The following is a 115,692-nucleotide window of genomic DNA, read 5'->3' as shown; positions in this document are numbered from 1 at the left end:
TACAGGATTTATATAGCGCCAACAGTTTGTGCAGTGCATTACAAAATGAAAGCAGACAGTACAGTTACAATACAATTCAATAGAAGAGGAATCCATGGCTCCCAACTGTCTCTGATTGATGACTGTCCCTGATTTGGGAATAAGTCCCTCGTTCCTCCTAATTTGCCCCTCATTTTTGGTCTGATCTACACTATATTACTAAAAGTATTGGGACGCCTGCCTTTACACACATGAACTTTAATGGCATACCAGTCTTATGGCCCATACGCACGATCCGAATATTGTACAACAGATTGTACGACTTTTTTCACTTACTAGTCGCAAGTACAAATTGAATAGGTTACTAAAGTCACGAAAATTCTCGTACGACAGAAAAAAAAAAATGGGAAGTGATGTCATGTGTTGTAATGTATTTGTATTGTATTTTCAGACAACAACTATACTGACTAAACGAAAATCGTACGATCTGGTATCGTATGAGTAGAATTTTCGTGCATGTCCGATCGAATAATATCGGATGAATTGTCATGATCGGCTCTCGAAAGTAGTGTACACATGATCCGAAAATCGTACGATTCTTCATCGGGCGACAGTTTTCACCTGATATTCGGATCGTGTGTACGGGCCATTAGTTCGTAGGGTTCAATATTGAGTTGGCCCACCCTTTGCAGCTATAACAGCTTCAACTCTTCTGAGAAGGTTGTCCACAAGGTTTAGGAGTGTGTCTATGGGAATGTTTGACCATTCTTCCAGAAGTGCATTTGTGAGGTCAGGCACTGATGTGGACAAGAAGGGGGGATTATGGTGTGGGGTTGTTTTTCAGGGGTTGGGCTTGGCCCCTTAGTTCCAGTGAAGGGAACTCCTAAGGTGTCAGAAAATCAAGACATTTTGAACAATTTTATGCTCTTAACTTTGTGGGAACAGTTTTGGGATGACCCCTTCCTGTTTCAACAAATAGGTAGAAGAATACGTATCGGCCTAAACTGAGGAAAAAAAAAAATTATATATGTTTTTGGGGGATATTTATTATAGCAAAAAGTAAAAAATATTGAATTTTTTTCAAAATTGTCGCTCTATTTTTGTTTATAGCGCGAAAAATAAAAACCGCAGAGGTGATCAAATACCACCAAAAGAAATCTCTATTTGTGGGGAAAAAAAGGACGGCAATTTTGTTTGGGAGCCACGTCACATGACCGCGCAATTGTCTGTTAAAGCGACGCAGTGCCGAATCGCAAAACCTGGCCTGGGCCTTTAGCTGCATTTTGGTCCGGGGCTTAAGTGGTTAAAGTAAAAAAAGGAAAGAAGGGTCCCTATGTTAGCATTACGGCCTTATGGTATAGGTGCCCTGGCTTAGTAGTGACCAGGGAATCCTCTTATGGTATTTACTGTATAGAGCCGTGATTAAGGATGAGCAGCACACAAGATATAAGCTGGTCTATAAAAAAGAATTTCAGCCCTTCTGCTAGTTACCACATTGTCAGTTTGGGGGTGCTTGATAATGTAGTGAAGTAAAGCAATGGAGCTTAATAATGTAAAAACAGTTACAGTATAAAAGTATTATTAATGACAGTTTTTTTAAAGTAGGAATGAGGTCTGTGATAAGTTATGACATACCGTATTTATTGGCGTATAACACGCACCCTAACTTTAAGCAGGAAGTTTCAGGAATAAAACTTTCCACAGCCCCCTGCGTATAACCCGCAGGCACAGTTTACCCCCTACTTTCAGGGTAAAAAAGTGAGTGTTATACACCAATAAATACAGTATATACAAGTCTTTACCCAGTAGAAATTATTAAAACAAAAAATTGCTCCAGTTGTAAAGAATAGCAGTCTCCTAAACCCCACCATAAATGCCCATTGGTTCTGGAAGACTAGTCTTGATGAAAACGAAGCTTGCCAGCCCCTTCCTGCCTAGTGTATGTTCATATTGGTTGATGAAGAAGTCCATCATAATAATAGGCCAACATGAATTTGGATAAGCAGGAGGTGGTGGTAAGCTCTGACACTACTTTGATGTCACTTCTGTGTGTTCTCAATCTCAGTGGGAAAAGAGACTAAACAAGATGGTGGAGCAAAGTGGAGCATAAGAATGGCCATTTTTTGCGATTCGCCACTGTGTCGCTTTAACTGACAATTGAGCAGTCGTGCGACGCTGTATCCAAACAAAATTGACGTCCTTTTTTCCCCCCAAATAAAGCTTTCTTTTAATGGCATTTGATCACCTCTGCGGTTTTTATTTTTTGCGCTATAAACAAAAGAAAAGCGACAATATTGAAAAAAAATTATATTTTGTATTTTTTGCTACAATAAATATCCCACTTTTAAAAAAAAAAAAAAAATGTCCTCAGTTTAGGCCGATACATATTCTTCTACATATTTTTGGTAAAAAATCACAATTAACGTATATTGATTGGTTTGCGCAAAAGTTATAGCGTCTACAAAATAGGGGATACATTTATGGCATTTTAATTATTATTATTTTTTTTACTAGTAATGGCGGAGACCTGCGATTTTTATCGGGACTGCAACATTATGACAGACACATCAGACACTTTTGACACATTTTTGGGACCATTGTCATTGATACACCGATCAGTGCTATAAAAATGCACTGATTACTGTAAAAATGTCACTAACAGGGAAGAGGTTAACACTAGGGGGTGATCAAGGGGTTAAATGTGTTCCCTATGAGTGTTTCTAACTGAAGGGGGGATGGAACTGACCTAGAGGAAATTACAGATCATGGTTCCTAGCTATTAGGAACTCACGATCTGCATTTCCTCACTGAACAGAACAGGGACATGTGTGTTTACACACACACATGTCCCTGTTCTGCCTCTTGTGCCCGGAGATCGCTCGCAGCTGGCGGTCATCGCGACCACCGGTCACGAGCATCGTCACTCCCACAATGCAGCGGGCGCGCGGGCTTGCTACCACCACTTAAAGGGGCTGACGTACAGCTACGACGGCTTGCACAGCGGAGCCAATCTGCCACCGTATAACTGCGGTGGTTGGTCTGCAAGGGGTTAAAGCAACTTTTCTCAACCTTTTTACCACAGAGAAACCCCTACAAAAAATTTCAAGGTCTCAGGGAAGCCTGGCAAAAAAGAATCATATCTACAGCTTACGGTACATTAGCATGACAAGTACGTTGTAGATAAGAAAGTTTATAAATAATAAATGAATAAAAAATGTTGCATACTTAGCATATTTGACACCAGAAGCAGATAATTACTCCCTTGCTCCCCTAGATTTGGGGGATTTTGGGGCCCTTTTACATTGGTGATCAATGGAAGAAAGACCCCTTGAATTGGTAGTCAGTGGAAGGAAGGTTCCCTTATATTTGTGGTTAGTGGAAAAATGGCTCCTTACAATGGATGCCGGTTTATTGTCTTTCACATGAATAGACAGTGGTAAAAAAAAAAGTCCCAGAGCCGGAAGTGCAGCGGTAGGAGGAGGGACGGCATGACAGGGGGGGACCGCAAGAAGGATCAAAGTCTGTGGCCGTTTTAAGAAAGGAGGGTCCGTGTGGGGAATCAGTGCAGCGCTGCTTTAAGAGAGTGGAGCAGGCTGGGGGAGGAAGGAGGGGCTGGCTGGCTCTGGACTGCAGGGAGGAAGTGACGTAGCGTCACTCCTCCATCTTACACCAGCAGTTAAACGTCCCACCCACCCTCCCATGTGGTAGGCGAGTAGTAAGGGGAAGGCGGTGTTTGGGGTTTTCTGGAGAGGGTAAAGGCAGGAAGTTTGCTTGCAAACGGTTGTACCCATAGGTATATGGGGATACGGGTACCTTTCGGTCAACGGGGTTGACCAGGAAGGAGTTCATGTGTAGGTCACTGTGGACAGGTGTACTGCCTTCGAGTCTGGGGTTTGCGACTGATGCCGAAGTTAAAAACAGTTATTGTCCCAGTGGCCAGTTGGAGTTGTGGTCTTTAGACCACCAGATGGTTTAAAGTTGTGAAATACGTTGTGTATAGAAAATGGTTATTTATGTTAATCTTAGTTTTGTTAAATAAAATAGGCCGTAAGGCCAACTTTACTCCACATCGGTGTCAGTCGTTAATTTTGGTAAAGGGGGGAAAGTGGGTAGCAGGTAAAAGGTGGGTGGTCAGAATTCTAAGTCGGCCCTTAACATGTCATGTCCCCTTACAGACAAATAAAATAATAATTTCTGCCAGTGGATTCTGACCTTAGATATAAGAGTAGAGGCTCCACTGGTCCCATGCTTTTGAATCTGCCAGATGGCATTGCAAGAACCATGCTTTGTACCTTGGCCTACCTAAAAAGATCATGCATAGACTCCAACTAATTCAGAATGCCGCAGCAATGTTACTTACGGGTGCTGGTAGGAGAGAACATATCACCCCAATTTTGAATACCTTGCACTGGTTGCCTGTCCCTGAACGGGTTCTGTTTAAGATTGGCTGTTTTATGCATAGGATAGTCCATGGAGGTGGACCAGAGTACCTCCGGAAAAAAATCACAAGATATGCTCCTAGTAGAGCACTACGTTCAGCGGGACAAACGAATATCGTTGTCCCTAGGGTGAGGAAACAGACGAGGAGGATGTGCTTTCTCGGTGCAGGGGGGTAAGGTATGGAATGATTTACCGTTGGTCCTAAAAAACACCACCAATTTGCTAAGCTTCAGGAAGAGTTTGAAGACCTTGCTCTTCTAGAAGTGCTATGGGGGCTTGTAGGTAACTGCATCCTGGCCAGTAAAGGAGCTAGATTAAGAAGATCAGAATCTCCCTGCTCATTATAGTCATACGCATCGAGGCCCATGGGTAAGACTGCATTTTTTTAATAATAATACTAATAATAATTACGGCACCATCTGGAGTAAGAAACATCAGCCTTTGCTCACAGTTTAAAGAAACTGTAGCAACTTCTGGAGGAACACCAGGGTTCCATGGAACCCTATTTGAGAAATGCTTGCTTAAAGGTTTAAAAGTGTTAACAACGCTTTTTATAGTAACAGGGGCGCTGTTTTTAAAGTTTTTAAACCCTTCTATCCTTTAAAGCCACCTAAGCCTCTTTTTGATCTGCAGTTGCAATGGTGCTGCACATGTGATCGATTATGACACCAGCCATTTGATAGCTTGCCAGTTCAGTTTGTAGGCAGGTGCAGACTATTTTCTAAACTGCAGGTGGCACTCTTCTGCAGTGGCACTGCAGTTGGAGAGGAAGTCAAGAGGAATGCTGTTCCTCTATGGTTTCCTGGGTGTCACGCTTACTCATACCTCCCAACTGTCCCTGATTTGGAGGGACTGTCCCTCATTTAGAGCAATGTCCCTCTTCCTCTCTTTCCTCCTCATTTGTCCCTCATTTTGGTCTGATCTATATAGTTGTATATAAAATGCACTAATTATCTATTAAAAAGTGTTTCCCAGTGCTAAACCTTTCATCTAAATTCTAAATGGTTGCATTTGTAAATTCCAGAAGCCAATACAAAAGAATAGTAGTGGTAAAATAAGCAACTGTGGGTTTAACCAATCTTTTTTTGTAGAACTCTCCTTTAAGGGGGCGTGACAGGGGGGGGGGTGTCCTATGCCTACATACTTTTGCTTATAGGTGTCCCTCATTCCCATCTCAGAAAGTTGGGAGGTATGTTTACCCCTAGATGGCTACTGTGTTTTTTTTACCTATAGCAGCCCCCTTTCCCATAAGGCAAGCAGGCCTACTGGTACTCTGTTGCTCCCAGGACTTATGAAAAATGCTATAGTGATTGGCCACCACGCCAGGGCAGGCGCGAATCGAACAAAGTAAACAGGTACTTGTGGTTGGCAGACAGGCAGTGTGGTTCAATCACTGTCCACATAAACGGCAGGCAGAGTTTAGAGAACAGTCAATATCTGAATTGAGGTTATACACAGGGAAATCCAATCTGGCAGAGCAGGGCAGACAAACAGGCAGCTTGATCAGGCATTACACACTCTATCACAAGCATAAGACTGCTATACAGGGTATTGGCTAGCTTAAATCAGGTTAGGTCCCCACCCAGAGTTTGGCCACAATCAATCACCCTGCAGGTGGACAGACAGACAAGGAGAATGCCACAGCCAAAACCAGGATGCTGGAATCAGCAGCTATGACAGAGCAAGAACACACATGCTCCTGACAATGGGTCACTATGGAAGCATCCAATTGGATGCTGCCACCCCATGTGACTCTGGCAGCCATCTTGGGCCAGGCGAAGCCTGTTTAAGGCTCTGACTCCCAGGTTTGACACGGAATTGCGAGTTGGTAGAGTAGGAACCCCACCTGGTAAGGACAATAGTAGTGGTAGGTAAAGGTTCCTGATGGGGAAGGAAAGCATAGGGCTTGCAACTTCTCTGGACATCTGCCTGTTGGGCACAAGATGGCCAGGCCTCAGTCTTCTTCTTTTCACTACAGACGCTGACAATTCGGCTGCACTCTGCTCTCTACATAGTGTTGGAACTGTGAGGCCCCGTACACACGTCCGAGAAACTCGACGGGCAAAACACATCGTTTTGCTCGTCGAGTTCCTTGTGAAGCCGCCGAGGATCTCGGCGAGCCAAGTTTCCCCATTGACTAACGAGGAAATAGAGAACATGTTCTCTATTTGGCCCGACGAGATCCTCGTCGGTTTCCTCGGCCAAAAGTGTACACACGACCGGGTTTCTCGGCAGAATACGGCTCCGATCGAGTTTCTGGCTGAATTCTGCCGAGAAACTCGGTCGTGTGTACGGGGGCCTTAGTGTTCTCGGTAGGGCTGCCTTCCCACCTGGTTAGTGTAAACTGTTTCTGCATTATTTCAATACAAGTTCTTTCATTGCACAGGGACTGAGTATGCTATTCTGCCGTACCGCTCTGGACCCCACCTACAAGTTGACAGTACAAGCGTGACAGTTATCATTGATTGCAACTGTTCTTGGAAACAGTAAAATCGATTGGTTTCGTTCCAATTTAACATCATATATTTCTGCTGTAACTGTTATTTCCTAATAGGAATGCATGTTGCAGGTTAGTATTGAAGCCAGTCACAGCCAGACAACTAGTATTCTGAGTTCATTAGTGTTGGCCTTTATACTTTGCTAAATAAAAGATCACTGTTTTTCCCAGGCAGAATATGGATACAAATTTAAATACACTTTGCTATAGACTGGTGAAAAGATTTCAAAGGTCAGTTGGTTGCAACTGAAATTTCAGCTACTGTGTTGTATCTGGTTACAATGTAATCCCTTTTATGTACTTACAAGGTGGTTCTGATTATTAAAGACTTTTTATTCTGAATAAAGTTCACAATCAGGAGCTCTAGATGAGCCAATATTTAGGCAGCTCCTGCACAGAAGGTGTGGCGGTGAGAAGGACAATTACAAGTGTTTTCAGCTGAACTGTTTAATTCCCAGATGACAACAGGCTTTATTTCTTGGCATTTTGGCCCAGATTCACAGCCGAGATACGACGGAGTATCTCAGATACTCCGTCGTATCTCAGATACTCCGTCGTATCTCAGATACTCCGTCGTATCTCTCAGAGTATCTATGCGACTGATTCATAGAATCAGTTACGCATAGATAGCCCCTAGATCCGACAGGTGTAATTGTTTTACACTGACGGATCTTAGGATGCAATACCGCGGCCGCCGCTGGGGGGAGTTCGCGTCGTAAACCAGAGTCGGGTATGCAAATTAGGAGTTACGGCGATCCACAACGGTTTTTCGTGTTCGCTACGTCGCTGCTAGTCTAGTTTCCCGTCGCAAAGTTAGTCGTCGTTTTTGGTGCCTTAACTTTACACAGCACACGTATGTCCTGTATAAAGTATGGCCGTCGTTCACGCGTCGAAATGTGAACATTTTTGCTTCTTGCGTAAGGCGTCCGGGAATAGGGAAGTACGCTACGCACGTCGCCGTTCGAAAAAAAGACGTCACTTCGCGCAAAGCACGGCGGGAAATTCAAAAGGGAGCATGCGCAGTAGGTCCGGCATGGGAGCGCGCCTAATTTAAATGGCACACGCCCTGTTGAATTACGCAGGCTTATGCCAGAGGCCGCCGGCGGAAGTTTTCTCGCAAGTGCTTTGTGAATCAGGCACTTGCGATGAAAACTTGCGGCGGTGTAACGTATCTACGATACGTTACGCCGCCGCGATTCTATGTGAATCTGGGCCTTTATGTTTTATAGCAGTCCAACATCACTTGGATTTATTTTATACAAGTAAAATGTTCTTTAATTTAAACTTGGTTCCATTGTAGAGGAATTAATTACATTGAACCGTTTAGGTTACTGTTGACCCCCACCTTGGCAATTAAACAATAGAGAAAAGTTTTAACGACCCAATTCTATATGGTCTACTAATTTAAAGGGAGAATTCTAAAATATTCTGTTGATTCCTATGATCTTATAAAGTTTATTTATATGTAATTTTTAAAGTGAATGTTATTGTTATTATCATTGCTATTTCTTATTACTGAAAGTGGACTTTCACCCCCCTTTTTACTCTTTCAAAAATAATGCTCCTTCAACCCTTCCGCACAAACTTCACTGTAGATCTTTATCTTTCCTGTCACATCCTCCTCATGTGAGCGAAAGAGGCCGCTCTGAACAGTCTCAATGGCTGGCTATGAAATGTGCTGTTACTAGGCCAGAGGTCTGCAGTACCTGTCCCCGGCAGCTCAGTAATTTAGTAGCACATGTAGCTTGGTGGACTACTGTTTCCAGCAAGTCCGATACGCAAATCCTGTGCCCTCAGACCGCATCGATTTGACACACTCCCCACAGTCTCTCCTCTGGCCTTGCACCCAGCTACCCTGGCATGCCTCATCCAGAAATCCACTGTGATCCACTCACCAACCTTTTCCTGCCCCAAGTCCATGATGGAGAACTTTAACTGGACACATGTTCCGACAGGTTCTCCAGCCCCTCTGTTCCAGGACACTCCATCCATGACCGTGTAAGGATATAGCTCCCTACCAGCTTTCCTGAGCTCCTCCGTGATCGGCACACCCCTCCCAGATGGTTATGGCTTCCTGCTGCTGCCTAATGCTCCAATCTCCATGTCAACTCCCCCCAGTGGGCTGAGACTTGAGCTAATATGGGAGGCCTGCCCCCTGCCAATACCAAGTGGGGATTGGTCAGGGCTGCTCACATGAGCTCCCTGTCACTCCAGTCTTGTGCCCTGCCCCTCTTCCAGATCATTCTCCCTGTAAGCAGGGGAGGCGCCCAAGAACTAAAGCACAGGTGATCACACCCACTGCTACGCTAACCACTCCCTGCCCTCAGATCAAAACAAGCAGGCCTAGCCTGGAGAATAGGCCTGCCTAAATTTACCTGCACTGACAGTTTCTCTTGCAAAAATCCTATTCTAGCACCTACCTACAGTAGAGGGTGCTACATCAGGTTCCCCGCTAGTGCTCTGGGCTCCTCTGGGCTTGTTATGGGGGCACTTGTGCATGCTCACCCACAAGACCCACATAGACACACAGAACAGGGCTCAGCCCTGCCCAGTGCTCCCTCCTCACTGACTGTGATTAAGAATGGCTCCCGCTACTTTGTCCGAGCCAATAAGGAGGCAGAGAGGCAGGAGAGCAGATGCTCTCAGGCACAACGCTGGATCGAGATCAGGCTCAGGTAAGTTTGGGGGGGGAGTGCTGCAGACAGAGATAAAAAAAAACTTCAGCCTTTAGAACCACTTTAATTTATTATAGAGAACTACCAATTTTTTTTTACATAAAAAAAAAATATATATATATATATATATATATATATATATATATTCTTTGATGCATCCCAGTGCTTTCAATCTACTGCAGCCTCTTTGTGACTACTTTCTGTCTACATATACTTGCTCCAGAAAATGCTGCACAACATTTGTCAGGGCAGGATTTCTTATAATAATAATAAACAATGCCTGTTGGCACTGCTTATACATTGCCACCATCTCTTGTTTTCTCCATTATGCAATCATGTGACGTGATGACAACAAAGAACAATTGGGGCACAGCGACAGAGCATCGTCACTCTATACCACGAAGTGCCTGTACAACAATGACCTCCGTGATAAGATCACCAGGTAATATTTTAATGGACGGTTTAAAAATATTTTCATGTTAAAGCTTATATGAGATTTTAGTGATTGGATTACACATACTTGTGTATGAAAATGTCATGCTGCCCTCAGACTAATTAGATTTTCTGCAGATTTTTGTCTTCAGATTTACCAAAACCATATAATATGAGGTCAAACCTTAAGGCCGCGTACACACGGTCGGTCCAAACCAATGAAAACGGACTGAAGGACGTTTCATCGGTCCAAATCGATGGTGTGTGGGCCCCATCGGTCAGTTATCCTTCGGTCAAAAATTTTAGAACTTGCTTTAAAATTGAACCGATGTACGCCTAACCGATAGGTCAAAACCGACGGTTAGTATGCAAAAGCATCGGTTAAAAACCTGCGCATACTCAGAATCAAGTCGACGCATGCTTAGAAGCATTGAACTTCATTTTTCTCAGCACGTCGTGTTTTACGTCACCGCGTTGGACTCGATCATTTTTTTTAACTGATGGTGTGTAGGCACATCAGACCGTTCTCATCGGATGGACCGACCATGTGTACGCGGCCTTAGAGTTTCAATTTGTATGCAATTAGGCAGGCCCTTGCAATACATGGTTTTGGTAAATTTGAAGACAAAAATTTGCAGAAAATCTAATAGTGTGTATGGGGCTTAATTTAAACCCAGTGATCTAGGAGGCCATGCAGCAGGATTTTTTTGCACACAGGTATTAGTATTTAGGACAGATTTCCTTTAAGGGTACATTGGTACATATCAATGTTGTGTTAGTATGGTCAATGTAAGTAAAGACCACTATTGCACAGCTATGATCTCTGTACTGCCAACTTAAACAAGACAACATATTGAAAATGTATTACTTGGACATCTCCTGATTTATCTTCACATCTATATAATCACAGGATCCAGAAGGCCTCCCAATCTTCATTACAGCCTAATTTATCATTGGACAGTCCATAATGACAGAATACAGCATAAATCCCCAATACCCAGATCATAAAGACAGACGTCTGGCATGAATTCTATAACACGTCTAATACTGCCATATAAGGAAGACAATAATGACCTACATTACAGAAGGCAGATGGGAGCTAAGTACAGCATTAGACACACAACAACACACTCCTCTGACCTGCCTCCTTCCTAGCCACCCATCACAAGTGTGTATATTAGGAATGAGCCCAATGTAAGTTCGACTCGAACATCGGGGGCTCGTCATTCGCCAAATTTAGAACATTATGCGGCATTCGCAAGAAATTCGAGCGCCCACGGAACGCCCCATAATAAACTGCCAGACCATCAATGCACAGCTGATTGGCTAAAGCATGCACCTAACCTGCATGCTTTAGCCAATCACAGCGTGCTCTGCTGTGAGAGCCAAAGATTGGCCAAAGGTCCATGCCCCACACTATGTAAGGTTGCTTACAGAACAGACGTACATAGTGTAATGAATGAGAGCAGCAAAATGACATTTCTAAAGGAAGAAATTTAATTTAAATTGCTTGCGGCTGTAATGTATTGTCGAATCTCGGCAATACAGATAACAATCATTGAAAAAAACTGTGTGGTCCCCCCCCAGTACATTACCAGGCCCTTCATGTCTGGCATGGATATTAAGGGGAACCCTTAACCCTCCTGGCGGTATTCCCGAGCGTGACTCGGGGTGGATTTTTTGTGCCAAAAACGGTAACCCCGAGTCACGCTCGGGGTAGCTATGCAGAGCCTGCAGCGCGTGCTGGCTTACCTAGTTCCTGAATCCAGCGATGCCACTGCGCTGTGTGAGCGAGCGGGACCTCGCTCGATTCACACAGTGTCTTCCTGTGCCGCCAATCTCCGTTCCCTGCGACGTTACGACGCACGGGGGCGGAGATCGGCGCCAAATTCAAAAAGGTAAACAAACACTATACATACAGTATACTGTAATCTTATAGATTACAGTACTGTATGTAAAAAAAACACACCCCCCTTGTCCCTAGTGGTCTGCCCAGTGCCCTACATGTTCTTTTATATAATAAAAACTGTTCTTTCTCCCTGCAAACTGTAGATTGTCCATAGCAACCAAAAGTGTCCCTTTATGTCAAAAATGGTTTTAGATCAGCTAGAAAACAGCGATAATAAATTATAATCACTTGCAGAATTGTGCGATAGCGATTTGTGGGGAAATTTGTCATAAAAAAAAATAATACATTTCAGTGATTTTGAGTTGATTAAATTATTGAATAATTTTTATTATATTATTATTTGTTATAATTATTTATAATTATTTATTATATTATAATTTATAATTTTGTTTTTAAAACAAATTCATACCCGGGATGCCTACTAGACTCTTGTTTGGTCAGATTTAAATGAGTTATTCCTAAGAATTGCAGGCCTACAGTATAAAACGCCAAATTTCCTTGCAAAATAAATGTACCGCTTTTGGTACATAATTCCAGACAGAATCATACCGCCAGGGAGGTTAAAGCCCTCCTTCCAATGCACACATATTGACCTTCCCATGCTCACACACTGCTGTCCTAACCCTAAGCCCTGTGTTGGATGAATTACAAATTGTGCAAATGATCACATTATCATTTCAAATGGCTGCTTTTTGCTATCCATGTAATACTTCTTTCCTTCTAATTTGTTGTTTATTCAACCATTGCACTCAGCCCAGCACTCATGGGGAGCTCAGCGTACCAACATCTTATACCTGCAACTACTCGGCACTGTCATTAACTTAATATTATTATACAGTAAACACTGCCTCAAATGCATTATCTCACCATGAATCATTAAGTATGTAGACCATGTCTACGACGTTACAGCACTGTAATTACATCAAATCTCGACAGATACAACAAAGCCCTTTAGTCATTAACTGTTAAGATAATTGTTTGTGAATCTTTTTAGATTTTCATTGTAAATGCTATTAAATTCCTGGAAGACAGAATAAAACGTGTATACGCAGAAAATGTCTTTATTTGTCTTTAACCACTTTCCCACCGCGCCATAGACAAAAGACGTCTACAGCGCGGTGGAGTTATTCTGGGAGGACGTCCCTGGGACGTCCTCCCAGAATCCTTCACTCGCGCGCCCCCTGGGGCGCGCTCCCGGAATCATCTGTGAGCGATCTAGAAGACCCGGCGCATCACAGATCGCGGTAAATTGCCGCTGATATCGGCCGTTTACCACGTGATCGCTCCGTCAAATGACGGAGCGATCACTTGTAAACAAACCGGCGTCATGTGATGACGCCGGTTCCTCCCTCTCCTCTCTGTACCGATCGGTACAGTGCGAGAGGAGAGGGGGGAGAGCGGAAGCAGCAGCAGCTGCTGTGGGCTGGATCTGTGACAAATGCAGTCACAGATCCAGCCATCCATCCCTCCCTGCGCAATACTCTGCAATAACACCAATACTCTGCAATAACACCCATACTCTGCAATACCCCCCATACTCTGCAATACCCCCCATACTCTGCAATACCCCCCAAACTCTGCAATACCCCCCATACTCTGCAATACCCACAATACTCTGCAATACCCCCAATACTCTGCAATAACACCCATACTCTGCAATACCCCCCATACTCTGCAATACCCCCAATACTCTGCAATACCCCCAATACTCTGCATTACCACCAATACTCTGCAATACCCCCCATACTCTGCAATACCCCCAATACTCTGCAATACCCCCAATACTCTGCAATACATGCTAATATGACAGAAACAAGATTATTTATTTTTTTTACAGAATTTCAGTGTTTTTTTTTTAAAAAACAGAGGTGATCAAATACCACCAAAAGAAAGCTCTATTTGTGGGAAAAAAAGGACAAAAATTTCAGATGGTCACAATGTTGTATGACTGAGTTATTGTCATTCAAATTGTGAGAGCACCAAAAGCTGAAAATAGGTCTGGTTAGGAAGCTGGTTTAAGTGCCCAGTGGTCAAGAGGTTAATAAAAGCTAATTAGTGCAAAGGGTAATGGCATTCGGTCAACCATGGCAACCAATCACAAGAGAGCAAAGGGCTTGTTCACACAAGACGTTGGGGGGGGGGGGTTGTGGTGGTAAACTGGTTGAGCCTTGTTTTTACCACCCCCCAGCCTCTGCACCCTTTAGCTGCCTCAAGTGAAAGGGGCCGCTCTGCAACCGAATACACTACAGAAGTGGAAATACGCCAAGGGGGAAATTTACTAAAACTGATGCACACAGAATTTGGTGCAGCTGTGCATAATAACCAATTATAGATTCAAGTACGGCGGGGTATCTTTATGCCGGCGTAGCGCATCCCATTTGCACTACGCCGACGTAACATAGTGAGGCAAGTACTGTATTCACAAAGCACTTGCCTCCTAAGTTACGTCGGCGTAGCGCAAATGGCCCAGAGTAACCCCGCCTAATTCAAAATAGGCAGGTAGGGGGCGTGTTGTATGTTAATGAATCGTGACCCCATGTAAATGAGGGCTGTTGGTACGGCACATGCGTGCGCATGCTCAGAATCACTTTGCAAATACTCCTTGCTTTCGACGTGAACGTAACCTACGCCCAGCCCCATTTACGTACGCTTACGCAAACGAAGTAAAATACGACGGCTGTTCCGTCGTCTATACCTTGCATGGGCTGCGCCATCTTGTTGGTGGCTTATCTTTACGCCGGAAAAACGCCTTACGTAAACAGCGCATCGGGCGCAAGTACATTCGTGAATAGGCGTATCTTGCTCAGTTGCATATTCTAGGCGTAAATCCACGTACACGCCCCTAGCAGCCAGCGTAAATATGCAGCTAAGATACGATGGCGTAGGAGACTTACGCCGGTCGTATCTTAGCAACATTTAAGCGTATCTCAGTTTGAGAATACGCTTAAAGATACGACGTCATAAGTCTTACTGAATCTGGCTATTAGTTTCTAGATTTAAATTCATTAACCACTTCCCGCCTGGCCTATCCTGACTGGGCGTCATATGACTTCCAGCAGGATAACAGCCGGCGTCCGTCCGTGGGGGCACGCATCGTCGCAATCGTTGTTGTGGTGTATTGGTCTGACACACTGCAACTCCGATCTAGGTAAAGCCATGTGGGAGACACAGCAATGTGGAAGAAGGTGCTCTGGTCAGATAAGACTAAAATTGAACTTTTTGGCCTAAAAGCAAAACACTCGGGGGGGTTATTTACAAAAGGCAAATCCACTTTGCACTTCAAGTGCAAACTACAAGTGCAAAGTGCACTTGGAAGTGCAGTCGCTGTAAATCTGAGGGGTAGATCTAAAATTAGATCTACCCCTCAGATTTTATCATCCAATTATTCAAGCTAAAATGCTGTTTTTTATTTTCCTTGCATGTCCCCCTTGGATCGACAGTGACTGCACTTCCAGGTTCACTTTCAGTGCAATTTCAAGTGCACTTTGCACTTGTAGTGCAAAGTGGATTTGCCTTTAGTAAAAAAAAACTATGTGTGACAGAAAACTAACACTGCATATCACCCTGAACACACCATCCCCACCGTGAAACATGGTGGTGGGTGGGAGAATCATGTTGTGGGGATGCTTTTCTTCAGCAGGGAAGCTGGTCAGAGTTGATGGGAAGATGAATGGAGTCAAAAACAGGGCAATCTTAGAAGAAAACCTGTTAGAGACTTGAGACTGGGGCAGATGTTCATCTTCTAGCAAGACAACGACCCTAAACATAAATCCAGAACTACAATGAAATGATTTAGATCAAAGCATATTCATGTATTAGAATGGCCCAGTCAAAGTCCAGACCTATGTACAATTAAGAATCTGTGGCAAGACTTGAAAATTGCTGTTCAGACGCTCTCCAGCCAATCTGACAGAGCTTGAGCTAATGTGCAAAGAAAAATGGGCAAACATGTCACTCTATAGATGTGCAAAGCTGGTAGAGACATCCCCAAAAAGACTTGCAGCTGTAATTGCAGGGAAAATTTTGAAACCCATTTACATGTATCATTTTCCTTCCACTTCTCAATTATGTGCCACTTTGTGTTGGTCTATCACATAAAATCCCAATAAAATACATTTACGTTTTTGGCTGTACCATGACAAAATTTGGAAAATTTCAAGGGGTATAAATAACTTGCAAGGCAATGTAGCTCCATGTAAGGTTTTTCTTGTCATCTGTGTCCCATTGGACACAGATGACAATGGGACACAGGACAAGGTGAGGGGGTCCCTGGTGAGGGGATCCCTGGTTGTCGCCAGAACTAGTGGCCCCATTGGAAAATTCCACATCTTTTCCTGTTCTGGTGATTATTTTTGGTGAAGCTCTAAAGAGCAGGGCTCTCTGATTCCTTCTGTATTAAACTGTATTGTAATTGTACCGTATGCCCTTATGTCAGGGCTCGACAAATCCCGGTCGCCAGGTCGCCATGGCGACTAGAAATAGCATCCTGGCGACTTGGTTTGGAAGGTGGGCAAAAAAAATAAATGGCGCCAGCTCTTCCTTGTGTGAGCTGGCGCCATCTGGTGGTGGCTGTTGGTATTACAAGTTAAGCATTACAAGTTAAACAGCAATTCTAATGTAATTTTTCACTATTTTCACTGCCATCTTCTTCCCTCTAATTAGAACCCCCAAACATTATATATATTTTTTATCCTAACACCCTAGAGAATAAAATGGCGATCGTTGCAATACTTTCTGTCATGCCGTATTTGCGCGGTGGTCTTACAAGCGCACTTTTTTGGGAAAAAATTACACTTTTTTTAATTAAAAAATAAGACAACAGTAAAGTTATCCCCATTTTTTTTAATATTATGAAAGATAATGTTACGCCGAGTAAATTCATACCCAACATGTCACGCTTTAAAATTGCGTCCGCTCGTGGAATGCCGACAAACTTTTACCCTTTAAAATCTTCATAGGCGACGTTTAAAAAAATCTACAGGTTGCATGTTTTGAGTTAGAGGAGGTCTAGGGCTAGAATTTTTGGTCTCGCTCTAATGATCGCGGCGATACCTCACATGTGTGGTTTGAACACCGTTTACATATGTGGGCGCTGCTCACGTATGTGTTCGCTTCTGCGCGCAAGCTCGTCGGGACCGGGTGCGTTTTCTGGCTCCTAACTTTTTTAGCTGGCTCCTAGATTCCAAGCAAATTTGTCAAACCCTGCCTTATGTTGTAAAGTGCTTTGAAAATTGTCAGCGCTATATAAATCCTGTATAATAATAATAATAATAAATATCACTAGGACAAATAGAGAGGGTGAATCTCCCTAATGGGCACACAGAAAGCAATACAATCTTATAGGGGTTCTAATCTTAAAGGCTCCTTTATACTTGCAGTTGAAGGTGCGGGGAGGTAAAAACAGACAGTTGAGCTATGTTTTTACCAGCTAAGCTGTAAAGGAAGCCCAATAGGAGTGTACTCATGCCTCTGTTTGATGCTTCTCTTCATGACCACAGTAAAAATAAAGACCCTTGTGAATAGATCGGCGCCGCAACCAACTTGCGATCGCATGTAATGCATGTTTCTTGCAGCATGGTGGAGCAGCAGGTATAGGATTAAAACAGACGGTCAGGAGGTGACTTATCCACTGCGGATTGCTTTTCAGAAGGGAGAATGCACTGCCACATGTGTAAACCTCCTCATTTGTCCCTCATTTTGGTCTGATCCATAAAGTTGTATATAAAATACAGTTTTTATCTTTCAAAGTGTTTCCCAGTGCTAAACCTTTCATCTGATTCTAAATTGCTTTCAAAAGCCAGTATAAAGTAAAAGTTGTAGTAAAAAAGGCACTTGTGAGTTTAGCTAATACATACCTCCCAAAATTTTGAGATGGGAATGAGGGACACCTACTAGCAAACATATGTAGGCATAAGATGCACCCCCCTTGCCACGCCCCTTAAAGGGGACATAGCCCCCCAAAAATGGTTAATTAAATAAACAAGTGCTTTTTTTTACCACTAATATTCCTTTAGATTGGCTTTTAAAATTGACAAATGCAGCAATTCAGAATTTGGATGAAAGGTTTAGCGCTGGGAAACACTTTTTGAGAGATAAAAAGTGAATTTTATATACAACTATATAGATCAAACCACAATGAGGGACAAATGAGTAGGAAAAGGAGGGACAATGCTCCAAATCAGGGAAAGTCCCTCGAAATCAGGGATAGTTGAGAGCGATGCTTATATTTTATTTTATATCTCCTTTAACCACTTCAGCCCCGGACCATTTGGGTGGTCAAAGACCAGGCCCCTTTTTGCGATTCAGCACTGCGTCGCTTTAACTGACAATTACGCGGTCGTGCGACGTGGCTCCTAAACAGAATTGAAAATGCCATAAAACTATCCCCTATCTGGTAGACGCTATAACTTTTGCGCAAACCAATCAATAAACGATTATTGTGATTTTTTTTAACAAAAATATGTAGAAGAATACGTATCGGCCTAAATTGAGGAAAACATTTTTTTTTATATATTTTTGGGGGATATTTATTATAGCAAAAAGTAAAAAATATTGCATTTTTTTCAAAACTGTCGCTCTATTTTTGTTTATAGCGCAAAAAATAAAAACCGCAGAGGTGATCAAATACCACCAAAAGAAAGCTCTATTTGTGGGAAAAAAATTACGTCAATTTTGTTTCGGAGCCACATCGCACGACCGGGCAATTGTCTGTTAAAGCGACGCAGTGCCGAATCGCAAAACCTGGCCTGGGCCTTTAGCTGCATTTTGGTCCGGGGCTTAAGTGGTTAAAGTTGGGAGGTATGTGAAGGAGCAAATAAAAATCATCAGCTAAACAGAGTGAACTCTAATGTCATTATCATGCTTTGAAGACACACATTCCCAATAGGATAATTGTCCAAAAGATTCAAATCGCAAAGAGTTTGGTCTATGGACTCTCGAAAAAAACTGCCATTCATGCTCCATGTAGGGTTTTGTGAATGCAAAGAGATTATACAATGAAGGATTTTTTTATTGAATTTCCATTTTTCTATTTGATTTTACATAACCTAAGTCTTATTCATTTTTAAACAATAGAGAATACATCTTGTACACAATGTACGTTCCTGGGATGCCCACTTACATGATTTATTACTCACACAAACCTCAGAAGAAATTCATAGCATACCTTTGTGTTCTGTACCTTTGGCGAGAGTCTCATATCAGATTCTTTACAAAGCGTTATACTGCCCCTCAGTGGAGGAATTCCGACAAGCACGCCATCTTCATACAATAGGAAACTATAATTAATGGGGCTTAGTTATTAAACATTTGATGGCACATTTTCTGGCATGGTTAAAAACTGCTTTTACAGATAATTGTAAATGTTACATTTACGGGTCGCCCCGTGAGTTCCGCCGGGTGCAAATTTATCAGTTTTATTGTGGGATGTCAGATGAATAACAGAAGGGTGCGCTGGCCAAAAAGATTTACCCTTTGAATTTGCCAACGACTTCTTTATACCTATGCCCTCTGGTGATCTATTTAGAGTGGAACTTTAGTTCATATGCATTTTTAAGTGATTTCCAGAAAACCTGATAAGGTCTGTTATTACTGTTAAAATAACTTCTTCTTTCTTTAGCTATGGTTATCTCCCCTTTTCTGCACATACAGACCCGGATTCAGATAGCCTTTACGTCGGCGTATCTATTGATACGCCGTGTAAGTGCTACGAAGCGCCGGCGTATCTTCTTTCTGTATTCAGAAAGCAAGATACGCCATAATTTCCCTAAGATCCGACCGGCGTAAGTGTCTTACACCGTCGTATCTTAGGCTGCATATTTACGCTGGCCGCTAGGTGGCGCTTCCGTATATTTCCGCGAGGAATATGCAAATTAGGTATTTATGCCGATTCAGAAACGTACTTCCGCCCGGCAGCATTTTTTTACGTTGTTTACGTTAGCCTTTTTCCGGTGTAAAGTTACCCCTGCTATATGAGGGGTATCCTATGTTAAGTATGGACGTCATTCCGTGTCGAATTTTGAAAATTTTACGTCGTTTGCGTAAGTCGTTCGCGAATAGGGCTGTACGTAATTTACGTTCACGTCTAAAGCAATGACGATTTGCGGCGTAATTTCGAGCATGCGCACTGGGATTTTTACACAAACGGCGCATGCGCCGTTCGTAAAATATGTCAAATACGTGGGGTCACAGTGAATTTAAATAAAACACGCCCACATCATCCACATTTGAATTAGGCAGGCTTACGCCGGACCTCATACGTTACGCCGCCGTAACTAAGGGCGCAAGTTCTTTCTGAATACGGAACTTGTGCCCTAATTTACGGCGGCGTAACGTATCTGAGATACGTTACGCCCCGCCGAAAGATACTCCAATGTATCTGAATCCGGCCCACAGAGTATAGCTCATATTCCGGGCCATATATCACGCCGGTTAGGCCTCACAGTCACATATGCGCCCGTCTTGTTCATGAGAAGCTACTCATAGAGTTCTGGGGACGTGTAAAAATTGGCTTTGGCCAATTATGGCTCAGGGGGTTTAGTACACGCCCCACACTATAAAAGGCCGCCTGCAGGTCGACCTTGTGTAGTGTGTTGCGGTGGTTAAGAGAGAGAAGACAGAGAGAGAGAGAGAGTGTCATTTTTAGTAGGTAGATAGAGCAGGCAGGCAGGCTAGTCAGTTAAAGTTACAGTGTGTAGAGGATATATATGCATCCCAGGTGTTGTACATATATTTATACACTGTATAGTTTAGCTAGATCCGCTCTTCCTAATTTACTGACAGGCAGGCAGGTGATTGTGCTAGCTGCAGTATTCTCACGTGGTGTACTGTCTGTGTCCTCTGCAGTGTGCACCTAAAGCTACGTGGTGTGTACTGCCTGTGTCCTCTGCAGTGTGCACCTAAAGCTACGTGGTGTGTACTGCCTGTGTCCTCTGCAGTGTGCACCTAAAGCTACGTGGTGTGTGTACTGTCTGTGTCCTTTGCACATTGTGCACCTAACGTAAAGCTGGTGTTTCTCATATTTATTCCTAGAGTCAGGGATCTACTCATATTAATACTACAGGCAGAGGATATTGCAGCAAGTACTTTCACATGGTGTACTGTGTGTGTCCTCTGCAGTGTGCACCTAAAGCTACGTGGTGTGTGTACTGTCTGTGTCTGTGCTATTTTTCTCAATGATTTTCATCCATATTGCAGGGACCAGACATTACATTAAAGCCACAAGCAGTTTTAAATTACTTTTTTCTTATAGTAATCTCATTTTGTGCAGGGACAGTTCTAAACACGTGCCACTTCACAGGCATACTATAGACACCCAGCAGGTACGATATTTAAAAAAAAAATCTTTTTTTTTATCACTTTAAGCATCATTAAAATCACTGCTCCAGAAAAAAACGACCATTTTGAAAACTTTTTTTCCATTGATACATGTTCCCTGGGGCAAGACCCGGGTTCTCAAAGACGTTTTACGACAATAACTTGCATATTAGGCTTTAAAATTAGCACTTTTGAATTTGAACGTTCGAGTCCCATAGACGTCAATGGGGTTCTAAATGTTCGCGCAAACGGTCGGTCCGTTCGAAGGTTCTAGTGCGAACCGAACGGGGGGGTGTTCGGCTCATCCCTACCTACCAGCATGTTTTTGGAGTGTGAGAGGAAACCCAAGCAGGGACAGGTTGAACATGCAAACTCCAAGCATGTAGTGCCATGGTTGGGATTCATACCAATGACCCTAGTGCTGCCAGGGGGAAGTGCTAACCACTTAGCCACTGTACCATTTTCGTAGGACTTAAAGGGGTTGTAAAGGTTGTAAAGGCCTTAGTGTCCGGTCAGTTAGGCAATGCTGGGCCTGACGGGAGCACCGTTGTTGGGTTGTGCTTATTATTATTATTATACAAAACTTATATAGGGCCAACAGTTTACGCAGCGCTTTGCAAAGTTAGGGCAGACAGTACAGTTACAATACAATTCAATACAGGAGAAATCAGAGGGTCTTGATCATTAGAGCTTACAATCTAAGAGGGAGGGTCAAGTGATAAAAAAAGTAACAACTGTGGGGGATGAGCTACCATTGTTAGGTGGAGGCAGAATAGGCTTCTCTGAAGAGAAAAGTTTTCAGGAATCGCCTAAAAGTAGATAGAGTTGGAGATATTTGCACAGATTGGTGTAGGGAATTCCAAAGGATGGGAGAAGTTTAGGAGAGTCTGGCAGCAGCATTTATGATGGACTGAAGGGGGATAACCTATTTAAAGATAAGTCGATGGGGAGGGAGTTGCTGTAGTCGAGGTGAGAAATAACCAGAGAGTGAATCGGGAGTTTTGTGGTTTCATTGGTTAGTAAGGGACATATTTTGGAGATGTTGCAGAGGTTGAGGCGACAAGCTTTGGAAAGTGATTGGATGTTGGGCCGAAAGGATAGTTCAGAGTCCAGGATTCCACCTATAGCATCCTGGCATGCGAGGATGGGTTGATGGTTGTGCCGTTGCTCTTGACAGAGAAGTCAGGGAAAGAGACACGTGTGTGCTTAGGACATAAGTTGTCCTGGATAATGTGCACAATTCTATTCTTTTTTTACAGCTATTGCAAATATTGTTCTGTAATAGTCACCTTTATGTAAACTGTGTCTGATAAAGTATATATATAACATATCCAGCAAAATAAATGGTTGATTGTGTGATTTTTCAGTGTTAGGATAACTAGAGTATGTGTGCGCTGCATACGCCATAAAAAACACTTTGGCAATATAAAGTGAGCCCCGGAATAAAATAAAGAAGAAAATAGTACAGGGCCGGCCATGACAGTGTGGAAGGGGAGACAACTAAAGGGTTAAGTTATGTTAATAACTGGGAAGGAACAGGAAGGGGCTGGATGGTTTTGGAAGAAAGTCTGAAGGGGGCAGGGGATTACTTAAGCAGAGGTGGGGACTTCCAGTCAGCAGAGGAAGGGACAGTGAGAAGGAAGCAGTTTCCCACCCTCCCTCCCTGTATTTTGTTTTGTTGTTTGTTAATGTGTCTGACTGTCTGTGTTCTTTTATTTCAGGTCAATGGATGTTGGTTCGTTGTAGCAGTGATGGTAACGGTGGTGGTATTTGGTCTTTGATGGTGACAGGAAACATACGAGTGGAAGTGTTGGGGGGCTCATCGGTAGTATGGGCCCCTCTGGTGTATTCCAGGAGAGGGGGGTTGTCTCCGAGCTGGTGGTACAGCTGTTGGCCTATCATGGGGAAATACGCCGATACCCGCTTCCCGCGCCAAGTTTGAACTACTGCGCCGGCATATACCGAGCGCAGTACACTTGTGTATAGTCGGGCAGGCTTGGCTCCTATCGCAGTCACGTCCTGGACGTACAGGACGCACAGGACGTGACCGCGAGAGGAGACGAGCCTGCCCGACTATAAACAAGTGTACTGCGCTCGGTATATGCCGGCGCAGTAGTTCAAACTCAGCACGGGAAGCGGAGATCAAGCGGGGAGGACACCGCAGGAGGACGCCGGACCCGACGAGGACACCACCGAAGCCGCAGACGGACGCCGGACCCGACCAGGCCGCCGATGGACGCCGCGCAAGACACCAAAACTGTAAGTACTAAAATCTTTTTTTCACAGGAATGCGGGTCCACTTTAGGGGTGCGCGCTATACGCCGGAGCGCGCAATACCCCGATAAATACGGTACTTGTTAATAAAAGGCTGCTACGACCAGTTATACTCCAAATTCAGGTGTGGTCTCATTAATTTAGAACAGTAAGAGGGGGGTGGTGGAGTATGAGTGGTTGGGCATTTCTTAAGAAGGTGGGGACATCTGAGCTACACTGGTCATGAAATTAAAGGAACAGGTGAGGTGAAATGCCACTAGAGCTCATAAATAAATATATGCTCATTTCTACCCTTGACTTTCACTGATTCCATCCACTCATGACATTGTAAGGGCTCTTTCACTTGGACAGACACGGCCAGCATCTTCACCTGTTCATCGGGGGATCTATCCACTGATCCCTACTGAGGAGGCGGAGTACACATCTGTGTCTGCTCTGCTTATGCAGAGTGGACACGGACATAGCCTGCTCTCCTCTCTGGGCGGTTTGATGGAAATGGGACGCCTACCCATAGGATCCGGTGCAGGCAAGGACTCTGCGTTTGCGACCTACATTTGGGGTGTTGTTAAAGGGTCACTAAAGGATTTTTTTTTTAGCTAAATAGCTTCCTTTACCTTACTGCCGTCCTGGTTTCATGTCCTCATTGTTCGTTTTTGCACTGATGTTGCTGTAATTCTCCTCTGTTTTGGACACTTCCTGGTTGTCTGTTTCCTGATCACCACAGTACTGGGAGATTTTAGTTTAGTTTTCAAACCAATACTGCTCTATGGCACTGTCAAGCACAGATACAGCATAACATAAATGCAAAAACTAAACTAAAAAACTACAGGTACATTATATGATTGATTTTTATCTATTTTTAATTGTTTTTAAAAGGAATCAGTTAACTATTATGTCTCTATACCCTGTAAACAGTCATTTCAGCAAAAAAAATGTTTTCCTTTAGTGACCCTTTAAGTTAAAACTGACAACTGCTGCAAATCGCAAGTGTGGAATACGCACACTGAAAGTTTTACCGCATCGCGTTATGATCAAAATCTAAGTCAAAATCTTTCAGACACAGAAGAAAAGAGATACAAATAAGTGAGAGTGAAAATCAGGATTTATTATACATGTTTTACCATCAAAACATGTTTACATACACCACCTCAAAATAATGTTTTCGGTTTAGTAAGACAGAGTTTAGTCCTCTGATGTCACTAAATAATAACTAAAGCTTGGTAGTGGCCTACTTTAGGTACATGTGTACTGCTGTCTGCTGTCTTGCTGGAAAACTAGCATTTGATCAACGCTTGCAGCCAATGGCTGCAAGCGCTCATCTGTGTATTTTGATAGGAGGGAGTCCTTGCTGTCAGAAGACAATGGGGTTAATTTACTAAAGGCAAATAGTCTGTGCCCTCTGCATGTGCAGTTGCTTCAGAGATTATGTAAAATAAGTAAGTTTTCACTCTGCAAAGAATACCCAATCACCTGCAAAGAAGAAAAAAAAACAGCATTTTTGCTTGCACATGATTGGATGATGGAAGTCAGCAGAGCTTCTGCTCATTTACTAAGCTCTGGAGCAACTGCACTTTCAGAGTGCAACTAAAGTGCACAGTCTATTTGCCTTAGTAAATCAACCCCAATAACTCAGCAGGGTAAATCCCTGCATCACACATCGTTGTGTTGATGCAGGGATCTATCAGGTTTTTTTTTTCTGTTCAACTCGCTGGTTGAATGAAAATAAACTGAACGTGTATACCCAGTTTAATGTATGGGCATCTATAAACACTTAGGTCCAGATTCTTGTACATCCGCGTAAAATTGTGCGGGCGTAACGTATCTGATTTACGTTACGCCTCCGCAACTTACACGGGCAAGTGCTGTATTCTCAAAGCACTTGCTCCGTAAGTTGTGGCGGCGTAGCGTAAATCGGCTGGCGTAAGTCCGCCTAATTCAAATTTGGATCAGGGGGCGTGTTTTATGTAAATGTACTGTGACCCGACGTGATTGACGTTTTTCCCGAACGGCGCATGCGCCGTCCGTCGAATTTTCCAGTGTGCATTGCTCCAAAGTACGCCGCAAGGACGACATTGGTTTCGACGTGAACGTAAATGACGTCCAGCCCCATTCACGGACGACTTACGCAAACGACGTAACTTTTTCAAATTTCGACGCGGGAACGACGGCCATACTTAACATTGTTACGCCGCACTTATGCCACCATATAGTAGGGGCAACGATACGCCGGGAAAAGCCTAACGTAAACGGCGTAACTTTACTGCGTCGGTCGGCCGGGCGTACGTTCGGGAATTCACGTATCTAGCTAATTTGCATACTCTACGCGGAATTTGACGGAAGCGCCACCTAGCGGCCAGCGTAAATATGCAGTAACGATCTGACAGCGTAACACAGTTACGCCAGTCGGATCTACGGGAAATCTATGCATAACTGATTCTAAGAATCAGGCGCATAGATACGACCGCGCAACGCAGAGATACGACAGCGTATCTGGAGATACGCCGTCGTATCTCGTCTGAAAATCTGGGCCTTAGGCTGCATTCACACCTAAGCGTCGGTCGTTCGGTCGTTTTTTTCTGCGTTTTTTTCCGGTGTTTTGTCGCGCGTATTCATGCTTATTTGCGCGTTTGCATACAGCGTTGTCCGACGTTTTTGTACTTCAACGTTTTTTATTTTAGCCAATAGGAAAAATTATCATCTTTTCATCACTTGCTGCTATGTTGGTAGATTTTTTTAATCTTCTGCATGGGCGACAAGTTCTATTGATTAAAGCGACGAAACGCCCGTAGCAAACACCCGTTGTCGCGCAAGTCGCTTGAATCGAGCGTTTCCATTACTTTCTATGGGAAATGGAAACGCTCAAATACGCCCAAACAGCCCGATATGCGCGACTTGTTTGAGCTTCAGGCGATTGTCGTTTCAGCGTTCGGCGTTGAGATGTGAACAGTCTCCATAGAGAATAATGTAATTTCGACCCTCCGGTGTATTGTAGCGTCGCGTTTCAGGCGTTAAAACGCCTAGGTGTAAATGGAGCCTTATACTCCAGTTATTCATTTGTCTTGGCTATTTTATTGTTATGAAAATTATATTATTTCAAAATTCAAAATGTGCAAATACATTGTAAATAAATAAAACCACACTAGTGTCATTTCATGTATTGCACAATACAAAACGGTTCCTTTTTTTACTATAAATTATTGCCCTGTTTTTACCTTGAAAGACACATTTTCACTCATATCAGCCAAAAACCCTTGTAAATGTTTGAGAACAGCCATATGCAAGAATGATGTATTATGTTTCAGCATCTTTGTCATTTAATAGATATTAATGCAGAAAGATATGTTCTTCTTTGTATTGTTAATGTCATTATATTGCAGATCAATGAAAGATTTAATCAAAGGATGCCCTGACTTCCCTTCCATTCAGCGGTTGGGTGGGGCGATAGTTGTTCACCATCTTCAGAGGGACCTCACATGCCATACTGAAGAAGAGGTTCCGAAATTTCTCCATCTGTTATAGAAACATTACAAAGGAAAGCTCCAGTAAAACCTGAACATTTAGCATGCAGTTATAACATATAAAGCACAGCTCACAATTCTCTGATTACTCTGAACACCAAATCCTGAGCCTCTCTGATTCTATCAGACGGAGCTTTCCTGACCTGCCTGAGTCTCCCTGCAAAATCAATATGCGCAGATCTAATACAATTTGCGTAAAACAGTCACCCCCCCCCCCCTATAAATACAGAAACGCATATAAGTACTCTTGCTTACCCCATGATTTTGATAGTTCAAAATATAGCTCCTTTATGGTAATTCTCCCTTGCTCATCTTGCCATAATACAATTCCATCATCTTAACCAGGGGGCAACATCGATTGATTTCTACTGCATTCTCTGTGCCAGTCCACCGATGATGTCTGTGACAGATCCCATGCATGCATGGTATTTTATCTGGCTATGTTAAAAGAAGTAAAATTTCTCACAAGATTTAATTGTTTACACTTGAGATCTCTCTGGAAGACGCTCATGACGTAGCCTTCCCAGGAGCAGCAGTGAGGCCCTTGCTACCCTGTTTCCCCGAAAATAAGACCTACCCCGAAAATAAGACCTAGCGTTATTTTCCAGGAGGGTTGCAATATAAGCCCTACCCCGAAAATAAGACCTAGTTTAAAATGCTTTTAAAATCCTATAATCCTACAGTATTATATAATGTACAATGTGTGTGTTTCTGTAATATAAATGCGGGCAAGAGAGCTCCGGCGGGTCACAGAAGTGTAGAGCGGCGCTATAAAGAAGATATTTGGCACAATTATATTACAGAAACACACACATTGTACATTATGTAATACTGTAATAGAGTGGATTATAAGATTTTACAAGCATTTTAACTCAGTTCACACTGGGGATTCCTGACAGGCAGGGAGGGAGAGGGGGGAGAGAAGACAGCACATTACATGGTAAGACCTACTCCGAAAATAAGCCCTACTGTGTCTTTTGTTGCCAAAATGAATATAAGACCCGGGCTTATTTTCGGGGAAACATGGTATGTCACCAGTGCCTCACTAAACCAGGAAGTTATATTTAAGTAAATGTGAGTATCTGAATCAATCTTTTATGTGAGAAATTACTTTATGATATTTTAAGGTCAGCATGCAAAGCTGCATGCACAAGGGAATTGTAATGCTGGGGGCAGGAGGTTCATTTTAAGCACATCATTTATCCTGAAGGATGGATATTTATTATAGCAAAAAGTTGTTGTTTTCTCAAAATTGTCACTGTATTTTTGTTAATAGCGCAAAAAATAAAAACCGCAGAGGTGATTAAATACCACCAAAAGAAAGCTCTATTTGTGGGGAAAAAAGGACGTCAATTTTGTTTGGGAGCCACGTCGCACGACTGCGCAATTGTCATTCAAAGCGTGACAGTGCTGAAAGCTGAAATTTCACCTGGGCAGGAAGGGAGTATATGTGCACAGTAAGCAAGTAGTTAAGATCCAGTGAGCAGGGAGTGCAAATCCAAGCTTGGGGACACAGTGAGCAGAATGTGTTCCTCACAATAGTTCCTCCACCACACAAACACTCTGCCTCATACCAAAAGATGTTGATCTCAAGTTATGGAGATCAAAAAGTGCTCAATGTGTGTATGCCTTAAGATCCTCCCCTGCAAGCCAATGGTCCTCTGCTGTTCCAACCAACCAAACACTCAAGGGTTATTAAATAATGGTACCATGCACATATTTTCAAGCCAAAGGAGCCAACCAAAAACTACCACACAGGTTTTTTTCAGCAAAGCACATGCAAACACTTACAGGGTGATAAGTACAGAGCAACAAAAGCAAGTCTATACTATCCAAGCACTATCCAAGTATAGCTGACATAACATCTCCGGCTAGGCCCTGCCCGACATGTTTCGCCGTCAACGATCATTCTCAAGAGAAAAAGAGCTGTAATTCATTACCTGTTCTGGGCTGATTGTGATCGGTTCTCTCAGAAGCAACCAGGTGACACATTCCTCACATGGAGGAGTTGTGAAGGACCCTTGATATGTCCAGTACTCATGGCATGTAGGGAATAGAACGGAAGGGTCAAAGTCTGTGAAATGAGCCTTCTTCCCCTGAAAATTAAAGAAGACACAAGTAAAACTTTAACAGCAGCCTACAGTACACAATGCTAAGCACTTTAGCTACTCTATAGTTATGTTTAAGTTAGGGGCCTGACACAACCCCCAACCCCATCTCCAACCATTATTTCTATTCAATGCATACTGCAGGGTCCTTCAATATCAGGTGACAGCGCCAATGCCATGTGTGTTGGTCTGTCCTGCCTACTATCAATTTGCAACAATGGCTGCGTTTACATTACATCTGTTTACTGTAAATATGTTTTTCTTACCTTTGTCATAATACAGTCCAGTGCCTCTAAAATCAGTTTCAGTTGTGGTTTGGCTTTCCCTATCTGTTGATAAATACAAATACAGCTTTAAAGGAAAATATCTAGAAATTAAGAAAGTCAGTAAAGAAAAATATTAGTAATGAGTAATGACAATGCGTAGTATTAGAGCCGGTTCACACTGGGGCGACTTGGGATCCGACTTCAAGTCGCCTCAAGTCGTCCCAAGTCGTGCTGTCGAGAAAAACAATGCAAGTGAATGGGAGCGGTGTTAATACACACGACTCGAGTCGCTCCGACTTCAAAAGAAGTTCCTGTACTACTTCAATCCGACTTGTAGGCGATTTGTACCCATTGATTTCAATGGAAGTCGCCTCCAAGTCTCATCCAAGTCTGATCACTGTCTTAACTGAAGCAACTTTCCAGGAAGATAACATACATTTCTCAGGCAAACCTCTCCCTCCCCCTCCCTCCCCTAGAGCTGATTGTTTGATTGGCCACTGGAAAGTCTCCTGTCCTTGAGACGACTTCAAGTCGTGTTGTAAATCTCCCCAGATCGCCCTGTGGTTCATGTTCAAGTCGTGTCGGAGTCGCCTCTGAAAGTCGCGCTGGAAGTTGTGTCGCCCTAGTGTGAACCGACTCTTATTATTATCATGTTTATTTTTCTATCTAAAAATAAGCATGGTTGCTGATCTTGGACTATTCGAAAGTTGGCCACAGACATACTTACTGTCATTTTCCTTTCCTGGTGCCTATCCATTGCAGCATATGATTGATAGAGCTCTGCCTTGACTCCTCCCTCAGGAGTAGTGATTAGTATAAAAGAAAGACAAGCGTGCCCCCCAGCTTTTCCCGTAAAATAGAATACGGAGGTTGGGAGCGTATGCTATTACAATTTTATGTTTTTTTTTGGCGCCTCCAATAAATAAGTAGCTGACATGGGTAGTAATGCTTAACAACATGTACTTTAGTTGGCCAAAGAGAGAGCTGAATGAATTGCTTTCTTCCCAAATTGCACTGTTGTGAGGGATCCTGGCTCTCCTGGATGTGCCTCTAAATGCTTTTCTTCTAATAAACGAGTAAATACCTATGTATGCATGGACACCTATGCTACTATAGAAGTGCATTTAGAGGCCTAAAAAAATGGCACATACTTATAAAAGCAGCATTTTTTACATCCTGTGTGTACGAAGACTTAAAGATTATTCCTTAACATGCCTTACATTCTTCTATAACTATGGCTAAGCGAATCTGCCAGGGTTTACCCCCCCCCCCCCCCCGAGTGTTTGCTTGAATCCTAGTTGAAATCTGCAAACCCAAACTTAGCGGTGAATTGAAGGTTATGGGAGGCGAATCTTGTTGGTAAGCTGCTATAAAAAAGGCATTGGAAGCTGGGCACTACCATAATTAAAAGAAAAGAAAAAAAAGAAAAAAATATATATAAAAAAGTTGTATACAAAAAGAAGAGAAAGGGTGCACTGAACCTCAGGGATAAATATACTTTACAAAATCTTTAGTAATTTCATTGAGAATATTGATGAACTCATTGCAAAATCCATAGCCTCTAACATTAAAATATTGCCTACAGCAGTGGTTCTCAACCCCAGTCCTCAAGTACCCCCAACGGGCCATGTTTTCAGGTTTTCCTTTACTTTGCACAGCTACTTTACCCACCTCCCACCTGGCCACTGTACATATATAGCCGAATGGGTGCTTCCTCCTCCTGAGTGGACGTTCAGGAAGCGGCGCAATCCCAATGCGCTCATGTCACCCGGACGTGGCGCATTTCCGATCGGCAGGAGTGCTCTGTGAATCACAGCTGTCATGTGATGTAAATAGAGATCGGCTCTCCTCACACGGAAGTTGCCAGTGAGGAGAGGAGAGCGATTCTCTGCAGCTGGACGGTGATCAGTGAGTATGAGCTGCTTTTTACAGCTTTTTACACTCTGATCACCGGCCCAGTGGCCCCACACTTTGTTAACACACAAAGTCCCCAAAATAGTGTCCCCAAAACACATGTCCCCACACATGTCCCCACACAGTAAAAACACCTGTCCCTCACATATGTAACAGTAAAATCATATGTCCCAATGATCATCTGCGTACATATGTCCGTGATCACACAAATCAATTATTATACACTTAACAGGATTTTTATTTACCAACGATATGTAGCAGAATACATTTTGGCTTAAATGTATGACAACATTTTATTTTATTGGATTTCTTTTAAAATAGAAAGAAAAAAATATTGGGCCGGATTCAAGAAGCAATTGCGCCTGTGTAACCATAGGTTACACAGCGCAATTGCTTACTTGCCCCGGCGTAACGAGTGCTCCTGATTCAGGAACCTCGTTACGCCGACTGCAGCCTAAGATCTGCGCGGCATAAGGCTCTTATGCCCGCATATCTTAGGCTGCATTCTTGCGGAGGACGCTAGGTGGCGTTCACGTTGTGCTCAGTGTATAGTATGCAAATTGCATACTAACACCGATTCACAATGTTGCGCGAGCCCTGCGTACGCAATTTACGTTGTTTACGTACGGCGGTTTTCGCGCAAGGCTGCCCCTGCTATTAGCAGGGGCAGCCCATGTTACGTATACCCGTCGTTCCCGTGTCGCGAAATTAGAATTTTACATAGTTTGCGTTAGTGAATCGTGAATGGCGCTGGACGCCTTTCACGTTCACTTTGAAGCAAATGACGTCCTTGCAACGTCATTTGCCGCAATGCACGTCGGGAAAGTTTCCCAACGGAGCATGTGCTCTACGATCGGCGCGGGAACGCGCCTAATTTAAATGATTCCCGCCCCATTTTGCCGGCGCGCCCGCGCAATTCACGGAGCTTCTGCTCCGTGAATCAAGGGCAGCGGAGCAAATTTGCGGGGGCGCAGGGCAAAAACCTTGCCCTGCGCCTCCGTAAATTATGCGCAATTCTACCTGAATCCAGGCCACTGGTTTTTTTTTCCAAATTTACGCTCTTTTTTTACTTATAAAATTAAGAAATACCACCAAAAGAAAGTTCTATTTGTGTGAACAAAAAGATACAAATTTCATTTGGGTACATCGTTGCATGACCGCGCAATTGTCATTGAAAATGCTAGAGCCCTGAAAGCTGAAAATTGGTCTGGGAAGGAAGGGGGTGAAAGTGCCCGGTGTTGAAGTGGTTAAATCAATATCAATGACATAGTATTGATAAGAGATATTTTATTCAAGGGAAGTTCCCAAAACATGGCCCGTTGGGGATACTCGAGGACTGAGGTTGAGAAACACTGGTCTACAGCACATTAAACCCCAGAGACATCCTACTGCAGGTCTTTCAGCCAGGAATAACCTGTTTTTCCAAATCAGCCCTAAATAGTCCCTTTACCATGGGTGACCGGGAATCAGGATAAAATAAATTCTTGACCTAGCTAGATCAATAATATGATACAATCTGTCAAACGCGGGAATAGATACAGTAACAAACATTATGTGAACTCCGGTGTTTTCCAGCAATTGAAAATCAAAGGAAAGGGGGTGGGAATAGTTTATTCCACAATAAAATAAATTGCCTAAACTCTATGCAGCATGTAGGTAGTTCATGCAAATGTAACAATCAAACAGATGTCCAGGTCAACAATGAGCAACAGATACATAAAATCTGTTTCACTGGCACATTAAAGGGGTTGCAAAGGTACAATTAGAGCTGGTTTGGGTATATAACTCATTTATGTCTGTAATACCTGCAGTAGGAGGTCTTGGGGTTTAAAGGGGATGTAAAGGTAATTTTTCCCCCCTAAATAGCTTCCTTTACCTTAGTGCAGTCCTCCTTCACTTACCTCATCCTTCCATTTTGCTTTTAAATGTCCTTATTTCTTCTGAGAAATCCTCACTTCCTGTTCTTCTGTCTGTAACTCCACACAGTAATGCAAGGCTTTCTCCCTGGTGTGGAGTGTCGTGCTCGCCCCCTCCCTTGGACTACAGGAGAGTCAGGATGCTCTCTAAGGCCCCGTACACACGTCCGAGGAACTCGACGAGCCAAACACATCGAGTTCCTCGTCGAGTTCAGTGTGGAAGCCGCCGAGGAGCTCGGCGGGCCGACTTTCCTCATTGAACAATGAGGAAATAGAGAACATAAAAAGAAATAAGGACATTTAAAAGCAAAATGGAAGGATGAGGTAAGTGAAGGAGGACTGCACTAAGGTAAAGGAAGCTATTTAGGGGGATTTTTTTTTACCTTTACAACCCCTTTAAACCCCAAGACCTCCTACTGCAGGTATTACAGCCATAAATGAGTTATATACCCAAACCAGCTGTATTTAGGCCCTATACCATATTTAGGATAAACTAAAACCATGACAGTAGCTATAGCAGAATATAATATAATCTGTGGAATGCAGGAATAGATGCAGTATTACAAAGCTCTGTGTCCTTGCAGCATGTAGCCGGATGATGCAAAATTTAACAATCAAGATGCTCTGTTTAACAAGGAACAACAGATACTTAATATCTGTTTCCATTCCAGTTTAGTCCTATCCACATTGTACTTGACACCTTGGGACTGTAAAAAACATAGTCAGTTACACAGATTGTGCAAATGTACCAATCCAGTAGACACTCCAGCATCCAGCAACAAAATACAGCAGGTACACAGGTTCTCGGCTTCCGTATTAATTGGTGCGGTGTGTGTCATAATTGCACACCTGTTCTCTTCTGCTAATTTCTGGAAATTAAGTACTACATAAAGATCAGCTTCTTTAATCACTTCTGGGCCGTTCCATAGCAAATTTACTGCTACAGGGCGGCCCTCCTGTGCAGAATCACGTATATATATATATATATATATATACAGTGTGGATCGAAAGTTTGGGCACCCCAGGTAAAAATGCGTATTACATGTGCATAACGAAGCCAAGGAAAGATGGAAAAACCTCCAAAAGGCATCAAATTACAGATTAGACATTCTTAAATCTCAAATAAAGTTAGATTTTATTTCCATCATTTACACTTTCAAAATTACAGAAAACAGTTAATATCTTGTACTGCCCCCTTTGGCACGTATCACAGCTTGTGAACGCTTTTTGTAGCCAGCCAAGAGTCTTTCAATTCTTGTTTGAGGTATCTTTGCCCATTCTTCCTTACAAAAGTCTGTCACGCACTGCTCTTTTAAGGTCTATCCATAGATTTTCAATTATGTTGAGGTCAGGAGATTGTGAAGGCCATGGCAAAATCTTCCGTTTATGCCTCTTGATATAATCCCCCATGGATTTTGAGGTGTGTTTAGGATTATCCATTTGTAGAAGCTATCCTCTCTTTAATTTCAGCTTTTTCACAGATGGCATCAAGTTACCATCCAAAAATTTGCTGAAATTTTATTGAATCCATTTTTCCTTCTACTCGTGAAATGTTCCCTGTGCCACTGGCTGCAATACAACCCCAAAGCATGATTGATCCACCCCCATGCGTAACAGTTGGACAGAGGTTATTTTCAATAAATTCTGTGCCTTTTCTTCTCCAAACATACCTTTGGTCATTCCGGCCAAAAAGTTCTATTTTAACCTCATCGGTCCACAGAACTTGTTTCCAAAATGCATCGGGCTTGTCTATATGTTCATTTGCAAAGTTCAAACGCTGATTTTTGTGGTGAGGACGTAGAAGAGGTTTTCTTCTGATGACTCTTCCATGAAGACCATATTTGTACAAGTATCTCTTTATAGTGGAATAGTGTACCACAGATAGTACTGACTCTTACCAGAATTCAGTAAAAATTAGGCATGAAATCAAATCCAGCAGCAACATACAGGGTAATCTTCAACCAGCAGTGTCCATAAATTGATATTCACCAATAAAATCCAGGCTCCATAGATGCAAAAGAGACACCAAGAGAGGAATATAGTGTAATACTGCGCTGGTTTATTGTAGCATAAAAAAGCTAAATGCTTACTTACATTTCCAAAGAAAGAATAGGCATCAAGCGGACATAAAATTGGGTACAAGATAAAAAAACAACACAGCCGGCCGGACTGTGTATCGGCGTGCGTCCGGATATCCGGATCCTTACACCTGGTAAACGCGGCAACGTCAGAGTGTCTCCTCCCGACGTTTCGTCACAATGGGGACGTGTTCACGGGGTAAGGAGACGCCCCAACCTGCCGCACATATATCGGATACAGGGGCGGAGCCAACCAGGGAGCAGGTCTGATCACGATCGCTAATCCTCCATTTTGACTCCTGGAAACCCGCAGCTCCTGCTAATGCAGACCGCTGCCAAAGTAAGGGAAAAAATACACAATAATACCTCCCTCCCAAAGGCAAAAAGATAAAGGAATTACTTTTAAAACCTTCCATTAGGACTCACAGTCTTAGAAACCGGAGGACCAAGGGAAGTGAACCAATGTGAAAAGGGAAATATATAGTCCTCATATGACTGTAGCCAACGGACAATGCTGCTAGCATATTGATCCCTGTCATACCGGACTTCTATAATCACATCAAAATTATGGAGATACGATCACCAGAGTCCGCCCCTGGTCGTCTATATCCCCTATGCACATAAAACAACATATAAAATTACTGCAGTAAGTAATCCTGCTAGATAAAATCGGCAAAATGTGTAAAAGGAACAGAATTAGCTGTCTATGTTTACACTAAATAAATACCTTAAAAGATTATAAATGACATAAAAATGTATCACATAAGTTAATGGAACATACATAATTTACAATACCACATTGACACGGATATTTAAGAGTCTCTCGTTTAAAGAAAAAAGAGGATTCATCATGCTATATCAACATTAAAGGACTAGTAAATGTATCCGTAGAAAAAACGCGACTTTCATATTTAGAATAGCTCTCCATAACGGAAATATACATGGACAAATCTCAATCTCATAAATCTTGAAGACTATGAGTTATCCAAAAAACAATTCAAGTCTACCTCGATATTTAAGCCGTGAGGCGAATAACATTTGATCTTATGTATCCAGGACATCTCGGTCCTAGATATAGATCTAACCAAGTCACTCCCCCTCCAATGGGCGGTGAACTTGTCGATCCCAAGGAATATAGTGTCTTTGGGATTACATGCATGGGCAGTGAGGTAATGCTTGGATACGGAATGCTCCGTGAATAGAGGCTTCCGGAGCAAGATTCTTAATGAAAAAGAAAGAGACTTTTTGGTCCCCAAAGCTCCGAGAACGCCGATCATATATTATTTGCCGAAGGTACATAAGAGTCTTACTTGCCCCCCGGGACGTCCCATTATAAGTGGGATAGATTCGGTCACGTCCCGGGTGGGTAAATACATAGACTTCTTCCTTCAACCTTTGGTGAAAATGATACCATCATTTATCAAAGACACCAAAGAGGTGATTAATATTGTATCTGGGATCAAACCACCTCCAGGTGTGTGGCTAGTAACATGTGATGTTGCTTCATTGTATACGATAATACCACACGACCTAGGTTTACACGCAGTTTCACACTATTTAAATAGGGACAGTAAGTTGGAGAAAACACAGATATCATTTATCATGGAACTCCTGGAATTCGCGGCAACGCATAATTTTTTCTGGCATGATGGCAAATTTTACAAACAAAATCGCGGTGTAGCGATGGGGGCTAAATACGCTCCGAGCCTTGCCAATCTCTTCATGGCACTATGGGAGGAGGATGTCGTCTGTGTCCCATCCAGGCCACAAATATTATTGTGGGCCAGGTATATTGACGACATCCTCCTCCTGTGGAATGGCACTGAAGATGACTTGACCCATTTCATGACTGCTCTAAATGCAAATGATCGGGGCATCTCGCTGAGCTATGAGGCTAGCCAGGTGCAAGTCAATTTTTTGGATTTGGTGATCTCGGTGGAGGGGGAGAACTTTCAGACAATAACCCATTTCAAGTCAACAGACAGAAATGCGTATATTTCTAGGGATAGCTGCCATTATGCTCCCTGGCTTGACTCCATTCCAAAGAGCCAATATTTACGCATTAAGAGGAACTGCACCAAACAGACATCGTTTGTCCAACAGGCAGATGTGTTAACACATCGCTTTTTAGCAAAGGGGTACAAGTCGGACGATTTGTCCAGTGCTCTGGAACATGTGACACAATTAGACAGGGGCCCTTTACTTGAGGATAAGCCTCGTAACAAGTCTGATAAATTTAAATGCCCTTTTATCACAGATTTTTCCTGTCAACACGGGGGGATTAAGCATATAATGTCTAAACATTGGCACATCCTCAAAAGTGATAACATTTTAGGAGGTCTACTACCAGATAGGCCGCAGATGGTCTTTAGGGGTCTCCCTTCCTTAAGAGACAAGGTGGCTGGCAACATAATGAATCCCCCGAAAATACCCTCGATGTTCTTGGCAGGTCTGACAGGTTTCTATAAATGTGGCCGCTGTCAGAGCTGTAGTTTAAATAACCGCACTAAGAAAAGGACAGTGGAATTTAGCTCCAGTTGCAATGGTAGAAGGTTTTTGATTAAGCCCTTCATCACGTGCTCTACATTTGGAGTTATTTACTTAATAATATGTCCGTGCGGTTTACAATATGTGGGAAGGACTAAACGCCCGCTATATGTGCGACTTAATGAGCACATTGCGAACATTAGGAGTGGGTTCACGGAGCATTCCGTATCCAAGCATTACCTCACTGCCCATGCATGTAATCCCAAAGACACTATATTCCTTGGGATCGACAAGTTCACCGCCCATTGGAGGGGGAGTGACTTGGTTAGATCTATATCTAGGACCGAGATGTCCTGGATACATAAGATCAAATGTTATTCGCCTCACGGCTTAAATATCGAGGTAGACTTGAATTGTTTTTTGGATAACTCATAGTCTTCAAGATTTATGAGATTGAGATTTGTCCATGTATATTTCCGTTATGGAGAGCTATTCTAAATATGAAAGTCGCGTTTTTTCTACGGATACATTTACTAGTCCTTTAATGTTGATATAGCATGATGAATCCTCTTTTTTCTTTAAACGAGAGACTCTTAAATATCCGTGTCAATGTGGTATTGTAAATTATGTATGTTCCATTAACTTATGTGATACATTTTTATGTCATTTATAATCTTTTAAGGTATTTATTTAGTGTAAACATAGACAGCTAATTCTGTTCCTTTTACACATTTTGCCGATTTTATCTAGCAGGATTACTTACTGCAGTAATTTTATATGTTGTTTTATGTGCATAGGGGATATAGACGACCAGGGGCGGACTCTGGTGATCGTATCTCCATAATTTTGATGTGATTATAGAAGTCCGGTATGACAGGGATCAATATGCTAGCAGCATTGTCCGTTGGCTACAGTCATATGAGGACTATATATTTCCCTTTTCACATTGGTTCACTTCCCTTGGTCCTCCGGTTTCTAAGACTGTGAGTCCTAATGGAAGGTTTTAAAAGTAATTCCTTTTTCTTTTTGCCTTTGGGAGGGAGGTATTATTGTGTATTTTTTCCCTTACTTTGGCAGCGGTCTGCATTAGCAGGAGCTGCGGGTTTCCAGGAGTCAAAATGGAGGATTAGCGATCGTGATCAGACCTGCTCCCTGGTTGGCTCCGCCCCTGTATCCGATATATGTGCGGCAGGTTGGGGCGTCTCCTTACCCCGTGAACACGTCCCCATTGTGACGAAACGTCGGGAGGAGACGCTCTGACGTTGCCGCGTTTACCAGGTGTAAGGATCCGGATATCCGGACGCACGCCTATACACAGTCCGGCCGGCTGTGTTGTTTTTTTATCTTGTACCCAATTTTATGTCCGCTTGATGCCTATTCTTTCTTTGGAAATGTAAGTAAGCATTTAGCTTTTTTATGCTACAATAAACCAGCGCAGTATTACACTATATTCCTCTCTTGGTGTCTCTTTTGCATCTATGGAGCCTGGATTTTATTGGTGAATATCAATTTATGGATACTGCTGGTTGAAGATTACCCTGTATGTTGCTGCTGGATTTGATTTCATGCCTAATTTTTACTGAATTCTGGTAAGAGTCAGTACTATCTGTGGTGGAGGTCTCCTGTTGGTCTAAACACAGCGTGGTTGATATCACTGTTAGTCGGAAGATTCCTTTTCATCACACACCTGTGGACTACTTTAACCTTTTGGCTCACTTGGACTGTTAATGTGTTTTATTAATTTAGATACATTTGTGTCAATTAGTGGTTATATATAAATTGCACTTTTTCATGAATGGTGCTTATCACCATATATTTAATTATTTGGTTTAATTAGTCACCGGTCTTTCACCATTTTTTTTTTTGAACTAGCGCGACTTCCTTTTTCTTATTATGCTTGTTTGTGCTGTATGGCACACTTAAGACGCGGCTGGTATTTATTTATTTTTTGCACTATATGCTGGGTCTGCGCAACAATCTTCTCTTTTTTCTAATAGTGTACCACAACTCCAGTGTCTGCCAGATCTTTCTGGAGGGATCGTGCAGTCAAACGTGGGTTTTGAATTGCTTTTCTCACAATCCTGCGAGCTGTTCTTGGTCCTCCAGATCTTGCTTTAACTTCCACTGTTCCTGATGACTGCTATTTCTTAATTACATTCCGAACAGAGGACATTGACATCTGAAAACGCTTTGCTATCTTCTTATAGCCTTCTCCAGCTTTGTGAGCGTCAACTATTTTCAGTTTTTTAGTTTTCTAGACAACTGCTTAGAAGAACCCATGGTGCTGATTGTTGGGGCAAGGTCAGATGAGTCTGGGCATTTAAAACCTTTGAGATTGACATCACCTGGTCTTCCCAGACGATGACTGAGAACAATCCATGACACTGGCAGGTCTCAGCTTTGCAAAGGGGGCAGTGCATGCTATAAATTCTGCAGGGTGCCCAAACTTCTTTCCTTGGCTTCGTTATGCACATTAATACAAATTTTTACCTAGGGTGGCCAAACTTTCGATCCCCACTGTATATATATATGATTCTGCACTTCCGCCTACATGGGGCACGCCAACAGGCAGCTTCTGCTGAAGCCAAACTGAAGGTGCCTGGCACTGGATGTCCACTGGCACCTGCTGATCATCGGGCAGAGACTTACAAACAGAGCTCTGCCTATGTAAACAAGGCAGATCTCCATTCTGACACGGGGGGAAGGGATGGATTTTGCGTCCCTGCAAATTAGAGGGTAAAATCCATTACTTTCCTTAGTAAAAGCACATACAGCGCATAAACACTGGCTAGGCACACATTTTACCCTGTGATCACCCTAGATGTTTAAACCCTTCCCAGCCAGTGTCATTAGTACATTGCCAGTACATCGCCAGTGCCAGTGTCACTGGTTCCCGCAAAGTGTCAAAAGTGTCAGTTAGTATCCAATATCGCAGAACCGCTATAAGTCGCTGATCACCGCCATTACTAGTGTAAATAATAAAATAAATTACATAAATATATACAGTACCATGGTTTGTAGACCCTATAACATATGCGTAAACCAGTCAATATATGCTTACTGTAATTTTTTCATCAAAAACATGTAGCAGAATACATATTGGCCTAAATTTATGAAGAAGAATCCTCTCATGTGTGAGAGTACCTTGAAGCACCAGTCCATCCTAAACCAGTATTTCAGATTCTGGAAGAATTTCATCCACCTATTGAGCTCTAATTCATCCCAAAGGTGTTCTATTGGGTTTAGGTCAGGAACCAAGGAAGGGGCCTTAATATTGAACAAATATGAGACGCTCAATATTAAGGTTTACATACACTACCATTTTCTTACGTGTTTTCTGAAACTCATAGATTTTTCTTAACAGCTGACAAAATTATACATTTAAAAAGTATCAATAAAAAAAAAATGTAAAACCAAAACTTTTTCAATGCAATAAAATATAATGTAATAAAATATACAGTTTGAACTTATCTTTATGTTTTTGTATTTATTGCTAAATTCACAAGCACCTTAACCACTTGCCGCTCGCCAATGACATATTGACGTCAGCAAAGTGGTTGTAGAATCCTGACTGGACATCATATGATGTCCTCAGGATTCTGAGCCCTTGCGCGGCGATCGTTGTTGCAGGGTGTCAGTCTGACACCCCGCAACACCGATCAAGGTAAAGAGTCTCTCATGGAGACTCTTTACCACATGATCAGCCGTGTCCAATCACGGCTGATCACGATGTAAATAGGAAAAGCCGGTAATCGGCTTTTCCTCACTCGCGTCTGTCAGACGCGAGTAGAGGAGAGCCGATCGGCTGCTCCTGTGACAGGGGGGGTTTTGTGCTGATCGATTATCAGCACAGCCCCCCCCCCCCCCCCCCGAGGATGCCCACTGGACCACCAGGGATGGCCACCAGGGATAAAAAAAAAATGGATGCCACTCTAGACCACCAGGGATGAGGAGGACACAAAAAATGGATGCCAATCAGTGCCGCAATGGATGCCAATCAGTGCCCACAATGGGCATCACTGATTGGCAGGCATTGTTTGGCACTGATTGGCATCTATTAGTACAACACATACAATAGTGCCCATCCGTGCCACCTATCAGTGCCCATCCATGCCGCCTATCAGTGCCCATCCATGCCGCCTATCAGTGCCCATCCCTGCCGCCTATCCGTCCCTGTCCGTGCCGCCTATCCGTGCCGCCTATCTGTGCCCATCTGTGCCACCTATCCGTGCCCATCCGTGCCGCCTATCCAAGCCCATCCATGCCGCCTATCCGTGCTGCCTATCAGTGCCCATCTGTGCCGCCCATCAGTGCCGCATATTAGTGCCCATCAATGCCACCACATCAGTGCTACCTCATCGGTGCCCATCAGTGCCGCCTTATCAGTGCCCATCAGTGCAGTACCATCAGTGCCCATCAGTGAAGGAGAAAACGTACTTATTTACAATGTTGTATAACAGAAAAAAAAAAACGTTTTTTTCCAAAGTTTTCGGTCATTTTTTATTTTTTTTTGCAGAAAATAAATATCCCAGAGGTGATCAAATACCACCAAAAGAAAGCTCTATATGTGGGTACAAAATTATAAAAATTTAGTTTGGGTACAGTGTAGCATGACCGCGCAATTGTCATTCAAAGTGCAACAGCGCTGAAAGCTAAAAATTGGTCTGGGCGGGAAGGTGTATAAGTGCCCTGTATGGAAGTGGTTAAAGTAAATGTAAACCCAATTTTTTTTTTTGCTGTCACAATATAGAGTATAAGATTTCCTATCATCTGTGCCCAGTGTTGCCACAAAGAGTTAATCCAGCTCTGAGCAATCCTCTTTTCTTTTTTCAGTGAGATAAACGGACAAATAGGAGAAAACTTTTGTCCGTTCTTCCCCCTTGCTGTGAGTGACAGGTCATTCACATATCTCATGCACAATCCAGGGACAGGCATTATTTTTTAATTCCCACCCTCACTCCTTTTCTGCAGTCATGTGGTTACTTTTCTGGATTTTGATTGGATGTTAGTGATCATAGCAGAATTTAGTGTAAGAAATACATAGGAGAAAATGCATGTTGACAAGGGGAGTGTAGACGTGGGCGGGGAGTCTACTGACATCACAACTCCACCCACCGAGCTCCAGACAACAGATCCACCCACAGAATCTACAGTTTTTCAATTCTTATAACAGACAGAGGGGAGACATTTGACAAGTAAGGATACATGCAGGAGGCATCTATATCTTCTGAGTGGACGTTCAGGAAGCGGCGCATTCCTGATGCGCTCGTGTCACCCGGACGCGGTGCATCTCAGATCGGCAGAAAGGCTCTGTGATTGACCCTCCTGATCACATGACGGCTGTGTCCAATCACAACTGTCATGTCATGTAAATAGAGAGACGGTTGTTTTTTACAGCTTTTTACACACTGATCACCAGCTCAGTGTCCCCACACAATGTTAACACACAAAGTCCCCAAAATAGTGTCCCCAAAGCACATGTCCCCACACAGTAAAAACACCTGCCCCCCACATATATAACAGTAAAATCATATGTGCCAATGATCATCTGCACACATATATCCGTGATCACCTGTGGAGTGTCGTGCTTGCCCCCTCCCTTGGACTAAGGGGGAGTCAGGACGCTCTCTACGTTGCAGATAGAGAAAGGAGCTGTGTGTTAGTGGGCATCCTGACTCTCCTGTAGTCCAAGGGAGGGGGCGAGCACGACACTCCACACCAGGGAGAAAGCCTTGCATTACTGTGTGGAGTTACAGACAGAAGAACAGGAAGTGAGGATTTCTCAGAAGAAATAAGGACATTTAAAAGCAAAATCGAAAGATGAGGTAAGTGAAGGAGGACTGCACTGAGGTAAAGGGAGCTATTTAGGGAAAAATTACCTTTACAACACCTTTAAACCCCAAGACCTCCTACTGCAGGCATTACAGCCATAAATGAGTTATATACCCAAACCAGCTGTATTTAGGCCCTATACCATGGGTATTTAGGATAAACTAAAACCATGACAGTAGCTATAGCAGAATATAATATAATATAATCTGTGGAATGCAGGAATAGATGCAGTATTACAAAGTTCTGTGTCCTTGCAGCATGTAGCCGGATGATGCAAAATGTAACAATCAAGATGCTCTGTTTAACAAGGAACAACAGATACTTAGAATCTGTTTCCATTCCAGTTTAGTCCTATCCACATTGTACAACTACCTTGTGCAAATGTACCAATCTAGTAGACACTCCAGCATCCAGCAACAAAATACAGCAGGTACACAGGTTCTCTGTATTAATTGGTGCGGTGTGTGTCATTATTGCACACCTGTTCTCTTCTGCTAATAGTAAATTTAGTGCTACAGGGCGGCCCTCCTGTGCAGAATCACGTGTATATATATATATATATACAGTGGGGATCGAAAGTTTGGGCACCCCAGGTAAAAATTTGTATTACATGTGCATAACGAAGCCAAGGAAAAAATCTCCAAAAGGCATCAAATTACAGATTAGACATTCTTATATGTCAAAAAAAGTTATATTTTATTTCCATCATTTACACTTTCAAAATTACCGAAAACAAAAAAAATGGCGTCTGCAAAAGTTTGGGCACCCTGCAGAGTTAATATCTTGTACTGCCCCCTTTGGCAAGTATCACAGCTTGTAAACGCTTTTTGTAGCCAGCCAAGAGTCTTTCAATTCTTGTTTGAGGTATGTTTGCCCATTCTTCCTTACAAAAGTCTTCCAGTTCTTTGAGATCTCTGGGCTGTCTGTCACACACTGCTCTTTTAAGGTCTATCCATAGATTTTCAATTATGTTGAGGTCAGGAGATTGTGAAGGCCATGGCAAAATCTTCCGTTTATGCCTCTTGATATAATCCCCCATGGATTTTGAGGTGTGTTTAGGATTATCCATTTGTAGAAGCTATCCTCTCTTTAACTTCAGCTTTTTCACAGATGGCATCAAATTACCATCCAAAAATTTGCTGAAATTTTATTGAATCCATTTTTCCTTCTACTCGTGAAATGTTCCCTGTGCCACTGGCTGCAATACAACCCCAAAGCATGATTGATCCACCCCCATGCTTAACAGTTGGACAGAGGTTCTTTTCAATAAATTCTGTGCCTTTTCTTCTCCAAACGTACCTTTGCTCATTACGGCCAAAAAGTTCTATTTTAACCTCATCGGTCCACAGAACTTGTTTCCAAAATGCATCGGGCTTGTCTATATGTTCATTTGCAAAGTTCAAACGCTGATTTTTGTGGTGAGGACGTAGAAGAGGTTTTCTTCTGATGACTCTTCCATGAAGACCATATTTGTACAAGTATCTCTTTATAGTGGAATAGTGTACCACAACTCCAGTGACTGCCAGATCTTTCTGGAGGGATCGTGCAGTCAAACGTGGGTTTTGAATTGCTTTTCTCACAATCCTGCGAGCTGTTCTTGGTCCTCCAGATCTTGCTTTAACTTCCACTGTTCCTGATGACTGCTATTTCTTAATTCCATTCCGAACAGAGGACATTGACATCTGAAAACGCTTTGCTATCTTATAGCCTTCTCCAGCTTTGTGAGCGTCAACTATTTTCAGTTTCAGTTTTCTAGACAACTGCTTAGAAGAACCCATGGTGCTGATTGTTGGGGCAAGGTCAGATGAGTCTGGGCATTTAAAACCTTTGAGATTGACATCACCTGGTCTTCCCAGACGATGACTGAGAACAATCCATGACACTGGCAGGTCTCAGCTTTGCAAAGGGGGCAGTGCATGCTATAAATTCTGCAGGGTGCCCAAACTTCTTTCCTTGGCTTCGTTATGCACATTAATACAAATTTTTACCTAGGGTGGCCAAACTTTCGATCCCCACTGTATATATATATATGATTCTGCACTTCCGCCTACATGGGGCACGCCAACAGGCTGCTTCTGCTGAAGCCAAACTGAAGGTGCCTGGCACTGGATGTCCACTGGCACCTGCTGATCATCGGGCAGAGACTTACAAACAGAGCTCTGCCTATGTAAACAAGGCAGATCTCCATTCTGACACGGGGGGAAGGGATGGATTTTGCGTCCCTGCAAATTAGAGGGTAAAATCCATTACTTTCCTTAGTAAAAGCACATACAGCGCATAAACACTGGCTAGGCACACATTTTACCCTGTGATCACCCTAGATGTTTAAACCCTTCCCAGCCAGTGTCATTAGTACATTGCCAGTACATTGCCAGTGCCAGTGTCACTGGTTCCCGCAAAGTGTCAAAAGTGTCAGTTAGTATCCAATATTGCAGAACCGCTATAAGTCGCTGATCACCGCCATTACTAGTGTAAATAATAAAATAAATTACATAAATATATACAGTACCATGGTTTGTAGACCCTATAACATATGCGTAAACCAGTCAATATATGCTTACTGTAATTTTTTCATCAAAAACATGTAGCAGAATACATATTGGCCTAAATTTATGAAGAAGAATCCTCTCATGTGTGAGAGTACCTTGAAGCACCAGTCCATCCTAAACCAGTATTTCAGATTCTGGAAGAATTTCATCCACCTATTGAGCTCTAATTCATCCCAAAGGTGTTCTATTGGGTTTAGGTCAGGAACCAAGGAAGGGGCCTTAATATTGAACAAATATGAGACGCTCAATATTAAGGTTTACATACACTACCATTTTCTTACGTGTTTTCTGAAACTCGTAGATTTTTCTTAACAGCTGACAAAATTATACATTTAAAAAGTATCAATAAAAAAAAAATGTAAAACCAAAACTTTTTCAATGCAATAAAATATAATGTAATAAAATATACAGTTTGAACTTATCTTTATGTTTTTGTATTTATTGCTAAATTCACAAGCACCTTAACCACTTGCCGCCCGCCAATGACATATTGACGTCAGCAAAGTGGTTGTAGAATCCTGACTGGACATCATATGATGTCCTCAGGATTCTGAGCCGCTGCGCGGCGATCGTTGTTGCAGGGTGTCAGTCTGACACCCCGCAACACCGATCAAGGTAAAGAGTCTCTCATGGAGACTCTTTAGCACATGATCAGCCGTGTCCAATCACGGCTGATCACGATGTAAATAGGAAAAGCCGGTAATCGGCTTTTCCTCACTCGCGTCTGTCAGACGCGAGTAGAGGAGAGCCGATCGGCTGCTCCTGTGACAGGGGGGGTTTTGTGCTGATCGATTATCAGCACAGCCCCCCCCCCCCGAGGATGCCCACTGGACCACCAGGGATGGCCACCAGGGATTAAAAAAAAAATGGATGCCACTCTAGACCACCAGGGATGAGGAGGACACAAAAAATGGATGCCAATCAGTGCCGCAATGGATGCCAATCAGTGCCCACAATGGGCATCACTGATTGGCAGGCATTGTTTGGCACTGATTGGCATCTATTAGTACAACACATACAATAGTGCCCATCCGTGCCACCTATCAGTGCCCATCCATGCCGCCTATCAGTGCCCATCCATGCCGCCTATCAGTGCCCATCCCTGCCGCCTATCCGTCCCTGTCCGTGCCACCTATCCGTGCCCATCCGTGCCGCCTATCCGTGCCCAGCCGTGCCGCCTATCTGTGCCCATCTGTGCCACCTATCCGTGCCCATCCGTGCTGCCTATCCAAGCCCATCCATGCCGCCTATCCGTGCCGCCTATCAGTGCCCATCTGTGCCGCCCATCAGTGCCGCATATTAGTGCCCATCAATGCCACCACATCAGTGCTACCTCATCGGTGCCCATCAGTGCCGCCTTATCAGTGCCCATCAGTGCAGTACCATCAGTGCCCATCAGTGAAGGAGAAAACGTACTTATTTACAATGTTTTATAAAAAAAAAAAAAAAAAAACGTTTTTTTCCAAAGTTTTCGGTCATTTTTTTTTTTTTTTTGCAGAAAATAAATATCCCAGAGGTGATCAAATACCACCAAAAGAAAGCTCTATATGTGGGTACAAAATTATAAAAATTTAGTTTGGGTACAGTGTAGCATGACCGCGCAATTGTCATTCAAAGTGCAACAGCGCTGAAAGCTAAAAATTGGTCTGGGCGGGAAGGTGTATAAGTGCCCTGTATGGAAGTGGTTAAAGTGAATGTAAACCCAATTTTTTTTTTTGCTGTCACAATATAGAGTATAAGATTTCCTATAATCTGTGCCCAGTGTTGCCACAAAGAGTTAATCCAGCTCTGAGCAATCCTCTTTTCTTTTTTCAGTGAGATAAACGGACAAATAGGAGAAAACTTTTGTCCGTTCTTCCCCCTTGCTGTGAGTGACAGGTCATTTACATATCTCATGCACAATCCAGGGACAGGCATTATTTTTTAATTCCCACCCTCACTCCTTTTCTGCAGTCATGTGGTTACTTTTCTGGATTTTGATTAGATGTTAGTGATCATAGCAGAATTTAGTGTAAGAAATACATAGGAGAAAATGCATGTTGACAAGGGGAGTGTAGACGTGGGCGGGGAGTCTACTGACATCACAACTCCACCCACCGAGCTCCAGACAACAGATCCACCCACATAATCTACAGTTTTTCAATTCTTATAACAGACAGAGGGGAGACATTTGACAAGTAAGGATACATGCAGGAGGCATCTATATCTTCTGAGTGGACGTTCAGGAAGCGGCGCATTCCTGATGCGCTCGTGTCACCCGGACGCGGTGCATCTCAGATCGGCAGAAGGGCTCTGTGATTGACCCTCCTGATCACTTGACGGCTGTGTCCAATCACAACTGTCATGTCATGTAAATAGAGAGACGGTTGTTTTTTACAGCTTTTTACACACTGATCACCAGCTCAGTGTCCCCACACAATGTTAACACACAAAGTCCCCAAAATAGTGTCCCCAAAGCACATGTCCCCACACAGTAAAAACACCTGCCCCCCACATATATAACAGTAAAATCATATGTGCCAATGATCATCTGCACACATATATCCGTGATCACCTGTGGAGTGTCGTGCTTGCCCCCTCCCTTGGACTAAGGGGGAGTCAGGACGCTCTCTACGTTGCAGATAGAGAAAGGAGCTGTGTGTTAGTGGGCATCCTGACTCTCCTGTAGTCCAAGGGAGGGGGCGAGCACGACACTCCACACCAGGGAGAAAGCCTTGCATTACTGTGTGGAGTTACAGACAGAAGAACAGGAAGTGAGGATTTCTCAGAAGAAATAAGGACATTTAAAAGCAAAATCGAAAGATGAGGTAAGTGAAGGAGGACTGCACTAAGGTAAAGGGAGCTATTTAGGGAAAAATTACCTTTACAACACCTTTAAACCCCAAGACCTCCTACTGCAGGCATTACAGCCATAAATGAGTTATATACCCAAACCAGCTGTATTTAGGCCCTATACCATGGGTATTTAGGATAAACTAAAACCATGACAGTAGCTATAGCAGAATATAATATAATATAATCTGTGGAATGCAGGAATAGATGCAGTATTACAAAGTTCTGTGAACTGTGTGCTTTCCAACAATCAAAAAGAGGTGTGGGGAGTTACAGATCAATTCTCGCCACAATAACCTGCCAAAGCTCTGTGTCCTTGCAGCATGTAGCCGGATGATGCAAAATGTAACAATCAAGATGCTCTGTTTAACAAGGAACAACAGATACTTAGAATCTGTTTCCATTCCAGTTTAGTCCTATCCACATTGTACAACAACCTTGTGCAAATGTACCAATCTAGTAGACACTCCAGCATCCAGCAACAAAATACAGCAGGTACACAGGTTCTCTGTATTAATTGGTGCGGTGTGTGTCATTATTGCACACCTGTTCTCTTCTGCTAATAGTAAATTTAGTGCTACAGGGCAGCCCTCCTGTGCAGAATCACGTATATATATATATATATATATACAGTGGGGATCGAAAGTTTGGGCACCCCAGGTAAAAATTTGTATTACATGTGCATAACGAAGCCAAGGAAAAAATCTCCAAAAGGCATCAAATTACAGATTAGACATTCTTATATGTCAAAAAAAGTTATATTTTATTTCCATCATTTACACTTTCAAAATTACCGAAAACAAAAAAAATGGCGTCTGCAAAAGTTTGGGCACCCTGCAGAGTTAATATCTTGTACTGCCCCCTTTGGCAAGTATCACAGCTTGTAAACGCTTTTTGTAGCCAGCCAAGAGTCTTTCAATTCTTGTTTGAGGTATGTTTGCCCATTCTTCCTTACAAAAGTCTTCCAGTTCTTTGAGATTTCTGGGCTGTCTGTCACACACTGCTCTTTTAAGGTCTATCCATAGATTTTCAATTATGTTGAGGTCAGGTGATTGTGAAGGCCATGGCAAAATCTTCCGTTTATGCCTCTTGATATAATCCCCCATGGATTTTGAGGTGTGTTTAGGATTATCCATTTGTAGAAGCTATCCTCTCTTTAACTTCAGCTTTTTCACAGATGGCATCAAGTTACCATCCAAAAATTTGCTGAAATTTTATTGAATCCATTTTTCCTTCTACTCGTGAAATGTTCCCTGTGCCACTGGCTGCAATACAACCCCAAAGCATGATTGATCCACCCCCATGCGTAACAGTTGGACAGAGGTTCTTTTCAATAAATTCTGTGCCTTTTCTTCTCCAAACGTACCTTTGCTCATTACGGCCAAAAAGTTCTATTTTAACCTCATCGGTCCACAGAACTTGTTTCCAAAATGCATCGGGCTTGTCTATATGTTCATTTGCAAAGTTCAAACGCTGATTTTTGTGGTGAGGACGTAGAAGAGGTTTTCTTCTGATGACTCTTCCATGAAGACCATATTTGTACAAGTATCTCTTTATAGTGGAATAGTGTACCACAACTCCAGTGTCTGCCAGATCTTTCTGGAGGGATCGTGCAGTCAAACGTGGGTTTTGAATTGCTTTTCTCACAATCCTGCAAGCTGTTCTTGGTCCTCCAGATCTTGCTTTAACTTCCACTGTTCCTGATGACTGCTATTTCTTAATTACATTCCGAACAGAGGACATTGACATCTGAAAACGCTTTGCTATCTTATAGCCTTCTCCAACTTTGTGAGCGTCAACTATTTTCAGTTTCAGTTTTCTAGACAACTGCTTAGAAGAACCCATGGTGCTGATTGTTGGGGCAAGGTCAGATGAGTCTGGGCATTTAAAACCTTTGAGATTGACATCACCTGGTCTTCCCAGACGATGACTAAGAACAATCCATGACACTGGCAGGTCTCAGCTTTGCAAAGGGGGCAGTGCATGCTATAAATTCTGCAGGGTGCCCAAACTTCTTTCCTTGGCTTCGTTATGCACATTAATACAAATTTTTACCTAGGGTGGCCAAACTTTCGATCCCCACTGTATATATATATATGATTCTGCACTTCCGCCTACATGGGGCACGCCAACAGGCTGCTTCTGCTGAAGCCAAACTGAAGGTGCCTGGCACTGGATGTCCACTGGCACCTGCTGATCATCGGGCAGAGACTTACAAACAGAGCTCTGCCTATGTAAACAAGGCAGATCTCCATTCTGACACGGGGGGGAAGGGATGGATTTTGCGTCCCTGCAAATTACTTTCCTTAGTAAAAGCACATACAGCGCATAAACACTGGCTAGGCACACATTTTACCCTGTGATCACCCTAGATGTTTAAACCATTCCCAGCCAGTGTCATTAGTACATTGCCAGTACATTGCCAGTGCCAGTGTCACTGGTTCCCGCAAAGTGTCAAAAGTGTCAGTTAGTATCCAATATCGCAGAACCGCTATAAGTCGCTGATCACCGCCATTACTAGTGTAAATAATAAAATAAATTACATAAATATATACAGTACCATGGTTTGTAGACCCTATAACATATGCGTAAACCAGTCAATATATGCTTACTGTAATTTTTTCATCAAAAACATGTAGCAGAATACATATTGGCCTAAATTTATGAAGAAGAATCCTCTCATGTGTGAGAGTACCTTGAAGCACCAGTCCATCCTAAACCAGTATTTCAGATTCTGGAAGAATTTCATCCACCTATTGAGCTCTAATTCATCCCAAAGGTGTTCTATTGGGTTTAGGTCAGGAACCAAGGAAGGGGCCTTAATATTGAACAAATATGAGACGCTCAATATTAGGGTTTACATACACTACCATTTTCTTACGTGTTTTCTGAAACTCATAGATTTTTCTTAACAGCTGACAAAATTATACATTTAAAAAGTATCAATAAAAAAAAAAATGTAAAACCAAAACTTTTTCAATGCAATAAAATATAATGTAATAAAATATACAGTTTGAACTTATCTTTATGTTTTTGTATTTATTGCTAAATTCACAAGCACCTTAACCACTTGCCGCCCGCCAATGACATATTGACGTCAGCAAAGTGGTTGTAGAATCCTGACTGGACATCATATGATGTCCTCAGGATTCTGAGCCGCTGCGCGGCGATCGTTGTTGCAGGGTGTCAGTCTGACACCCCGCAACACCGATCAAGGTAAAGAGTCTCTCATGGAGACTCTTTACCACATGATCAGCCGTGTCCAATCACGGCTGATCACGATGTAAATAGGAAAAGCCGGTAATCGGCTTTTCCTCACTCGCGTCTGTCAGACGTGAGTAGAGGAGAGCCGATCGGCTGCTCCTGTGACAGGGGGGGTTTTGTGCTGATCGATTATCAGCACAGCCCCCCCCCCCCCCCAAGGATGCCCACTGGACCACCAGGGATGGCCACCAGGGATAAAAAAAAAAATGGATGCCACTCTAGACCACCAGGGATGAGGAGGACACAAAAAATGGATGCCAATCAGTGCCGCAATGGATGCCAATCAGTGCCCACAATGGGCTTTACTGATTGGCAGGCATTGTTTGGCACTGATTGGCATCTATTAGTACAACACATACAATAGTGCCCATCCGTGACCTATTCAAAACTAACTACATCCCCTTATTTGCACGCATCGCCTCCCTTTTAGAAAACTCTGGTCCACTTACCATATCTCATTCTTGGGCAGATTTTGCGCAATTAAAATGAATATTCTCCCCAAACTCTTATACCATTTCCGTACCCTACCAATCAATGTCCCCAAATCTAAGATTGAAGCATTACAGAGACTCATCAATAAATTCATATGGGCGGACAGAAGACCAAGATATAGCTATGCCCTACAATATAGATCTCAATCCACAGGTGGTCTAGGTCTCCCCAACTTGTGGAAATACTTCCTAGCCGCGCGCCTTTCACAGATTTCCCAATGGTTCTCCCCAAATAAAAATATCCCCTGGTTGAGCTTTGAAACCTCATCCATACACCCATTGCACTTACAGGGAATTCTCTGGTCCAGATATGTCCTTTACCGAGACCTTATCAAGCGCAATATCATAGTTGCTCACGCATTTAAGCTCTGGCAAGGATCTAGAGATATTTTTTCACTAGCCTCAGAAATCTCTCCACACACATCATTCTTGCATTTAAAGATAAACACCTGTTCTCCTTTTGGATTCACCATGGACTGACCTCCTTGGGCTCACTGCAATCCAATTGGATTTTCAGATCTTTTGAATCCCTTCAAAAAGATTTTAACTTCCCCTCCTCAGAATTGGAAAGATTCCAATTGATCAAATCCTTTTTCCAAACATATTACTCTATCTCCACGAACACCAAAATAACAACATTTGAGAGAATTTGCAAATCCTCATCCCGGGATAGAGGCATGATCTCTAGACTTTACACATACCTCAATGACTTTTCTACCCCAGAAAAAACCCAACCCATGCTTCACTGGGAGTCAGATCTTAATGTCGACCTCCCACTGGAGACATGGCACTCTATGATTGTAAATCTTAAGAAGAGCAATAAGGCAATTTCCTTCAGAGAATCCCCTACCAAATTATTTACAAGATGGTATTTCACACCTTCAAAAATTCACTCCTTCTACCCATCGGTCTCTCCGGCCTGCTTTAGAGGCTGCGGATCAGAAGGTACTCCACTCCACCTATTCTGGAGCTGCCCTTGTCTCTCACAGATATGGTTGGAGGTTGCTCAAAGATTTGAGCACTCCTCCAAACAAAAAATATCCCTTACCCCTTTAATCTGCCTTCTATACAGTAACATCCCTGATATTCCCCTTCCATGCTCTAGACTCCTGCATTCACTATGCAGCTCGGTTCAGTGGATGATAGCACTCAACTGGAGGTCTGATGTAGTAGTATGGTCACAAGTGCTTGATAGGATGGAGCTTCTGAAGCTCTCAGAGAGAATTTTCCACACAATCAATGACAGCCTCCACATCTTCGAAACGAAATGGTCATACTGGTAGATTACAAATAGAAGTTTCTGATAACTTAGTACACTTTCAATTTTTGTGTTGCACAGCTTTGTATACCATTTAAGCAGTCAGATGCCAATTATTGTCAAAATACCTCATGTATCACCTTCCTTCTGATATGTCTTTTAAAAGTTCTATGCTTTTATTTACCTATGCTTGTACCTATTTTTTTTGTACTATCCAATAAAAAACTTTTGTAAACAAAAAAATAGTGCCCATCCGTGCCACCTATCAGTGCCCATCCATGCCGCCTATCAGTGCCCATCCATGCCGCCTATCAGTGCCCATCCCTGCCGCCTATCCGTCCCTGTCCGTGCCGCCTATCCGTGCCCATCCGTGCCGCCTATCCGTGCCTAGCCGTGCCGCCTATCTGTGCCCATCTGTGCCACCTATCCGTGCCCATCCGTGCCGCCTATCCAAGCCCATCCATGCCGCCTATCCGTGCCGCCTATCAGTGCCCATCTGTGCCGCCCATCAGTGCCGCATATTAGTGCCCATCAATGCCACCACATCAGTGCTACCTCATCGGTGCCCATCAGTGCCGCCTTATCAGTGCCCATCAGTGCAGTACCATCAGTGCCCATCAGTGAAGGAGAAAACGTACTTATTTACAATGTTTTATAACAGAAAAAAAAAAAAACGTTTTTTTCCAAAGTTTTCGGTCATTTTTTTTTTTTTTTGCAGAAAATAAATATCCCAGAGGTGATCAAATACCACCAAAAGAAAGCTCTATATGTGGGTACAAAATTATAAAAATTTAGTTTGGGTACAGTGTAGCATGACCGCGCAATTGTCATTCAAAGTGCAACAGCGCTGAAAGCTAAAAATTGGTCTGGGCGGGAAGGTGTATAAGTGCCCTGTATGGAAGTGGTTAAAGTAAATGTAAACCCAATTTTTTTTTTTTGCTGTCACAATATAGAGTATAAGATTTCCTATCATCTGTGCCCAGTGTTGCCACAAAGAGTTAATCCAGCTCTGAGCAATCCTCTTTTCTTTTTTCAGTGAGATAAACGGACAAATAGGAGAAAACTTTTGTCCGTTCTTCCCCCTTGCTGTGAGTGACAGGTCATTTACATATCTCATGCACAATCCAGGGACAGGCATTATTTTTTAATTCCCACCCTCACTCCTTTTCTGCAGTCATGTGGTTACTTTTCTGGATTTTGATTGGATGTTAGTGATCATAGCAGAATTTAGTGTAAGAAATACATAGGAGAAAATGCATGTTGACAAGGGGAGTGTAGACGTGGGCGGGGAGTCTACTGACATCACAACTCCACCCACCGAGCTCCAGACAACAGATCCACCCACAGAATCTACAGTTTTTCAATTCTTAGAACAGACAGAGGGGAGACATTTGACAAGTAAGGATACATGCAGGAGGCATCTATATCTTCTGAGTGGACGTTCAGGAAGCGGCGCATTCCTGATGCGCTCGTGTCACCCGGACGCGGTGCATCTCAGATCGGCAGAAGGGCTCTGTGATTGACCCTCCTGATCACTTGACGGCTGTGTCCAATCACAACTGTCATGTCATGTAAATAGAGAGACGGTTGTTTTTTACAGCTTTTTACACACTGATCACCAGCTCAGTGTCCCCACACAATGTTAACACACAAAGTCCCCAAAATAGTGTCCCCAAAGCACATGTCCCCACACAGTAAAAACACCTGCCCCCCCACATATATAACAGTAAAATCATATGTGCCAATGATCATCTGCACACATATATCCGTGATCACCTGTGGAGTGTCGTGCTTGCCCCCTCCCTTGGACTAAGGGGGAGTCAGGACGTTCTCTACGTTGCAGATAGAGAAAGGAGCTGTGTGTTAGTGGGCATCCTGACTCTCCTGTAGTCCAAGGGAGGGGGCGAGCACGACACTCCACACCAGGGAGAAAGCCTTGCATTACTGTGTGGAGTTACAGACAGAAGAACAGGAAGTGAGGATTTCTCAGAAGAAATAAGGACATTTAAAAGCAAAATCGAAAGATGAGGTAAGTGAAGGAGGACTGCACTGAGGTAAAGGGAGCTATTTAGGGAAAAATTACCTTTACAACACCTTTAAACCCCAAGACCTCCTACTGCAGGCATTACAGCCATAAATGAGTTATATACCCAAACCAGCTGTATTTAGGCCCTATACCATGGGTATTTAGGATAAACTAAAACCATGACAGTAGCTATAGCAGAATATAATATAATATAATCTGTGGAATGCAGGAATAGATGCAGTATTACAAAGTTCTGTGAACTGTGTGCTTTCCAACAATCAAAAAAGAGGTGTGGGGAGTTACAGATCAATTCTCGCCACAATAACCTGCCAAAGCTCTGTGTCCTTGCAGCATGTAGCCGGATGATGCAAAATGTAACAATCAAGATGCTCTGTTTAACAAGGAACAACAGATACTTAGAATCTGTTTCCATTCCAGTTTAGTCCTATCCACATTGTACAACAACCTTGTGCAAATGTACCAATCTAGTAGACACTCCAGCATCCAGCAACAAAATACAGCAGGTACACAGGTTCTCTGTATTAATTGGTGCGGTGTGTGTCATTATTGCACACCTGTTCTCTTCTGCTAATAGTAAATTTAGTGCTACAGGGCGGCCCTCCTGTGCAGAATCACGTATATATATATATATATACAGTGGGGATCGAAAGTTTGGGCACCCCAGGTAAAAATTTGTATTACATGTGCATAACGAAGCCAAGGAAAAAATCTCCAAAAGGCATCAAATTACAGATTAGACATTCTTATATGTCAAAAAAAGTTATATTTTATTTCCATCATTTACACTTTCAAAATTACCGAAAACAAAAAAAATGGCGTCTGCAAAAGTTTGGGCACCCTGCAGAGTTAATATCTTGTACTGCCCCCTTTGGCAAGTATCACAGCTTGTAAACGCTTTTTGTAGCCAGCCAAGAGTCTTTCAATTCTTGTTTGAGGTATGTTTGCCCATTCTTCCTTACAAAAGTCTTCCAGTTCTTTGAGATTTCTGGGCTGTCTGTCACACACTGCTCTTTTAAGGTCTATCCATAGATTTTCAATTATGTTGAGGTCAGGAGATTGTGAAGGCCATGGCAAAATCTTCCGTTTATGCCTCTTGATATAATCCCCCATGGATTTTGAGGTGTGTTTAGGATTATCCATTTGTAGAAGCTATCCTCTCTTTAACTTCAGCTTTTTCACAGATGGCATCAAGTTACCATCCAAAAATTTGCTGAAATTTTATTGAATCCATTTTTCCTTCTACTCGTGAAATGTTCCCTGTGCCACTGGCTGCAATACAACCCCAAAGCATGATTGATCCACCCCCATGCGTAACAGTTGGACAGAGGTTCCTTTCAATAAATTCTGTGCCTTTTCTTCTCCAAACGTACCTTTGCTCATTACAGCCAAAAAGTTCTATTTTAACCTCATCGGTCCACAGAACTTGTTTCCAAAATGCATCGGGCTTGTCTATATGTTCATTTGCAAAGTTCAAACGCTGATTTTTGTGGTGAGGACGTAGAAGAGGTTTTCTTCTGATGATTCTTCCATGAAGACCATATTTGTACAGGTATCTCTTTATAGTGGAATAGTGTACCACAACTCCAGTGTCTGCCAGATCTTTCTGGAGGGATCGTGCAGTCAAACGTGGGTTTTGAATTGCTTTTCTCACAATCCTGCGAGCTGTTCTTGGTCCTCCAGATCTTGCTTTAACTTCCACTGTTCCTGATGACTGCTATTTCTTAATTACATTCCGAACAGAGGACATTGACATCTGAAAACGCTTTGCTATCTTATAGCCTTCTCCAGCTTTGTGAGCGTCAACTATTTTCAGTTTCAGTTTTCTAGACAACTGCTTAGAAGAACCCATGGTGCTGATTGTTGGGGCAAGGTCAGATGAGTCTGGGCATTTAAAACCTTTGAGATTGACATCACCTGGTCTTCCCAGACGATGACTGAGAACAATCCATGACACTGGCAGGTCTCAGCTTTGGAAAGGGGGCAGTGCATGCTATAAATTCTGCAGGGTGCCCAAACTTCTTTCCTTGGCTTCGTTATGCACATTAATACAAATTTTTACCTAGGGTGGCCAAACTTTCGATCCCCACTGTATATATATATGATTCTGCACTTCCGCCTACATGGGGCACGCCAACAGGCTGCTTCTGCTGAAGCCAAACTGAAGGTGCCTGGCACTGGATGTCCACTGGCACCTGCTGATCATCGGGCAGAGACTTACAAACAGAGCTCTGCCTATGTAAACAAGGCAGATCTCCATTCTGACACGGGGGGAAGGGATGGATTTTGCGTCCCTGCAAATTAGAGGGTAAAATCCATTACTTTCCTTAGTAAAAGCACATACAGCGCATAAACACTGGCTAGGCACACATTTTACCCTGTGATCACCCTAGATGTTTAAACCCTTCCCAGCCAGTGTCATTAGTACATTGCCAGTACATTGCCAGTGCCAGTGTCACTGGTTCCCGCAAAGTGTCAAAAGTGTCAGTTAGTATCCAATATCGCAGAACCGCTATAAGTCGCTGATCACCGCCATTACTAGTGTAAATAATAAAATAAATTACATAAATATATACAGTACCATGGTTTGTAGACCCTATAACATATGCGTAAACCAGTCAATATATGCTTACTGTAATTTTTTCATCAAAAACATGTAGCAGAATACATATTGGCCTAAATTTATGAAGAAGAATCCTCTCATGTGTGAGAGTACCTTGAAGCACCAGTCCATCCTAAACCAGTATTTCAGATTCTGGAAGAATTTCATCCACCTATTGAGCTCTAATTCATCCCAAATGTGTTCTATTGGGTTTAGGTCAGGAACCAAGGAAGGGGCCTTAATATTGAACAAATATGAGACGCTCAATATTAAGGTTTACATACACTACCATTTTCTTACGTGTTTTCTGAAACTCGTAGATTTTTCTTAACAGCTGACAAAATTATACATTTAAAAAGTATCAATAAAAAAAAAATGTAAAACCAAAACTTTTTCAATGCAATAAAATATAATGTAATAAAATATACAGTTTGAACTTATCTTTATGTTTTTGTATTTATTGCTAAATTCACAAGCACCTTAACCACTTGCCGCCCGCCAATGACATATTGACGTCAGCAAAGTGGTTGTAGAATCCTGACTGGACATCATATGATGTCCTCAGGATTCTGAGCCGCTGCGCGGCGATCGTTGTTGCAGGGTGTCAGTCTGACACCCCGCAACACCGATCAAGGTAAAGAGTCTCTCATGGAGACTCTTTAGCACATGATCAGCCGTGTCCAATCACGGCTGATCACGATGTAAATAGGAAAAGCCGGTAATCGGCTTTTCCTCACTCGCGTCTGTCAGACGCGAGTAGAGGAGAGCCGATCGGCTGCTCCTGTGACAGGGGGGGTTTTGTGCTGATCGATTATCAGCACAGCCCCCCCCCCCCCGAGGATGCCCACTGGACCACCAGGGATGGCCACCAGGGATAAAAAAAAAATGGATGCCACTCTAGACCACCAGGGATGAGGAGGACACAAAAAATGGATGCCAATCAGTGCCGCAATGGATGCCAATCAGTGCCCACAATGGGCATCACTGATTGGCAGGCATTGTTTGGCACTGATTGGCATCTATTAGTACAACACATACAATAGTGCCCATCCGTGCCACCTATCAGTGCCCATCAATGCCGCCTATCAGTGCCCATCCATGCCGCCTATCAGTGCCCATCCCTGCCGCCTATCCGTCCCTGTCCGTGCCACCTATCCGTGCCCATCCGTGCCGCCTATCCGTGCCCAGCCGTGCCGCCTATCTGTGCCCATCTGTGCCACCTATCCGTGCCCATCCGTGCTGCCTATCCAAGCCCATCCATGCCGCCTATCCGTGCCGCCTATCAGTGCCCATCTGTGCCGCCCATCAGTGCCGCATATTAGTGCCCATCAATGCCACCACATCAGTGCTACCTCATCGGTGCCCATCAGTGCCGCCTTATCAGTGCCCATCAGTGCAGTACCATCAGTGCCCATCAGTGAAGGAGAAAACGTACTTATTTACAATGTTTTATAACAGAAAAAAAAAAAAACGTTTTTTTCCAAAGTTTTCGGTCATTTTTTTTTTTTTTTGCAGAAAATAAATATCCCAGAGGTGATCAAATACCACCAAAAGAAAGCTCTATATGTGGGTACAAAATTATAAAAATTTAGTTTGGGTACAGTGTAGCATGACCGCGCAATTGTCATTCAAAGTGCAACAGCGCTGAAAGCTAAAAATTGGTCTGGGCGGGAAGGTGTATAAGTGCCCTGTATGGAAGTGGTTAAAGTGAATGTAAACCCAATTTTTTTTTTTGCTGTCACAATATAGAGTATAAGATTTCCTATAATCTGTGCCCAGTGTTGCCACAAAGAGTTAATCCAGCTCTGAGCAATCCTCTTTTCTTTTTTCAGTGAGATAAACGGACAAATAGGAGAAAACTTTTGTCCGTTCTTCCCCCTTGCTGTGAGTGACAGGTCATTTACATATCTCATGCACAATCCAGGGACAGGCATTATTTTTTAATTCCCACCCTCACTCCTTTTCTGCAGTCATGTGGTTACTTTTCTGGATTTTGATTAGATGTTAGTGATCATAGCAGAATTTAGTGTAAGAAATACATAGGAGAAAATGCATGTTGACAAGGGGAGTGTAGACGTGGGCGGGGAGTCTACTGACATCACAACTCCACCCACCGAGCTCCAGACAACAGATCCACCCACAGAATCTACAGTTTTTCAATTCTTAGAACAGACAGAGGGGAGACATTTGACAAGTAAGGATACATGCAGGAGGCATCTATATCTTCTGAGTGGACGTTCAGGAAGCGGCGCATTCCTGATGCGCTCGTGTCACCCGGACGCGGTGCATCTCAGATCGGCAGAAGGGCTCTGTGATTGACCCTCCTGATCACATGACGGCTGTGTCCAATCACAACTGTCATGTCATGTAAATAGAGAGACGGTTGTTTTTTACAGCTTTTTACACACTGATCACCAGCTCAGTGTCCCCACACAATGTTAACACACAAAGTCCCCAAAATAGTGTCCCCAAAGCACATGTCCCCACACAGTAAAAACACCTGCCCCCCCACATATATAACAGTAAAATCATATGTGCCAATGATCATCTGCACACATATATCCGTGATCACCTGTGGAGTGTCGTGCTTGCCCCCTCCCTTGGACTAAGGGGGAGTCAGGACGTTCTCTACGTTGCAGATAGAGAAAGGAGCTGTGTGTTAGTGGGCATCCTGACTCTCCTGTAGTCCAAGGGAGGGGGCGAGCACGACACTCCACACCAGGGAGAAAGCCTTGCATTACTGTGTGGAGTTACAGACAGAAGAACAGGAAGTGAGGATTTCTCAGAAGAAATAAGGACATTTAAAAGCAAAATCGAAAGATGAGGTAAGTGAAGGAGGACTGCACTGAGGTAAAGGGAGCTATTTAGGGAAAAATTACCTTTACAACACCTTTAAACCCCAAGACCTCCTACTGCAGGCATTACAGCCATAAATGAGTTATATACCCAAACCAGCTGTATTTAGGCCCTATACCATGGGTATTTAGGATAAACTAAAACCATGACAGTAGCTATAGCAGAATATAATATAATATAATCTGTGGAATGCAGGAATAGATGCAGTATTACAAAGTTCTGTGAACTGTGTGCTTTCCAACAATCAAAAAAGAGGTGTGGGGAGTTACAGATCAATTCTCGCCACAATAACCTGCCAAAGCTCTGTGTCCTTGCAGCATGTAGCCGGATGATGCAAAATGTAACAATCAAGATGCTCTGTTTAACAAGGAACAACAGATACTTAGAATCTGTTTCCATTCCAGTTTAGTCCTATCCACATTGTACAACAACCTTGTGCAAATGTACCAATCTAGTAGACACTCCAGCATCCAGCAACAAAATACAGCAGGTACACAGGTTCTCTGTATTAATTGGTGCGGTGTGTGTCATTATTGCACACCTGTTCTCTTCTGCTAATAGTAAATTTAGTGCTACAGGGCGGCCCTCCTGTGCAGAATCACGTATATATATATATATATATATATATATATATATACAGTGGGGATCGAAAGTTTGGGCACCCCAGGTAAAAATTTGTATTACATGTGCATAACGAAGCCAAGGAAAAAATCTCCAAAAGGCATCAAATTACAGATTAGACATTCTTATATGTCAAAAAAAGTTATATTTTATTTCCATCATTTACACTTTCAAAATTACCGAAAACAAAAAAAAATGGCGTCTGCAAAAGTTTGGGCACCCTGCAGAGTTAATATCTTGTACTGCCCCCTTTGGCAAGTATCACAGCTTGTAAACGCTTTTTGTAGCCAGCCAAGAGTCTTTCAATTCTTGTTTGAGGTATGTTTGCCCATTCTTCCTTACAAAAGTCTTCCAGTTCTTTGAGATTTCTGGGCTGTCTGTCACACACTGCTCTTTTAAGGTCTATCCATAGATTTTCAATTATGTTGAGGTCAGGAGATTGTGAAGGCCATGGCAAAATCTTCCGTTTATGCCTCTTGATATAATCCCCCATGGATTTTGAGGTGTGTTTAGGATTATCCATTTGTAGAAGCTATCCTCTCTTTAACTTCAGCTTTTTTACAGATGGCATCAAGTTACCATCCAAAAATTTGCTGAAATTTTATTGAATCCATTTTTCCTTCTACTCGTGAAATGTTCCCTGTGCCACTGGCTGCAATACAACCCCAAAGCATGATTGATCCACCCCCATGCGTAACAGTTGGACAGAGGTTCTTTTCAATAAATTCTGTGCCTTTTCTTCTCCAAACGTACCTTTGCTCATTCCGGCCAAAAAGTTCTATTTTAACCTCATCGGTCCACAGAACTTGTTTCCAAAATGCATCGGGCTTGTCTATATGTTCATTTGCAAAGTTCAAACGCTGATTTTTGTGGTGAGGACGTAGAAGAGGTTTTCTTCTGATGACTCTTCCATGAAGACCATATTTGTACAAGTATCTCTTTATAGTGGAATAGTGTACCACAACTCCAGTGTCTGCCAGATCTTTCTGGAGGGATCGTGCAGTCAAACGTGGGTTTTGAATTGCTTTTCTCACAATCCTGCGAGCTGTTCTTGGTCCTCCAGATCTTGCTTTAACTTCCACTGTTCCTGATGACTGCTATTTCTTAATTATACATCAGACAGGAGGCTCATATCTTATGCATGATCTTTCTTTATTCATGCTCACAGCAGAAAACCAACTTTAGTAAAATGTTATAGAAAAAAATGTTTCTTTAAACTGACAACCAGAAGCTACACCCCCGGCAGCCCTCTAGGTGGGTCTGCCAATCACGAGGTAGTCCAGTCATTATATAAAGGCCTGTCCCTTTAGGAAACCTCCTCTTTCTTTCTGCTCACAGATCAGAACTCAGATAAGTACATTACTAGAATCTTATAGTCTATATATTTTATCATTACTTGATTCAGTATTGTTATATACAGTGTATAGTCTATATATATCTTATCATACTTTGATTCAGTATTGTTATATACAGTGTTATTATTATACACTCCTTCTGGATTCCTGTCATTCTCTGCCCCCCCCCCCCCTCGGGGCGCTGGGTATTTTTCCCCTCCTTTATTCTTTGCTTATTTTCCCTGACAGAATCCGTTTACACCCTTTTTTTTTTTTTTTTTTTTTTTTTTTTCCTTCTTTCATCTATCCGGATGATTCTTTACTAATTTCCCTGATGGAGCTCCGGTCAGCGCGCAGCTTTCCGACACTCTGACCAATTCCCGAGCCATCTCACACTCAGCCGCGTGATCTCGCCAAACACCGCGAGATCTCGACGCCATCTCCCTTCACTGCCGCTCGTTCGCGCTCTTTCTCTCTTGCTACAGCGCGCTCTTACAGAGGGGGGGCGTGTCGCGGCTCCTCGTCCTATCGCGTCAGGACTGGAGTTCTCGCGAGACTACGCCCTCCTCCCCCGTGCTCCGCTCCTCCGTCACGCTCACTCTGTGTGTGAGCGATCGGAGAGGTGGACGGAGCACGGACCCTGCGGTACAGTCTTTCTTCCTGGGAATTTATTCCCTTAATCCCTCAAAGACCCAAATATAATTATTAATCAGCACTATAGTTTTAATAGGCATTAATCCAACGCTGCAGCTTCTCCTTAGTGCTACTGCACTTATACCATATCTGATTTTCAGCATCCCTAGCTCCCCTTTAGCAAGCGCTGCATTTACCAACAACTAACACTGCATTTACTAACAACAATTGCCATCAGTTTTTCACATGGCAGAAGGTAGAGATCCCACCAGTATGGATCCCATAGAGCTCTTAGATCCTTCACAGGACACGCCTGTAGTCATGACTACAGCACAAATCCAAGAGCTAATAAAACAATCAGTGCAGGCTGCCATGGCCTCGGTGGTATCTACCCCACCTATACCCCATATGTCCGGATCTGCTGACACCGGCATACCTATAAAGAAGGGTAAAGCGTCTCAGAAACGCCGCCACATTGAGTTGGCTCACGACTCCCCGGCAGGGGAAGTACTAAACATGTTCCAGACAGTACCATCCCAGGACTGTCGACCCACTGTTCTCCCAGACTCGGTACGACCCCCGGGCCTCGGGGAGATAAATTTACAGAGGCAACGATCCGCCAGGCGGACAAAACCGGACTCCTTTGTGGACTCCTCTCCTGAGTCGTCCGCGGAGTCCGAGGCGTCTGACGCCTATGAGTCTGGAGAAGATGATGAGGATTATGAGGACAGTGGGCACCTGTCGGCTAAGAACGGCACCAACCCTGTACCCCAGGGTGAGGTTTTATTAGACTCCCACGGGGAGCCATTCTTTGACCCCGAAGCCATTAGTCACCCTAGATCTGGTGATTGGACACCCCTACCCGAGGTGGCTCAATACATTGAATACTGGGCTCGGAGGTCGGTCGACAAGACCAACAGAAACAAACTTCGCGCGGAATGCCCCCGCCCGTGTATTACCAAAAAGGTAGTGAGCACTCCTGAGGTGGACCCCATCCTCTTGAGATACCTCACCAAGAGTGGGAAATATTCTAAAAAGGGAATAGAGAGGTCGTTCAAAATGATCCAAGACCGAGTCTTAGACCTGTTTGGCCCCATCACTAAGATCCTAAATCTCAGTGAGCAGGCTTCCGCCTCCGGACAACCCGTCGACTTATCCCAACTCAGGGGATGGGCCCAGAGAGCGGTGTGTCTCCTGGGTTCAGCTAATACTGCATGCTCCATGGAGCGTCGACGATCTATACTCATGAGACTTGATCCCCAACTCTCCCATCTGGCCGACTCCGAACCAGGACCGTCTGCCGACGGCATGCTATTCGGAGACTCCTTAATAAAGGACATAAACAAAATGGTAGGGCTCTACTCCAGCCTGGACAAGGCCCAGACGTCTCTGAAGAAGACTAATAATAGAGTTTTTCACAAGGCCGGTAGATATAGAGGCCGCTCTACCGGCCGTTTCTCCTCCTCCAGGCCATTCCAAAGAGCTCCCGTGCAATACCAGGCTCCACCGCCCTACTCCGTACCGGTTGCTCAACCAGCACCCTTTTTTCCCCCCCGGGGACGTCCATGGAGAGGCCGAGGAACTAGAGGTTACCCCCGTTCCAGACCATCTTCCGGTGAGTACGATACCTCTGCATTTGTCCCAAATACCTGTAGGGGGAAGGTTGAGACATTTTATCCACGCCTGGTCTGCGATTACGGCAGATTCGTGGATACTCAATACAGTAGCGGGCTACCAAATAGAATTATATGCCCTTCCAGTGATGGACCATACTCCTCACCCCATCCGGTTTTCTACCCCAAACGCCAGTCTGATGGACATCGAGTTACAGGATCTCCAGTCCAAACTAGCTGTAACAGAGGTGGACTCAAACTCTCCCGGTTTCCTCAGCAACCTTTTTCTAGTCAGAAAAAAGGGCGGAGGTTTCCGGCCGGTCATAAACCTGAGGAACCTCAACCAACATGTCGTCTACCGACATTTCAAGATGGAAGGCATTCACTGCCTAAGAGACCTCTTACGCCCGGGGGATTGGTTAGTCAAGGTAGACTTAAAGGACGCCTACCTAACAGTTCCCATCCATCCGTCCTCTCAACACTTACTCCGTTTCCTGTGGAGGGACAGAGTGTGGCAGTTCACTTGCCTTCCCTTCGGTCTTTCCTCAGCTCCTTGGTGTTTTACCAAGTTACTAAAACCTGTAATAGCATCCCTACGGAGCAGAGGCGTGAGATTGATCGTCTACCTAGACGACATACTCATAATGGCTCGCTCACCCCACCAAGCAAACGTCCATGCATCCTGGACAGTTACCCTACTTCAAGACCTGGGTTTCCTAGTAAACCACGAAAAATCGGTCCTTATCCCATCTCGGGAGATGGAGTTTTTAGGATTTCTGGTAGACACCAACCTAGCGGTTCTTCGTCTGCCCAAGTCCAAACTTTTGACCATACGCAAGGAGATCAGCCTCGTGCTCAACAAACAGAGGGTGTCCTTGCGCGGACTGGCACGTCTCGTCGGTCTATTGGCAGCGTCGATCCAAGCCATATTTCCTGCCCCCCTCCATTACCGAGCCCTTCAGAGGCTCAAAGCCCTTCACCTCCGCCAGGGGCTCCGCTACGCGGACGAGGTCCGCCTGGACACGGAAGCCATGGGGGAGCTTCGCTGGTGGCTGCGCCATGCCGTAGAATGGAACGGCAAGACCATATTCAGCTCCAACCCGGACTTCATTCTGGAGTCGGATGCCAGCCGCCATGGATGGGGCGCTCGATGCGGTTCATCCTCCACAGGAGGGACGTGGTCCGCGGAGGAATCACTACTTCACATCAATGCGTTAGAGCTCTTAGCAGCCTTTTTCGCCGTCAAGAGTTTACTACCTCACGCTTCCAACTGTTGTATATTGCTTCGCATGGACAACGTCTCCGCTGTCCAATACGTCAATCGGCTGGGGGGCTCCAAGTCCAAGATCCTAGCGGATCTCGCGAGGGAGTTCTGGCATTTCTGCCTGGAACGCAACATCATTCCAATCGCAGAATATATTCCCGGCATCTCCAATATAATAGCGGACTGGAACTCCCGTCACCTGTCCGATTCCAGCGATTGGCGTCTGGAGCAGACAGTATTCCTTGCCCTCAATCTCCTGTGGGGTCCATTTACCCTAGACCTCTTCGCGTCCCGCCTCAACCGCCAACTTCCACAGTTTTACAGCTGGAGACCGGATCCGGAAGCTCAAGCGGTAGACGCCCTTCGCCAGACCTGGCCCCGAGGGACGCACTATGCGTTCCCCCCCTTCTCCCTGATCCTCAGGGTCCTTCTTCACATTACACACCTGAGAGCGGCGGCCGTCCTAATCACACCATGGTGGCCGACGCAACCGTGGTTCCCTCTCCTCCTGGGGATGACAGTGGATCTCCCCAGACTCCTCCCTCACTCCCCTCACCTCCTCACCGGCCCCAACGGGGACCTACATCCATTACTCGTGGACAACGCACTTCCTCTCCTCGCTTGGTTGGTTTCGGGGTGCCCGGCGCAGGCTGCGTCCTTTCAGGAGCAGCTAGGAATCTCCTCACCATGGCCTGGGCCCCCGGAACTAGGTCGGCATACCAATCAGCCTGGAAACTCTGGGTTCGTTGGTGTGATCAACGACAGGTTGATCCCATTCAAGCACCTGTGACCCTAGTGGTCAATTACTTAGCGGAATCCTATGGATCCGGGAAATCTTACAATTCCCTCAATGTGTATCGATCAGCGATCTCAGCCTATCACTCTCCCGTTGACTCGCTACCGGTAGGTAGACACCCTTTAGTGTGCCGCCTACTACGGGGCGTTAGGTTTCAACGACCCCCACGACCCAAGTACCAACAGACTTGGGACGTGACCAAAGTTCTCTCCATGTTTTCAGATTGGAACGACAATGATTCACTGTCCTTGAAGTTACTATCCTTTAAATTGACTGTTCTCTTATGTCTGATCTCCATCAAACGGGTGTCAGACGTCAGAGCTCTGGACATTTCCAGACGCCAGTTCTCACCTCAAGGGGTGAGGTTTACAGTCGTACGGCGTACTAAGACTGGTCTCCAGTCGGTTTTTTACCCCTTCTTCCCATCTCATCCACACCTTTGTGTGGTTCGCTGTCTTCAAACTTATGAGTCTAGGACGTCCCCTTTACGGTCCCTGCGTTCGTCGCAACTTCTTATTTCTTACGTTAGACCTCACCTTCCAGTTTCTTCGGCCACATTGGCCAGGTGGGTACGCTCTGTCATGGACATGGCAGGGATCGACACGTCCCTATTTGGCGCTCACTCCGCCAGAGGGGCGATGGCTACTAGGGTCATTACTGCGGGAGGTTCTCTATCAGATCTACTACTAGCAGCAGACTGGTCTTCAGCGACCACATTCCGTCAATTTTATTTCAGACCGGAGGAACACGTATCTATGACTGTGTTATAATTATGTGCTTTACTGTATGCTTGTTATAGCTTTAAACTTGCATAAGATATGAGCCTCCTGTCTGATGTATAATTCTAGATTTTCCTAGCTTGTGACGGAAAATATTGATTATATGAAGACAGGAGGCGAGTATCTTCCCTCCCGACCCATCCCTTTCACTGCATTATGTCTCATTTATTTCAGGTTATTGAACCACGCAGGTTCCAATTCTATGGCTGACTGTTCCGGCACGTCCTGTTTGATCTCCTGTTGGGATCGTTTCGTCAGGTTTTCTTCGACACTTGGACCGGTTGTCCTCTCAGATCGGAGGTGGGGGCTCCCTCTCCATCCAGATGCCCGGCTGTCGATTGTCTACGGCTTCAGAGGTCCAGTTCCAAGGATTAGAGGTCGGCCTGTTATTGTTATCCGGGTTTGTTTGCAGTTCGCGTCAAGAAAGAGGAGGTTTCCTAAAGGGACAGGCCTTTATATAATGACTGGACTACCTCGTGATTGGCAGACCCACCTAGAGGGCTGCCGGGGGTGTAGCTTCTGGTTGTCAGTTTAAAGAAACATTTTTTTCTATAACATTTTACTAAAGTTGGTTTTCTGCTGTGAGCATGAATAAAGAAAGATCATGCATAAGATACTCGCCTCCTGTCTTCATATAATCAATATTTTCCGTCACAAGCTAGGAAAATCTAGAATTACATTCCGAACAGAGGACATTGACATCTGAAAACGCTTTGCTATCTTCTTATAGCCTTCTCCAGCTTTGTGAGCGTCAACTATTTTCAGTTTCAGTTTTCTAGACAACTGCTTAGAAGAACCCATGGTGCTGATTGTTGGGGCAAGGTCAGATGAGTCTGGGCATTTAAAACCTTTGAGATTGACATCACCTGGTCTTCCCAGACGATGACTGAGAACAATCCATGACACTGGCAGGTCTCAGCTTTGCAAAGGGGGCAGTGCATGCTATAAATTCTGCAGGGTGCCCAAACTTCTTTCCTTGGCTTCGTTATGCACATTAATACAAATTTTTACCTAGGGTGGCCAAACTTTCGATCCCCACTGTATATATATATGATTCTGCACTTCTGCCTACATGGGGCACGCCAACAGGCTGCTTCTGCTGAAGCCAAACTGAAGGTGCCTGGCACTGGATGTCCACTGGCACCTGCTGATCATCGGGCAGAGACTTACAAACAGAGCTCTGCCTATGTAAACAAGGCAGATCTCCATTCTGACACGGGGGGAAGGGATGGATTTTGCGTCCCTGCAAATTAGAGGGTAAAATCCATTACTTTCCTTAGTAAAAGCACATACAGCGCATAAACACTGGCTAGGCACACATTTTACCCTGTGATCACCCTAGATGTTTAAACCCTTCCCAGCCAGTGTCATTAGTACATTGCCAGTACATTGCCAGTGCCAGTGTCACTGGTTCCCGCAAAGTGTCAAAAGTGTCAGTTAGTATCCAATATCGCAGAACCGCTATAAGTCGCTGATCACCGCCATTACTAGTGTAAATAATAAAATAAATTACATAAATATATACAGTACCATGGTTTGTAGACCCTATAACATATGCGTAAACCAGTCAATATATGCTTACTGTAATTTGTTCATCAAAAACATGTAGCAGAATACATATTGGCCTAAATTTATGAAGAAGAATCCTCTCATGTGTGAGAGTACCTTGAAGCACCAGTCCATCCTAAACCAGTATTTCAGATTCTGGAAGAATTTCATCCACCTATTGAGCTCTAATTCATCCCAAAGGTGTTCTATTGGGTTTAGGTCAGGAACCAAGGAAGGGGCCTTAATATTGAACAAATATGAGACGCTCAATATTAAGGTTTACATACACTACCATTTTCTTACGTGTTTTCTGAAACTCATAGATTTTTCTTAACAGCTGACAAAATTATACATTTAAAAAGTATCAATAAAAAAAAAATGTAAAACCAAAACCTTTTCAATGCAATAAGTAAGAAGGCTGGCCGCAGGCCAGCCTGTATTTGTGGGAGGAGTCTGAGGGTACTTAGGACTTCCTCCCGGTCAGGGCTGGGTCGCCGTGGGTTTCTGGGTTGGGGGCCAGATCGGAGCACGTCACTTCCGGTTTTCCTGCAGAGGACAGTCAGCAGCGTTAGGTTCAGCCACCCACGTTGCCAAGGTTTTGTCCCTACAGAGCGGCGGTCGGCCGCAGCTATGGCGCCGCCGCCCATGTACCTGTGTAACTGGGCTCATGCTGGCTTCTGGGAGGGGGGCCACCCGCCCGCTCGGTGTTATCTCACCTCACGGGGCTGCCCGCTTCTCCTCCCTGTCTGTTTTCCAGGCCCACGCGGGGGGGGGCGTCATCCGTCCACCCACCCACCCACTTACTCTTCCTGGGGGAGAGGGAGCCGCCCGCCGCCTCTCCCGGGTTCTCTGCCGGGGGGAGGGGGAACGTTCGCCCGCTCCATTGCTCCCTCTAGCATGGAGGGAGCCGTTCGCCGTGCTCTCAGTGTTCACGCCGGGGGGGGAGGGGGTCCGGCCGCATTTCACTGCCGAGGCACCTTGTGTATGGAGGGAGCCGCCCGCCTCTTCTCTCAGTGTTTTCACGCCGGGGGAGGGGGGGAAGGTCCCGGTCGGTACGCTAGCAAGCAGGGGGAGCCTCGTGCGGTATTTGGCTTGCTTTCCTTCCCCATGTAGCTGCTCACGCGGGAGGGGGGGGGGGCATCTATCCAGCACTTATCCATCCTGGGCATGCTTGGGTATTGGGGGGGGGGGCATCCATCCTCACGTCTCAGGCCTCACTGGCAGCGAATAGGGGGGGGTTCACCTCTCTGCTGAAGGGGGTCGCACACAGGCTGCATATGGGGGGGGAGTGGCCTTTTTTCCATGGTCACGCTGGCTGGAGGGGGGGGGGGAGTGTCACGCTGGCAGTATTCCTTGCAATGCGACTACGTTGCTCATCTTGCGACTACGTTGCTCATCATGCGACTACGTTGCTCATCATGCGACTACGTTGCTCATCTTGCGACTACGTTGCTCATGCTAGGTATGTTCAAGTGGTTACGTTTCTAGTACCATGCACATGCAATGATGTTTCTCATGCGATTAAGTGTTTCGGGGTCTTTTCATGTAATTATGTTTCTGATGACTTTTCTCATGCGATGATGGTTCTCATGCGATGACGTTTCGCATGGTGTTTCTCATGCGATGATGTTTTCTCATGCGATGAAGTGTTTCAGGGTCTTTCTCATGTGATTATGTTTCTCATGACGTTTCTTATGCGATGAAGTGTTTCAGGGTCTTTTCATGCGATTATGTTTCTGATGTCTTTTCTCATGCGATGTTCTTTCTCATGCGATGACGTTTCGCATGGTGTTTCTCATGCGATGACGTTTCTCATGGTGTTTCTCATGCGATGACGTTTCTCATGCAATGACGTTTCTCATGCGATGACGTTTCTCATAGTGTTTCTCATGTGATGACGTTTCGCATGGTGTTTCTCATGCGATGACGTTTCTCATGCGATGACGTTTCTCATAGTGTTTCTCATGCGATGACGTTTCTCATGCGATGACGTTTCTTATGCGATGACGTTTCTCATAGTGTTTCTCATGCGATGACGTTTCTCATGCGATGACGTTTCGCATGGTGTTTCTCATGCGATGACGTTTCTCATGCGATGACGTTTCTCATAGTGTTTCTCATGCGATGACGTTTCTCATAGTGTTTCTCATGCGATGACGTTTCTCATGCGATGATGTTTCGCATGGTGTTTCTCATGCGATGACGTTTCTCATGCAATGACGTTTCTCATAGTGTTTCTCATGCGATGACGTTTCTCATGCGATGACGTTTCTCATAGTGTTTCTCATGCGATGTCGTTTCTCATGCGATGAAGTGTTTCAGGGTCTTTTCATGCGATTATGTTTCTGATGACTTTTCTCATGCGATGACTTTTCTCATGCGATGACTTTTCTCATGCGATGACTTTTCTCATGCGATGACGGTTCTCATGCGATGAAGTGTTTCGGGGTCTTTTCATGCGATTATGTTTCTCATGACACTTTCTCATGCAATGATCTTTCTCATGCGATGACATTTCGCATTGGTGTTTCTCATGCGATGACGTTTCTCATGCAATGACATTTCTCATAGTGTTTCTCATGCGATGATGTTTCTCATGCAATGACATTTCTCATAGTGTTTCTCATGCGATGAAGTGTTTCAGGGTCTTTTCATGCGATTATGTTTCTGATGACTTTTCTCATGCGATGATGGTTCTCATGCGATGACGTTTCTCATGTGATGAAGTGTTTCGGGGTCTTTTCATGCGATTATGTTTCTCATGACATTTTCTCATGCGATCTTTCTAATGCGATGACGTTTCGCATGGTGTTTATCATGCGATGTCGTTTTCTCATGCGATGAAGTGTTTCAGGGTCTTTCTCATGCGATTATGTTTCTCATGACGTTTTCTCATGCGATGATGTTCTCATGCGAGGATGTGTTTCGGGGTCTTTTCATGCGATTATGTTTCTCATGACGTTTCTCATGCGATTATGTTTTCTCATACGATGACGTTTCTCATGCGGTTATCATGCAATGACGTTTTTCATGGTGATTTTCTCATGCGATGACGTTTCTCATGGGTTCTCATGCGATGACCTTTCTCATGGGTTCTCATGCGATGTCCTTTCTCATGGTGGTTGCTCATGCGATGACCTTTCTCGTGCATTCACGTGGCTCATGGTATTTTCGCTTACATTACGTTTCTCATGGTAGTCGCTCATATGTTTACAAAGCTATGGTATCATGCGTTTCTGCCCCCAGGTTTTCTGTTTTAGCGTTTCGGCCCACACCATTTCTGTCACAACATTGTCATTTCATATCTGCCTCAGTGTTACAGGTGCAGCTTTCTCTCATACCATTTATGCCCAGGTTTCTGCCAGATTTGCCTCAGCATTCCAGACTGGGGTTTCTCTCATACCATTCTGCCTCAGGTTTCTGTCATTACGTTTGCCCCAGGTTTTGCTGTCATAGCATGGCTGCCCCAGGTTTGCTGTCATAGCGTTTCTGCCCCAGGTTTTTCAGTCATAGGGTTTCTGCCCTAGGTTTTCGGTCATAGGGTTTCTGCCCCAGGTTTTCGGTCATAGGGTTTCTGCCCCAGGTTTTCGGTCATAGGGTTTCTGCCCCAGGTTTTCGGTCATAGGGTTTCTGCCCCAGGTTTTCGGTCATAGGGTTTCTGCCCCAGGTTTTTCGGTCATAGGGTTTCTGCCACAGGTTTGCTGTCATGGCGGTTCTGCCCCTGGTTGGCTGTCATGGCGTCTCTGCCCCTGGTTTTCTGTCTGAGCATTTCTGCCATAGCTTTTCTGCCCACGTTTTCTGTTATTGGCACTACGGCCCCCACATTTTCTGTCTGGGCACTACGGCCCCCACGTTTTCTGTCTGGGCACTACGGCCCCCACGTTTTCTGTCTGGGCACTACGGCCCCCACGTTTTCTGTCTGGGCACTACGGCCCCACGTTTTCTGTCTGGGCACTACGGCCCCCACGTTTTCTGTCTGGGCACTACGGCCCCTACGTTTTGTCTTATTTCTGTCTGTCATTGCGTTTCTGTCTCAGCATTTCAGGCTCAGTGTCGCTCTCATATCATGTATGCCCCAGGGTTTTGTCTTTATTTTGTCCTATATATTTTTTGCTTCAGTATTCAGGTTCAGCGGGTCTCCCATACCATTTCTGCCCCAGGTTTTGCCATAAGTTTTCAGTCTCAGCATTACTGTTGCCCCCACGATTTCTGGCCCCCCTTAATTTCTGTCATAGCATTTCTGCCCCCACGATTTTTGTGTTAGCGTTGCTGCCCCACGATTACTGTCTGTGTTTGTTGTCTTGGTGTCGTCGTCTTCGTGGTGTCCATGTCTCATTGTACTTTGTCCACGTTGCATCTGGGTTGATTAGCTAGTGCTCACATCTCAGGATCTGTCACGTTTTCAGATTCTTACGGGCTGAGGTTTTCGTTTTTAATTGATTGTTGACCACAATCTTCTCGCCTGTATACCATACGTCATACGTGCACGTTCATTCTTACACCTATACGATTACCCACCACCGTCTGTGGGTACACTAGCCTTGAGTGTTCAGTTCAATTGCCTGTCTCTGCGCGGCAGGTTACTCAGGCTCACATGCCAGTCACACTGGGTGGGGGTGTCATCGGGGTCATTCATGCGCAGCGGTCTTGATGTTCTGTTCTTATATAGGTAGGTTCATAGGGTGTTGTTGTTGCATGTCTGTTTTCTGTCTTGTCTAGGTTGTATCTGCGCACCACCAGTTCTTGTTTTCTTCCATTTCTGTCGGTCGTGTCATCATCCCTTTGGGTCCGGTCTATCAGTCCTTCTAGTTATGTCTGAGCCATGGGTGTTCCTTGTCGGAGGCGGTGGTGAAATCTCCTATGTCTGATTTTCTGACGTCCCTTCTATGGGTGCTTGCAGCCAAGTCTATCAGGTAGGAACAGGTTTCGGGTGTTGACATGGTCCATGGTAGGTTGTTACTGCCGTAGCGCATGGGCCTCGTCCTTCTGCTCCGTCAACTTATTCATCAGGTATCCAGCACTTCAGGCTCCTGTCAGTTGTCATTTTTGCAACTCACCCACTCACTTTCCACATCAAGTATGGGTAGGTCAGGGGTTGGAGGTTCCTCACAAAGCTAAGTTTGGCGTCCGGTTGTAGTTCGTGGTTAGGTATGGTTGCAAGGGCTTCTCGGGCCAGTTCTGGTTCAGTTGCCCCCAAGTATCCTCGTAACATTAACGCTTCAGGCTCTCGGCTGGGTTGTCGCAGGCAGCAGGCTCGAACCAATCTTCCTCGGGGCATTGGTCGAATTCAGGGGCTGCTTCACGCGTTCGACAGGGGCTTCCTTCTTTCACAGGTCATGAGTCTGTAGCTTCTCCGGTCATAACGGCTACTTATCAGGTATGCGTACGGTTGCCATCTGAGCGCGTGCTGCTTTACTTCCTGGTCGCTTATCTACCCCTCCCCACCTAGATATGGGTCTTTTTTGCCCTCTTTCCGGCGTACCTACCAGCGGGCCAAAAGCCACACTCCAGGCCATTGGTGATTAGGGTTATCGCATCCCTTACTCGAAGACTCGGATTACAAGTAAGAAGGCTGGCCGCAGGCCAGCCTGTATTTGTGGGAGGAGTCTGAGGGTACTTAGGACTTCCTCCCGGTCAGGGCTGGGTCGCCGTGGGTTTCTGGGCCCACCCACCCATTCCCTCAGCTTTCATATATTCTCATTGTACTTTTCTTATTCAGGGTATGCCCTCTTTCCCGCGTACCTACCAGCGGGCCAAAAGCCACACTCCAGGCCATTGGTGATTAGGGTTATCGCATCCCTTACTCGAAGACTCGGATTACAAAATATAATGTAATAAAATATACAGTTTGAACTTATCTTTATGTTTTTGTATTTATTGCTAAATTCACAAGCACCTTAACCACTTGCCGCCCGCCAATGACATATTGATGTCAGCAAAGTGGTTGTAGAATCCTGACTGGACATCATATGATGTCCTCAGGATTCTGAGCCGCTGCGCGGCGATCGTTGTTGCAGGGTGTCAGTCTGACACCCCGCAACACCGATCAAGGTAAAGAGTCTCTCATGGAGACTCTTTACCACATGATCAGCCGTGTCCAATCACGGCTGATCACGATGTAAATAGAAAAAGCCGGTAATCGGCTTTTCCTCACTCGCGTCTGTCAGACGCGAGTAGAGGAGAGCCGATCGGCTGCTCCTGTGACAGGGGGGGTTTTGTGCTGATCGATTATCAGCACAGCCCCCCCCCCCCGAGGATGCCCACTGGACCACCAGGGATGGCCACCAGGGATAAAAAAAAAAATGGATGCCACTCTAGACCACCAGGGATGAGGAGGACACAAAAAATGGATGCCAATCAGTGCCGCAATGGATGCCAATCAGTGCCCACAATGGGCATCACTGATTGGCAGGCATTGTTTGGCACTGATTGGCATCTATTAGTACAACACATACAATAGTGCCCATCCGTGCCACCTATCAGTGCCCATCCATGCCGCCTATCAGTGCCCATCCCTGCCGCCTATCTGTCCCTGTCCGTGCCGCCTATCCGTGCCCATCCGTGCCGCCTATCCGTGCCCAGCCGTGCCGCCTATCTGTGCCTATCTGTGCCACCTATCCGTGCCCATCCATGCCGCCTATCCGTGCCGCCTATCAGTGCCCATCTGTGCCGCCCATCAGTGCCGCATATTAGTGCCCATCAATGCCACCACATCAGTGCTACCTCATCGGTGCCCATCAGTGCCGCCTTATCAGTGCCCATCAGTGCAGTACCATCAGTGCCCATCAGTGAAGGAGAAAACGTACTTATTTACAATGTTTTATAACAGAAAAAAAAAAAAAACGTTTTTTTCCAAAGTTTTCGGTCATTTTTTTTTGCAGAAAATAAATATCCCAGAGGTGATCAAATACCACCAAAAGAAAGCTCTATATGTGGGTACAAAATTATAAAAATTTAGTTTGGGTACAGTGTAGCATGACCGCGCAATTGTCATTCAAAGTGCAACAGCGCTGAAAGCTAAAAATTGGTCTGGGCGGGAAGGTGTATAAGTGCCCTGTATGGAAGTGGTTAAAGTAAATGTAAACCCAATTTTTTTTTTTGCTGTCACAATATAGAGTATAAGATTTCCTATCATCTGTGCCCAGTGTTGCCACAAATAGTTAATCCAGCTCTGAGCAATCCTCTTTTCTTTTTTCAGTGAGATAAACGGACAAATAGGAGAAAACTTTTGTCCGTTCTTCCCCCTTGCTGTGAGTGACAGGTCATTTACATATCTCATGCACAATCCAGGGACAGGCATTATTTTTTAATTCCCACCCTCACTCCTTTTCTGCAGTCATGTGGTTACTTTTCTGGATTTTGATTGGATGTTAGTGATCATAGCAGAATTTAGTGTAAGAAATACATAGGAGAAAATGCATGTTGACAAGGGGAGTGTAGACGTGGGCGGGGAGTCTACTGACATCACAACTCCACCCACCGAGCTCCAGACAACAGATCCACCCACAGAATCTACAGTTTTTCAATTCTTATAACAGACAGAGGGGAGACATTTGACAAGTAAGGATACATGCAGGAGGCATCTATATCTTCTGAGTGGACGTTCAGGAAGCGGCGCATTCCTGATGCGCTCGTGTCACCCGGACGCGGTGCATCTCAGATCGGCAGAAGGGCTCTGTGATTGACCCTCCTGATCACTTGACGGCTGTGTCCAATCACAACTGTCATGTCATGTAAATAGAGAGACGGTTGTTTTTTACAGCTTTTTACACACTGATCACCAGCTCAGTGTCCCCACACAATGTTAACACACAAAGTCCCCAAAATAGTGTCCCCAAAGCACATGTCCCCACACAGTAAAAACACCTGCCCCCCACATATATAACAGTAAAATCATATGTGCCAATGATCATCTGCACACATATATCCGTGATCACCTGTGGAGTGTCGTGCTTGCCCCCTCCCTTGGACTAAGGGAGAGTCAGGACGCTCTCTACGTTGCAGATAGAGAAAGGAGCTGTGTGTTAGTGGGCATCCTGACTCTCCTGTAGTCCAAGGGAGGGGGCGAGCACGACACTCCACACCAGGGAGAAAGCCTTGCATTACTGTGTGGAGTTACAGACAGAAGAACAGGAAGTGAGGATTTCTCAGAAGAAATAAGGACATTTAAAAGCAAAATCGAAAGATGAGGTAAGTGAAGGAGGACTGCACTAAGGTAAAGGGAGCTATTTAGGGAAAAATTACCTTTACAACACCTTTAAACCCCAAGACCTCCTACTGCAGGCATTGCAGCCATAAATGAGTTATATACCCAAACCAGCTGTATTTAGGCCCTATACCATGGGTATTTAGGATAAACTAAAACCATGACAGTAGCTATAGCAGAATATAATATAATCTGTGGAATGCAGGAATAGATGCAGTATTACAAAGTTCTGTGAACTGTGTGCTTTCCAACAATCAAAAAAGAGGTGTGGGGAGTTACAGATCAATTCTCGCCACAATAACCTGCCAAAGCTCTGTGTCCTTGCAGCATGTAGCCGGATGATGCAAAATGTAACAATCAAGATGCTCTGTTTAACAAGGAACAACAGATACTTAGAATCTGTTTCCATTCCAGTTTAGTCCTATCCACATTGTACAACAACCTTGTGCAAATGTACCAATCTAGTAGACACTCCAGCATCCAGCAACAAAATACAGCAGGTACACAGGTTCTCTGTATTAATTGGTGCGGTGTGTGTCATTATTGCACACCTGTTCTCTTCTGCTAATAGTACATTTAGTGCTACAGGGCGGCCCTCCTGTGCAGAATCACGTGTATATATATATATATATACAGTGGGGATCGAAAGTTTGGGCACCCCAGGTAAAAATTTGTATTACATGTGCATAACGAAGCCAAGGAAAAAATCTCCAAAAGGCATCAAATTACAGATTAGACATTCTTATATGTCAAAAAAAGTTATATTTTATTTCCATCATTTACACTTTCAAAATTACCGAAAACAAAAAAAATGGCGTCTGCAAAAGTTTGGGCACCCTGCAGAGTTAATATCTTGTACTGCCCCCTTTGGCAAGTATCACAGCTTGTAAACGCTTTTTGTAGCCAGCCAAGAGTCTTTCAATTCTTGTTTGAGGTATGTTTGCCCATTCTTCCTTACAAAAGTCTTCCAGTTCTTTGAGATTTCTGGGCTGTCTGTCACACACTGCTCTTTTAAGGTCTATCCATAGATTTTCAATTATGTTGAGGTCAGGAGATTGTGAAGGCCATGGCAAAATCTTCCGTTTATGCCTCTTGATATAATCCCCCATGGATTTTGAGGTGTGTTTAGGATTATCCATTTGTAGAAGCTATCCTCTCTTTAACTTCAGCTTTTTCACAGATGGCATCAAGTTACCATCCAAAAATTTGCTGAAATTTTATTGAATCCATTTTTCCTTCTACTCGTGAAATGTTCCCTGTGCCACTGGCTGCAATACAACCCCAAAGCATGATTGATCCACCCCCATGCGTAACAGTTGGACAGAGGTTCTTTTCAATAAATTCTGTGCCTTTTCTTCTCCAAACGTACCTTTGCTCATTCCGGCCAAAAAGTTCTATTTTAACCTCATCGGTCCACAGAACTTGTTTCCAAAATGCATCGGGCTTGTCTATATGTTCATTTGCAAAGTTCAAACGCTGATTTTTGTGGTGAGGATGTAGAAGAGGTTTTCTTCTGATGACTCTTCCATGAAGACCATATTTGTACAAGTATCTCTTTATAGTGGAATAGTGTACCACAACTCCAGTGTCTGCCAGATCTTTCTGGAGGGATCGTGCAGTCAAACGTGGGTTTTGAATTGCTTTTCTCACAATCCTGCGAGCTGTTCTTGGTCCTCCAGATCTTGCTTTAACTTCCACTGTTCCTGATGACTGCTATTTCTTAATTACATTCCGAACAGAGGACATTGACATCTGAAAACGCTTTGCTATCTTATAGCCTTCTCCAGCTTTGTGAGCGTCAACTATTTTCAGTTTCAGTTTTCTAGACAACTGCTTAGAAGAACCCATGGTGCTGATTGTTGGGGCAAGGTCAGATGAGTCTGGGCATTTAAAACCTTTGAGATTGACATCACCTGGTCTTCCCAGACGATGACTGAGAACAATCCATGACACTGGCAGGTCTCAGCTTTGCAAAGGGGGCAGTGCATGCTATAAATTCTGCAGGGTGCCCAAACTTCTTTCCTTGGCTTCGTTATGCACATTAATACAAATTTTTACCTAGGGTGGCCAAACTTTCGATCCCCACTGTATATATATATGATTCTGCACTTCCGCCTACATGGGGCACGCCAACAGGCTGCTTCTGCTGAAGCCAAACTGAAGGTGCCTGGCACTGGATGTCCACTGGCACCTGCTGATCATCGGGCAGAGACTTACAAACAGAGCTCTGCCTATGTAAACAAGGCAGATCTCCATTCTGACACGGGGGGAAGGGATGGATTTTGCGTCCCTGCAAATTAGAGGGTAAAATCCATTACTTGCCTTAGTAAAAGCACATACAGCGCATAAACACTGGCTAGGCACACATTTTACCCTGTGATCACCCTAGATGTTTAAACCCTTCCCAGCCAGTGTCATTAGTACATTGCCAGTACATTGCCAGTGCCAGTGTCACTGGTTCCCGCAAAGTGTCAAAAGTGTCAGTTAGTATCCAATATCGCAGAACCGCTATAAGTCGCTGATCACCGCCATTACTAGTGTAAATAATAAAATAAATTACATAAATATATACAGTACCATGGTTTGTAGACCCTATAACATATGCGTAAACCAGTCAATATATGCTTACTGTAATTTGTTCATTAAAAACATGTAGCAGAATACATATTGGCCTAAATTTATGAAGAAGAATCCTCTCATGTGTGAGAATACCTTGAAGCACCAGTCCATCCTAAACCAGTATTTCAGATTCTGGAAGAATTTCATCCACCTATTGAGCTCTAATTCATCCCAAAGGTGTTCTATTGGGTTTAGGTCAGGAACCAAGGAAGGGGCCTTAATATTGAACAAATATGAGACGCTCAATATTAAGGTTTACATACACTACCATTTTCTTACGTGTTTTCTGAAACTCATAGATTTTTCTTAACAGCTGACAAAATTATACATTTAAAAAGTATCAATAAAAAAAAAATGTAAAACCAAAACTTTTTCAATGCAATAAAATATAATGTAATAAAATATACAGTTTGAACTTATCTTTATGTTTTTGTATTTATTGCTAAATTCACAAGCACCTTAACCACTTGCCGCCCGCCAATGACATATTGACGTCAGCAAAGTGGTTGTAGAATCCTGACTGGACATCATATGATGTCCTCAGGATTCTGAGCCGCTGCGCGGCGATCGTTGTTGCAGGGTGTCAGTCTGACACCCCGCAACACCGATCAAGGTAAAGAGTCTCTCACGGAGACTCTTTACCACATGATCAGCCGTGTCCAATCACGGCTGATCACGATGTAAATAGGAAAAGCCGGTAATCGGCTTTTCCTCACTCGCGTCTGTCAGACGCGAGTAGAGGAGAGCCGATCGGCTGCTCCTGTGACAGGGGGGGTTTTGTGCTGATCGATTATCAGCACAGCCCCCCCCCCCCCGAGGATGCCCACTGGACCACCAGGGATGGCCACCAGGGATAAAAAAAAAACGGATGCCACTCTAGACCACCAGGGATGAGGAGGACACAAAAAATGGATGCCAATCAGTGCCGCAATGGATGCCAATCAGTGCCCACAATGGGCATCACTGATTGGCAGGCATTGTTTGGCACTGATTGGCATCTATTAGTACAACACATACAATAGTTCCCATCCGTGCCACCTATCAGTGCCCATCCATGCCGCCTATCAGTGCCCATCCATGCCGCCTATCAGTGCCCATCCATGCCGCCTATCCGTCCCTGTCCGTGCCGCCTATCTGTGCCCATCCGTGCCGCCTATCCGTGCCCAGCCGTGCCGCCTATCTGTGCCCAGCCGTGCCACCTATCCGTGCCCATCCGTGCCGCCTATCCAAGCCCATCCATGCCGCCTATCCGTGCCGCCTATCAGTGCCCATCTGTGCCGCCCATCAGTGCCGCATATTAGTGCCCATCAATGCCACCACATCAGTGCTACCTCATCGGTGCCCATCAGTGCCGCCTTATCAGTGTCCATCAGTGCAGTACCATCAGTGCCCATCAGTGAAGGAGAAAACGTACTTATTTACAATGTTTTATAACAGAAAAAAAACAAAACGTTTTTTTCCAAAGTTTTCGGTCATTTTTTTTTTTTTTTTGCAGAAAATAAATATCCCAGAGGTGATCAAATACCACCAAAAGAAAGCTCTATATGTGGGTACAAAATTATAAAAATTTAGTTTGGGTACAGTGTAGCATGACCGCGCAATTGTCATTCAAAGTGCAACAGCGCTGAAAGCTAAAAATTGGTCTGGGCGGGAAGGTGTATAAGTGCCCTGTATGGAAGTGGTTAAAGTAAATGTAAACCCAATTTTTTTTTTTGCTGTCACAATATAGAGTATAAGATTTCCTATCATCTGTGCCCAGTGTTGCCACAAAGAGTTAATCCAGCTCTGAGCAATCCTCTTTTCTTTTTTCAGTGAGATAAACGGACAAATAGGAGAAAACTTTTGTCCGTTCTTCCCCCTTGCTGTGAGTGACAGGTCATTTACATATCTCATGCACAATCCAGGGACAGGCATTATTTTTTAATTCCCACCCTCACTCCTTTTCTGCAGTCATGTGGTTACTTTTCTGGATTTTGATTGGATGTTAGTGATCATAGCAGAATTTAGTGTAAGAAATACATAGGAGAAAATGCATGTTGACAAGGGGAGTGTAGACGTGGGCGGGGAGTCTACTGACATCACAACTCCACCCACCGAGCTCCAGACAACAGATCCACCCACAGAATCTACAGTTTTTCAATTCTTATAACAGACAGAGGGGAGACATTTGACAGGTAAGGATAAATGCAGGAGGCATCTATATCCTTATAGATCAGCACTATGGCAGTAGTTTAGAAAGGATGAGAGTGGGTTTACATACTTTAAAAATCCCACTTTTTGATTTATATTTTTCACATTTTCATTAGGTCTGTGGTGCTTGCAATACCCACATGCCATATTTGTATTAGAAAATTATACATTTAGAAGTTATTCACTTGGCTTAATAACTGACACTTACCTTTAGGAACACTGAGATTATAGCCACCCCATCTGGGTTTTTCTTGGCTTCTGTAATGTTGTTATATTTTGAATTCCAGTGCACAAACTGAATCTGAAATAAGAATTTCTTTTGTTTAGATTGGATAATAACATTTTGGTCAAAGTGTCATGCCGCGTACACACGATCATTTTTCGGCATTAAAAAGAAAAAAAAGTATTTTGGCATGTAGAAAAAACAAAGTTTTTCCAACTTCATCATTAAAACGACGTTGCCCACACACCATCATTTTTAAAAAATGCTCTAGCAAAGCGCGGTGACGTACAACACGTATGACGGCACTATAAAGGGGAAGTTCCATGCGGATGGCGCCACCCTTTGGGCTGCTTTAGCTGATTTTGTATTAGTAAAAGACGATTCACGCTTTTCTGTCTGTTACAGCGTGATGAATGTGCTTACTCCATTATGAACGGTAGTTTTACCAGAACGAGTGCTCCCGTCTCATAACTTGCTTCTGAGGTTTTTAATGTCATTTTAGCCCACACACGATCATTTTTTGCAACCCGAAAAACGACATAGTTTAAAATGTCGTTAAAAAATGCAGCATGCTCGAAAAAAAAATTGGGCGTTTTTCAGAAGCCGAAAAATGATGTGAAGCTCACACACAATCATTTTAAATTACATTTTTTTAAAACTACGTTTTTTTCATGCCGAAAAATGATCGTGTGTATGTAGCATTAGACTGGCAGAACTATAAGCCTATTTACAACCACTGCTAGGGAGTGTGTATAGGAAACCATACTTTATAAGGGACTACTGTATATACTGTATAGAAAAGTCTACTTTATAAGAAAGTAAGTATATATAGGAAACTACACTTTATGTATATGGGACTGTATATAAAAAAAGTCTACTTTATGTATAAGTATTAGAGGAAACTATACTTTATGTATAAGTGAGTGTATATAGAAAATGATATTATATTGTATGAGATTAAATACATATTCTTCAAAAAGTTCTGTGACTTCCTGGCTATCTAATTTAGGCTACGCAAACCAGTCCTATCTTAATTTACATACGCCTTCATGCCCACATGAGAATCACACATCCTTGGTCTGAAGTATAGTGACTTTCTCTGTCACCACAAAAATGGTTCATGTGTTCTTAAAAAAACAAAAGCCAATTTTACCTCCTGTTTTGGCAATAGCAGAAAAGGGTTGCTGTTGCTGTTGCATCTGCATCGGCGAGATTCATCCTCTCTATTTTACCTGATAACCTCTATTGCTACGTGTGAAAGAGGCAAAATCTAAAATTGTGAGTTTTTACTGGAACAAAAGTAGATGGGAAACCTTGAAACATGGACATCTGGCAACTGTCAGGAACAAAAAAAAAAACTTGAATGGTTTTACCATTTCCTACTCTCAAGCCCTGTACACACGGGCTAGAATCTCGTCAGGAATAAAACTTTGTTTTTCCTGACGAGATTCTTGGCAAGAATCTCTTGCCGCCCCAGTGTACAAACACTCCTTTCAAAAGAACCGCGGTTCTCGTGAAAGGCAAGAACGCTGTGATGCCAACGTGTACGACGAGCTTGCGCTCGTCACATTCAATGCCGTTGCCGCCATCCTGCTGCACCCTACCTATGCCTACGAAGCTACCGCGCATGCCTTAAAGTCATTTCGGGCATGTGCGGGTTTCCACGGTGACAGGTAAGTATACACACTCTCGGGTTTCTCGGCAGGAAAACACTGCCGAGAATCACGACGAGAAAATAGAGAACATGTTCTCTATTTTTCTTGTCGAGATTTTAGGCAGTTTTCTTGACGATAAACCTCAAAGCCTCGTACACACGCACGGTATACTCGGCAAGAAAGCTCTGCCAGCAGTTTTCTTGCTGGTTCTTGCCAAGTAAACCGAGCGTGTGTACGAGGCTTCAGGGCTGGGCTGAGACAGAAGAGTGACCTGCCTTGTGTGCAATGCTGTGTGGGTTGCAGCCATATCACCCAGTCATCTCTTCCTGTGCCAGACTGTGCAGTAAAACTGATAGCTTGACATTAAAATGAATGTAAACCCTCCATACACCCAGTGAAGTGAACAACCTCAGATGATACACAGGGATGAACCAAATCTCCCTACATAGGTTTTACATGTATATCTGCTGTCTTCACATTTATATACTGTTTAGAAAGTTCAGATCGTGTTAGGAGATTTTCTCTTCTTCACACAGAGTGTGATGTCTGGGCATACAGCCAAGATAACTAAAATTGCTGATTGGAGGAAAGGCACACACCGCCTCTCCACATAGGCAGAGACTCTCAGAGGTGTTTTGTAATAGGACCTTCTCCCTGCTAATCTATTTTAGCATTGTCCCTGGACTGGAGATTCAGGCTGCTTTTGTCTAAAGTGTCCGAGAATTTGTAAAGAGTTATCAGGCTGATAACAGAGGAACAGCTATAGGACTTAGCTCATTGAAGAGAGATAACAAAATACTGCAGATATATGTGCCCAGCTCAAATTTCATGAAACAGGTTTACATCCATTTTAACTCTTGCTCTACCCAAATACTGAACATAATAACCAACACTAAAGTAACCTCAGCAGCAACATATATTCCTCATTGAGCACATGGAGTATCATAATTAACACTTCCAATCCCATGCTGAGATCTAGCAGTCTTGCAATCTCAGCATTGGAAATACTGACCAGGTTTTCTCTGCCTATTTCCTTAAAATATCAGTTAGTAGTTTATTACAATTGCCTGCAACTCTATCATACTTTTTCTTCTTTTGTTTCTCCGGCATTGAGCCTTGGCCAAGCTCAACTCTCTCTGCAAAAAAAATGCTGCATGAAACCTTGTTTAAAGCCCAACTCCTGGCTTGGAACCTCCCTGTTCATGCGTGCCTGTCCTCTATCTTCCTACTGGAAAGCCCCTGACCCCTTAAATAAAAAAATGATGCATATCTTTTTCCAGGTGTATTTGGTCTGATCCTGTGATGTCACAGCTCCTCTTCATCCTCTTCTTGCTCCATCAATAGTTTGATCCTAAATGCTGTAGAAAGTGAAGAGGTGCCATGTAATGATGTGGTGCCGCTTTCGGCAGTATGTTCCTGTAAGTTTACGGTGGAGGAGGACCCTTGCCGACCTAGGCTCATAGGAAGTGGTCTGTACTTGGGCTTAAAATCCTTAACTTTTTTATAGGGTTCTGCCATGTTATCCATTTTCTTCTTTTATACTTGATCTGCTAGATTATACACATTTTTCTGGGAAAGGCTGAAGGTCCTGCTCTTTTTAATGCCCTTTTTTATTCATATCTTTTTGCAGGTTGGATCTCCAAAACTGAACAAAACTTCCTATACACTTCTATCGATGCATCCAATAAAGAGGAATGATAGCCTCTGGATTTCAAACACTAAAATAGCTCTAGATATCAATTTACAACACAGTGGGGGAGATTTACTTAGACCCGGTTCACACTGGGGTGACTCGTCAGGCGACGCAGCCGCCTGACAAGTCGCGTCCCATTCTAGTGAATAGAACCGTTCTAATAGGAGCGACGCAAGTCGCTCTGACTTAGAAAAAGGTTCTTGTACGACTTCGGGGGCGACTCGGGGCGACTTGCATTGACTTCTATACAGAAGTCATTTTGCAAGTCGCCTTAGAAGTCGTCTTCAGGTCGCCTGGCCGAGTCGCCCCCGAAGTCGTGCCGCCCCTGTGTGAACTGGCTTTAAACGTGGTGCACACAGAATCTGGTGCAGCTGTGCATTGTAACCAATCAGCTTCTAGGTTTTATTGTCAGAGCTTATCTGAACAAGCTGAGGTTAGAAGGTGATTGGTTACTATGCACAGCTTCACCAGATTCTGAGCAGACAGTTTTTGTAAATATATATATATATATATATATATATATATATATATATATATATATATACACTATATTACCAAAAGTATTGGTACACCTGCCTTTACACTCATATGAACTTTAATGGCATCCCAGTCGTAGTCCGTAGGCCCACCTTTTGCAGCTGTAACAGCTTCAACTCTTCTGGGAAGGCTGTCCACAAGGATTGGGAGTGTGTCTATGGGAATGTTTGACCATTCTTCCAGAAGCTCATTCGTAAGGTCAGGCACTGATGTGAATGAGAAGGCCTGGTTTCCAGTCTCCGCTCTAATTCATCCCAAAGGTGTTCTATCGGGTTGAGGTCAGTCAAGTTCCTCCACCCCAAATTGCTCATCCATGTCCTTATGGACCTTGCTTTGTGCACTGGTCCGCATTCATGTTGGAATAGGAAGGTGCCGTCCCCAAACTGATGCCTAAACATTTTTCACCTTAATGCAAGGGATGCATTAGGTAAAATATGTTTAGGCTTTACAACCACTTTAAGATTTCTCTTTACTGGAACTAAGGGGCCAACCCCATCCCCTGAAAAACAACCCCACACCATAATCCCCCCTTCACAAAATGATTTGGACCAGTGCACAAAGCAAGGTCTATAAAGACATGAATGAGCGGAGACTGTGAGCCAGATCTCATCCAACATCAGTGCCTGACCTCACAAATACGCTTCTGGAGGAATAGTCAAACATTCCCATAGACACACTCCTTTACCTTTTGAGCAGCCTTCCCAGAAGAGTTGAATCCTGTAGGTGCAAAGGGTGGGCCAACTCAATATGAAACTCTACAGACTAAGACTGGGATGCCATTAAAGTTCATGTGCGTGTAAAGGCAAATGTCCCAATACTTTGACAATATAGATTATATTAAATGCTATTGAGCAAATGAAGCTGCGGGTCATGGCTTGTGATAAACTCACAAAATGAAGGCTCATTCTGAATGTAAATACTGTATTTGTTATTGCATTTCTATACTTTGTATAAAATAATTACTGTATATTTTTTTTGTACCTCTCCAGCATATCTTAAGCCATCTATAACATGTTCAGATCCTTGGTCATCAGAAGAACCCCAATGAAACTGCAGTAGCCGTAGTCTGTAGGTTCCACGCAGAGGACCATCTTTTATCACTAAGAAAATAAATAGATAAATTTGCAAAAGGGGTGTGTGAAATGCAGTGCTTTAAGGGGGATTATCTAAAATGAATGACATTCATTGACCAGTTGAGAATGGGTATAAGTAATATTAACGATATAAAACATAAATATAATCGGTCACCTCTCCCAATCAGTCCCCGCCCCTACAGTTAGAATCACTCCCTAGCCCACACATTTAACCCCTTGATCGCCCCCTAGTGTTAACCCCTTCCCTGACAGTCACATTTATACAGTAATCAGTGCATATTTATAGCACTGTTCGCTGTATAAAAGTGAAAGGTCTCAAAACAGTGTCAAAAGTGTCTGATCTGTCCGACGCAATATCGCAGTCCTGACAAAAATTGCAGATAACCACCATTACTAGAAAAAAATATATATAAACATTTTTTTTTTTTACCAAAAACTAAGAAAACATGTTTTTTTTTTTTAATTGGGTTATTTATTATAGCAAAAAGTAAAAAATATTGTGTTTTTTCAAAATTGTTAGTCTTTTTTTGTTTATAGCGCAAAAAATAAAAAACGCAGAGATAATCAAATACCATCAAAATAAATCTCTGTTTGTGGGGGAAAAAGAACGTCAATTTTGTTTCGGAGCCACGTTGTACGACCGCGCAATTGTCATTTAAAGTGTGAGGCCGCGTACACACGATCGGTCAAAACCGATGAAAACGGACTGAAGGACCGTTTTCATCGGTCCAAACCGATCGTGTGTGGGCCCCATCGGTCAGTTGACCTTCGGTCAAAAAAATTGCTTTAAAATTTAACCGATGGACGCCTAACCGGTAGGTCAAAACTGATCGTTAGTATGCAAAAGCATTGGTTAAAAACCAGCGCATGCTTAGAATCAAGTCGACACATGCTTGGAAGCATTGAACTTCATTTTTTTCAGCACGTCATTGTGTTTTACGTCACCACGTTCTGACACGATCGGTTATTTAACCTATGGTGTGTAGGCACATCAGACCATCAGTCAGCTTCATCGGTTAACCGATGAGAACGGTCCAAAGGACCGATCGTGTGTACGCGGCCTGACAGTGCTGAAAGCTTAAAATTTGCCTGGGCAGGAAGGGGGTGAAAATGCCCGGTATTTAAGTGGGTAATAACAGGGTTTTTGACTTGTGTGTATAATTAGTAGTTTATTTTTGGAGCATTTTACATTCTTTAGAGAAGAACCATTAGTTATCTACTTGTTAGTAATAATAATACAGTCTTACTATCTCTATCCATTTGGCAACGGTTTGTTTTGATGCTTTAAAACATCTGGGGCAGAACTTTAGGCACTCCTTTATTGACACATGTTTCTAGCACCACTCTCTCAACAAAACATCCATATCTACCAAAACAGGTACTAATGCCTTGTACACACGGCTGGATTTTCCGAGAAAAAAGTCCAACGGACTTTTATTCTAGGAAAGTCCAGCCATGTGTAGCCTCCATCTGACTTTTTTTTCCGGAAGTCCGACGGACCTTAGATAGAGAATCTGTTCTCTTTCTTTTCGACGGTCTCACGGCAGACTTTTGCACGGTCAAAAGTCCGACCGTGTGTACAAGGCATAAGAATATCCAAGGAGCAGGAGGCAGTAAAGGACCAGGGGGTAGTGGGAAACTTCATCCCATGATGGCCATTAGGAGGGGATTAAGATTTGCACCTTGCTTCATGGTAGGAACGGCACTTAGCATGAGATAAACACTAATGCCGCGTACACACGATCGGTCAAACCGATGAGAACGGTCTGATAGAACGTTTTCATTGTACCAAACCGATCATGTGTGGGCCCCATCGGTTATTTATCCATAGGTTAAAAAAAAGCAATCTTGTTTTAAATTTTACCGATGGATACCTAACCCATAGAAAAAAAAAACGCATGCTCACAATTAAGTCGACGCATGCTTGGAAGCATTGAACTTCATTTTTTTCAGCACGTCGTTGTGTTTTACGTCACCACGTTCTGACACGATCGTTTTTTTAACCTATGGTGTGTAGGCACGACGGGCCATCAGTCAGCTTCTTCGGTTAACAACTGAAAACGGTCCATCAGACCGTTCTCATCGGATGGACCGATCGTGTGTACGCGGCATAAGGGATCCTAGTGTAAATAATCACCTGATTTGTCTGAAGAGTCATCAAACACCACCTTAACAGTGTTACCATCATTGACGATTGTTAGAGACGATGATGGATGATAAGTGTGGTTCCATGGTCGTAGGCTTCCATCATGTTTGATATACCGTGTATGAAGCTCAATAGGAGACTGACTTTCTCCTTTAGAAAGCGGAAAGTAGTCTGGCCACATGTCAGGACCTAAATAATGTAAAAAAAAGTATCAAAACTATTGCTGATTTAGTAAATTTAATAAATACAGGATGGCAAACACACAGTATCTCAGCAAGCACACAGACGTTATGATCCTCTCCTGATATGGTTATAACTTATACAGCTGTGAAGAGCATTGATAATGTGCAAACTGCCATAACCCCTTACAACCTATCAAACTTCAGATTTCTGTAGTCAAATCAGTAAAAGATGACTTCTGATTGGTTAACAAAAGCTACTGTATATTTAAAATTGATCAACATTTTTAAATAAGCCTGAAAAATACAGCTACATACAAGTATGTTATTAAGTCAGTCTGAGTCACTCACCGTTGGCAGGGCCATATCCCCATTCATATCTTTGTGACATCACTGTAATGACTTTTTCTTCTTGTTACAGGTGATAAAGTATGGATGTACTATGTGTGTGTCTGCGAAGTCTCCCATTGTGTCATTTATAGACTTCTACTAACCCATGCCGTGGCTAGCATGGCACGTCCCCTCCCCTCATAGCTGCTAGAGAGGACTTACAGAGTTATCTTGCCTAACAAGCCCCCTGGCCCTGTGGGACGCAGATGGAGATATTCTGATGTCGGCTCATATTTAAAGAGAGCAAAGCTAATCTGATCACAAGAATACATCTCACGGCCAGACACATTCAGACACAGACCATGAAATTCTGACAGTAACTAAATCCCTGCAGATGATGTGAGAAAATGTCTCACCCAAGTTGTTAGTACTGAGAGCGATTAACACATACATGATTAGAACATTTATAAGTTCATCTAGTCAGTATAAAAAAGGTGAATACGGGAACTCAGATAAATGTATTAGGAACATGATATGTCACATACTCTTCAGGACACAGCAGTTAGTTGGTCTTGTTCCATAAGGAATAATACATTTTGTAGCTGTGATCATTGTAATCACAGGAAATGCTTTCAATGGCACAACATGACAATAAAGAAATAAAGATGCTGAGAAAATGGCAGCCGCTCAATCAATATACCAGTATGAGCAAAGAAAAGTAAACCATTTGCAACAAATAATCTCAGAGAAAAAAAAAAAAAAATTACCCAGCCTTACCCCTGAGCAGGGCCGCCATCAGGAATTATAGGGGCCCTTGCACAGCTTCAGGCATGGGCCCTCCTGGAGCAGAGAACCGGGGGGGGGGGGGGGGTGTGCTGCCGCCTGAAATAAAGAAAAATATATATATAATAAAAGGGGGGTAGCCATCCGGGGCCCTGGGGGACCTCTGGGCCCTTTAATAAAATGTTTATATATATATATACACACACAATTGTTTTTTCTTTTTTATAAAAAGAAATTACAAAAAAAGGGGGGTTGCCATCCGGGACCTCTGGGCCCTTTAATAAAAAAAAAGGAAAAAAAGAAACCTCTGGGCCCTTTAATAAAAAAAAAAATATATATATATATAAAAATAAAATAAACATTTATAAAAAATGAAAAAAAGGGGGTTGCCATCCAGGGCCCTGGGGACCTCTGGTCCCTTTAAAAAAAAAAAAAAAACATTTATAAAAAAAAAAAGGGGGGGTTTGCCACATGGGGCCCTGGGGACCTCTGAGCCCTTTAATAATAATAATAAAAAATATATATATATATATATATATATATATATATATATATATATATATATAAAAATAAATGAAAAGAAAATTATAAAAAAAAGGGGGTTGCCATCCGGGGCCCTGGGGACCTCTGGGCCCTTTAATAATATATATATATATATATATATATATATATATATATATATATATATATAAATAAAAGAAATAAAAAAAATATTAAAAAAATATATAAAAAAGAAATAAAAAAAGGGGGGTTTTCATTCGGGCCCCTGAGGACCTCCGGGCCCCTTGCAGGTGTACTGCCTGTACCCCCTTGATGGCGGCCCTGCCCCTGAGTACCAGCAAAGAGAACCTAATTATAAATTGTGTGTGACATTTTGGAAGAAACAATGGTCTGTTTTTTATGTATTTTCAAATCAATGTAAAGGAACAAGAAGATGTTCAATGTAAAGGAGGTGATTCTTGCAGAGTGTTTTCTTTGAAAGTTAAACTTTGTGGGCCATTGTACTGCCCTGCGGAAGGCAGTACTGTGCAGGGGTGGCAGAGAGTAAAAGGGGGCACTCTGATTAGAGAGAAAAGGTGGGAAGCATGACTTCATGGAGCACTTTGATAGGGGGCTGTGATTGCTAGGGACACTATAATGTAAAGTGGACTGCACTATAAATGTCATTACCGTGTCCCTTTACAGAGCAGTCCACTTTAAGTCACAGTGTCCCTTTACATTACAGTGCGAAGGACGGACTCCATGAATATCCCAAATTAAACAGAAAAGTAAGTGTGGAATGGAGTATAAAGTTTACCCATACACTAGTGGAGTGACTCAGGGTATCATCACAATATGTATAGTAAAGGGAAGGTAAGGGAGGTTTTGGGACTTAGGGGGTTATTTACAAAAGGCAAATCCACTTTGTACTACAAGTGCAGTTGGAAGTGCAGTCGCTGTAGAATCTGAGGGGGACATGCAAGGAAAATAAAAAACAGCCTTTTAGCTTGCACATGATTGGATGATAAAATCAGCAGAGCTTCCCCTCATTTCAGATCTACCCCTCAGATTTACAGCGACTGCACTTCCAAGTGCACTTTCAAGTGTAGTTTTCATTTGTAGCGCAAAGTGGATTTGCCTTTCCTAAATAACCCCCCTAGTGTCACTTATTTTTTTTATTCCATAAATTTTTATTGAGTAGAAACAGTGCAAAAGACACGAAAATATACATTTTGTGTACAAAACAAAATAATAGACAATGCAGTATTGAAACTCTTAAAGGTCTGAACATTACAATAATCAAGGTGTAGAGATCATGCATATGGAACAGACTGAGGTTTGCTTGAAGTGAAGGTATGTGACATAGCTTTTCTTTTATTTTGTACAAGTGTTAAGGATTAAGGAAGGGGAAGGAATGACATATCAGGGGGGGGGGGATAGGGGAAAAAAAAAAAAAAAAAAAAAAGAAGAAATAAAGGATAAAAGGATTAGAAAAAGACATATGTTGCGTGTATGATAGAGAAAACAGTAAAGCCAGCTATCGTGATACAGACAGGACTGTGGTTCTGATAATTACAAGTTATAGGCATTGTACTCTGGGGTATTCTTAAACTCAAGCCATTTGTACCAGGTTACGTTGAAAGTACTAATCTGTTCCCGAGCAATGCTGATAAGTTCTTCAATTCTTTCTATATTGATTAGTCTACGAAACCACTCTATCTTTGTTGGTGTGATAGTTGATCGCCAATGACACGGAATACAATGTCTAGCCGCGTTTATCATGAACATTGTGAGGGATTTCATGTATTTCTTCCTAGGGATTGTACTGTGGTGTAGCAAGTATTGTGCCGGTTCAAATCTGAGATCAACTGAGGTGATTGAGTGAATGGTCTCATGAACCATTTCCCAGAAGGACTGGATCAATGGGCATGACCACCAGATGTGGAGCATCGAGCCTTCCCCATCCCCGCATCTCCAACATTTGTTAGAAATTTGGGGTGAAAACTTATGGAGCAAAGTGGGAGTTCTGTACCACCTGGTTATAATTTTGAAGCCACACTCCTGGGTGGCAACATTTAGAGATCCTTTGTGGGCATACATATAAATGGTTTCCCATTCTGTTTGTGACAGGTTCAGGTCGAGGTCTTTTTCCCATGCTAGACATGACGCACTGGAGAAGTCTGCAGCGTTTTCAAATAGTGAGTTATACAACACAGAGATGGTGTGTCTCTGAGGTTGTTTTTGCAAGACTAAGGATTCCAAAATTGTGGGGCGTCTTGACCAAATATTGAGATGTTCCTTAGTATTCAAGAAGTGTTTGAGTTGCAGGTATTGCCAATGTGAAAAAACATTCGATTTCAGTTCTCTGTTTAGTTCATCTCTAGTTAATAAGGTACCAGTCTTAAAGAAGTGCAAAAACAATTTGTCTCTGTGAGGCCAAGTTATGGGGAAGAAGTTTCGCTCTAGCCCAGGAGGGAAGTCTGGATTGTTGTTTAGCGGGGTAAGTGGGCCTAGCCATGGTGCCGGGCATGATGTCTTGAATGCGGTACGGAATATTTCTAAGGTGGGGCCAATGAGAGGGTGATGCTTGGCAGCTGGAGGGTGATGTTTTGGATGAATCCATGGAAGATTCCTGACCGGTAGGATAAATTGTGAGTGTTCTAGCGTGACCCAGTCCTTCACTAAGTGGTGATTGTTCCAATCAACTATTCTCGCCAAAAGGGCTGCCTGGTGGTATTTACGCAGATCAGGAAGTGCAATCCCTCCTTTGTGTTTGGGTAAGGTTAGTTTCGTGAATCTCAATCTTGGAGGTTTACCTCTCCAAATAAAAGAGGAGCAGGCTTGCCGAAATGAGATAAAAAAGGCAGGGGGAAGTTTAATAGGGATCGTTTGCATAACGTAGAGGAGACGGGGTAGAATTGTCATCTTAATCAATGAGGCCCTGCCAAACCAAGAGACATTTAAGGAGTTCCATCTCTTGAGGTCCTCTTTAGAATCTTTTAGAATTGGGGTAAAGTTTAGTCTGAATAAATCTGACAAGTTTTTAGGAATTTCAATGCCCAAATAGGTAAAGGAATTTTCTGCCCAGGTAAACGAAAAGTTTTTCTTGCAAAGATCAATCTCGCCCGGGGATAGCGTAATATTCAGCGCGGTTGATTTTGAGTGGTTAATTTTTAAATTAGATATGGCCTGGAATTGTTCTAAGTCACGTAGTAGATTAGGTAAGGATATATGGGGAGCTGAGAGGAAGAGAAGCATATCGTCTGCAAATGCAGCTATTTTGTATATTTTTTCATTAATTTGGATTCCCTTGATATTTGGGTTTTCCCTTATTCTGTTCAACAGGGGTTCTAATGTTAATACATACAATAGAGGGGAGAGGGGACAACCTTGTCTTGTTCCATTACGAAGTTTGAAGGCGTCCGACAGGTGGCCATTGACGCGTACTTTTGCAACGGGATTGACATAAAGGGCCCGTATATATGATCTCATTAAGGATGGGATACCAACATGGTTCAATACTGCATCCATATAGTCCCAGGCCACTCTGTCGAACGCCTTCTCAGCGTCTAGCGACAAAAAAAAACCTTTTAACTTGTTAGAGGTAAGCCAATGATGAATATTTAATGCTTTAATTGTATTATCGCGTCCCTCTCTACCTGGGATAAACCCCACCTGATCAAGGGAAATGAGGGAGGGTAGCAGTGAGATAAGTCTGTTTGCTAGTATTTTGGCGTATATTTTAACATCTACGTTGATCAGAGATATCGGCCTATAGTTTGTAACCTGGGTAAGATCTTTTCCTTCCTTGGGGATTACAGATATATGTGCTTCTAAAAGCTGAGTTGGTGGGTTTTTTTCAGAGTGGAGGGCCCTGAAGGTTTTTAGAAATCTGGGCTTCAGTATATCTGTGAAGGTCTTGTAATACATTAGGGGTAGACCGTCCGGTCCTGGGGCTTTTCCTACTTTCATGTCCTTAATGGCTTTGTCAAATTCGCACTCCGATATGGGTGTATTAAGATCCCGTGCTACATTCTCTGATATTTTTGGTGGGCTATATTTTTGCAGAAAATCCTCGATAAGTTGTGATCTTTTAACCGTATTATGGGGGCATTTCGGATTGGAGGGTAGATTATATAAAGTTTGATAGTACAATTCGAATTGCTTGGCTATATCTTCATTAGAGGAGTGTATCTTGCCTCCGTTATCTCTAATTTGGTGGATTGTGGCAGCAACCTTTTTATCTTGGACCGCTTTTGCTAATAGTTTACCGCTTTTGTTACCTTGTTCGTAAAATATTTTATGACGCAATATGTACTGTCTTTTAGTCTTTAAGCTTAATTCCTCAGATAGGGATAGTCTAGCATTCGTTAGTTCCTCCAAGGTACTTGCTGCAATTGTTTGTTTATGAGCGGCCTCTAATGTTTGTATTCGAGCGATCAGGGATGCAATCCTCGACTGCTGGTCTTTTTTCTGTCTGGCAAGTGTGGCGATGAATTCTCCCCTAATGACACATTTGTGCGCTTCCCACTGGGTCAAAAGAGAGGTGTCGTCATTTTCATTTCGTGAGAAGTAGTCAGTCAATATACCGCTAAATAAATGTACCTGCATCTGGTCTTTCAAGATAGATGAATTGAGTCTCCATGTTTTTGTTGTAGTGATTCGATCAGGGAATACTAATGTCATAGTGATTGGGTGATGATCTGATATCAACATAGGTTCAATCGTGGCACTTTTCAGTACCCTTAAGTCAGTTTGAGATATAAAAAAGTGGTCTATCCTAGAGTACTTTTGGCAGACTGTTGAAAAAAATGTATAATCTTTGGTTTGTGGGTTTAGAGTTCTCCAGGCGTCATGCAGCGTTAATCCTTGCAGTTGAAGTTTAATTTGTTTCAACGCGCTATAGGGAAGGCTCGACGCCCCGTTTGACGTATCCAAGATAGGATTGAGGGGGACATTAAAGTCACCTCCTAGTATGAGCATACCTGAGGCAAAGGTGGTCAGTAGGTGTGTAATCCTACGAAAGAATGGCACCTGTTTTGTGTTTGGAGCATAAATGTTTGCGATGGTGATTGGATGTGATCTGAGTTTTCCTTTAAGAAATGCGTATCTCCCTTCCGGGTCTATCATAGTGTCTTGTACTTGAAATGGGGTGTGTTTCGCTATTAGTATCGAGACTCCTTTTGTTTTCCCGTCAGGGTTGGATGCATGAAAAGCCAGGGGAAACCTTTTATCCTTAAATTTCGGGATCTTGTCCTTTTTAAAGTGGGTTTCTTGGGCGCATATAATATCGGCTTTCTGTTTATGGCAATCGTTAAGGAGTTTAGTTCTCTTTTCAGGAATATTTAGTCCTTTTACGTTTATAGAGAGTAACTTTAGCGACAAGGGGGTAGAGTGATGGCTAACAGATGGCATGTCTGCGCTCTAATAAAAAAAATAAATAAAAAATAAATAAATAAATAAAGAATTAAATAGAATAAAAAAAAGAAATTTCTCTGCAGAGGGAAAGAAAAAGAACGAGAGAGAGAAAGAGAAGAGAAAAGAAAAAACGAAAGAAAAAAAAAAAAAAGGGGGAGGGAGCTGGGAATGGGGGGGGGGAGGGAAATGGGTCAGGGAATTTCCGGGAGTAGACCTAAAACTGAAGGCCCACTCTAATAATACAACCCGGAAAGGTCAAAGGGTGTAACCAGTTACACCTCTTGTGTGGGTACGATGTCTAGGCGAACCAAGATAGAGTAGACGAGTTAAATTACTGATAAAAGTCGTGAAAAAACAATAGAGACCAACAGAAGAGGTCTCACTACCCCTCGGAGCTTCCTCTATGTATTAGATGTATGGGCACCACGAATCGGCTATCTAAATATAGCACATATCGAGCTCAGGGTAAGGGATAATCAATGACAGGGGGGGCTCCACTTTCACTTAAAGGTACTTGGTACAATAGACATGTAAGGAGAAGTCACACTGGTAAAGTGACAAGGTGCGTTCTGCCACCTAGGGATAAACTTCATTTAGCAGACATACTACTACATTGATAATTCAGACATCTATACGAGGTGTAATCAAAGGAAACTGGTGAGCACCCCTGAGTAAAATACAGATAAACAATCTCTGTTAACAGGAAACTAACAACATATATTAAAGACAAGCAAATCAGAACAACAGCGGATCCGCACAATGGTAAGGTACCATTTTCCCCATCTTCTGTGTTTCTCTAAACCTACCAACCTCATGTCTCATAAACATTTTGAGAAAAAACCTAGGCCTCAAACTGATTAATAGATTTGCCAGATAAGTTTTCCCATAAAACTAGGGACCGTATCATTAGTGTTTCTGGTATAGCTGCAGGGATAAGAGTCACTCTGCAGATAGTACCACAAATCGCCCAATATAAAAAAAAAAAAAAAAAAAAAAAATTTTATCAGAGAGGGATAGATACCGTATATGGCACACGGCCCTGTATAGAGCTTCGCCACATTCTATCCGAGGAGGACGACAGCCTCCAGGGGTGTAAAATATATTATGTCTATTTAGCAATAAAGGCGACCATATGCACGACATTTAAGGAGTAGGGTGTGACAGTAAGATCTATGTCATGGGCAAGCTTTGCTTGCTTTACGACCTTATCTGCTCTGTGATGTAATCCCATGAAAAGTAGTCTAAGATGTAGACTTATAGTACTTATAACATTTACAGAGATTTAGTTAGGGTAACCACCTCCCAACTCCCCCCCCCCCCCCCACCTCGGTCCCCCAAGTCAGGGAATATGTTCAAAAGCACGCACAGAGACCGTAAGACAGGCGCAAGTAGCCAGAAAAGACCGGTTTCCAGAGGTAGAGACATAAATTGCTGTAATGTAAGATTACACAGAGTCAAACTCCCAAGAAATAGGCACGTGTATCACCATCTCTGCGCGGGTTCATGACACAAATCCCAGATATCAAAAAAGTTATTTACAGCTAAATAATCGATTTGTCTGGTAGGTAGCGAATAAAATAATAATACTCAACTGAAAAGTCCCGATATTGCAAAAGAACAAGTAGCCTTGGAGGTCGCTCATTCCTTTCCACACGAAGCTTCATGTTTACACGTATGGTTTGAGAAAAGGGAGGACAGAAAATAGCTGAGACCCAGGGGGGAGGGGCAAGCGGCGAGACGGTCGCAAAGACCCCAACCGAAAAAAAAAAAAAAAGATCTTTGTCATCTTAGCCTGGGCATGGTCTCAATAGTCACATGAAGCTTTGATCATAAGGTGGAATGTTCTCCAGCTCATCAAAAAATGGTCGTGGGTTTCGCATCACTCGTGGCACGAGCATGAAGGTTGAGTGGTCAAGTGTCCATCTGATCAGGGCGATCCAAGCGATCTCTGCGTCTCGGCGGGGATAAGTCGGGGCTTCCTCGGGCTGCTCCTTCTCTGTGGCGTTGGGACGAGGAAGGTCTGCGACGTCGGTCACCGGTCCTTTGGGCTCTTGGGTTGTAGGCACTGGTCACCTCGATCCAATTTTCATTTACCATGAAGGAGCTGTACCAATCGGGGACATCTACAAGCGGGATATTCAAGGCGTCACAGAACGAGCGTAGTTCATCTGGTGTGCGCAGCAATGCTGTGTGGCCTCTCCAGGTAGCAGAGAGACAGAACGGAAACTTCCATCTATATGGGATGTTTCTGGATCTTAGCTGTTCTAAGAGTGGTCTTAGGGCTCTTCGCTGTTGTAAGGTGATGTTAGAGAGATCTTGATATAGTTTAATCTCATTGCCGTTAAAAACTATCCTGTTTTTCTCCCTTGCCTTCTTAAGAATAGCTTCCTTCAGTGGAAAATTCACTAGGCAGCAGACAATATCTCTGGGAGGTTCATTGTCCCTTCCCCTAGGTCTGAGGGCCCTGTGGATTCGCTCAAATTCAATGGGGGATTCAAGGGGCCTTTCCAGGAGATCATTGAATATCTGTGTCGCAGTCTGTTCTACTGGGTTCTGGTCAGTACTTTCAGGGACACCCCTTATTCTAATGTTGTGTCTCCTTCCGCGATTGTCCAGGTCTTCTAAATGGCGAGTAATATCGATTAGGTGGGACAGGTGCAGGTCTGAGGATTTCTGGACTTGTTTAATGGCGTCTGCATGTCTTGCTGTGGATTGCTCCACTGCCCCCATACGGCCTGCTATGTGCTGTATATCTGTTTTCAGATCAGAGATGGCAGACTTAATATCATGGGCCACTGCCTGAAGGTCAGCTAGGCATAGTGGCTGTGAGGGCTGAGGAGGATGGCTCACTTGCACTGAGTGGGAATGCATCCCTTTCGCTCCATGAGGTGATCCATGTGAGCCATCCATGATGGGGCAGGAGCCTCCTAATGGGATGTGTGGCTTGAGCACAGCTGAATCTGTGTGACCCTCTCCCTGTTTGGGCAGCGTGGGGAGCATGCTAGGGCCTATTTCCATTGCACCGCTGGATGGAACTTGCGATAGGGCTTGCGATCCGCCAGCCGCGGGGTGGGGGCTCGCGGGCGGCGTGTGGTGCTTAGGCAAGCCCGTGGTTGTGAGGCCTTCCACATGTGTGGGCCGGAACATCGCGGGGATGATGCTCGTCTGCGGCTGGGCTGCCTCCTGAGACCCGCGGGAGGTAGAGGTGTTTCGGTCTCCCTTACCCATCGTAGGTGCTGCTGTCCTGGGCTCGGTAGCTGATTTTAGCCGTCTCTAGGTGCCGGAGGACGAGAGTCAGACGTCCATCTTGGTCCGGAGTTAGACCACGCCCCCTTGTGTCACTTATGTATGATTCAACAGAACATATAAGTTAATTAAAAGACTACATTTTATTAGATACAGTTTAAAATAATACATACATTAGATACATCACAAAGGCAAGAAAACATATGTGGATACAACATCAACAACTTCGAACCTATATTCAATCACTAGTAAAAAAACAGGGTATTTGAGTAGTTATTAATACAGGAGGAAAGACCAACACATGTATTATCCGTAATATATCAATACCTCCTCCCAAAAAACATCCGAGGGGTAGAGGGCTCCGGCCCCACCTCAGATCGGTCATAAGAACTTTTATTTATAAATAGATGGGAGGAAGAATTAGGTAGGATCATTCCAAGCTCGGAATGGGAAAAAGCCTTCCTTAAAACTATCAATATCTAGTAGACATCAGGAAAGAAACTACAGAATTTTAACAAGGTGGTATAGATGCCCAGTAGATATGCATAACGATAATAGAGAAAATGACGAGACATGTCATAGTGCAAAAGGTACAATGTCTCATATATGGTATTACTGCCCAAAAGCATTGATGTTTTGGACCAAGATTTATAAGATACAACATAAAATCACAGGGAGTAATATTCAACCAGATGTACTAGTTTCTCTTTTTTCTATGATTCCCAGTTCTATAAAAACTATAAAGAGATGTATTCTAAGATATATGTTGGTAGCAGCGCGTACAATAATAGCCCGAAATTGGAAGAAAACGGGGATGCTTTCAATAGGAGAATGGAATTGCGAAATTAGTGAAATGCATACTCTGGAGATGACGCTAGAATCAGAAGCAGGCCTTAAAGAACAAAATTTGAGGACATGGCAACAATGGACAAAGTTTAGAGCCTCCACACTAGTATCAACATACATATAGAGCTCAATGTCAAGGAATCTCACACTTCCCTTTCCCCAATACCCCTACGTCCCCCTCCCCCTCCCCCCCTTTTTTTTCTCTTCTTGTTTTTTTTTTGTGTTGTTATGATGTGGTGTAGATGGAACGTTAGGACATAGGGAAGTATGGGTGTAGGATACGCAATGGTATGGGTGTGATAAACTATAAGGGGACTTTTCCAATTAATGCCTAGGTAACCTGACGAGATTTATGTATATTAATGTATATATTAAAACATTGAATGGATGGGTAATAGGTTATGCTAGATATTGTATCATTTGTATTGTTTTGTATAAAGTGAAAAATTAATAAATAAAGATTATAAAACAAAGGCAAGCAAACTGTAACCTTCAAATGAGGCCTACGCGTTTCGCGGCTACACCGCTTCTTCAGGAACCGTAAAGGTTTTTGTATGTTAAAAGAGCTTGTTTATAATCATAAAAATAAATCTACAATGGGAATAGAGAAAGCAATAAACAAACAAAATAAGCTCTCACATTGGCATATTCCATAGGTACAGAACTGGTCATATTGTACATGATATACACAGATATAACAGTACCCATTGAAAAGAAAATCTATGTATATATATATTTCATATAGGTTTATACATTCTTTGTGTAAAAAAAAAACACCAAAAAAACTAATGCCCAATGACGCCTCCTAACTCCCCCCCCATCCCTGAAAAAAATGTCCGCTTAGTCTTAAATGCCGAGGCCTATTTTTTTGTCCGGGACTGGGCCACTGTAATGGAAATCCGACTCAGGGCCAAAGTCACCATCAAACCTCAATGTAAAATGTGTTCCTTTTCTAGTCTATAGTAAGCAGAAACTCTGATGTAGCCAAATTAATACAGTGAGGTCACACTGACCTGGAGGTAATCCATCCTCATGTGCTCTTTACCTATTCTCAACTGAATGTGATTGGTTTAAGGTTTTTCAAATGTCTTACCCTTTTATGGGCATGCCCACTAAAAACGGAAATTGTAAGGATGAACAAGCCAGCCTGCAGATTTCAGCATGACCCCCTCCGTGCAGATTTCTGCCTATAGAACTGTGCACTGCATTTTGATTGCATGCATGCTCATTACTGGTTGCGGTACCAAGTGGGACATTTATACCCGAGACCTACCTAATAATGGGCATTACTGTTGTACATAATAGGAAATAAGATTACCCCATTTCGTGCATAGACAACCTTTCATATATTATAAGATGGGTAATTTTATTTGATTTACAGGCTTTTGAGAAGCCTTGTGATTAGGAAATGTCATTCACTTTGTTGATGGACAGTATTTCATCTGATTTAAAGTGTTAATAAACCCAGGGCCCTGCATTTACTATATCTGGTCTCCCACAGTACACAGAACACAGAAATGCAATAATTTTAGTAAATATAAACGGCTGTCTTGTGACTTTTATCAGTGTCCGATTAAAGCTTGTAGGCGTTTTCATACTTCATAGAATTGTCCTTTCAGGATCCAGGACCCCTGACCCTCTGTCTGGACAGTGCTCATTGGCCCTGTGCTGATCACATGCACTATCCCAAGGAAAAGAAAAACAGCTATCTAGCAATACACTGGCCATGTGCAGTGTGACTCCAAAGGCTCTTAGCCAGATTCACGTAGGCGGGCGCAACGTTAGGCAGGCGTAGCGTATGGCATATACGCCACGCCGCCGTAAGTTAGAGAGGCAAGTCATGTATTCACAAGCACTTACCTCCTAAGTTACAGCGGAGTAGCGTAAATGGGCCGGCCTAAGCGCGCCTAATTCAAATGTGGAACAGGGGGGCGTGTTTTGTACGATTCGCGTACGACTTACGCAAACTACGTAAAAAGATAGGCCAGTTCCGACGTCCATACCTTGCATGGGATGCGCCACCTAGGGAGCAGCTTTATCTTTACGCCGGCGTATCTCTAACGTAAACGGCGTAACTAATTGCGACGGGCGCACGTACGTTTGTGAATCGGCGTATCTAGTCATTTGCATATTCTACGCCGAACTCAACGGAAGCGCAACCTGGCGGGCAGCGTAAATATGCACCCTAAGATACGACGGCGTAGGGGACTTACGCCGCTCGTATCTTAGCCTAATTTATGCGTATCTGGTTTCCAGAATACGCTTAAATTTGCGACGGCGTAGATTCTGAGTTACGACGGCGTATCTACTGATACGCCGGCGTAAACCTATCTGAATCCACCTATCTGTCTTATCTGGACCTGTTCTGGAGTCAGTGGAAGAAGAGGAGGATCTGTGCATACAGGATCAAGCAGCCTTTTAACACAATGCAGAGGATTAACCCCTTAGGTTCCACAGTGAATGTAACAAGCATGCTTTACTGTATATACAGACAGATTTCACTGTTGTGGGTTTAGTAACACTTTAAGATGAACAGTTCTATGTGATTTATGGTGGTTGACTTGAAGATTGAAGAATTGTTGGTTATACAATGGTGTTCACAGTAAATGAGTTCACGTTAATGTTGAAATTAAACCACATAAAAGGGCGGCAGCCCAAACGGTTTCACTTTCACACGTTTTTTTTTTTTATATTTATACGTTGTATAAATTGTGTATTTTGGGTAAGCTGATAGTGGGTGTGTACAATCCCATGGAGGCTACCACTGCTAAACTGTCCCTCTGAAAATGCAATTTGCCCGGCTGTCATGTTGAACTATAATACTGACCTAGAACAAGTATCCATATTCTAACTTCACTGGCTGTGTATTTGTTCTACCTGAGAAAATACTAATAGCTAGATTCAGAAAGATTTACGCCGGCGTATCAGTTAATACGCCAACGTAAATCTCTGAATCTGCGCCGTCGTAAGTTTAAGTGTATTCTCAAACTGAGATACACTTAAACCTAGCTAAGATACGACAGCCTGCGCCGTCGTATCTTAGGGTGCAATATTTAGGCTGACCGCTAGGTGGCGCTTCCGTTGAGTTCGGCGTAGAATATGTAAATGCCTAGAAACGCAGATTCACGAACGTACGTGCGCCCGTCGCAGTAAAGATACGCCGTTTACGTAAGGCATTTTCCGGCGTAAAGTTATTCCATCAAATAGCTGGCCTAGTCAATGTTAAGTATGGCCGTCGTTCCCGCATCGAAATTTGAAAATTTTACGTTGTTTGCGTAAGTCGTCCGTAAATAGGGCTGGACGTAATTTACGTTCACGTCGAAACCAATACGTCCTTGCGGCGTACTTCGGAGCAATGCACACTGGGATATGTACACGGACGGCGCATGCGCCGTTTGTAAAAAACGTCAATCAGGTCGGGTCACAAGTAATTTACATAAAACATGCCCCCCACATCCTCATTTGAATTAGGCGCGCTTACGCCGGCCCATTCACGCTACGCCGCCGTAACTTAGGAGGCAAGTGCTTTGTGAATACAGCGCTTGCCTCTCTGACTTACGGCGGCGTAGTGTAAATGCCATACGCTACGTCTGCCTAACGCTGCGCCCGCCTACCTGAATCCAGCTATAAAGCTAGAGAGCCAGGCAGCAAGCATTTTCAGAAAGAGGTCTTCTAAGGCAGCCACCATATTTTATCGGCACAGATTTCCTTTTAATTTGGGAAGGACACGGCTGCCCTTCTGCTGTGGTCAGCTATTTAGGCTTACCATGAGTGTTGAAAAGCTACTGTTTACAAACTGAGCCTATGTTAAAGTAAAGCATGGCATTCAAGGGTTTGTGGTATAATCCCGCCTGAGCGGCCATCTCCAGTGAGGTCATGTCCCAGACATGTTGGCACCTGTGAAGTTTCACAGGCAGCATTTCCAAAAACAAAAACATTGCTATGTTTGGTGACATATACCAGCTGATGTTTGCCTTACTAGGAATAAAGTCATGGAGGCATTGCTTTAGTAAAAGAAGAGCTGTGGGTAGGATTTGAGCTATCACTGTACAGCTGCCAAGGTGGCATTTAAGTATACATGCCAGTATCACGCGGATCTCCTGTAATACCCCAGGATGCATACCGCTAGTTTGGATTGCAGAATGACAGCTGCTATCTGGTCAATTAACAGAAGGGAAAGGAAACTCCAGCTTTGTTTGAAAAGATGACAACCCAAGTATTATGCTACATTTTATTGCAGATTCCCATCTGGTTTTGTACTAGAATCAATACAATGGGGTTTATTTACTAAAGGCAAATCCACTTTGCACTACAAGTGCCCCTGGAAGTGCAGTCGCTGTAGATCTGAGGGGGACATGCAAGGAAAATAAAAAGCAGCATTTTTGCTTGTATATGATTGATTAAATCAGCAGAGCTTCCCCTCATTTCAGATCTTCCCCTCAGATCTAAAGCGACTGCATTTCGAAGTGCACTTGCAGTGAACGTGTAGTGCAAAATTGATTTGCCTTTAGTAAATCAACCCCAATACCACTTTTCAGTAAGTTGCTGGAGCTTTTTTACATTAGAGCCCAGCAGAGGTTCCGCAGGGATGATATCTTGAGTCCAGCAGTTCTTCTCTTATTACAATTTAGTGAAGATTTCTTAAAGTGCTATGAAAGAATATATATTGTTTGCTTTAAAATAAGAGATGTTATACTTACCTGCTCTGTGCAATGGTATTGCACAGAGCAGTCGCTAAGCGCCTCTTTTTCAGTCCACTGACAGCACTGTTCACTCCTCTTTCTTCCAGGTGCACCCTCAACAAACTGGGTGCTAAAGGGGGGGGGGGGGGCGTGGGTGTCCATAGACACACACAGCTCCAGTAAGCCAAGTTCCTGCTCTTGTCTCACAATAATTGAACTGTCAGCAGTGGGAGCCCATGGTTCCCTGCTAGTGTCTCCTGTGAGACCTGGAAAAGCAGGATTATTGTTGCAGCTGGGACAGCGCTGGATCTGTGAAAGGTGCCAGGCAAGTGTTTGGGGGGGGGGGGGGGTGGAATACAGGCATACCCCACTTTTAAGTACACAATGGGGTTTATTTAGTTCAAAATCAGGCTCACTTCTGCATACAAACCAATGAGCTTCTTATGCCGCGTACAGACGGTCGTTTTTTGTGATAGAAAAAAACGACAATTTATGTGATGAAAAAAAACGACGTTTTTGAAACTTCATTTTTAAAAACAACGTAGCATACACACCATCGTTTTTTCAAAATTCTCTAGCAAAGCGCGGTTATGTTCAGCATGTACGACGGCACTCTGTTCCATTCAAGCTCGCTTTATAACTTGCTTCTGAGCATGCACGGGTTTAAAAACGTTGTTTTAAACGGACACAAAAAACGACGTTTTGAAAAACGACACAACATTTTTTTTGTCGTTTTTCAGAAGACATACAACAACGTTTTCCCCACACACAGTCATTTTAAATTACGTTTTTAAAAATGTCATTTTTTTTCATCACATAAAGTGATGGTGTGTACGCGGCATTACCCCAGCTTGTTCAATTAAGCCTGCTAATAAAACCTGGAATTGGTTTCTATGCAGAAGTGAGCCTGATTTTGCGCTTTCCAGCTTTAGTAAATAAACCCTATTGTGTTGATATAGGCTGATATCTAACCTAGGATGTCTGGTCACCCTAGGTTAGGGAGCTGGTCTCCCTGCAGCAGCTCAGTCCACACAGGTGGGTGTGTAACCTGGAGCACTATATGTTCAGTGACCTTCTCTCCTATATCAGCCAGATTGAGATCTTCTTCTGCTTCATTCCTCAATCTGCAGCACACTCCGCAGCCTCGGCCTGCAGTTTCTACATTCCCACAAGTGTTTCTCTCTCTACCTTTGTTCTAAGTTCTTTCTTTCCACCTCCTTGCTCTGCCTGCTTTCCCTAGGCACCTTGAAAAATGTAGTTCCTGCTGTTCCTTCCATTAGACTGTGCCACAGCGTGGAAAATACATCAGCCCCAGTTCCACCCAACAGGCACAGCAAGAGGCACAGCAGTCCATATCCTCTCTCTCTGTTATCCTGAGAAGTGGGAGGAGCTTACTCAGGCTACACACACAGGCCAGCACCACCGTCCCTGGCTGGTGAGAAGACTGCTCTGGTATTTGCTTCAGGGAGATACTTTCTTCCCCTCTACCTCCGGCCCCAACTGGTTCCCCGTCCGGCTGAAGCTTCTCAACTCGGATGGACTCCAATCCTGTAGTCCCAACCCTACGCTGCTTCTCCTGCTTCTGGATAGCCCTCAGACAGTCTAGCAGCCAGGTGTCCCTGGGATAGGGCTCAGGCTTCTGGCCTAGCAGCCCGGGGGCGACATAACACACGTCCTCCCAGACAGCCGTCAAGGTGGCACAGAACCCTGATCACCTGACTCCACCCAAATAAATAGGCTATCCCAGCAGGCCAAGGGGATTAAAGAAACCCTTGCCTATTGGCTGAGACACCCCATCCATTCATAATCTGTCCTTGTCCTTGCCCTTGTCTATCTAATGTCACCAGCTACAATGCCACCTAGTGACAGAAGAGAAAAGTGCAGCAATTCAAGAATTAGGGGGGAAATCAGTGGCTCTCCTAACAATTAGCCAGGACAATTACTACCTGGCAAACTAAATTGGTTTGCAACCCTGCCTAAACACCAGGGTGCTACATCTATATTGTCTCTCATTTGTTGCAATTGCGTGCTGCTTTAGATGCTCTATTTAAGTTACATCATCACTGTTGGTTGTTTTACTCATTTTCTTCCTTGCACGGCTTTTGCCTCTTTTTTAAAGCTTATGTAGCGCTACCCCCGAAGGAGCCACTGTTTGATTTGGGATCTGGCTATTAAGTTACCCTGGCGTTGTCTAGGGGTGCAATTGTAGAGACAAACAGTGAGCGAAGGTCCAGACAGTAAATAAAGGTTTTTTCCAATGCTTTATTTTCCAGGCCAACACGGCCAACATCAACATCAATTGGGAAGGACAAAGTTGATGAATAGAGAGAGAGGAAGAACCTTGCAGTATCAGGCGTGGATATTAAATAGAGCAGTCAGTACTGCTCTGCATAGTACCAATTTGTAATTCGTCGCCACTCCAACTGAGTGCGTAAAGTGCCCCCAGACAGACCTCTATTTACAGGCCTGGCAGCCGAGACGCCACTTAGGATTTCTGGGAGGAACAGGCAACTCTCACAGGCCCTCTCACAGTGAACTAGTTAGATAGATGGAGCGAATCTTCCCAGTAGATTTCTGCATCGATCACCAGATGACAGCAACATACCTGTCAGTACTCTGGTCACCGGATCCCCAATTGGTTTGTTCAGGCTCTGTTGGACGACCTGCCTCCGGGTCCCCCTCAAACCGACTCACCAATCGAACGGCACCCAGCCTGGGATCCTTTCAGTGGAATCGGGAACCCAGCAAGTCGCTGGGGTCCCCTGGTACCTCCAGGTCCCAAGTAGTCTGCAATCATGGCCAGGTGGGCCACGCCGGAGGGGTCCATGGATGTGCGCACCCTGAAGGTGGATGCCACACCTGGAACCCGCAAAGATTTTAGAACACATGACACCTGTCACAGATATACTCCTCTCCAGCACGCCCCCTGAGGGAAAAAGCTCCTCTAATTGGCTGCTGGAGAAACTTACTCTGCCAGAATCCCTCTGGCGCCAACTGCTGGCCAGGGATGGTATTGCATCTCTGGACCACAGATTGACCCAGTGGACATTTCTGGAATGACAGAAGTCCCAAATTTCAAACAAATTACGAATGGGAGCAAAGTAACTCTACCGTTCCCCACTAATTTTAGCGTAGTGCCCATACTGAAAGTAGGGGGGCGCTACACTTATTTTAAGCCACAGGTGGGTTGGGTAGTGTGAAATTTATTTCAGAGTCATGGGCACTGAAAACAGGGGACCTAGGGACACAACAGTTTCTTCTGGGGTGAGCACTACTGTGGTTTCACCCACCTGGCTGTTCTAATCTCAGGAATGGAGGTACATAAATACAACTCATTTAGTAGAAAAACGTAACTCTAATATATGAGTTTTATCAGATTACTTAGCTGTTTGCTGGGAGTTTAGCCCTAATTATGGTTGGCCATATGGCCATATTGGTTATGAAGGAAGGAGGGTTAAATGCATGGTAAAAAAAAAAAAAAAGCAATAGCTAAAGCAATTAAATTAACTCTGCTGTAAATAAAATAAAAAAAGTGTTTATTTGTTAGACGTAAAATCACTGCTCTTCTTTATATTTCCCTATAGTGGTGATCATTCGACATGCAAGCTTTAGTATTTTAAAATCTATGTGAATAGCTGGAGGGACATTTGAGAGATGTGCGTCTCATGGCAAATAGTCTCTGGAAATGAATTTGAAACATTGGCAGGATTCCAAACGCGCATATTTTCTTTGAGAACCCCCCGTGGGATGTAATGCCTCTGTAACACCACCATATATTCCATGGCTTATTTAGTGAAAAGCCAAATAACTTCTAGGAATATTTCTGGATTGTGGAAGGATATGGTCACACCTGGAGGAAGCCCAAGCACCCAAAATAATATGTTTTCCATGTACACTGTCACAGTCTATGTGAGATATATTATCATATATGCCAAGTCTGAACTGAAATATGTGGTAGGGGTATAAGGGTAATTTCAATAAAATACAATTCAAGCAGTTCATCAATTTCTGTTTCATTTATTCATGTCTGCATGCTTGTTATGATATTGATTTTTGCATTTATTTGCAAAATAAAATTCACAAAAATGTCGGGTGGGGGACCCATTTGCAATCTTCATGCTTCTGCAGTAGACTAGAACGGAAAGAACAATTGGACTAGACTGTTTATCTGCCTATCTCTTCACAAGGTAGGATGTACTGTATTTGCCGGCGTATAAGACGACTGGGCGTATAAGACGACCCCCTAATTTTCCAGCCAAAATGTTGGTTTTGGGATATACTCGCCGTATAAGACTACCCCCTTCCTACTAGTCATGCCTCGCCTAACGGTGCCACCATTACATGCCAGACTATGCCACTACATGCCAGACTGTGCCCCATTACATGCCAGACTGTGCCCCATTACATGCCAGACTGTGCCTCATTACATGCCAGACTGTGCCCCATTAAATGCCAGACTATGCCCCATTACATGCCAGACTGTGCCCCATTACATGTCAGACTGTGCCCCATTACATGCCAGACTGTGCCTCATTACATGCCAGACTGTGCCCCATTAAATGCCAGACTATGCCCCATTACATGCCAGACTGTGCCCCATTACATGCCAGACTGTGCCCCATTACATGCCAGACTATGCCCCATTACATGCCAGACTATGCCCCATTACATGCCTGACTGTGCCCCATTACATGCCAGACTGTGCCCCATTACATGCCAGACTCGCTGTGCCCTTACCTTATCCTAAGACATGCAGAATCGCGAACGTACGTTTTTTCAAAAGCCGCGCCTCCTACGTCTTCTGTTCCTAGATAGGCGGAACACTCAGCTTCCGAGGAGGCATTGTGTTCAGTGTTCGCAGGACACAGGACGAGAGGGCCTCCGTGATAGGCGAACACTGAACACAGTGCCTCCTGGGAAGCTGAGTGTTCCGCCTATCACGGAACAGAAGACGTAGGAGGTGCGGCTTTTGAAAAAACGTACGGCCGCGATTCTGCATGTCTTAGGATAAGGTAAGGGATGTTAGGTTACCGGCGTATAAGACGACCCCTGACTTTTAAGAAGATTTTAAGGGGTTAGAAAGTCGTCTTATACGCCGGAAAATACGGTACTGTATTTGTTACTAGTTGATGTCTTATGGGGCCATGTCAGAACGATAATGCAATGAGTCAGCTTCTTCATGCCTATTGCAATCCTTGTCAATGTGAATCAGAAGAATGAGGGACTAAAGTTGCTACTTTGCCCAGAGCTCTATTGGCCCTTAATCCGTCTCTGCTTCTGGCTAACATTAACTCAATGGAGTGTAAATTAAGGAAAGCAGAGAAAGGAGGAAATAAAAAAAAGATTTGTTAGATTAGTATTTAATTTGTTATTGCTTATGTGTGAAGTGATGGTGGATTTGCTTTGCCACCTGTATAAACAGTTTGGCCAGACCCGCTGTTTGCCAACGTGCATATGGTGCACTACATTACTACTCTCTATGGGGCACCCAAAGGTGTCCCGGGTATTTTATAATCAGATAGTGTATAGTCAGGGCCGGATTCCAGACAAGGCCAACAAGGCCAGGCCTCGGGGCGGCAGTGGATGCAGGGGCGGCACTGTGGCTGAGAGGAGAGGACACTTTCACCACTTTCATTTCGGGAGCTTCCCCTTGTCATGTCATGCCATGCACGGATGGTGAGAGGAGAGAAAACTGAGGGAAGAGGAGGTGAGCACCGCTTCTCAATGCAATTTTCAGCAGCAGCACCCCCCGCCTCTCAATGTCATCACCCCTCCGCTTCTCAGTGTCTTGCCAAAAAAGTCCCCCGGCGGATAATGTCCCCCCTGTACTGCGGGGGCGGCATTGAAGGACCCAGCCTTGGGGTGGCAAAGGGAGTAAATCCGGGCCTGTGTATAGTACTGAAAAAGAAAGCTGGCCCTGTGCCGTTAAAGTGTTCGGGTTTGGCTTGAAGAAAAGGTGGCAACCCTACCTCTCCACCCTTCTGTCGCCCCTCCCTCTTCAGTGCAGCGGGGATCTCAGAACGGAAAAGAAGAGCTCAGGCAGATCACGTGAGCGCCCAGGGGAGCTGTGAAAAAAGCTGTAACAAATGTATTTTCGATGAAATTGTTACAAAGGGAGACACGCTGCACCTTATACCGGTATAATCTTTTTATAAAACAGATTACATAATTTTTTAAGGATTTTAAGATTTTTTGGGGGATAAAACGATGTCACAATACAGACTCCTGGCCTGACAGGGGGAGGGGAGAGAAGACAGGGGGCACAGGAGAGGGATAAATGACACAGCACAAGCACTGTGCAATCTATCATGCTTTAACCCGTTAAGACCCGGACCAATATGCAGGTTAAGAACCTGGCCCCTTTTTGCGATTCGGCACTGCATCATTTTAACTGACAATTGTGCGGTCGTGCCACGTGGCTCCCAAACAATATTGGCGTCCTTTTTTTTCCACAAATAGAGCTTTCTTTTGGTGGTATTTGATTACCGCTGCGGTATTTATTTTTTGCGCTATAAACAAAAATAGAGCGACAATTTAAAAAAAAATCTATTTTTTTTACTTTTTGCTATAATAAATATCCCCCAAAAATATATAAAAACCTTTTTTTTTCCTCAGTTTAGGCCGATACGTATTCTTCTACATATTTTTGGTAAAAAAAAAATCGCAATAAGCGTTTATTGATTCGTTTGCGCAAAAGTTATAGCGTTTACAAAATAGGGGATAGTTTTATGGCATTTTTATTAATATTTCTTTTTTTTTTACTAGTAATGGCGGCGATCAGCAATTTTATTTTTCATGACTGTGACATTATAGCGGACACATCGGACACTTTTGACACATTTTTGGGACCATTGTCATTTTCACAGCGAAAAGTGCTATAAAAATGCACTGATTACTGTGAAAATGACAATGGCAGTGAAGTGGTTAACCACTAGGGGGCGCTGTAGGGGTTAAGTGTGACCTAATGTGTGTTTCTTACTGTAGGGGGCGTGGCTGGACGTGTGACGTCACTGATCGTCGTTCCCTATGACAGGGAACAGACGATCACTGACTCTGCCACAGAGAAGAATGGGGAAGGTTCGTTTACACTCACCTCTCCCCGTTCTTCAGCTCCTGTGACCCGATCGCGGGACACCGGCGCGCTCGCGACCCACGGCTGGGTTCTTAAAGGGGTCGTACATGTACGCCTTTGTGCCCATCTGTGCCTTTCTGCCAACATATATTGTTGAGCAGCGGTCCTTAACCACTTCAATACCGGGCTTAAAAACTCACCTCCTTCCCGGGCCTATTCTGGCGCTTCTTTCCTACATGTACAAATCCTCATTCTTTTGCTAGAAAATTACTCAGAACCCCCAAACATTATATATGTTTTTTTAGCAGACACCATAGGCAATAAAATGGTGGTCATTGCAACTTTTTATCTTGCACCGTATTTGCGCAATAATTTTTCAAACGGCTTTTTTTTGTAAAAAAATGGTTTCATAAATTTAAAAATAACAAAACAGTAACGTTAGCCCAATTTTTTGGTAAAATATGAAAGATGAGGTTACGCCGAGTAAATAGATACCTAACATGTCATGCTTTAAAATTGCGTACACTCATGGAATGGCGCCAAACTTCGTTACTTAAAAATCTCCATAGGCGACACTTTACATTTTTTACAGGTTACCAGTTTAGAGTTACAGAGGAGGTCTAGTGCTAGAATTGCTGCACACGCTCTAACGCACGCGGCGACACCTCACATGTGTGGTTTGAACGACGTTTACATACGTGGGCGGGACTTACGTGTGCGTACGCTTCTGAGCGCGAGCTACCGGGGACAGGGGCATTTTAATTTTTTTATTATTATTATTTATTTTTTATTTTACTTATTTATTTATTTTTTACACTTTTTTTTTACATTTTTTTTTTTCAATCGCTTTTATTCCTATTACAAGGAATGTAAACATCCCTTGTAATAGGAAATGTGTGTGACAGGTTCTCTTTAAGGAGAAGAGATCCAGGCTGGAAAGAATGAGATCGTGAAAAAAATTCACGGATCTCATTCAAACTAGCCGCAATTGCGGTTTGTTTAATTACGGTGACCCGGGTGTGACGTCATCACATCGCGCCCGGGCATCCGACGGTCATAGAGATGACTGGTGACCATCTGGTCACCAGTCATCTCTATGGCAAACATCCGGCGGATGGCGATCATCTCTCCGGGCCCCCGATGGCACGGGAGAGCCCGGAGAAGCACCGGATGGCGGCGGGAGGGGGGGAACCGCCGCTATGATCATTCTTACGGTGCGCAGGATCGCCGCCACTAAAAAATGATATCTCAATGATGCCTCTGGGTGCTGGCATCATTGAGATATCCCCCCGCAAAGCCCAGGACGTCATATGATGTCCACCCGGGATAACAGGTCCCCGTTTTGGACGTCATATGACGGCGTGCGGGTAGTAAGTGGTTAAGTGGTTAAAGGAACAGGATTTTTTATTTTTTTTTAGGGTAACAACCACTTTAAGATTATTGTACATACCGTAAATAAGACATCCCCTGAAAATAAGCCCTAGTGTGTTTTTTTAGCCAAAATTAATATAAGACCCGGTCTTATTTTCATCTGGAAGTCCCTGACCTGCTCAAATAATTCTATGCCCCTCAATTAGCCCAGCTCATTCGATTCTATTCATGCCAGCCCCACTCACTGTTGATGCAAATGGAATCACACTCCTGTCCATCTAAACTAATGTCCCACGCCCAGTGGCGTCTCCAGCTTTCATATTTAGGGGGGGCACATGGGGGGACAGGGAAAAAAGTAGGGGGGCCAACTATAAAATGCAATTTTATATATATACAGTATATATATATATATATATATATATATATATATATATATATATATATATATAAAATCTCCTGGGGCCCTTTACTATGATCCCACAACGGGTCCTTTTACATGTTCTGTCGTGAGCTCCCTTCCTACTATACTGGGCCCCCCCAGGGTGGCAGAAAACAAGAGATATATGTCACCAGCACACCAAGAAAATATAAGGGTCCAAAGCAGTGGGAGAACTTTCAGGGTTGCAAAGGTTGTCTTGCCACCAGGGCCTGGTGTTCTGCCACTGTGGGGTTCCCCAGCTGTCCTGTCCCTGCTATTGACAGCGCTGGTCTGGCGTCTGTCTCCTTGGCAGGGGCGGCAGTCTATTAGGACCTAGTGCTGGTGACATTATGGGTGCATGCAGGGGAAGGCTGGCACTA

At 43.6% G+C, this 115,692-nt stretch overlaps 1 protein-coding gene across 1 annotated transcript; it reads right to left on the bottom strand.

Moving 5' to 3' along the window:
* Nucleotides 1-26,601: 26,601 nt before the first annotated feature.
* On the bottom strand, nt 26,602-91,238 carry CA3 (carbonic anhydrase 3). The gene is made up of 7 exons (XM_040354567.1): nt 91,018-91,238; nt 90,479-90,676; nt 88,229-88,347; nt 83,348-83,440; nt 29,414-29,476; nt 28,980-29,135; nt 26,602-27,031 (listed from the first exon to the last, which is right to left on the bottom strand). The coding sequence occupies exons 1-7, from the start codon at nt 91,055-91,057 to the stop codon at nt 26,912-26,914; spliced, it is 789 nt and encodes a 262-aa protein (XP_040210501.1). The 5' UTR covers nt 91,058-91,238; the 3' UTR covers nt 26,602-26,911.
* Between the last annotated feature and the right edge of the window lie 24,454 nt (nt 91,239-115,692).

Source organism: Rana temporaria, chromosome 5 (assembly GCF_905171775.1).
Source record: "Rana temporaria chromosome 5, aRanTem1.1, whole genome shotgun sequence".
NCBI lineage: Eukaryota > Metazoa > Chordata > Amphibia > Anura > Ranidae > Rana > Rana temporaria.
This window is presented reverse-complemented; position numbering and strand designations above follow the sequence as displayed.

Coding starts and splice junctions, on each gene's coding strand:
- CA3 (XM_040354567.1), bottom strand. CDS start 91,057: ATGTCACAAAGATATGAATGGGGATATGGCCCTGCCAACG. Junction 88,348..90,478: donor TGACTCTTCAGACAAATCAG/GTGATTATTTAC, acceptor TTATTTTCTTAG/TGATAAAAGATGGTCCTCTG. Junction 29,477..83,347: donor TAATCTCAGTGTTCCTAAAG/GTAAGTGTCAGT, acceptor ATTTATCAACAG/ATAGGGAAAGCCAAACCACA.